Source organism: Prionailurus bengalensis, chromosome B4, assembly GCF_016509475.1.
Source record: "Prionailurus bengalensis isolate Pbe53 chromosome B4, Fcat_Pben_1.1_paternal_pri, whole genome shotgun sequence".
NCBI classification, from domain to species: domain Eukaryota; kingdom Metazoa; phylum Chordata; class Mammalia; order Carnivora; family Felidae; genus Prionailurus; species Prionailurus bengalensis.
This window is the reverse complement of record NC_057358.1, coordinates 114,492,725-114,636,903: the sequence shown is the minus strand read 5'-3', so window position 1 is coordinate 114,636,903 and position 144,179 is coordinate 114,492,725. Positions and strand designations below refer to the sequence as shown.

The 144,179-nt window shown below is 41.3% G+C and overlaps 1 long non-coding RNA gene and 1 other non-coding gene across 2 annotated transcripts; both read left to right on the top strand.

Annotated features, from left to right (window-relative positions):
* Positions 1-38,866: 38,866 nt before the first annotated feature.
* Positions 38,867-130,759, top strand: LOC122472483. The gene is made up of 3 exons (XR_006294452.1): positions 38,867-39,182; positions 39,553-39,610; positions 130,635-130,759. It is a non-coding gene; the product is annotated as an uncharacterized LOC122472483 (long non-coding RNA).
* Positions 130,760-134,777: 4,018 nt separating this feature from the next.
* On the top strand, positions 134,778-134,883 carry LOC122474186. Its single transcript, XR_006294866.1, has one exon. It is a non-coding gene; the product is annotated as a small nucleolar RNA U13 (small nucleolar RNA).
* The last annotated feature ends 9,296 nt before the right edge of the window (positions 134,884-144,179 follow it).

The following is a 144,179-nucleotide window of genomic DNA, read 5'->3' as shown; positions in this document are numbered from 1 at the left end:
TGGGCATGGAACCTGCTTAAGATTCTCTCTCCCTCTGCCCTTCTCTCACTGACACCTACATGCGCACTGTCTCTCTCAAAAAAAAGGAAACCCGGGTGCCTGGCTGGCTCAGTTGGTTAAGTGTCCAACTTCAGCTCATGTCATGATCTCATAGTCCATGAGTTTGAACCCTGTGTTGGGCTCTGTGGTGACAGCTCAGAGGCTGGAGCCTGCTTTGGCTTCTGTGTCTCCCTCTCTGTCTCTGCACCTCTCCCACTCATGCTCTGTTTGTCATTCTCTCTCTCTCTCTCTCTCTCTCTCTCTCTCTCTCTCTCTGTCTCTCAAAAATAAACATTAAAAAAAGGAAACCCTAAAGACTCCACCAAAAAGCTGCTAGAATTGATAAACTAATTCAGCAAAGTCACAGGGTACAAAATCAATATACAGAAATCTGTTGCATTTCTGTACAACAATAATGAAATAGCAGAAAGAGAAATTAAGAAAATAATCCCATTTACAATTGCACCAAAAAGAATATCTAGGAATAAACTTAACTGAGAAAGTAAAAGACTTATACTCTGAAAACTATAAAACACTAATGAAAGAAATTGAACATGATGCAAACAAATGGAAAGATATTCCATGCTCATGGATTGGGAGAACAAATATTGTTAAAATGTCTACACTACCCAAATCAATCTACAGATACATATACCATACACAAAAATTAACTAAAAATGGACTAAATACCTCAATGTGAGATCTGAAACTATAAACATCCTAGAAGAGAGCAGAGGCAGTAATATTTCTGACATTGGCCATAGCAACATTTTTCTAGATATGTTTCCCAAGGCAAGGGAAACAAAAGCAAAAAGAAACTACTGGGACTACATCAAAATAAAAAAGCTTCTTCAGAGCAAAGGAAACCATCAACAAAGCTAAAAGACAACCTACTAAATGGGAGAAGATATTTGTAAATGACATATCTGATAAAGGGTTAGTATCCCAAATATATGAAGAACTTATACAACTCAACACCAAAAAAAAAAAAAAAACCCAAATAATCCAATTAAAAATGGGCAGAAGAGGGGCGCCTGGGTGGCGCAGTCGGTTAAGCGTCTGACTTCAGCCAGGTCACGATCTCGCGGTCTGTGAGTTCGAGCCCCGCGTCGGGCTCTGGGCTGATGGCTCAGAGCCTGGAGCCTGTTTCCGATTCTGTGTCTCCCTCTCTCTCTGCCCCTCCCCCGTTCATGCTCTGTCTCTTTCTGTCCCAAAAATAAAAATAAACGTTGAAAAAAAATTTAAAAGAAAAATGGGCAGAAGATATGAACAGACATTTCTCCAAAGAAGACATACAGATGGCAATAGACACATGAAAAGATGCTCAACATCACTCATCATCAGGGAAATGCAAATCAAAACCACAATGAGGTATCACCTCATACCTGTCAGATGGCTAAAATAAAAAATACAAGAAAGTGTTGTTGAGTATTTGGAGAAACAGGATCTTAATGCACTGTCAGTGGGAATACAAACTTGTGCACCCACTGGGGAAAATAGTATGGAGATTCCTCAAAAAATTTAAAATAGAATTACCATAAGACCTAGTAATTCCATTACCAGGTTTTTACCCAAAGAATACAAAAACACTAATTCAAAGGGATATATGCACCCATATGTTTACTGCAGCATTATTGACAATAGCCAAATTATAGAAGCAACCCAAATATCCATTGATAGATGAATGGATAAAGAGGAAGTGGTGTATATATACTATGGAATATTACTCAGCAATAAAAAGAATGATATCTTGCCATTTGCAACAACATGGATGGATCTAGAGGTTATAATCTGCTAAGTGAAATAAGTCAGTCAGAGAATGACAGATACCATATGATTTTTCACTCATATGTGGAATTCAAGAAGCAAAATAAACAAACAAAGAAAAAAAGAGACAAACCAAAAAACAGACTCTTAACTATAGAGAACAAACTGATGGTTACCAGAGGGGAGGTGGGTGGGGGATGGGTGAAATAGGTGAAGCGGATTAAGAGTACACTTATCATGATGAGCGCTGAGTAACACATAGAATTGTTGAATCATTATATTATATACCTGAAACCAATATAACACTATGTTAACCGTATGGGAATTACAGGTTTTTAAAAAATCCTGGGTCTAGAAAACAAAGTATCTAAGATAGAATAATCCTGTTTAGAGGAAGTGTCTGAAGGCTTTCAGATGGAATGTAGAAGCATCCTGATTTGTCAGAGCTAGAAGGACTACACAATTAACTTATGGTCCAAACTGGGACATTTGTTAGAGTGAAAGGGGTATTTATGAGTACTTATGTTGGGACAGAAGGTGAATACAGGGTTATTGCAGAGCAAATGGAACCTCTGGCTAGCCTTGGCACAGGTTTCTAATGAGTAAAGGAATGGGGAGGGAGGCTTAGACTTCATGGGCAATGGTGGCAGGGAGATGGCCAAAAAGGAAAGACACCCCCAAACCAGAGTCCTCCACTTCCTTAGGCTGGACCTTTGAAGAGGCTCTTCTGCACCTGTAATGGACTTTGGTAATAGGTATTAAAATTCGATGGGCAGGGACAATGAGTGACTAGTGGAAACATGAACCTGCCATAGACCTTTGTTCCCTGAATCTCCTCTAGCATGACTCCTTTTTTTTTTTTTTATGTTTAGTTTTGAGAGAGAGAGCATGAGCACAAGTGTCAGGGGGCCAGAGAATCCAAAGTGGGCTCTACACTGACAGCAGAGAGCCCAATAAGGGGCTCTAACCCACAAACCTTGAGATCATGAGCTGAGCTAAAAATGGACGCTTAAACCAACTGAGCCACCGAGGCACCCCTAGCATGACTCCTTTTTAGGAGACATTTAGCTTGGATAATGCTGTGTTCCTTACTGAGTCATGAACCTGGCCCATTCTAGATGGAGAAGGAAACTGGATTTCCCATATCCTGAAACTCTTCCCAGCATTTAAAAACTGCTTTTCTGATTTGCTCAGTGACCTTAGGCGAGTCACAACCTCTCCCTGTGCTTTGGCTTTTCCTTTAGTGGAAATAAAATGGAAATAATAGTTACACAAGATAAAAAAAATGATTCAAGACCTTCCAACGAAAAATGGCACATGGAACCCAAAGATATTATTTTTATGACAGTTGTTAGTTGAGCTGCTTCTTGTCTCATCCCCTCTCATTAGGCCACAGGGCACATAATAAACACCGGTTTGGCCAGTGACTGGTATTTGATGATGTTGGCACAGAGATGAAGGAAGGAATTTCTCTCTGGCTTGTGTTTCACTATTAACCTCCTCACGTCTGGATCTCAATGTCTACTGGTGTAGAAACTGGAGACTGGCAGGAATCTCAGCTAGTGGCTTCATAGCAGAAGCAGCCTGTTCAGGAAACCTTTAAATAACGATGCTATTAAAATGTTGTCATTTTTCCTTCCTTAATTCCTTTAATCAATAAACGTTGATTGAGTGGCTCTGTTTCCCAATCATATAGCAAGATGCATGGCAAACGTTAAGCTCTCTGATGTTTGATGAATCAAAGAATTTGTCAGATATGTAAGGTTTGGAGAAATTGGTCTCCAACTGCAGTCTTGCATATCTCTTCTCTATCCTGACACTCAAGAAACATTTCTAAACGCAAAATAGCTCTTGTTACCCATTTCTTGAAGATCAAGACCAAACTTCTTGGTATGGCATAGAATAACCTTCAGGGTCTGGTGCCTTCTGTCTCATCTCTCATTGAGCCCCTTTTAGGACTCCTGAGCTCCAGCAGCTGAGACTTCCCTACAAGCCCCTGATATATAGTAAATATTTTAGTTTTTTGGGGTCTTGTGGTCTCTGTTGCAACTAGTTGATGCTGCTGTTGTAATGTGAAAATAGCCATAGACAAAATGTAAATGACTAGGTATGGCTGTGTCCAAATAAAACTTTATTTGCAAAAAACAGGTGATGCCACAGATTTGATCCATGGGCTGTTGTTTGTTGATCTCTGCTTTAAGCCTTTGTTCATGCTATGCTTATTCACTTGCCTGTTTGAAAGACCTCTTCTTCCCCCATTCATTTGGCCATTATCCATTTGATGGTCACCTCAAGCCTGAAGCCTTTCTCTACTACCCTGGCTAGAACTGGTTACTCGCTTCTCTGTATTCTATACATACCATTTGCTTATCTGTTTTTTCTCCCTTAACCTGATTTATTGAAATTTTATTCCTTCATTCATGCATTTATTAGTTCATTCATTCCATAATATTTAATGACTGCTCACTGACTGATAGAGTTGACTTTTGACTCTTTGTACAGCATCTACCAGAAAGCCTGGCACCTAAAGCATGCCTAATCAATGCTTGTTGAGTAAAAGGGGATAGAGCACAAAGGAAGAAGTCCATTGCCAAAGGTATTATTTGTGGTTTTGGTTTAAGTGCCCCAAATAGGGCAATTTTCTTTACTGATTTTGAAACTGCTCCATTGTATCAAGCATTTGGTCAGCTGCTTGCGTTTGGGGCTTTTCCTTCAAGGTTTCTGTAGCTTGGTCTGGAATAGTGTGGTGGCTCCCACTTTTTGTCTGTCCTTATTTCCTTTCCTAAGTCCCCGGGGTCCCACTTTCTGGTGACACCATATGGCAAGACGAAGAGTAGCGGCACCAGATTCCAAACTCCCATGTGGACAGGTGACCAAACTCAGGCGAATCGGAAGTTCTACTACTAAAAGTATCTCTTTTTCTTATTTTTATACAGAAGATCAGTTGTTTTCATTGCTTTCTAAGACAGCAGGTCTATCTGGACTAAGGAGCTTAAACGGCTCATAGCATGAGGATATTAAAATTGCCTCTTGCAATCTAAATGTTCTTTTTATTTTTATTTTTTTTCACCCACAATCTCTGGCTCTTTGAGAGTGATTCTGAGGTATATGTAAAAATGAAGCTACTTGGTTACTCATATTACAGAAATCATTTCATGGATCCACGAAGCCCAGAAATATTTGAAGTAAGGCTTTTAAACCCTTTTTTTTTCTTTCCAAAAATTTACAACCCGTTCTAAATGTAAGCAGAACATTAATTTAATTGCTTGTCACCAATAGAAACAAAATGACTTCATTTGGTTTCAACCTGGTCAGATGCAGATTTTCAGTGGTTACCAGGAAGGTCATGTGTTTGTGGTCAGGGACAGGGAAAAGAAAATGGCAACAGCTTGTTACAAAACAAACACAAAACCTCCACATGGTTTCTCATGTTACAAGAGCAAATAGGAAAGGAGCCCCAACTGGGGATTGTAGCACAGAGTGTAAATTGGGTAAACACTAAAGAAACTGGAGAATGTTCTGGGTCTCTTTACCTTCTTTTAAATATGAGAAGCCAGTGAAGGAAGTGGCAACTGAACAGAATACAGGATTGTTGTTCACCAACTCACCCCGTAGGTAATAGAAAATTAAATAAATCAAAGTTCCATTGTGACAGAGTCCTTTTCGTGGATGCGTCTATAATCTATTTGCCTTACCTGACATTTTAAGACCGATTACCTCTGTGGGGAAACCATGGTGAGAAGAAATGATGTGCCAGTGTTTCAGAGGAGGAAGGAAGGAGTCAAGGTTATAAACTCATCTTTGGTTACAAAAGAAAAATAAGGCATTTAGTGTTGCTAAATGACCAGGACCACAAAGGGTAGTAAACATAGCAAAAGCAAAGTGGAGAATGTGCGGTATTAGTGAACTAACCCCATTGCAACACGCACACTATTTGGTGGTAAAAAACTTCTAGCAAGTTCCTCATTTAGTCAGTTGTTGTCACAGTGTATTTTGAGTAGACTCACAGTAATGTCTTTGCGTGTATGTGCTTAGGTGGGTAAGACATTGATAAATGAGTTTCATAAATAAATGTGCTGCTTGCCTAAGGTACTAAAATTTAAAATAAAATACTGTCTTCACTCTTGTTTCTGGCATGAACAAGTATCTTACTTTTAGCAATTCCCATCCGGAGCTAAGTGTCACTATTTGAGACTATCCAGCAGAATTGAAATTTACATAGGCTTCGTCTCTGCAATTCTACTTTAAGGCATTGATTCATAGTTCTGTTCATATATATGTGCAAAAAGATGTTTGTGGGAGCAAAAAAATGGGAAACCACCTATTTGTCTATCAGTAGGGGGCTGGGTAAATTTTGGGACAGCCATACAATGAAACATAGTCCAGCTGTTCAAATGAAAGTGGTAAATCTAACTATGGATTTACAAGTAACTGCAATATCTTGTTAAGCTTCACTAAAGGAACAGAGAAGGATGTGCAAGAAAAGGAGGTGTGCATATAGACATATAGGCTTGTGCATATATAGACTATTTCTGGAAGGATACCCAGGAAATATAATAGTGGGTGCCTCTGTGGCATAGACTAGGTTGCAGAGGTGGATGAAAATTTACTTTCTGCCTCCAAGCTGTTTTGCACCATGAAATTTTTATTGGCCATGTATACAAATCATTTTTCAAAAAGAATTTGAATGAAAATGTCATTTTTACCAATTAATTAAGGTTTTGCTGCTGGTGGGATCAGTGCCCAATGAAACGGACTAAAATCTATGGTCTGATTTGCAGACGAAAAATGGCTTAAAACTCTACAGAAGAAGGCATCTTTCAGTTATGTGTATATTTTGGAAGAGTATTTCAGTAACTAATGGACAAAAGAACACTGGTTCAGGCTGCGACTTTTATGCTGACAGCTTGGAATCCTAGAAAGAGCTACATAGGAAGTCCGGGGCCTCTTCTCAGGAAGTCATGGCAAAGGCCTCATGTTGCGAGGTCGCCCTGATTTCCAGCCTGTATAATTAAAGCCTCCTAACCCCTCGTACATGCTAATTCCATATCTCTCAAAGAGTCATCATTGCCATTTCTTTGCCTGTGGATGAATGAAGAGTGCTTCGGCAGATAAATACTTCCTGGTTTTTTTTGCATTAAAAAATACCCTGCTGATAAACTCTGTGGCCTTTAGAAACCAGTCACATGACAGCAACCTAGCAACTTCTCTCTTATGTTGGGCTCCTGGGCAGAAAAGTGGGAAGCAGGGAAGACTGGCCAACACACACTTTTCTGTGAGACCTGCTGCTGATTCAACGCTCGCTGCTTGGGGGGCAGGTTTCTGACAGGACGTTCTTATTTGACCTTTACTAGCCTGTGTTTTCTCTTGTAATGTTAGGTTTATTGTCAATTAACACTTTAACTGTCTGTGTCTTCTCTTGTCTCAAACAGATCGTAGGCTCTTTGGGTGTTAGACTGCCGTCTTCAATCATTCATTTGTTCATCGATGGAGCAAATACTTAATATGTAGCTGTCACAAGTGGATGCTGTGCTGAGACCCAGGGGTGCAGGGATGCATGAGACCTCTTCCTTGCCTTCAAGGCACTGACAGCCTGCTCTTCTCTTCACAATCTGATGGTCTCATTCAGATTTGTGTCTCTCAAGATCACTGACACAGAAGGGGCTCAAGAAGGTGCTTAATAAATGCCGGTGGGTTGAGAAACTGCTCCAGCTATGAACCCAGAACTGTGCTGTGACACTGTGGGTGTGCCTTACATTTTTCTGAGGAACTGTCAGTAAATCTTCAGACAGTTTCTTGAGACATCTTCAATAATAGCATTTAGAAATGAAATTTCTTTCTTAGATCAGATGTTCCTAGTCCTGGGAATGGACTCTTTTAGGGATGATGTTGAGGACAGTTTTTCTGGCCCAACAATAGCCACGGTTATAAACCCCTTAGGAAGTGGCCTCACTTTCTACTTTTCACACAGATAACCCTATTCACTAGCAAAGGGCATGGGGAAGAGAGAAGGCAGTTAGGGAAACTAATGTTTCCTGAGGATCCCTCATGGCCTGGAAGTCCACACGCTTTACTTCAGTTAATGAACACCCACCCAAGGAATAATGATACTGATGTGGAGAAAAAGAAATGTGCATTTTTTGGTATCAGCCTGGTGGTTAGTAGAAGACAGATCTGTTTGTATGTATGTATGCATGTATACATATGCATGCATAATTTAAAAGTAAATATTTACCAAGCACTCTTCTAGGTGCTAGGTGCCTCAAGAGGTATAAGCCATAGTCCGTGCCCTCAGGGAGGTAAATGATATAAAGAAACACATCCAAAGTTAATTAACCACCTGAAAATTACATTAAGAGTAACAGGCTTTAGAGCTGGCTGGATCCATAGTGAAAATTTAATCCAGATTTCCCTATAATGGCATGTGTATATCATTGATAGCATGAAAATGGTTTGGATATTATACAAACATTTTAAAATGCCATGAAGTATTTACTTTAACATGCATTAGAAAAATCTATACCTAGCGTATTAAACCCTTGAGTATATGGGTATTACCACTTACTGCACAGTTACATATGATAGTGAGTTGATTTAAAGAGTATCTGAAGGAAAATATCAACTAAGTATGAAGATGTGGTTCAGGCACATGGTAATAATTCCACTGGTGTTATCTGAAAGATCTGAGTTGGGAAAAGGCAGACCAAGTCCAATCTCTGGGATGCAGTGAGGTTACATGAGTTGTCCAAGGTCAGGAAGCCAATGGGGAACACAGACCAGAACCTGGTCACCTGACTGGTCCTCTGTCCCCACATCCTCATTCAATGACTACTTCCTGTTTTGCAGATGAGGAAACTGTAGCCCCAAATAACCAGTCCTCTCTTGAGGGTGCACAGACTCATATGAGAATCTGACTATAAAGTAGAAAGGATAGAATTGGCCTCAAGAGGCAAACCATAAGAAACTTTCAAATACAGAGAACAAACTGAGGGTTGATGGGGGTGGAGGGGTGGGGTGGGGCAGGGAAAATGGATGATGGGCATTGAGGAGGGTACTTGTTGGGATGAGCACTGGGTCTTGTATGTAAGTGATGAATCGTGGGAATCTACCCCCAAAGCCAAGACTACACTGTATATACTATATGTTAGCTAACTTGACAATAAATTATACACACACACACACACACACACACACACATAACACACATATATGTATATACATGAGGCCAATTCTATCCTTTCTACTTTATGTATATACGTGTGTGTGTGTGTGTGTGTGTGTGTGTGTGTGTGTGTGTGTGTGTGGAGAGAGAGAGAGAGAATTGGCCTCAAGAAAAATCAAGTTAATATTTATAGAATGTTTTCTATGCATGCCAGTATTATAAAAATTTCATGCATACTAACTTAGATTAATCCCCAAACCACCCCGTGAGATGTACTTAGCTATTTCTACCATCCCTCTTTTCATGAGGAAATTAAGGAACAAAGATCAAATAACCTTCCTAAGATTTGAACATGCAGAGCTGGGATTTGAACCCAGAAAGTACAACTGCAGAATTTGTTCCCTTGAACACTGCACACATAGCTCACCAGTAATAAGGGAAGGGGTGCAAGAGGCAACCATCTCCTGGTAAAATTGGAAAGAATCTGCTCAGGCAGTAGCTCCCCCCCTGTGCCCTCTAGATTCAAATTCCTCAGCTTGCCTTTTGTTCATTTCATGGAAGGCATCCTTGCTTCAAAGCATCGCTTTTTAATGCAAAAAACCCATGAGAGCAATCAGTGATTACCAAAATTAACACTTTTAAAAAAATATTTATTTATTTTTCAGAGAGAGAGAGACAGAGTGTGAGCAGGGGAGGGGCAGAGAGAGAGGGAGACACAGAATCTGAAGCGGGCTCCAGGCTCTGAGCATCAGCACAGAGCCCAGTGTGGGGCTGGAACCCACGAACCGCGAGGTAATGACCCTAGCCGAAGTCGGACGGTTAACCAACTGAGCCACCCAGGCGCCCCCAAAGGCAACATTTTTATAAGATTAATTTGTTAGATTACCAATGGAACAATTGTAAAGAAATAGTTCTACCCCCAAAAGGAGGAGAGAAGGAGTCACGGGAGGTGAGTGAAGGGAAGGATAGATAATTTGGGGACATGGTGAGACTGGAAGTCACACAGGAGGAGAGGCCCATGTAGGACTAGCCCAGTGTGCCCCAGGGGGCCACCAGGTGTTGTGAAAGCCCTGTCTGGTGTCCAGCGCCTGGCACAGCCCCTGGCACATGGCAGGTGCTCCAAAGCTTTGTCGAGTAATGGAAGCCTGGATGGAAACAGAAGCCAAACAGGGAGGCAGGCACGGGTACAGTGATTGGAGGTGAGAGGGCATCAGACACGCAGCCGACCTACTTTAGAACCACTCCAGGTGAGCGGAGGAGGAGAGCACAGCGCCAGATTTCCAACCAGCAGACAAAGGAGCTGTGAGCAAACCATTAACAGTGCTCCTGATCTAACTAGGACAACCTTGCTTTGGGGAAATCCGTTTCATTTTCGTCACCTACCGGAGCAGCTCCAGTTCAGTCTTCTGGCCTAGACTCCCTAGATGAAAAGCCCTCACTCTCCCTCCCTATAGGGTGCTGTGTGGTAGGCCAAGGCCACCTGGGGACCAGAGCCAGCCTCCTTGGTGCTGGCGCCAGAAGCGGCAGCCTTCTCCACCTCTCTGGCAGGTGAGGCACCGTATGCACCTTTGGGGCAAAGAACTGCCGGAAACCAGGACCACGTTCAGAGCCTGAAAATTCTTCCCGAGGCTACAAGGAGGAGAAACCTGGAGGGCCTCATCCTGCATTACATAAGCCGTGTGTTCGCAGGGCCCCGCTGATGCACGGAGCCCCGTGCCTCTGGGAATTGCGCAACTCTTACGCAGAGGCACACTTGTTAAGTGTTGCAACATGACTCCACATCTTTATCAAAAATGTGAAGCATCCACCCAGCACACACTTAGAAAACACTAAAGCTCTTCTCCACCAGGTGGTTAAGGCTGCTTGATCCGGCTGACAGGAGAGAAGCGGCCCAGGGGGGCATGACTTACTGTAGCTCTTGGCCCACGAAGCTGAACACTCAGTACCTTGTACCCCACTAGCCTTGGGCAGCATAGGCCTCTGATAAAATGTACTTTTTTTTGTTTGTTTTTCCTGGCAGTCTCATTTTGGGTTATAAATGGCTCATTATTTCCATCCCATAGATCCATTCTTGCCACTCTTATGTTCTCTTCCTGCTTTCTGAAATAACTGAAAGATTGGTAAAATCATCACTGACGAACCCTGCTTGTTCTGACCTTGAGCAGAGGCCAAATTTCCACATAACTCATGTTGTCTACACTTGCTCCTGTGGGGGAGAGGTTGGCTGGAAAGGCCCCCCAAAAGCAGGGGGTGTAATTCTATTTACACTAAGGCACTCGGTGCCCTTAAATGCCAGGAAGCAGCCCAGACTTTCGCTTGCTCCAGTCCTGCAACCTTTTCAGAGGGCTATTAGGCAATCATCAGAGGTTATAAAGTTGGAACAGCATTCCCCTCGGATAGGTCGTTTTCCCTGCAGGACAGCTTGGAGGCAAATTTTATTAAGTATCAAGTAGCTGACTGAAAGCAGTATAAATAACGAAGGAGCATATGACAAACCCAGAGTTGAACGTGGCTAAACCCCAGGCTGAATGTGTACGTGGAACGTGTTTACTGTTATCAGCACCCATGGAGATGTTTGCCCAGCAGCCACCCAGGGAAGGCATTGAACCATAGAAATGGTTATTAAGATTCAATCTTAGAAAAATCATTTTATCCTTACTTTTGAGAACTTGCTGACCACACAGTTAACCCTGGAAAGGGATCTGTAGATAGGTTGGATGTGCTTACGTGCCATTTGCCAGTAGAACCGATCTTTATAAAACACCCTAAATTTGTCCAGGTAAGAGCCAGGGAAAAGCTGGGAAGCATGGTTTATAGTGGGGAGGAACTGTAAAGAGTCATCGTCAGGTAAAAGGAACCCCCAAATTAAAGTCTTTCAAGGGAAACATGGAGTGAATTTTATTCAGGTCTGTTTCCTTTCATTGTTCCCTATCTTTGTTTTAGGATGCAACACAATGTAAACCATGTTTTAAAGAGATTGATCAGGGGTGCCTGGGTGGCTCAGTCAGGTAACTTCAGCTCAGGTCATGATCTCACGGTTTGTGAGCCCCACATTGGGCTCTGTGCTGACAGCTCAGAGCCTGGAGCCTGCTTCAGATTCTGTGTCTCCCTCTTTCTCTGCACCTTCCCTGCTTGTGCTCTGTCTCTCCCTCTCTCAAAAATAAATAAACATTAAAAAACAATTTTTTTTAAGAGATTGATCAGGCCACAGATGATTGAGTTAGGAGAGGCCATTGAGCTTTCCAAAGCCAGTTTCCTAAACCAGCTGCTTTGTTACACCTGGTCCCCACTGGCTAGAGCTGTTGACATTCTCTAAGATAATCTTGTGTTCTGGGGGGCGCCCCAGTGGCTCACTCACCAGTGTCCAACTCTTGATTTTGGCTCAGGTCATGGTCTCATGGTTTGTGGGATCAAGCCCTACATCAGGCTCTGTGCTGACAGTGTGGAGCCAGCCTGCTTGAGATTCTCTCTCTCTCTGCCCCTCCCTCATTCACATGCACACGCTTGCTCACTCTCAAAATAAATTAACTTAAAAAATTGATTAGATTTTTAAAAAGATAATCTTGTGTTCTTACGATGGTGGGAGGAAGCTCTGGGAAGGAGTGGTATAAGTTTGATGTAGAATGGAGTTTGTTGAACATTGTTGCTCAAAGACAACAAATTTCAAAGGCATCCATGGTCCTTTCTGCCACTAAAGCTTCCTGTATCCCTTGTAAGGAAAGATTTCTTCTCCATCAGGATCTAAATTGCAAAAGTATTTTGAAGGGTGGCATATTGTTAGCATCTGACCTCTTTGAAGAAGACAACAACTCCCTGACTATATCAATTCTTATATGTTTATTAAAAATCATACTTTGTGGCACACCTGGGTGGCCTTAGTTAAGTGCCTGATTCTTGATCTTGGCTCAGGTTGTGAGCTCACAGTGTGTGGGATCGAGCCCCCGCATCAGACACTGTGCTTACAGCACAGAGCCTGCTTGGGATTCTCTCTCTCCTTCTCTCTCTGCCTCTCCCCCACTCACACTGCCTCTCTCTGAAAATAAATAAAGATTTTTAAAAAATCATACCTTGTGTCCAAAGCCGAGACAAAGGGCCATATGTTTTCAGAGGCCAGAGCGACCACGAGGGACTGATGCAGTCAAGAAATGCTTCTTAGGGGCGCCTGGGTGGCGCAGTCGGTTAAGCGTCCGACTTCAGCCAGGTCACGATCTCGCGGTCCGTGAGTTCGAGCCCCGCATCAGGCTCTGGGCTGATGGCTCAGAGCCTGGAGCCTGTTTCCGATTCTGTGTCTCCCTCTCTCTCTGCCCCTGCCCCGTTCATGCTCTGTCTCTCTCTGTCCCAAAAATAAATAAATGTTGAAAAAAAAATTAAAAAAAAAAAAAAAAAAAGAAATGCTTCTTAGAGGGTGGCGGGCACGGATGAAGCCCTGGCCTTTCCTCAGATTCCCCTTCATTCCTGTAAAGACTGTTAGCTCCCTACCCAGTACTTAATTTTTATTTCTTCCTTAATAAAACAACTCCAATGTGGCAATGTGCCTGGCAAAAAGACTGCATTTCCCAGCTTGTCTTGCAGTAGAGGTGGCCAATGAGATCTAGGGAGATGCCGTTAGTGGGGCAGGGTTGTCAGATAAAACACAGAATGCCCAGGTTAAATTTGAATTCCAGGTAAACAAAGAATAATTCTTCACCTAAGTATGTCCATATAACGTATAACATTTGTATTGGCCAAATCTGGCAACTGTATGGGTGGGGCTTCTGGAAAGCAGAATAGAACACTCCTTTTGTCTTTTGCTTTCCTTTTTCCTCTTTCCTGGGACACAGGTGGGATGGCTGGGATTTCAGCTCCCACGTTGGATCATGAGGTTAAGGATGGCAAAGAGACTCTGAGGACCACATACCTTCAGACTTTCTTCATAAGTGAGAATAAACCACTGATTTTCTTTAGCCACTTCTAGTACCTATCATTTGCATCCAATTGCTATTCCTAACTAATAGAGCCAAAATAAAAAGTGCACTATTGGGGCGCCTGGGTGGCTCAGTTGGTTAAGCGTCCGACTTCAGCTCGGGTCATGATCTTGTGGTTCACGAGTTCAAGCCCTATGTCGACCTCTGTGCTGACAGCCAGGAGCCTGGAGCCTGCTTCAGATTCCGTGTCTCCCTCTCTCTCTGCCCCTCTCCCATTCGTGCTCTCTCTGTCTCTCTCTGTCTCTCTCTCAAAAGTAAATAAAAAAAAACATTAAAAAAAAATTTTGTTTTTAAACCGCACTATTATTTGGGGTATTTAGTTAAGTCTGCTTACCATGTGTCCTCTTTGCCTTTGCCTTTTATGTAACATAAAGTCCTCCACCTTTACTTACTGTATTTTTTAAGGACTCTAAGAAGAACAGATGGTGTTCCCTATACCCTTTGAAATAATAGTTGTTAGTATGAGTTTTTACACTGTGTTATTGCCTGGCTTTTTTCAAATAGCACTTAGGTATTTTGAGTCATTGCCTTAGATAAATAATAATAATAATAGTAATAATAATATTTCTAAAGCATAAGTTTTTTTGAAATTTATTGTCAAATTGGTTTCCATACAACACCCAGTGCTCATCCCAAAAGGTGCCCTCCTCAATACCCATTACCCACCCCCCTCTCCCTCCCACCCCCCATCAGCCCTCAGTTTGTTCTCAGTTTTTAAGAGTCTCTTATAAAGCATAACAGTTCTTATTTGCACAAAGACTGGGCCTTAAAAGTCAAGTCCCATGAAATGATGCTCTAAAACTGCACAGCCATATTCCAAAACAGTAAAAGTCACATTTCAGTTTTCATAGTTCTACGTTGAGAAGGTTTTCTTTTATATTCAGTCTTCATTAGCCCTTTATTGACAGCTTTCCTTATGTGCTATGCAGATTAGCTAGGGATCATCATGTGCACAGGTAAAGATAATTTGTAAATCTCCATCAACAATTCAGGAATGATGTAAAAACTGAACACCTTCAATCTTGTTAGCAATTCACCTGCTTTAAGTGTCCACTGTTAGGCATTTTGGAAAATGGAGGGGGTCACAAAATTGGCCTCTTTGAATGTAAACTTAAGCAAACTGGCTTAGCTCAGGGGATCGCCCAGAGAAAAAGAAGTTCCCTGGGCTGTGAACTGTGTAAATACCTGCTCTCCCTTTTGCAGTGGAATCTTTCGAAGGTTAAGTAATAAATAGTAAATAATCAACTAAGATTTCTCAGATTGGCTGCATTTACCTTTCTCTGAAAAAAAAAAATCCCCATGAAGATGAAGCAACTTTGGAATGAGTACAATATTTCCTTTAAGGCATCCCCGGCTTCAGACATTCAGAGAACAAGATCAGGCCTGGCCTGGCTGGCAGAGACTGCCTGGGGCAGACAGCTAGACTTGTGGTGTGAGAGAGAGGAGGTGAGTTAGAATTTAACAGAAGGGAGCGGATGAAAACTCCCATTTCAGTTTCTCAGTTTCGGCATAGGCTGCTCAGCAACATCTATCAGCAAGAGGCATGAACGCAGTCTTGCCCATCATCTATCACTGGGGGTAAAGAAAGTCTGGGGATCATCCCCGGAGTGTGAATTATGTTACTATGTATATATATGGTTTATACAAAGGAACAAGTGAACAAGTAATACATAAGTGGAGAGAGCTTGACCTGGAAGATCTGGCCTTGGTGTCTGGTGACAGGCCATAATGTCATGATGACCTGACTCAGAAGAAATGACAGAGGAGCCCGCTTGTACCCCTCTACTACAGATGCAAATACAAGTCAGACTTGTGTGAGCCGTGAAAACAGAACATGAATCTCATAGTATTGACTTCAGAATGTTAAAAGAAAAAGAACATTTCTTTTGTCTAGGGCACACTAATTATATTTCTATCGAATCCTTTCAGCAAACATTTATGGAGGACCTACTATGTGCAGGTACTGCGCTAGGTGCTGGGAATGCACCCAACATTACAGCACTGATAGCAGAAAGGTTAATGATGTCTTCGAACTTCACAAATAGTTTAGAATTTTATAAGGTCCCTCTAGTCCCTGCTCACAACAGTAGCACAGCCAGAGTAACCACCGTCCTTGTACTCTCTTAAGGGAAAGACATCTTAAGATGTCTTAAGATAACGACAATTGCTGTTCAGAAGTGCAGATAACACTTTAATGGGCGTATTTGTTATTTTCCCCCTTTTAATAGCCTTATTATAAGCCCCGTGGTAAAAATTAGACTCTTTTCTCTGCTACCAAATAATAACAACTTTGGCCAAGTTCTTTCATTTTTCTGGGGCTAAGTTTAAACGTTTAGAGGGGCGCCTGGGTGGCTCAGTTGGCTAAGCGTCCAACTTCGGCTCAGGTCACGATCTCACAGCCCATGAGTTCGAGCCCCGCGTCAGGCTCTGGGCTGATGGCTCAGAGCCTGGAGCCTGCTTCCGATTCTGTGTCTCCCTCTCTCTCTGCCCTTCCCCTGTTCATGCTCTGTCTTTCTGTGTCTCAAAAATAAATAAACATTAAAAAAAAAAATTTAAACGTTTAGAAAATGAGATGGTAGGAAGCAGGACTAGGTTGATTTAATTACTCCAGGTTTAGGATATGCAGTGAGAGGAGATTAAAAGACACAGACACTTACAAGCCACTTAAATGCTGTATGATCTCATTGTAGTCACTTCAACCTCTTAAAGTCTCCATTTCCCTATCTGAGAAATGGGGATAATATGCTATTTTTGCGAGGATGAAATGGATTAATGGGCACAGCTGGTTCAATGCAGAGCCTGGAAGATCCCCCTGGAAACGTAGCTATTTGTATCCTACTCAAAAACTATTTGAATCTTTCCTATTGTATTATGTATGTATGCCTGTGTCTCATCTCCCATTTACCCTTGCTGTGCCATCGCTGATCTCTTAGTAAGTGGTTATTTGAGGGATCTCAACATATTGGGGCACAAACATGTAACGATTCTCTTTTTTTCCCAGTCAGTACTTTATTTTTTTATTTTTTATTTAAAAAAAATTTTTTTAACATTTATTTATTTTTGAGACAGAGACAGAGAGCATGAACAGGGGAGGGTCAGAGAAAGAGGGAGACACAGAATATGAAACAGGCTCCAGGCTCTGAGCTGTCAGCACAGAGCCTGACGTGGGGCTCGAACCCATGGACCGCGAGATCACGACCTGAGCCGAAGTCGGACGCTTAACTGACTGAGCCACCCAGGCGCCCCTCCCAGTCAGTACCTTAAAAAAATTTTTTTTTAATGTTTATTTCTTTTTTGAGAGAGAGAGAGAGACAGAGTACAAGTGGGGGAGGAGTACAGAGAGAGGAAGACACAGAATCCAAAGCAGGTTCCGGGCTCCAAGCTGTCAGCACAGAGCCCAATGTGGGGCTCGATCCCACAAACCGTGAGATTATGAGCCGGTCAGGTGCTTCACCAACTGAGCCACCCAGGTTCCCCTCTCAATCAATACTTTCAGTGGTACTAAGCCTAATCCCTTTTCCTATCCCTTAAAAACATCTAGGGCAAATTGTAGAAATTTGCAGTTTTAAAAAGCTGGGTCTGGATAAATGACTCTTATTCTCTTCCACAGCTTCTCTTCTCCCTCGAGCCTTTCCTGGGCTCAAGCTTCTCCAATGTGTGGGGCCCAGAGTGAGGAGGGAAGGGCCTGGCACCTCTGAACTGCCCACCCACACCCCACTGTCAGTATGTGTCTCGGGCGAACACTACTGGCATATTGGGGCCCCTGTGTGGTAGGAGCCCAAGGGCTGGTGGCACACTGTGGGATTTTGGAGGCCCTTGGGAGGCTCCTGACTGTGCAGACCAGTGACCTGGCAGACCTAGGCCTGGAGGGACTTCCTCTAGGCCCTCAGCTCCCACTATAGCTGTTACCCTCCCTGCTGTGCCTGTTAGACTATGGCTATTTCTCCAGCATCTAGAGACTTGTCTCTATGCTTGTGAATAATTTCATTGGTATTTGAATTGTGTTCCAAGAAAGCAATTTTCGCCCTTTAGATGCCTAGAGCTCCCTTGGGTGTCTACTCCTGCCTGAGACACTGTATAATTAAATATTGGTATGAGGGGCTACATCGTCTTCTTGATTTAATCCCATGATTTACTTGTCTTTTCACTAGTTCAGATTCAAAGTCCTTTATTAAAAACCAGGTAGGGGCGCCTGGGTGGCTTAGTCCGTTAAGCATCCAACTGCAGCCCAGGTCATGATCTCACAGCTCATGAGTTCGAGCCCCATGTCGTGCTCTGTGCTGACAGCTCGGAGCCTGGAGCCTGCTTTGGATTCTGTGTCTCCCTCTCTCTCTGCCCCTAACCCTCTCGCATTCTGTCTCTGTCTCTCTCAAAAATAAATAAACATTAAAAAAATTTTTTTAAATAATAAATAAAAACCAGGTAGTTGGTATAGTAACTACTTTGTTTATATATATTATTTTCTATATTATTTATTTTTTCTATATTATTTTTCTATATTATTTATTATTTATATAACATATATTATATAGAACACATGTCATTACTTATACTTCCATCAGAGAAGGAATTGTTTAACACTTGTTAAACAAAAATGTTCTTATTGACTACATATTACATATAATATATTTTTATGTTATATTTATATGTAACACATATATATTTAATATAAATATTTATATATTAATAAGGTCATTTTCACTTAAAACTTGGTAAAGGAAAGAGCTCCTGCTGTGAAGGAAGAATCTAGTTGTCCATCTCATTGTGTCTCTGTTTTTTGTTTTTTTGTTTTTTAATTTTTTTTTCAACTTTTTTTTTAATTTATTTTTGGGACAGAGAGAGACAGAGCATGAACGGGGGAGGGGCAGAGAGAGAGGGAGACACAGAATTGGAAACAGGCTCCAGGCTCTGAGCCATCAGCCCAGAGCCTGATGCGGGGCTCGAACTCACGGACCGCGAGATCGTGACCTGGCTGAAGTCGGACGCTTAACCGACTACGCCACCCAGGCGCCCCTGTTTTTTTTTTTTTTTTTTTTTTTAAGAAATAGAAATTCTTTTTTTTTTTAAGTTTATTTATTCAGAAAGAGACAGAGACAGCACAACTGAGGGGGGGCGGAGAGAGAGGGGGAGAGAGAGAGAATCCCAAGCAGGCTCTGTATTGCCAGTGCAGAACCTGATGTGGGGCTTAAACCCACCAAGCTGTGAGATCATGACCTGAGCCGAACCCAAGAGTCAGACGCTTAACCAACGGAGCCACCCAGGTGTCACGTGTCCCTGTTTTAAATGTATGTTCCAGAACAATGATGTATCCCTTCCTTTTAGAGACTATATAATATATCCATAAATTTTCTAGTGCTTAAAATTTCTTTTTTGATTACAATATAACTTACATAAAATACACAAATTTTAAGTGTTCAGCTTAATGGAATTCTACATATGTGTCCATCCATGTACTATTAAGTATATACATTTGAAGTATTTTTTTTTGTTCACACAGCTATCCCTTTCGTATGTCTATTTTATTTTCATTTCTACTCTTCAACTCTCTGATTAAAAAAAAAAAAGCCATGAGGAGCAAAGGATGAGAATAAAGAGAAAAGAATGAATATTGATTGAATGCTGTCTTGTGGCAGGAATCCTTGCTTGGTTCCTCACACAGACTATCCAGTTAAATACTTAGACACATACAATGGGGTCAGTCATGTTATCCTCATTTTAAGGATGAGGAAATTGGGCCTGAGAATGGCTAAGTCATTTGTTATGGTCTTACAGTTAGACAGATTTTGAAACTAGATCTTTGGTACCAAAGGTTTACTCTTTCTTTTAGACAGTTACCAAGAAACCATGATATGCTCTCTTAACTTGAGTTTCCCTAAAAGCTGAACCTGAGATATTTTATTTGAAAAGTGATCCCAGAGAGGAGAAGGTAACAAGGGATGTGAGACAAGGAAAGAGGGAAAATCAATTCAAGGATGAGTTATTGATTTGGCCACTGTTGCAGACAACTGCATTATATATTACTGGAATCTTCTCAGGAGACTTATGAATTGTGTCTCAAAAATGGCTGCCTGGAAGACAAAAGAGGGAAGTATGTATTCATTAGCTTCTGTTATCTATTGGTCAAGGGTGGTCCCATGGCATTAACTCCCGTCTTACTTCTGGGTTGTAATGTGTTAGTACTAAGCAGGTTCCCCTAGGGTGTAATGCACCTTGCACAAGAGAAGACCTGGGAGGGGTTGCAAAAAGCACGTGACGGGGGCCCAGGTAAGACACTATCAGATTATACCCATGGACAAAGACCAACCGTATGGAACTTGGTGCCACAGCAGTGGCTGCAGTGGGAGATGGGGCTGAGAGGTTGTGAAGTGATGTGTGATGGGTATCCAGTACACATACCAAGAATGTTTTGATAATGTAAACTTAGATTGGGAAAGAGTTTTCTAGTAATATGCCTCTTCTTATTGAAGAGAATTCAACCTAAACCCAGGCTTATTCTTCTCTACTGGAGTTCATGTCCAGGCATGTTTGGAAAATTAATGAAGCAGATCTGATTGAGCCTATTTCGATGCATCAATATGCATGAGTTTTTGCTCTTTTCCTGAAGAAAAGGAAGGCATTTTTATGTATAAGACCCTTGAAAGAGATGTGAGAAAGATGGAAGGAACTAGGTGGTAGCTATCCCATGACAGTGTCTGAACTCTGTGGGCAAAAAGGCTCAGTCTAAATGGCAGGGTCTGATTTAGGGGGGATTCGATGCCTTGATACCCAGTATTACAAATTCTTTAAAAGTCCTGGTGACAGAGTGTGATAATGAAGTAGCGGATTTGGGCATTCTTCCCACTTCTGCATGGTTCCTCAGGGAAGATCAAATGTTTATAATGCAATTAACACGATTTGGGTGCTTCCAAGAATGCTGTTCCATGTGGCCTGATTACCCCATAGAGTTAGAGACTGAGGAAGTTTTTTTCAGGGATGTTAGTAGCTTTCAGGGTCTAAACCAGCCTCCAGAGATAGCACAGAGGTGGTCCAACCAGTGGGCAATAGGAAGAAGACTTGACAAGTGAGCAGAGTTCAGTATCCAGCTGCAGACAGCTCTAGTGCAGGTAGCTATTTAATGAAAGAGTGGAGACTAGACATGAGACTTAGTAAGGGGATTATACCAGGAGAGAATAAAGTAATATTCCAGGCCCAGAGGAAATAATATATAGAGTAGGAATCTGAGATGTAGCTCAGGAAGGCATGGAGAGGAGCCAAATAGGATCCCAAATGGATGTAATTATAAGGCAACTGGGGCTGAATTCAGTTACTGAAAATAGCAAGCCTTGAGACTGATTGGCCTAAGGTTCCACTTAGCTCCTCTTCCTGGGATGTGTCTAAAAGCCCAGAGGGAGGCAAAGAGGCTGTTTACTAGCTAAACAGGCAAGTGGGCAGCCAGGGCAGTCAGCCAAGCAGGTCTTCACTGTTGAATTATCAATAGGCTCTGTGTGTCTGAATCGGAACAAGAAAGCAGGGCCCAACTGGTGAAAGCCTATTTCAACAGGCCTTAGAAGACTTCTATTGTTTTTGTCCGTCAGCACCTCTTCTCTTCTGCCAACAGAACTACATTTTAATGGAGAGCTCCCTTCCTCAACTTCTCAGAGAAGTGAGTGTGTTATCTCAGCCCAGTCAATCAGAATGCTCCACTCCCTTGGTTTGGGGATAGGCAGGAAACCTAGAAGGGCCCATCAGATTCTTCCTTGAGATTTGATATTTAGGAGCCTAAGGAGGGAGCAGAGCTCTTTGTCAGTCTTGGGATCACAAGCCGCAGAGATGTTGTAGACTTGAGTTGCTTTCTGCCAACTTCTCCTGATGCATGGGGAAAGTCATCTGCAGTAAGAGAGTAAGTCCAACATTAAAAGAATCGGTAATGAAGAGAGATGGGACATAGTTCCTAAAGACATTACTTGGGCCCTGAATCTAATCATATCTGAAGCAAAAGCCATCTCCGCTCTTTCAGGAGCAAATAAGATCTCTTTTACGTAAGCCAGTTTCAAGCCAATTTCAGTCAGGGTTCTGTCATTTACCATATAAGGAAAGCGGACTAATATGTTTTGTTTATTCATTGCTTCACAGAAGCACATGTCTGTTGCCTCCATCCCTAGTTACCTTGAAATTTAGAGTTTGAACTGAAAACACTTGCTCAAGTCTGGCCTCCTTTCCTCTTCATGAGGACACACTGACTATGAGGCAAACACATAGCCAGCGCTCCCTGTCCTTGGTGATATCAGATCTTTGTCACTGTCCAGCACTGCTCTTGACATTTGCTTGTTCTTTAGAGCTCATTCCTTCCTCTTTCCCCATGGTCTTCTCTGACTGTGGATGGAATCCTCAGCCCTTTCCACTTTGAATCTTCCCTTTTGACAATGAGTTTCAAACCTATAACTCAAATCCTGGCCTTTCTCCTAAAACCAGATACCTGTATTAACTTTCTATTTGTGGGTTCAGTGATCAACTCATACTCAGCAAGTCTGAAACAGAGCTCAGCAGTGTCCTGTTACTACCGATGGCAACACCATGAGCCAGTCATTCTACTAGAGGAACAACCCAAGGCAGAAAGTGCTAAATGTCAAAACAGCAGCAGCAAGAAAGGACTAAAGGAGCCTGGCAGAAGGCATGTCTCCTATTGGGGATCAGAGGAGTCACAGAAGAATTTCTACAATCTATGAAGGGAGAAGGGCTAGGAGAACGATGGACTAAAGTGCTCTCAGAATGGCAAGTTCTGTTCGCTGGCATATGCAAGCGCCAGTGACAGCTCCATTTTGCCTGGTTTTTCCATATTATGGAGTTAGAAAACGGAAATGCCAGGTTCCCCAGCTTTCCTTGCAGTTATGCATTACCAGCCTCTGGAGCAAGAGAGTAAAAGAGTGTAATCTGGTGGAAGTCATGGGACAGCATTTAAAAAGTGGACCAGATGTGCTGGCATGCTCACCTTGGGCCTCCTCACCTTTCTCCGTCATACCTAGGGATACACACAATTAATTGTGGGTACAGCAGCCATACTGGCACCATGAGACCCCTCCCCCAAGAATGAAGATACGTTTGGAGGATGGCAGAGGAGAAAGACAGAAAGACATCGATGACATCATCTGGCTCTTGGGAAGCCCTGGATTGCTTTCCCTCACATGCCTTGTGCATGGGGGAAAAAATCTCTATTTGAGTAAAAAATCACTGTTAGTCAGATTGTCTATTGCCTGCAGCTGAATAAAATGTTAGCATATATAAATCCATATGTTAGAAATACTGAATACCACTCTAGAGAAACTGAAGTTTATTCTGTAAGCAAGGAAGATGCAGACATCTCTTTACATAGAAGTTAGGGGGGTGCCATTTGCTGTCCACAGTCCATGACCTTTAAAGCTCAGTTAGTGTCACCCCCACCATTCATGGAAGCTTATTTCTCTTTTCTTGGCCACCTTTATCCTTGCTCTTGGTTGTCAATCAAATATAGCTTAGTGGCACGTATGGTTATTGATTCTTCATAGATTTATACTGTGGGTGCCCAAAGAACTATAAGGGCTTTGCAGGTACTGACCATGTTCTAAACATTCTCTGTCTCAAAGTTCCCAGACTGGAGAGAATCACACCATGGTTCAGTGTTCAGGCACCACAGTCTTGGGTTTGAATCTTGACTCCATCATGGAATATCTGTAGATGTCAAGCAAAATTTTCAACCCCTCTAGGGCTCAATTTCCTTATCTAGGAAACAAAGATTGATATTGAACTTGCCTCACAGGGTTATTGTGGGACTCAAATGAAATATTTTCATGAATTCCTTAGCAGCATTTTAGTCATTGTTCCATATGTCCCAGAGGAAGGGCATTCGTGACCTCCCTGTATGCATGTGTTTTCCAATGTGACTCCTCCCACAATGGAGTGGACTCCACTTCTCCACCCTTGAATCTGGGCTGCACTTATGACATTCTTTGGCCAACAGAATGTGGCAGAAGATAGTGTGCTAATTCTCAGTCTAGGCATGAAGAAGCCTGGCATATTTTCACTCTCTCTTTTGGGACCCCTGCCTTTGCCATAAAGAACACCCCCAGGAGAGCTGCTGGAGAATGGCAACCTTGTGGAATAGAGAGGAATCTTCCCAGTGGAGGTTCTTCTAGACCAGCCCATTGGCCTGATGGCTACAGATACATGACTGAGTCTAGCCAAGATCAGGAAGCCCATACACTTAAGGCAGTAAATTTTGTGGAAATTTGTTAGGCAGCAATAGCTAACTGCTATACGTTACCTAACACAGAAGGGGAACTTTGCCTGCTTCATTCACTGCTACATCCCCAGTGCCTAGAACAGTGCATCACGTATCACATCCTCAGGTGCTTAATATATGTGTTGAATAAATTCCTGAATGTGATTATAACTGCTATTACCATGTTAAAGGGTGAGAGTGAGTAGTAAATGAGATATTACTGAGAAAGCATTTAGCGCTGTTTCTGGAGCATAGTGACTTCTCAATTAATGTTAGCTATTGTCTAAGCCCAGTGAAGAAGCAATTCTCTTTCAGAAAACCTAACATTAACCACAGTTTTTTAGCCTGTCCTGATAGATAGATAGATAGATAGATAGATAGATAGATAGAAAGAAGATAGATAGACAGGTAGATCATAGATGAACTCCTCCAGGAAACCTGAAGAATAAAATTCCATAAGAACCCTTCTTGGAACCCTGGAGCCTGGAGCTAAGGCATTGTCTCCTACCAACCACTTTTTTTTTGCCCCCTGGCTTCCTCTCCTCTGCTACTTTCCCAGCCAGGCCACTATGTGTTGAGTTTCCAATTCCTCTCAACATGCTGCTTCCTCCCCACTAGATGGTGGGGAACCCTCTCCTCCAAGGCACTGTTGGTGACAGTGGGGCTAAGTGGTATGTCTGGGAGTAGGACATGGGTGTAAAGCCTGGGGTAATTCCTTTCTCACTGCATTATGGGGCTGATTCTGTTCACCTTCTCATCCTCACCAAGCAGAAGGCTCACACTTTGTAATCTCTCAGTGACCTCAATAGTTCCCAAATTACATTTGGCCTCTAGAAAGATGAACACATTGTACCTTCTCTGTGGGACTCATTATTTCCATTCTGGAGACTGTCATTTATGAAATTCTGACTTTCTTTCATTTTTTATTTACACTGAGCAAAGCTAAGAATATTGTAATTGTGATGTTTTGAAAATACTTGTCACAAACCAAAGCCAAATGCTGATTAATGTTAAGTGTTTTGAAGAACCAAGCTTTTGGCTCATTAACTGGACTTGAATGGCATTACCCATCAGCTTCAAGTTCTGATAATTGCTCATCACAGATTGGTGCTAATTTAGTAATAATGGTGCTGACCGATTTGTATGTTTTCCCCACATTGAACATATGCACACAGAAAGCCTAGGGTGAATGCCAGAGCCTGAGTTAGAAGACCTGGTCCCAGATTTGCCACAGTGCCATGTTGGGAAAATCGGCTAACTTTTCTCAGTCTCTATTACCTTAAGTAAAATAAGGAGGTTGATGAGATGATCTTCCATATCCTTCTTCACCAAGATTCTACGGTGTCAGTGTTTTGTAGTTTGGTCTTGAGTTGCAAAATAAACACATATTCATTTCAGGAAAGGCACAAACATTGAGAAAAACTGATACACATGGAATATGAGCAAAGATGTCATTTTACTTCCTTTCTTCTCTGCATCTTTTCTATATTAAGAGGGGAAGAAATGTTCCCTGTTGGGCTTGCAGGATAAGCCCTTAATCAAATGTTACATACCATCTGTTTGAGACAGTATTTGGTAAGTCAAACTTAAGTAGCTATAATCACTGTGGAATCTGAAACTGTTTCCTGTTATCCTGTCTATTTTCTGAAGCAGACAGGAGGTAGTCAGGCTTCTTAAGCTGGCACAAAACAGTAATATTCCAAGGAAGAAAGACACTTATTTTGAGGCCCATACTTTGAAAGTGCTTATTGAATTTTTCTTTCCATCTCTCTCTAGATATTTTCCCATTATTTACATTGCTTCTCCTCCTCCCCCTCTGTATCAATGTTATCTATGCCCTCATTATGGCTTATTGTCTTCCTCTCTATTCTATTTCTTGGCATAAGCCTTGGGGATTTTGACATACATGTTGATAATTCTTACCCTGGCATTAGAAGAGGACCAGGCCCAGAGATATCAATGCTGGCTCAAGGTCATGTTGCTGGTTCACGCCAGAGGATGATAGATGGTCATGAGGATTAATTCAGACAACACATATTAAGTGCCTTATGGAGTATGGGCCCACGAGATGCCCCCCAACAGGTGTTAGAATCAAGGAAGTACAGAGCTTAGTATGGCTGCCTGTTCTGCTGTCTATAACTATTAGCCCTGGTGATTTATTTTTTGAGTTTAAAGACTATGAAAATAATTTCAAAGCTGCCCTAGTTTTCCTTCCAAAACATTTTCTTAAAGGTCCCCTTTCTCTTCTACTGTCTGGGTAACATGTAACACACCACCTTTTTCTATTTGAAAGGCTGGAGTCATTCTCTGGAGCCATCAGCCGATTCCCGCAGGTTGCGGAGGTGGTGACAGCCAAGCAAATGGTGGAGATCATCTTGAGCTCACCACTGGTCCAAGTCCATGGGGTTGGATTACTTGGATATGGGCACCCCCATATACGAAATGCCTTCCTGGATATTAAGTGTCATGTAAACACAGCTCCTTCACTGCTGCCCCGTGAGTGTCTGTTGTCACCTGTCAGAAAGCAATGCCGCTTTTTACTGGATGTGGAGACAAGACACCACATATTCCTGGAGCCTTTGAACTTCTGAAGTTCTGATCCTGGACAGCAGTGGTGCTACAATATCTGTAATTACCAAAGAACACTGATGGGAGAATGGGGGATTGTTGATAAAGGCTTGGGGTCTTTGGAGGTAGAGATTGCCCAAAGGTCTTGCCCAAAGGATAGAGCCTGATGGTCTGGTCTTCTGTACAAGTGCTTCTGTGTGTATGGGGAGAGCTACCCTCTATGCTAGTGCCTGCTCCAAGGCTGTGTCACTTCTACTTAAAAACCAGCTTACAAGGGGGATGCTAGGAAGACATGCTAACCCTCCCTTCAAAGATGAGAATGCTGAAGTCAAGGATCTAGCCCAAGGTCACCCTGCAAAGTCTTACTGGAGGCAGACATGGAATCTGAGCCTCCACTTGGGATCTAGATCTCATTGCTATTGCAGCGTGCTGTGGCCGAAGTTACATGGTGAGGCATTTAAACCTGAGAGCCAAGTTCTGGGTTTAGGTTACGCCTTTCTATTCTTTAACTTGGCCTCCTGCTGCTGGGTCAGAGCAACTCCTTGTTCTAACCTGTTGGTGTTTCCTTAGACTGAAGAGAGTTACCATACTTCCTGGTCCTGACCTCCAATAGGAAAGGGTGGGACCTCATACCAACACGTGGATCATACTCAAATGAAGTGATTGCTCTAAACTGTGAGAGCAGGGAGTTGAAGTCTTTGTCTTTGAATCCTATCAAGCAGAACTGCTCTTTAATGCATGATTTGCAATAATGGAGGTGATTCAGACAACCGTCCCCTCTCATGGGACCCTGCTAGGGAGGCAGCAAGAGGCTAGGACCTAAACTTTGAGGGCAGGGTGTACTGATTCAAGTCCAGACTCTGTTGTTTTCTGGCTGTGTTACCTTGAGCAAGTAGCTTAATCTCTCTGTAGCTCAATTCCCAGGGTCTGTAAAATGGGTAAAAGAATTCCTTAGGATGACATCATCTTTACAAAGTCCCTGTTACATAAAGAATATTCAGGAAATATTGGTTTCTTCACTCCTCCTCAGCCCACACACATGTTGAATCCAGTAGTTATATTTTGAAGATCACATCAAAAGAATAAATATTATGCTTTGTAAGCTAAGTGGCTCAAGAGCTAGCAAAAATTAGGTGTTTGATGTTAGTAGCCATGCGACAAACCAAGTATAGATTTCCTGTTAAATAGGCTTGAAATACATTAATGAGAGAATATTTATGCTCCTTGGATGGAAGGACAGTACAATATTTGTGCCACTGGTGTCTTCATAGGCTGTGTGTTGCGAATGAATGGAACTCTCATTCTTCTTACACTACTAGGGTATTTGATCCCAAAGTGGGAAGCGGGGGACTCTTTATGTGAAAACATATGACTGCGTGTCATACCCTGCAATTTTAGTTACTGATAACTGAAAGTGAAGTACAGCTTTTTACATAGGAGTTTTATGATAAAGGATTAAGAAATAAAAAAAATAATTAACCACAGGACAGATTTTTCCTTTTAAATGTAATCAGTTTGAAATGATGACTGCAATACTTTTTTAAAAAATTGAGATCATTGCATTTGACTACATTTCTCTTTTGTTCCCTCGCCAAATCAAAAAGCAGATCTGTCCTCCCCACTTTGTGGACCACAGTTAAATTTAATTAAAATCCCTCTATTTGTACTACACTAAGATTGGCAGTGGTCAAGAGAGGCAGATACTAAGCTATGTGGCTAGTCTTGCCCTCAAAGAATTTACACTCTGGTCAATCTTCAGATGGGTAATAGCAGCCTCCCCGATCCCCTCCAAAACCCTGCCAGAATAACCAAAGGGAAGTAGGCTATTCTCTCTCTCTGTCTAAATGAGAAGCCAGCTAATGTTCAACCTAAAATAGAATCCTAGATTATTGAAAATAACAAGTTTTGGGGGGCACCTGGGTGGCTCAGTTGGTTGAGAGACCGACTTCGGCTCAGGTCATGATCTCATGGTTTGTAAGTTCGAGCCCTGCATCGGGCTTTGTGCCGACAGCTCAGAGCCTGGAGCCTGCTTCTGATTCTGTGTCTCCCTCTCTCTCTGCCCCTCCCTCACTCATGCTCTGTCTCTCTCTGTCTCAGAAATAAATAAACATTAAAAAAATTAAAACCAAAAAGAAAATAACAAGTTTTTTCTACCAAAAGTCAGAAAAAGAAATAAAGGTGTTAATCATTATTATTTTTAAGGTTGTACATTAAGAAAAAGTAGCTTAAATTCTAAATGATTATATGCATTTCAAGTAGAAAATCTAGTAAATTTTCATTTCTTTATCTCCTGGAAAAGTAGGATGCCTCTTGTAGGCTATGACATTCCAAGTTCTCATTTGTATACTGGTAGGCACAATGCCCTTGTAGTTCTGTATGTGCAAGGTGATAGTGTGCCCATCAGTTGTGTTGATGAGTATATTAAACATCATCTGGGTTTATACAAGTAACAGGCATTCATTCCAGCCATGCTTCCAGCTTATGTTAACAAAGTGTTTCATAAGATAGGAAAAGGATGTTCCTAATGTGCTGTCAACAGGGCATGAACTCCCAAGTTGTATTTTTTTTTTATTTATTTACGTATTCATTCAATTGTTCATTTATTCACTCATTCAACCAAGATGTATGTAATACTATGTTCCAAGTCCTATACTACATGCTGAACTTCAGAGATCATGTGATCCCATAGCCATCTTAGATGAACTAACAGTTTCCTTGACCTGTGGTGCATAGATTTTCAGTGGGTCTGAGGTTAGACTTTAGGGGATCAAGAAATCCCTTGAAATTAAATGCAATCATTAGTCTAAATTTTTGTATGTAAATTTTTCTGAGACAACAACCCAAATCTTCCATCAGATTATCAAAAGAATCAAGATTCCAAAAAGTTAAGGAGCATCTGGCCTGGAAGGGAAGAAAACTCAGCCCTGGCTTCAAAAGACAGCCATTCAGAAGACTGTAAACCTGCCTGGAGCCCAGGTAGCACTTCAAACATGTTCCCCACTCTGGTGCTCCACCATCAATGTGTCTCCAGCTCCGAGTCTCTCTCTTCTTGCTCCTAAGTTACTCTTTCCTTATATCTTCACTTTGAATTTCTGATAAGGGGCATTTGATCAGACCTGTGAATTCCCATTGTTTCTGGTGGGGGCAGAGCCTTCTTGCCAGGACACCTCAAAGCTGTTTGGCTGCCCGTTGACTGCTTTTGGGTCAAGCACCAATCTAGCTCTAATCAGTTATGCCAGATTGAGGGGAAGTGTCACTGGAAACAGATCCTGGCCGCTGCTCTTGTTTACGAATCCTCCTGGGAGAGACTGTAGGTGAGGATGTTTCCTGAGAAGTTACATACAGATGGGACAGTCCCCACTCTCGAGTATGGATGGATGGATTTAGGAAAATAAATTGGACTAAGCTATCCACTAACTTGCCAGATCCCTCTCAGGACAGGTTAGTCAGATAACTGGTCATATGTAGAACTGTTACTTGCCTATTTAGAACCTGAAACTTTGGCCTTATTAGTCTTAGCTCAACTCAACTAACTGGTAATTGTGATTCCGAAAAGCACAGACACTAGCACAAAGTGTCTTTATTTCTGGGCCGACATAAACTCTTACATGTCCCAAGTCAGGTACCAGGAATCTAGAGACAAGTAAGACTTGCAACCTGTGCCTGTGGAGATCACGTAGGAATAGAAGTTATATTGTTTGATATAAATAGCTGAATCGACATGGCAATGGGCTGGGGGCCAGGAGGCCAGAGTTCTGGTGCCCAACTCTGCCACTTACTGGTTGCATAAGCTTGGCTCCATTATTTGAGGGCTCTGAACCATATTTATTTTAAAATGGGGATAGTAAACCTCACTCTGCTTGGCTCTGTGGCTGTCAGAGGGACTAAATAAGATAATACATATGAAAATACTTTATTTTAAATTGCTAAAGCAAAACAAGGCTTTAAAAAATTACTGCTTTAGTTTTGGGTATTATTGGCAGAACCGAACCATTCATTACTGGCGCCATGTTAGTTCCTATCATTAAATACATTCTTTGTCCTCTCAAGGTCTTTGTGAATAAGTTGAAAAGAAATCTGATCACGTTGGAAACATGTGTATTTTGGTGGTATGCATTTGGTTTCAAAGAACATCTGATAAAGGCTTTAAAAGTCTAAAAGTACAAACTGAATATTAAAAGCACCAGTTAAAAGTTAATGAAGCAAGGCCCATCAGGTAAGAGAACCCATTTACTGAGGGTGAGACAGTGCCTCTGTCTTTTGCAAGAATTTTCTCTCAGAACTATGGTAGAAATTTCCAAAGGAATTGATTGGCATAGTGCCTAAAGTCTTATTAAAGCTACACAAGACTTTCAACCATGGGCACCCAACGTTTCAGACTGATTATGATTTTAAGTGATTTATCCATGGTGAGTAAAGTATATGACCAAAAGTTCCTTTTCTGATTTCAGTCTGGTAGGATGAGTCTATGAGTTGCTCACTCACATAGTAAAGTAATAAGGGCTTTCTTCTGAGGTCTTTTGATTCTCTGCATGTCTCTAGTACTGTCTGGGCCATTAAAGGCTTGAATTGTTTATGTTCTTGAGTATTACTGAACTCTCTGTCTCCAGGCTCCCCAGTAGGATTGTAAGATCCTTGGGAACAGGAACTGTGTTATATTCCTAAAAATGCCTATACTAATGTAATGAATATCACATTGAGAAAGCAAAAGCCATATCGAGCAGAACTCTGAAGAGGTGATAGTTATCCAGTTTTTCCCTTTCTGAGTTCCAGAGTCTTATTGATAATAGTCAGGTATGGTTTGCTGGATCAGGTGTCTATATGTGTCTATATGTAGCACTTAAAATGGTTCCTTAGACTTGGCTTTCATGAAACCAACAAAAGGATATGTTAAAAATGACTAAGTCTGCCCATTGAAGTGAAGATCACATATAGTTTACTAATCATATTTAGAAGCAAGGAACTAAAAAATACCTATAGTGGTGTTCACCCCTTAAGTAAGAAACTGGCAGACATGTTCAACCACCATCGTGGTTTAAAAAGTTGGGCTCTAGAGTCAAGAAGGCTTGAGTTTGAATCTTAGGTCCACCACTAATTAGCTGTGACCTTGATCAACTTACTTAATTCTTCTAAGACTGTTTTGCCCTCAGCAAATGGGGATGATAATAATACGTCCTTGATAGGGGCTGTTGGGATGATTAGATGAGGTGATCTATGTTAAAGTACTCCGTGGATGGGGCGCCTGGGTGGCTCGGTCGGTTAAGCATCCGACTTCGGCTCAGGTCATGATCTCACAGTCTGTGAGTTTGAGCCCCGCGTCGGGCTCTGTGCTGACCACTCAGCCTGGAGCCTGTTTCAGATTCTGTGTCTCCCTCTCTCTCTGCCCCTCCCCTGTTCATGCTCTGTCTCTCTCTGTCTCAAAAATAAATAAATGTTAAAAATATACTTTATAAAGTACTCCGTGGAGTGCCTGGCACATAAAGCATGACCAAGGCCTGGTAGCCATCCCCATTAGCCAAAAGCCAGAACTTTTGCGCTGCTCCAGGCTGCAGCCCATTCCGTGTGCCTCTAACTATCCTTATCTCAGGGTCTTCTGCTCTTGCTTCTTGCTTTATGAGTCACCACAAATTGTTCTTCTCTTTGTCTTTGAACCCTGGGAATGGCTGCATGATGAAGGTTCCTGCCTGTATTCTGAGAGTCAGGCCTGTCTCATCTAGTGGCTGTATGCAGGGTTAGTGTGAGTGTGCAAGCCATAGTGATTGGAGGAGGGCTTAAACCCCTGTAGGCCAAAAGGAGTCACTTTTCACTGGGGACGTAAACTGAAAACAGATTTCCCGTCATCTCAGGGCTCATGATGCATAGCACCATTAAATAGCCCAGCAGCAGAGGCGCTGGACATTATAGTTTAATCACTTCATGCCCAAAGCCATATGGCAGAAGGCAACTGGATACTGAAAGTGCTCCATTAAATGACTGCCTTTTAATTTAACAATCATTAGCAGCACATAGATACTGACTTCAAGTATGGGCTTAGGGGTGAAATCTGGAATGCTCTTTGAAGCTCTTTACTTTGGAGGTAGACCTCTGTTTCAATTGACATCTTAGCGTGCTTTTGGCATTAAGGATCATTTACTTCATAAAAACAGTGGTTTCTTATTGGGCTAGTGTGCCAGTGCTGCAGCTGGATGTCAGAATCCCACTGTGGGCTCTGAGGTGAGTGCCAGATCTGGCTAGTTTGGCCAGGGAGGATGTTAAGAGAGGGAATGTGAGTCATCCTAGGTTAGCTTATAATGGAGTAAGACAGCTCTGCTGTGGGAAGAGCCTCGTCCCCAGGAACACGGTATCTTACCTACAGCTGCTGAACTAGAGGAATGTGGAACTCTCTTTTTATGAATTGATGTGTGTTCTTTGCTGAGGTTCCAGACTTCTCCCAGTCTCCCTCAGCTTTCTTTCCAAGCACTGTTGGCACACTGAGGGCTTCTCAATTCAGGTCAAGGAATCACAGTTACATCTTGTCCACTAGGTTAGTGTTACAAATGTGTCAGCTAATCAGAACCCTCAAGCTTGGAGGATTGATGATGGTCTCTGAGAATTTTAACATAGTTTAAAATTTTAATACAGTTTGTAATGTTGCCAGATGGTTCCCAAATGGTCTCAATAAACTGAAAGTCCCTTGAGAGTGGGGACTGCCTGGCGGGTGTGTGTCTGCCCCATCTAGCCAATGTCTGACCCACAATACATGCCTTATGAATGAGGGAATGGACGGATGAAGCATCTGGAATGGGCTAAGGAAGGTACCATAGTTTACATTTGATGGAAGCAGCAGCATGGAAAGGAAGGAGATGGCTTGCTAGAAGGACAATAAATACCAACAAAGCCACATGGAAGGATTAAGGGAAGGTGAGAAGACAGTGAAGCCAACATAAGCATAAGAGTTAGGTAAAACAGAAACTCACAACTCAAGACTGAGAGACAAAGTTCCCTTCTACACAAAAAGTTAAGTCTATTCTTTGTATTAAAGAAATTCTCTAACATCACCGACATTCCTTTTTCCAGTCAAAATGCTTTTGTCTCTGTTTCAAAATAGTCCCATCATTTCTATACTATATTTTAGCACATTTTTATCTTTTTGTGAAGTCAGTGGGCGAGAAAAATGTTCTTTCCAGAGAAAAGTACTCACCTTTCCTCATCAGTTCATTAAAAGCAGGATTTCCAAAGGGTCATATCCAGACCATCCCACAATAGATTGCCCTGGAAGCAGATGAAGGTGTAGGTGAATTCAGGCCCTGAGCCCCACAAGCTGTAAAGTTCCTATAAATATGCCACCACATTCTAATAAAGTCCCTGTGTTTTCCTAGGATTGAGGATAGCATATATTTCCTCTTTGCTTTCAGCAGCTTCTCTAAGAACAGAAGAGGAATTAAGCCTCAATACATTGATGGTGGCTACTGAAGATTTAGTTTCAAGCCATCAGTTACTCCCAGGCCCACCTGACAAGTATTAAGTGAAGCCATCATGCAAAGTTATAATTAGAGATTGAAAATGCTGACCAGGAAGCTCACAGGGCCTTTCAAAATGCTCCCAGAAGCTTGCTCAATTTCAAAATGCTATTGGGAGAACACAATTAAAGTCAACAATTGGAGGCTGGCGGGGGCGGTGACTCTAAGAATTTCAGAGTGGGAGAAGGGAGGTAACCAGAAGTAATTTTTATTAGAAACTTGACTGCTCTCCCCTCCCCCCTGCATTCCCCCAGCTTTCTTGTAAGACCATCAATGGAACCACTACAGCATCAGGGGGAAAGACATCCAGATTGTTTCTCTATCGGACCTTTTAGAATGCAGAGTTAAGAAGCTGAATTCTACCCTGAGAAGGAGCAGAAGACTAGTACCCATATGGGAGCTGTTTCATGGTGTAAAGAATTGAAAAGCAGGCCCTAAGCACATGCCTAAATACATGTAGAAAATTTGCTACAACTTAATGAGGTGGTATGGTTTTCTTTTCTGTCACCCTGAATGAGAGGCCTGTGACTTTCAGCACAGTACGTCTCTAATGTAGCACAAATGCTTATAGAGGACAGACTGTGTGCTAGGAATCATAATGGTGTGGGGACACAAAGACTGGCCTTGCCCTCAAGGAATCACAATCTAATGGGAGGAGAAAGACAAGTAAACAGGAACAAAGACTGAGGTGGATGTAAGGTGATTGGGATCTGAGGAAACGGGCAGGTACAGGGAGGTAAAAAGAGATGATTCTGTTTGTGTAGAAAGTGACTAGCTGTTTGGTGCATCCAAGATGGTGGTGCAGGTTAGGTCAGGAGCTCCTGATCTGGATGGTAAGGTTAAGCAGAGTGTCAGTATATGAAGGTACTGGAAAGAAAACCAGCTTCCCTTTAGTTCAGGGGCGCCCACAAGTGGTAATGACAAAAAGCCAGGAAAGCTTAAATAATTGACTTCTAACATGTACATTTCGCTGACAGAAGTGATGGTGAACAATTTGGTCTGGTTAAGTAAGACATAGGACACCTCCCCCCCCCCCCCCCCCCCCCCCCCGCCCCAGCCACCACCACCACATTGCAATGCTGGAGCAGAGAAAAGCCAAAGCCAACATAAAGCTCTTGACTTTACACTCTGGAGTTTACAGTGAGGATCAGTTGGCAACAAGATTTTCAAAAGGTTAGCTCTATGATAGCAACACCATCGAAAGGAACCTGAAATAATACATGAGTCACGTGTAGCCCTTACCCTCCCTGCAAGAGACCTGTACATGCCTTGTCTCCTAATTCTTCATTCAGAGCACAGAGCCAGGATTAGGAGTGCTTTGTATAGACTGTGTTGGGAAGAATGGTGGCGCTCAATGGAGAAAGAGTGCAGCGATCAACTAATGATGTCTGCCAATGGTGTGAGAAGGAGTGGGAGGCAGCATATGAGCTACGGATTTGCCAGTCCTGGACTAGGGCAGATGCTCAGACAGCTGTCTGTGATATAACTATAGCATATAAAGCTAAAACTCATTCAATTGTAACACTTCTGGCATGAGATAATAGTGGTTTTGGTGACATATGTAGAGAATTTTCAGTCTTTACCAATACTTTTTAACTATGACGGACACACTTTGGTAGATGTTAATAGTCTTGAGCTTAGACAGATATACTCCACTGCAGAACAGAGATGATTTATTTGTATTGTTCATATCCTGGAGTATGCATCTTTCAAGACTTTTATATTTCCTATCTCCTGGTTTGATACTCAACAAATGTCCTCCTTGTTGCTAATCTGATTTTTTGCTTCTGGCAAAGGAAGGATCCTGGTTAATAGAAACCAACATTATTGTTGTGGGAAAGCTATTTCTCCAGTGAGGACAACAATAGTATCTCTTCGATAATAAGTTTGCATTTGAGATTATATGCCAGTTCATTTTAAGTGTAAATGGAAGAGGGAGTGATTGCTCTTGGGAGTTTGGTTAATTAAGTTTGTCAGTTTGGTTACCCCACCAGGGGACTCCCACCCCAAGAATACTTTCTCCCATAGAGCTCTAACTTCAACATTAATAGAGGTTAGCTGGCTTGCTTGTTGGTGATTGAAAGGTGATCAGTGTTCTCAACAGCTTTTGATAACAAAGCTGGTCACCACCACTCTTAATAGTAGATGATCCTATAGCTGGTGTCAAAGATGATTCAGTTACACTGATATTGTATCTTTTTTGATAGCATATTTTTAGTTCATAAAGTTTTTGGGGTTAAAGATGTGATTGCAGGAAGAGTCAGGTTTGGGGCAAAGCCAAAATTTTGTTATTAGTAAATTTTCATAGCCCCTCAGAAGCATGTTTATTTATTTTTAATTTTTAAATGTTCATTTATTTTTGAGAAAGAGAGAGAGCGTGCACACATGTGCTCGCTCTAGTGGGGGAAGGACAGAGAGAGAGAGAAACACAGAATCTGAAGCAGGCTCCAGGCTCCTAGCTGTCAGTACAGAGCCCGACGCGGGGCTCAAACCCACAAACTCTGAGATCATGACATGAGCCAAAGTCAGACGCTTAACCAACTGAACCACCTAGGCTCCCCTCAAAAACATTTTTGATGAGTAAACATTATTATTAATGTTAGAGATTAATTATCTTCTGTGTTTAGCAGCATAGTAAATAAAATGAAGCATAAGACAAATACTTCATATTCCAGAGTATATAATCTAGTTGGGTACAGAAAATATGAAAATAATAGTAATAATACTAGGTAGTATATACTTTTATTACAATATAATTAAATATGTTTGTTGGAGCTTTCAAGAGCCAATTGCTACATTTTCCAAAATTCTGTTCAGCTGGTTACTAAACATAGGCATTATTAAAAATTAACTTATATAAACTTCTAATAAGCTTATAGAAACTTACAGGAACTTTTCTAATAAAAGAAACTATCTTAAAAACAAAGGCAGTTAATAGTAAAACTCCTCACTTCCTAATCATTTTACCACACTTTACTATTTACTCTTGAAGTTATGTCCACTATATCTGTACCACTGTGCACCTATTACAACTGCGTTTAGTGACATCCCGTTGATGGCTCGAAATCAGCCATGGTGGGAGTATTTACTCCACCGAAATGGACAAAACCACACTCCCTCCCTCTACCCCCAGCCAGTTGCGAACATCTTCCTGCCCAGCACTGTATGTAAACATTGAATAGGAAGAGTAATACTATCATTAGTCACTGAAGGGTAACTGAGGTTAGGGAGCCAGGGAGGTAAACATTTTAAGTTGGCTTTGAAGCAAACTTATTTTTAGTGGGCCGGGACCACCCTTGGGGACATTTAGAACGAGGACACATCACAGAATGCCCACATGTCCCTTAACGCTTCCATACAGGTGAAATCAGGTTAACATGAATATTAAAAGCCTCTGTGAAGGTGGAACAAAGTAAATTTAAAAAGTAACAGGAAGCCTAGGGGCATGCGTATGGGTGTGTGAGTGTGAGGTACATAGAACAATCTTGCTCACTGTGGCTGAGAGGTCATAAGACGATTGAGTAACTAGGGTGATGGCCTGTGAGGAGCTAAAGGCCTTTCCGTGCTGAAGGCCCAGGGACAAGGTGTTCCTTTGATCTTGCTGTATAACTGTAAGAGAAAAAAGAAATTGAAATTTTAAAAATGGGAAAGGTAGGTTAATAGAGAGGGTGTATCTAGGCGGTTCCCAGAAGTGGAGGAGGGGCAGTCTTTGAACTAGCACATAGATCATTGAACTTTTCTACCCCCAATCTTTGAAGACCTCTTAAAAGCCTCCTGGGAGAGAACGGGGATGGTTACAGACTTTTAACCAAAGGAATTTTTTTCTTGATGTTAAAAAAGAAAAAAAAAAGCTTAAGAAAAATAAACAGAGAGCAACAATGGCAGAAATAAGGTGACAATGGCAAGCATTAAGGAGTTTGGGAAAGGAAAAAAAAAAAAAAGGAGAAAAGCTTAAACTTTTAATAAGTGGCCAAAGTGCAAAGTGTAGGCCGGTGTGAGGCATAGCCCTGAGAGGACCATCATGGATCATAAGAAGGGGGAGACAGAAGGAGAGGAGGACTCCTAGTACACAGACAAGATCCATTTGTCACTTGGGGCAGGGGCCGATGTCAAGTGAGGAGAGGCTGTCGATTGCACGAGATCCTCATCTGAAGGATACAGATACCATATTTCATCGATGCTGAAGTACCCATTTTCTTACAATTCAACAACTTTGAGATCAGGATGCATCATACAGTCGATGGTATCAAAGTCACTATTGGTCAGCGACAGACATGATGATGGTTGTGGTGGAACATGTGGAAACTTGGCATAGATATTCATATCATGGCCCTGCGTGGCTTAACAAATACATATTTGTATCAAATAAACGTAACATAACAGAAGATGAAGCTCTCTAATAAGTAAACATGGCGTTGAGCTTTGTTGGTGTTTTTTTTTCCCTCCATGACTCATTAAATAATGGTGTGTCTTATGATCAGTGGTACCTTATATTCAGTGAAGGACCGGTTAATTCATCTAAATTCACTGTTTGTAAATTTGGGTTCCATTTACACACAGTTCAGTCTTTTCACTGAGCACTTCTGTTGAACATAAAATGTGTGAGTTAGATTGATCAAAATGATCACCCAGAAGTCACTATTCTGTGTTCTTAATTGGCCAACCATTTACTAAATTCGGTTGTTCATTTACCATGATGCGTGTCCAAACAGGGACTGTTTTGGCTTGGTACTATTGGATCCTGAAGGTTATAATTACATGTAGATAGGTGAGTTTAAGGGCTTTTTTCTTAGCATCAAAGAATGAAGCCACCCTCTCATCTGTCTTCTTCGTGGCAGTGAATTGCTAGTCACTACATCAGACCAGTGGCCTCCTCCAACATAGGCAGCTGAGAGAAATCACCTGCATTTGGTACCCTCTCCGAAATGGCTCATCAAGCACAGCGAATGGTATGCATAAAGGTCATCAGAAAGTGAACACTGCGTTTGGGAGATTTGGGACCATCACTTGGAGTGAATTGGGTTTGTGTGGGAGAAGAGTTACAGTACAGGTAAAGATGGTGGGTTAGACTACAACTGTGTATGGGGACAGATGGGGACAGGTCAAAATCAATGCACACAGGGCACACTGACATTCACATACAAATCAGCACACAGAGCATCTTTTGTTAAGCAGAATAAGCAGGCTAATGAGGGAATAGGAAGCTGCCAATGATGCAAAATTCTTGGCAACCTTTGTCAAAAATGAGGGCTTCTATTCCAGGTACAAAGTTGGAGGGCACAATCCATTTCACAGCTGGTGGCCTGTTTTATTTTTCAGACAAGATTGGAGAGAGGAGGTGGGAAACCTATCCCCGGATGGCACAGCTGAGACAGAGGTAGGAAGAAGGGGATCCGGCTCATTTATTTCCCTTTCATTAGGCCCCTGAAAAAAATAAAGACTGAGGATTTAATTGCACTGTTTGCTTCTATCTCTAGAAAAGCTGAATTAGTAATTGCATTAACTTGTTACTAAGCTTTGCTCTTATGGGGTAATATAATTCTAACTACTGCTTCCTAATTATAGGGTTTTCATTATTCTGCAAATCCCATTCAGCATGTGTTCCATTTTCACTTTTATGAAGTGCTTCGTGGGAAAATGGGGGCTGTGTCTTTGAAGGACCCAAGCTGAGCTGAAGCTGTGTCTTGCCCAAAGCCATTACCTCCTGTGAAAAGCAGGGCGCCACTGTGATTTTTATCCTCCTTTGATAAATAATGCTGTTGGCAAAGACCATATGCTCTGTCACATGCTGAAGTTTGGTGGCACGGCACAACAGAGGGTAATCACATCAAGTCAGTCATGGTTTTATTGGGTGGTGGTAATGGCAGAAGTAATGATAGTCATTAAAATCCTGCTGCAAATGGCCTTGGGCCTTCAGACCACAGTAACTCAGGATATGTCAAGGACAGTTTACTCCCGAAAGCTGTCTGGAAGGGATTGCCCATTATTCCCTATTGTTTCCAAGGAGAGCTTTGCATTTGAGAATTACAGATCCAGCAGAAGGCAGAGGTGGACCTTGGATCTTCACCTTCTCTTGCATCCACACTATGATGTTTTTGATACTTCCAGAAGATCTCCCTTAGGGGGGAATCAACATGGAAACATACAAAATGGAGTTCATTCATGGAAAGGTAGTAGGAAATGTCGAGGTATTCCACTCCAGTTCAACAAATACAAATTTTATTATAGCTGGATGCATAAAGCAGCGCTAAAGCTATGAGGGATTTGGAGAATAGAATGGTTACTTTTTTTTTTTAATGTTTATTCATTTTATGAGAGAGAGAGAGAGAGAGAGAGAGAGAGAGAGAGAGAGAGGAAGAGGCAGAGAGAAAGGGATACACAGAATGTGAAGCAGGCTCCAGGATCTGAGCTGTCAGCACAGAGCCTGACGTGGGAGGAACTGCGAGATCATGACCTGAGTCAAAGCCAACACTTAACTGACTGAGCCACCCTGGCGCCCCCTAGAATGGTTACTGTTCTATGGGAACAACTCTCTGGGGAAGCTGGTCTCTATTCACAAGGAACTCTATAATGCAAGGCAGGCTATGATATTATGTATGTGTTATAATATGTGTTATAAGAGAATTGGACTTGTGAGCAGGATGTAAATTGGTTCAGACTACAATGATTTGAGAAGACCTACCTGGGGTATAGAGGAGAAAGATGTGAGTTAAATTTTTCTGCAAATTCCACAAAGGTGACCTTGAACAAAGAATTTAATCTCTCATCTGTCAGTTTCATCATCTTTAAAAGGGGAGGAGCTATCTGAAAGATTATTGATAGGGTAAAGAACACTCAATACATCTCATTGAAAATCTGAGATTTTAACGAAGCCCTGAATTCTCGGTAGGACTGGACAGGCAGAAAAAAGAGGAAAAGAAATTCTAGGTGGAGGGGACTGCATGAATAAGGGCCTGGTAACAGGAAAATGCTTTTCTGGTTGGAGCATAAAGTTTGTGTTGATGTTTGTGTCTGTGTCTGTGCATGCACGCGTACACGCGCAGGGGCTATATGTAAATGAGGATAACCTCCCGTCATCCTCTTCACTTAAAACAAAAACAGCCCCCTTAAAATATTGAGAAACCCCAATACAGAAGCAAGTTTTTTCTTAGGTTACATCTGCAGAGATATTTGCACCAAGAAGGAGAAATAGAAATTTTTAGATTTCTTGACTCATAGAGTCATGCTTGAATAATGACTCAGGGGCAAATTGAAAATTTATAGCTGCTACCTTAAGTATGGGATGATACCGTTTATAGTAGATAGCCTGAGTGCTGAAAAATACATCTTTCTAGTCTCTGGTTCTAACTGGCAGAATTCTACCTGTAGGAGCACAAACACTTGTAAAAGACCATAGGAAAACAGTAAGATTTAGCATAAAAATTAGACTAAATAGAATTTAATTAATAATATTACCTTACACTTACTTAGTGCTTTATACTTTACATAGTACTTTCTTAACTACCTGATTTTAGGCTCACCACTAACCGGAAGAGGAGCATTTCTGATATTACTCTGTTCATTTTCCAGATGTGGAAACTGTGAGAAGTAAATGAGATGATTCATTTTCAGAAATACCAAATTAAAAGCTGTGCTGTCTAGTATGAACAGCTTTTCGAACCCCGCCCCCCCCCCCCATGGAGTCCCAAACCCTTAGACACTTGACTTCCTGGCTCTTCTCCCTCCTCTCCCCGCTCCATTTCAGGGGCTTATTTTTTTGCGGGCTTTGCAATGAGCATGCGCCAAAGAGCTGAAGTCTGCGTCACAGCGAGGAATATACATTTGCTCCAATCAGACTACTTTTGGCCTTACGTGGGCACAGGCGACTTCCGGGTAAGCTGTAACCTCTGTAGTACTCAGCCAATGAGGAATCAGGGGCGGGACTTCACGCTAGGCGAGAACCTGCGGGTGGTAACTGCTGAGTAGGCCTGTCCAGCAGACACCTGCTCTTGCAAGAACATTGGTTAAAGCCTCACTTTACTGCACTGTGCTCCGAATCTCTGGGTCCCTCCTCTGATTGGGTTGGTGGGCTTATTTCCAACAGAAATCGAGGTTCCAAGAGGTTATGTGACTTGCTGTAGATTTTACACCTGACGGGTACTAGAATTGGAACTTAAAGAGTCCAAAGGCTCTTGCTCCAGAGTTCTTTCTAGCACGTGCATTAAGAGGATACAGTCAGTCCACTCCTCTTATTTGTTTGTTTACTTATTTATTAATTTTGGGGGAAACAGGCCCAAAGAGTTGAAGTGATGCATTTAGGAATCACATGGTTGATGGCCCTGCTGGACCTCAAACTCGAATTTCTTAATTTCTTGCCCAGTTTTCTTTTCATAACGCAATGCCGCTAGGGTCACAGGTGTCTGTGTCTGTGCCTGTGTGTGCACGCACACGCACGTGCAGGGGCTATATGTAAATGAGGATAATCTCCCTTCATCCTCTTCACTTAAAACAAAAAAAGCCCCCTTAAAATATCGAGGAATCCCAAGACAGAGGCAAGTTTTTTCTTAGGTTACATCTGCAGAGATATTTGCACAAAGAAGGAGAAATAGACCTCAAACTCAAATTTCTTGTTACCCAGTTTTCTTTTAATAACACAATGCTGCTAGGGTCACAGGTTCAAACTAAAAGAGTTGCAGATTTTTTTCTCATGGTATTGACCCCATAGGATAATGTTGCTGGAAATGTCACGTGGTAAAATTCCTATAGGTAATTTCAAGGAAAATAAACTAGAACTAAAATGTATGACACACTATGCACTGAACTCTTTAATTACTTGACATGAATCAACTCCTTTAAATTCTCCCAAATACCCTCCGAGGTCACTGTGGTTATTTTCATTTCATCATTGGGAAAACTGAGGTACAGAGGGGTTAAGTAGTGTGGCCAGGGACACACAACTAGAAAATGACAGGCTAGGATGCAGATCCCGGATTCCGGTAAGGCCCTGGAACCTGACCTGTGGGCACTCAGTTATATACCAATATTTGGATTTCAAAACTGAAATGAAGTCACAGCTTAGGAAACCCTTTTAACAAACTGAGTAAATTAATAATGCAAAAGCAGTATAGGGCAAACGTTCAGAACAATTAAGCATACAAAAAATGTTAATTATATATCATTTTATCTAGTCACTTGCTGAGTACATCTACTACTTGGTTCTTAAACTCACAGCAGGTTTGGAAATTATATGCCACTTCATTTCTTTAAATAGTCGATGCATTGCATTTTTGTTCATTCAGATCAGCATTTCTGTTATTAGTCTGAACCTGAGTAGTCCCTCCTATCTTTAGAACACTACTCCAGGGTTCAGTGGAGAGAGCAGAGGGAAGCACTAGTGAGCACTGTCTTTAGAGTCAGACAGGCATCCGGCCATGTTATCTTCTGTTCCTTAGGACGGATCAGATCTCAGCCACTGTCTGTGGATTCTATAGCCAGCACAAACACTCAGGAATTCCTCTGGGCTTTGCATGTTCAGGGGCAGAAGAGGTGTAGCTTCCCCTTGTGAGAAAATTGTACTCATCAGCTGACATTCAGCACAGTGGAGGAACACAGTCCCCTGAGGCTCCTAAGCGCTGCATTTCCACATGAGGCACCACCCAGGACCCCTCTCTGCATGTGCAAGAGTAAGCTCTTGTGGAGAGTTGATATTACTCTAGAATCCTTGGGGGAATGCAGATAGAAAGCCAGCTAGAATTACGAGAAAAGGCACCCTCACTTTTTATTCCTTCTTGTCTCCTTATTTCCATAAATGCAAATTCTGCCAACAACCTCAGTGGTTTAGTGGTGGTTCCTGAATTACAGGAAAACTAAAAGCCATTTGTTTTGCTTCTTACTTATAAGAAGCAGTAAACAATTTGAGGGGTGTCAACATATTCCAGCCACATTTGTCTTCTCCCAAGTAAATAAAAATGGGTAATAATAAGAAGAAGTTATTGCTTATTTAGTCCTTGGGATGTGGCAGGCATTATAGACCCATGATTTCACTTAGTCCTTACCGCAACAGGCATTGGATGTCACTACCTTGTCAAGTACAACCATGGCGATCAACATGACATAGCTATTTGAACTTAAAACTGAGGTCCCCCCTCCCCCGCGCCTGGGCGGCTCAGTCGGTTCAGCATCTGACTTCAGCTCCTGTCATGATCTCAGGGTTCGTGAGTTTGAGCTGCACATCAGGCTCACTGTCAGTGCAGAGCCCACTTTGGATCTTCTGTCCCCCCACCTCTCTCTGCCCCTCCCTGCTCGCACTCTCTCTCTCAAAAATGAATAAACACTAAAAAACAAAAAAACCCTGAGACCCCTCCCCCCCCATGCCAATATGACTTAGTTATTCACTCTGTGAAATATTTGCCAGGGGAAGGTAAGAGTATAAACCAATAAATAACTTCTCTGTTTGCTTTGGGAAATTCCTGCAGATCAACTTATCTGTGATAACAGTCTGCTCACCCTGAGCAAATTTCTTGTTCTCCTTAAAGCACAGTTACCCATCAAGACTTGCGCTTTAAGACCCTCACCTAGCTGTAGTCATGAAGCCTAACCTATAATGTCAGGGTCTTAGCCCAATTGTAGGCAATTCCCTCCTTGAAAGACTCACCTGAAGTCGCTTGAATTCAGACCCCCAAACTCTATAAATATCCTCTCCCAACCTCCCTTTCCTGAGATGCTAAGGCTTTGTCAAGGTGATGTCTCCTGCATTCAATTATCCGATAATATTTTGGGGAGTTCACTGATTCTTATTTTACAAATGAACAGGAGAAGCCTGGAGAATTTCAGTCATCTGTCCTAGTTTATCCATTTAAAGGGTTCCTATCCAAGACTATTTGACCCCGTCCCTTGTTCCTGATTGCTGTTACTCTGCCTTTCAGTTGAAGTAAAAATTCAGTTTTTGTTTTTTTTTTCAGTTTTACTTCTGAACCTATTTTACTTTATAAGATTTAGAAAAATTCAAGCCAGGGCGCCTGGGTGGCTCAGTCGGTGAAGCAAACATCCAACTTCAGCTCAGGTCATAATCTTGCAGTTCTGAGTTTGAGCCCCACGTGAGGTTCTGGGCTGACAGCACAGAGCCTGGAGCCTGTTTCAGATTCTGTGTCCCCCTCCCTCATTGCCCCTCCCCTCCCACACTCTGTGTCTCCGTCTCTCCCCAAAATAAATAAACATTAAAAAAAGAAAAGAAAAATTCAAGCGATGGTCTATAGTCCTGTGAAAGGTAGTTACTGTGTGACCTTATACGTTTAATCAGCCATAGAAATTTAACAATGTATTTCAAAACAAACTGCAGCAAATGTGGCCCACCAAAATCCTCTAAGAGAAGGATGTCACTCAAACAAGAGCCAAGAGAGCCAGATATATAATCGGTGTGACTTATAAACTGTTGGTAAATTATTCAGCTGGTCTATTTGATTCCTAGGGTTCCCATAACAAATCACCACAAAGTTGGTGGCTTAAAGCAATAGAAATGTCTTCTCTCACAGATCTGAAGGCTGCAAGCCCAAAATCAAGGTGTCCGTAGGGCCATGCTCCCCCTGCAGATTCTGAGGGAGAATCTGCTCCATGCCTGTTTTCTAGCTGGTGGTGCCTCCTGGCAACCCTTGGCATTCCTTGTCTGGGGCTTTGTAACCCCAATCTCTGCCCTCTTTTTCACACAACTTTCCCTCTATGTCTGTGTGTCTTCTCCTTTTCTGTCTCTTATAAGGACACTTCTCATTAAATGTAAGTCCCACCCAAATCCAGAATGATCTCATCTAGAGACCCTTAATAATATCTGCCAAGACCCATTTTCCAAATAAGGTCACATTCAGAGGTTCCAAGTGGACATATCTTTCAGGGACCACAATTCAACCCATTATCCCTACAATGCTCATATTCTCTCTCTCTCTCTCTCTCTCTCTCTCTCTCTCTCTCTCTCTCAAAATAAATAAACATTTAAAAAATAATGTAAACAATAATGTAAAAATAGCTCATTTTAAAAAGATGCTGTCTTTTAAAAAATCTACATTAAAGCACTATGGGGGATTGCGGTGATGATATGATGTTTGATGATAGGATGCATATATAGAATTTGTAAAACCTTATTCATAACATTGATTGATGTAGATACAATAGCTTTATGAGCAGATCAGACTTCAGAGATGTATCACATGCTTATTTAGAGCCTTTGATGTTCCAGGCACTGGGGAGGGACCTGAATGATAAAGGTCTGGCTCTTACCTTCTCCAGTCTGAAAAACAGGGAAAGGGAGAAGGAGGATGGTGGGATAGTAACTTGGTGGCCGACCCCACCTTCAAATCATCAATGAAAGGGCATATTAAGGCTCAAAATAGGGGCACCTGGGTGGCTTAGTCGGTTGAGTGTCTGACTTCGACTCAGGTCACGATCCCACGGTCCGTGAGTTCGAGCCCCACGTCGGGCTCTGGGCTGATGGCTCAGAGCCTGGAGCCTGCTTCGGATTCTGTGTCTCCCTCTGTCTCTGCCCCTCCCCCGTTCATGCTCTGTCTCTCTCTGTCTCCCTCTGTGTCTCTCTGTCTCAAAAATAAACGTTAAAAAAAATTATTAAAAAAAAAGCTCAAAATACATGATTCCTATAGATGCTAGCAAAATTATTTGTGAAAGCACTACTGTATTTTCTTCCCTTATTTACCCCCACATTGATACCATACCGGAGTAATTTCTGAACTACAGAGTTTAGTCAACCAGAATTTTTCATACTTTTCGGGCCCTGTGGAAATACATTTTACGTTGTAATCCATTATATGTATCACCGAAATAAGTTTCAGAAAGCAATATTTGCTCCTAGGACCATGAAGCATTCTCATATTTTCTATCCCATTGTATTTCGTTAGTGATCTAAATTCAAATCTCACACACTAATGGATAACCAGTTTCTTGAATAGCATTACTTGCTCCTCGCCACATCCACCCCAGCACATATTAACAAGAGTTCATAACAAGTAGCATTCCTACATTTTGAACAGTAAATATTTAGACACAGTCTCATTCATATGACTTGGGTAGGAACAATACTTCTGGGGACTTTAAAGACACAGCTCAATAGTTGGGAAAACTACATGAGATGATTTTACATTTCTTGTGTATTGTTAAAACATCTTTTGTGTCTGAATATATAAAAGCCTTTAAAACATGAACAAACCGCTACATCTGTTCCTTTTCCTCCTTAGGCCGATTTTTCAACAGCCATGGGGTAGCTTTAGCTTGCTCGTGTCTTTGGGTGGCCACAGCCCTGACTCTTGCTACCTCTAATGATCTTATAATGCTCAAGCTCTCCTCTGGTTTAATCACATGGCTCTATGCCAAATTCTCAGAGGAGAGACTCTGGTTGGTTCAACTTGGGTGGCTGTTCATGTCTTATGTGTCAGCAGGGACCTGATTATGTGGGATCATGTGAAATGCTGGGGGCCCTTCCGTAGGTCTCTAAGAATGTAGATAGTAGTCAGGGTCCCAGCAAAAGTAGATAACACACTGAGACTGGGGAAATTGAAGGTGTTAATAAAAAGGTGATTCATAAAGGTCTAGGCAGGATATAAGAACACCATGAGAAACTACCAGGGTGAGTAGCGCAGTATCCTTGGGTTAGAAATCACGAAGCGCCATTGCCACTCCTAGCCCCAAAGGGCCAGCAGGAGAGAACAATGACCAGAACTTGGGGGAAGAGAGCTGGGTAGAGAGGCCTGCTCCACAGCAGTGTGGCCTTTGGTTGAGGGACACAGCCAGGCCACAGTGACTCCACAGGGAGAACACCAAGGGAACAAAGACATTACTCTCTTTCCTCCAATTTCCTGCTGGTTCTCCCTGCCCCTATAGTGCAACGTGATTGGAAGGAAGCTAGAGGGCAAGGGGGAGCACCTTGCTGTGGGTCAGGATCTAGAAGCAGAGAAAAGGCCAGGTGGGGATCCGGAAGAACAAATGCAAAGTATCTCGAAACCTGGGAAGCGTGGACAAGGAGGGAATGATTGGCATCTCAAATGCAGGGGGACATCCGGAAAGCTTTCTAGTGGTAGGAGTATTTTGGATTGCATATACTGCCACTGAAGATGGAGAGACCCCAACATGGCAGGCACTATTCTAAACACATTGTCTGCTTTCACTTATTGCATACCAAAATAGGCCTCTGAGGTGGATATTATTATCACCCTTATTTTGAGGGGAGTGGGGGTGGAGGTCCTTTTTACTGAAGCCTAACACACACAGAAAAGTGCAGATATAAGGGACAGCTCAATAATTGTCACAAAAGCAACCACTCAGGTCACCAATCCCCACATAAGGAGACAGAACACGACCAGTCCCTCTAGAAGTCCCTTTTCAGTCCCCACCACCCTCGGTGGTGACCACAATCCACTGATGATTTTTGCCTGTTTTTGAATTTTACATATTGACAACATGCCGCACTGATTCTCTTGTATGACTTCTTCGCCCAATGCTATGTGTGCAGCAACAGCGTTCTTTTTTTAAAAAATTTGTGGTAAAATATACATAACAAAAATCATGACTTTAACCATTTTTTAGCTTTATTGAGGTGTACTTGACAAAGGTTGTATATATTTAAGGTTACAACTTGATATTTTGATTACATATACATTGTGAAATAGTTACTACAGTCAAGCTAATTAACATATCCACCGCCTCACGGAGTAGCCATTTTCTTTTTTCATTTGAACTATTTTTAAATGTACAATTCAGCGACATTGAGTACATTCACAATGTTGTGCAACCATCACCGGTAACCATCTCCGTGACTTTTTCATCATCCCCGACAAAAACTCTCTGCACGTTAAACAAAAACTCCCTATTCTCTCCTCCCTCTAGCCCCTGCTAAGCCCCCATCTACTTTCTGTCTCTATGAATTTTCTTATTCTAGTCGCCTCATATAATGGGAATCATATAATATTGGTCCTTTTGCGTCTGGGTTTTTTCACTTAGCGTGATGTTTTCCAGGTTCAAACTTCCATCTTCATTTTATAGGTGAGGAAACTGAGGTACAGAATCATGAAGAAAGCAAGTCATGAGCCCAGGATATGAAGGCAAGCAGTCTGGCTTCAGAGCCTGAGTACTTAAGTGCTTCAGTGGGCTGTTCATCAATGGGTCTTCTAGTTTCAAAGTCAGTGATAAGTATTTAAGTCATGGGACAGTTGGATGTCTCTGATTCTCTGATTCTACCCACGCAGAGGGAAATGACTTGAAATTCACATTCTCTCTCCTGTGTTGCAAAAGTGTGAGCTTCCCTTTATCTTCCGTGTCTCATTAAAAGGGCAGACTTTTCCTCCTGATTGCAGACTTTTACCTGACTGTTTCTAGAGTCCCTACCATTTGTGAATTTCTATGATTTCTCTGCTGCCTTCCCTGAGACTGGTTTCCCACTCCAGAGCCTCCGTGTGGTTGTCTCAGTGTCCTGTTGGGTGGAATTCATCCTCCCACTACTCATGATTCTGTTCAGTTTGCTCAAATTATCAGCTGGGTGGAGAGCCTGCTGTTGACATAGGAACTGGGACAATCCCCTTTGAAGCCAAAGATGCCAGCCTGGCTACTGTTAGGAACAGGGGAGCCTGGTTGGCAGGCACCAATCTGTCTCATCCAAAGTGAATTCAGGGTCCAACAGAGCCTGGGTCCAAGCTCCTCCCTGCCCTCAAGCAGTAAAACCACAGAGAACTCATGCATATTTACAAAAAGACCGCATATGGCCTGTGTTTTCCTGGCCAAACTCCCTGAATTTCCACATCTCAGAATGTTGGGTGCCAAGAAAAGGCAGGTAGCCACAGCTATCTTGGATGGCATGACTCAGCGGCTACAGAGCTCTCCAGCAAAGAGATGCTATCCTTTGAATGCAGGAATGACGCGGCAATACCAAATCATAAGTGAATTTTTTAATTTTTAAGAATTTTTAAACATTTATTTTTGAGAGGCAGAGAGAGAAAGAGCATAAGCAGGGCAAGGGCACAGAGAGAGGGAGATACAGAATCCAAAGCAGGCTGCAGGTCTGAGCTGTCAGCACAGAGCCCGACGCAGGGCTCGACCCCATGAGCCATGACCTGAGCCAAAGTCGGATGCTTAACTGACTGAGCCACCCAGGCGCCACATGAATTTTTTAATTTGGGAATTTTTAACTATAAGGCCCCCTATGTGCCTGTCACCCAGTGGGGGAAAAATCAATTTCTATCAACAGATTTTCTTTGTGCAATATAAAGAATTGTATTACCTTTCTGGTCCCTTTTGTCAACAAGGACAAGAGACAATCTGACCAAAATGCTGGCTCTTCCTTCTTCTGTTTGACAGTTAATATTACAGTGTGTTGAAGGTCAGTCCTTGCTATCTGTGCTCTTTTTCTGTGTAATCTCATCCAGGTAACAGGGCTTTAAGTGCCATTTGTTGTGAGAAATTGCTTGGTTGTGAGTAACAAACTCAACTTAACTATCTGAAGCAAAATGAGAATTTATTAATTCACATTATTGTGAAGTTAGTTTCAGGAATGACAGAGTCAAGGTCTTCAATGCCGCATCAGAGTGTGGCCTCTCTCCCTTGTCACTTGACTCTGTTTTCTGCTGTCATTCAGCTCACTCAGGCTATGGCCCCAAGGTGGTGTAAAAACAAACAAAAGGTTCTGACAGCTCTAAGCTTACATTGCACCAGCTTAGCAATCATGCCAGAAAGAGATCTCTTTGCTCCTGATTGCTCCATCAAAAGTTCTTTAGCTAATTCTTATTGCATTGACCTAATTCCTTTGAGCATCTTAAGAATCACTGTGGCCATATGGATGGCATATGCTGACTGTCCAGGCATGAGATCCCTGCTGGCTACTTGACCAGAAGAGTGTTTGGGATTTTGATTAATAGCCACATCAAGATTACTAGCCAAGAAGGAGAAATATTTCCCCCAAAGAAAATCAAGATGCTTTTATGCTAGAAAGCACCATGCCATCTACATGTTGATAACTCCCAAATTTGTTTCTCCCCATCCCAAACTTCAATCCTAAACTCCAGGTGCATATACCCAATAGCCTCCTTGACACATCTCATCAGCCTCTCAAACTTGACCTATCCATCCAAGTACTAACCAGGCCCGACCCTGCTTAGCTTCTGAGATCAGATGAGATCGGGCGCGTTCAGGATGGTATGGCTGTAGACTCAAACTTTACCTATCCAAAATGTGTCTCTCAGTTCAGAGCACCCTGCCCTCACCCTGTCTCTACCCTGTACTCCTTTTGGTTACAAGCAATAAGAACTGGCACTGGCTAACTTAGGCAGAGAAGGCTTTAGGATCCAATGTATTGATAAGATGCTGGAGTCCTGGGCTTGGGAAGTAGGAAGCCCAACAACTGCCTTCCAGAGGAAAACTTTGTTAGGAGCCGCCTGTGCAGGAACTGAATTGTGTCCTTCTCCTCAAGATTCATATCCTAGAGGTGGAATATCTAATTGGATTACTTCTTGGCTTGACTGTCACCTATATGAAAGAGGTGTTCCCTAACAAGAAATGGGGGTGTAGTTAAGAAAATGAATGCTAGACATTCAAATACCCAACACACATCCTCTCGACACCCTGTTCCTCCCCAACTCAGTAAGCCTGTCTCCATCCAACAAGTTACTCAAGTCAGACACCTGGACGTGAGCCCAAATTTCTCCCCTCCTTTCATCTCAACATCCAAATCATTACCAACTACTACAGCTCTGCTTTGAAAAGTCTCCCAAAGATACCTATTTTTGTCCTTCCTCATCGCTGCCTCTTTCATTCACACCATCATTATCTCTTATCTAGACCCTCATAATGGCCTCCAACTAGTCTCTCTGCCTCTCATTTTGCTCCATGCAGCCACCAGTATGAGCACCTCAAAATATAAAACTGGTCCTGACATCTCTGTGCTTAAAGCCCTTCAGTGATACCTTGGTCTTAGAATACCATCCAAACCACTGATCTCAACATGGCCATATAGCAGAGTGGTTATGACATCACAGACCCTAGAGCTGGGCTGCCTGGATTTAAATCTAAGCTCTACCCCTTACCAGCTGGATCTCCTTGAGAATGTTGCATAACCTCTCTGGGCCAGTTTCCTCATCTGCAAAAGTGAGAATAATAGTATTTAGTTATAGAATTGTCATGATAGTTAAGTGACTAATACACAAAAATAGCTTGAATAGAATCTGAAATCTAGTTAAGTGCTCAATAAACATGAGCTATGATTACTATAAGAGCCATCGGATCTGGTGCTGGTCTCCTGCACCAAGAGACCTGATGTCTGACTATATTCCCGTCTACTCTCCAACCTTCATCGCCATGATCCCATCAGATTAAAATCCTGATTTACTTAGAGCAGCCAATTTTTTTTTTCTACCTCAAGTCCTTTGTGTTTGCTGTTCCGCAGGCCCACATGTTCTTGCACCAGATTTCATGTGGCTGGTACCTTCTCACTTTTAGGTTTCAGCTTATGTGTCATCTTTTCCAGAGAGGCCTCATGCTATCCGAAGTCACCTCCCCTGTCCCCGCCCACCCCACCCCCGGCTTGTTACTCTATCGCGCCCCCCTGTTGATATCCTTTAGTGCACTTACAACACTGAAATGGTCCAGTTTATATATTTTTCTGTATACTGCCTGTCTCCTTCTCTAGAATTTGAGTTCTATGAGAGCAAGAACCAAGGCACAGCTGTTTACAGCCATTAAAAATGCACTTGGCACCGAATTTGGACCTAAGAAAGACTTGAATGAAAGAATGTATAACAGCTGAGTGAAAGAGTGAAAGCTTGCTAATAAGTTAATAGGATTGGGTTTTTTTTTTTTCAATGAAACACACACACATGTTTCTATTCCAAGAAGTCCCAGCTGCGTCCATGGGGCTGTCATTTTATTAAAAGGACAACTGAGTTGGTAACTCCCAGAAACAAATCCTTTCCCAGAGATGGGTCTTCTTGCTTTAAGGTTTCAATTGACTTGTATTTTTGCTGTTTTGCTGTTCTGTGTCTGAGGGCAGCCATGGGGCCGGAGAAGCAGAACAACTTGAAGAATCTCAGCTTCCCATGTACCGATCTACTACTTAGTAGCTGTGTAATTGTGAGGAAGTTACCACTTCTCTGGGCCTCAGTTTCCTTGACTGTAATACGGAGATAAAATACAATACCTTCCGAGGATGTAGAGAAACTAGAACACTTGTACGTTGACGGTGGGAATAGCTGCTGCGGAAGACAGTGGTAATTTTTCAAAAACCTTAAAATAAAATTACCATGTGATCCAGCAATTCCTTTTCTCAGTATATACTGCAAAGAATTGAAAGCCAGGGCTCAAACAGATACTCGCACACCAATATTTGTAGCAGCATCCCTTACAGTAGCCAAAAGGTGGAAGCAACACAAACATTGTGTGATTTCACTCCATGAGGTACCTAGAAGTGGCAAATTCATGGAGACTGAAAGTAGAATGGTGGTTGCCAGCACCTGGGGGGAGATGAAAATGGGCAGTTCTTGTTTAATGGGTACAGAGTTTCAGTTTGGGATGATGGAACACTTCCAGTGATGAATGGTGGTGACAGTCACACAACAAAGTGAAGATACTGATGTCACTGAATCGTGCACTCAAAAAGCGTTAATGTAGGGAATCTTACGTTACATCTATGTTACCACAGTACAGAATAATGACGCCTTCCTCACAGGGAAGTTTGAAACAGTAATTGAGATGGTGTATGTCATCACTTACCAGAGTTGGTATTCAGTCACTCCGGCGTGAAATGAGCAGCAAATACAGAGAATCTCTCAGCCTTGAAATGTTTGTCAGTAGAGACGTGGCAGGCACAGAAGATGTAGTAAAAAGCATCCCAATAAAAAAGTACTAATGTATGGACTGTGCACTCGGTGGTCTTTGCTGACATTCCATTCTATCCTAGCCTGACCCAGGTTGGGTGGAGGGTAGGCTTTCTCCTGAGAGTACAGGGGAGCATTCTCACTGTTTTGCTCTGAAGAGCTAACTCAATTTCGAAGCAGTGACAAACTACTATGGCGTATCCCACACTCAGCCACTGGGTTCTTCCTCATTGTCTCCTATGGTTGGTGGGGGGTGCAGAGTCAGGAGCGGGCTTCTCTTGACCTTTCTCTGTGAATGCAGACATAAAAAGAGAAAGGAAAAGGAAGTTAACTGATTCCTGTAGTTGGGGAAACTTACTAGAGCAGCTCAAAGGAAAGCTTTAGGAATCACTGTTTCAAAACCTGGAGAGAAACTCAAACCAGCTGGAATTTTCTCTCTCCCTTCTGTCTGTCTCTGCTCCTTGTGTGTGGTCTAATTCCCTCCTACTGTAGATGGCAAATGGCTTTCCTACGTAGCAAGGAACATGTCTGCTGGCCATCCTAGCACAGCCATGGGGCAGAAAAATGTTCCACCTCTATGCTGTGCTCGTTAAGGTAGGCCAGAATGATGACAAACATCTATGGCTTCACCAAAACATCATTGCCATCTGTGTCCGGCTGGAAGACAAAAAATCATAGAAGGAAGGACTTTGTAGACCACGTCTGACAGTAGCACATGTCATTTCTGTTCATACTCCGTGGATGTGGCAGTGCCAGGTTGCAAGGAAGACTTTGTGCCAGAAGGAGAGGAAAGGGATTTTGGTGAACGGCTATTGGTCTCCACCATGAATGTTCTTACCCCTCCTTGTCACCCCCCCTGGCTTCTGACACCAGACCTTCTCTTATGTACAGCCTCCTGGAAAGTGGTTGCTTTACCCATAGGTAGTGGCCTCCTCCTCATCACTCACTCTCAAATCCTGATGAATATGATTCTCTCACTACGTATTCATGTCTGATGAATTTCTTGGTTTACTTTGCACACTGAAGACTGAGTCTTTTTCAGAGTAGGTGCAATCCCACGGTCATGCTTCTCCATGGGCCCCGTAAGCCTTCCCAACACCTCTTCTCCCTCCTTCTTTCAGTTGAGACACAGAACTCACACAGACACACACACAACCTCGTCCTCTACTCCTGAAACTTATCGTCCTCTTAACTATGCTTAAGCGTGAAACTGTCATGGGTGTATTCTTATTTTGATTTTTTATTTTTAGTGTGTTCTGTCTAAGCGTATTGTTCGACTGCTTTCTATATCTGGTTTTAAAGGTCCAATTGATAGGAAATTTGAAAAGAATTCTTAACAGGGCTTAAAAGGTAGTGCTTGTGTATTTAGGCATTGAGTAAGTTCTTCCCTCCTTACCTGCCCCTTCACATCTTTCCTTCTCCATGTGGCAGAGACAGACTACCAAAAGGCTGTACTCTCTTCCCATTGTGTGAGTTTTTGCCTGACCACCCCTTCCTTGTGACTAGGTGGTGCCATGTGACTAGCTTTAGCCAATGGAATGGGGAAGGAAGTCATTGGTGTCACTTTGGGCCAACCTAGTATCTACTGTACCTTCCCCATGCCCTGTTTCCTGTTTGCAATGCCCTTAGAGACCACACGTTGGAGATGGCAGTGTCACAGGCTGGAAGAAGGCTGGATCCCTGATTTACCTTCTGGAGGAGAGCTGTGCAGCCAGGCACATATGCTGCAGCCCACATGAGCCTTTGCATAAACTGGGCTTTATTACTGGACTTGCATTTAGCCTACTCTAATACTCTCCCTTTCCTTTGTTAAATGTCTTGGAACCCCTACTATTTGTTGAGTGCAATGCTGGGTATTAGGGATGCAAAGATAAATAAAACACAGTCCCTTCACTCAAAGAGCTCACAGTCTGGCGGGGGGGGGGGGGAATAGATGTATGCCTACACGTTTTTGTAACAACATTATAGGCATGTCCACATAGCTATGGTGAAGCAGTGCAAGACATCTAAGCCAGTCTGCATGGGGAAGGGAGTAAGGGTGGGAAAGATCAGCTAGATGACGTGCATTCCAAGGAGATGGGCATGAACAAAGGTTGAAGCAGAAGAAGCAAGTCATGGGCAGATATGTGTAGTTGCTGAAAAGGGGAAGAGAGGATAACAAACTAGGAAATTTTGATTAGGATGTGCTATTGGTGTGATTCTGCAGGAGAGGTTTACTCCACAGGGACAATTATAACAAAGTCTCAAATGTAATTAACTCTCTACTTAAAATAGTCATCCTGTGGGACCACGATACCTCTGACTCTCCAGGGAAAAATATGACTGGGACTCAGATTTGAAGGTTTACTTTCACATAATTCTTAACTTCTATTGAATGGCTTGATTCCAATGGATCATGACTCTACTCAAGGGGAACCAAACTGCTATTTCAGAGACAGACAGTCACAGATGTTTCTCATTTCCTATGTGCTTAGCAAATCTGCACTTTGTGGGGTATCGCCTGTTTGTGCTGCTTTCCAGGGAGTTCTAGTAGCTAGTTGGACAAAAGCCTTGTGTACATCTTAGTTCTATAGATGGTGTCATATTGAGCCATATGAGATGGTCAGTTTTTGACCATTTTCTGCATAAGAGATGGCAATATTGTAATGTTTTAACTAATATAATCGTGGGTGGCAGATTGAAATCTTGGTCCCAATTCCTCATGCCTTGTGATAACACTATACTTCACACCGTTGTTCTATACCTATCATAGGAGCAATATACTTCCCCATACCTTGGCTCTACTCTACTCTGAGTAGAGTAGGAAGCTGTTCATCGATTTTGGGTGGTGAGGTGACATGATTTGATTCACATGTTTTAAAAAAAAGTCCATCTGCCTTTTATAGTGAAAATAGATTATAAAGGTGCAGGAGTAGAAGCTAGGAGACCATTGCACTAATCTGAGTGAGACATGATGTTGTGACCTGCATCAGGCTGGTGACAGTAGAGGTGGGAAGAGAGAGAGAGATTCTGGGTTACATTTGGAAGGCAGCACCAACAGAATTTCTTGACAGATTGGGAATGGGGTAAGAGGACAATAGAAGAGTCATGCTTGAGTCAAGTGTGACTCCAAAGTTTTGGGCTTGGCCTTTGGAAGAACAGAACTGCCATCAACTGGATTGGGGAAGACTGTGGGTGGAACAGGAGTTTGGGGGAAGATCGGAAACCCAGTTTGGGATGAGTTTGAAATGCTTTTAGCCATTCAAGTGGGGATTTGGGGGAGGTGGCTACGTATAAGGGTCTGGAGTTCAAAGGTCCTGAATATAAAGCCCCCAGCCTGGTACCTAGAGAAGAGCAGATCCTCTGTGAGTGGCAGTTCCCTCCCCACTCCATACCCCTGACTCCCAGATTTGGCCTGTAAATACTGCGTAGAGGAGAAGACTCCCAAGTCAGTACTGATTAAAACACTACACGGGTTCTCCTTACCTTTATAAAGCCTTTATACAGCTTTATAAAAAAGAAATGCCTTGATTCAGTGACCAAGTTTGTTTTTTCAACCTCATCTTTATAAAGATGTTCTTTATAAAGAAGATGAAGTAATTATGGATGCAATTCCTTTTTCCTGCCTTCCAAAGGAGCAGTCAATAAAAAAATTCAACACCCTCACATCAGATCTAGTTGTCCTTTGGGGTCCCCATTTCTACAGTCTTCTTTAGATATTGTATCCTGGTTTCCTTGAACATGGTGATAAGGAATTGTATTTTAAATTCTTCTGGAATTAGCTCCTGAAGACAAAACTGCCGGAGGTGTCTCAGATAGTCTCATGGCCCCTGGACATTTGGGTGATACAGATAGTCATAAGAGACTTGTGTTCCTGTTTCCAGGGGCTGTATGCACACCCACTCTGCAGGTCCTTTTGGTTTGCCAAAGCTAGCCATGAGCTGAGAGGTGGACATCATTCAGCTTAGAGAAAGCATTTTGCCAGCATTCACTGTGGGGAGAAGGTCTTATCAAAAGGCCAGCTCTTCTGGAGTTTCAGGCTGTGAAGATGGTCCTTGGATTTGGGGGAAAATACACATAGTGGAGGAAAGGAAGGTCAGAGGGGGGACGCTTAGACCCAGCAAAACCTCTTACCTCCTGACTTCTGTCTGCAGGAGGGGGAGGTGCTGCAGAGGACCCAGGGCCTTGTGGCTTTTCTCCCTCACTTTCATGCTTAGTGCCATCTCAAGACAGTTCTTGTTTCCCAGGGTCAACTCTAAACAGGAGGCGCATGATGTTTCCTGAATGGCTCATTGGCTTTTACACGACAGGTGAGTTCTTGTGGCAGGAACCACAGCTCAGGTGTGGCCGAGTCTTGTCAACAGTGCTTCTCGGCTCAGTTCTCCCTTCTGTTTCAGCTGATCCTTGGCTCCGTGCTTGTGAGCATCTGGGAAACTGGGCATGGGAGCAATTCCACCCTTTGTTCGATAACTAGCAGACACACAGGCGAGACGAGCCAGGAGCACAGCCAATTGCCTTAAGGAGTATGGGCAGAGACCACAGCAATTCGAGGAGTGGGGGGAATGGGCATTCAGCGCTGCCACCAGAGCACCGAGCCAAGCTGGCAGCCTCCGCATCTGGCTCGGGCTCCAGCTCTCTGACCCCCCTCTTATTCCATCCTTCCTGACGATTCATTAAGAGTGCTTAGAGGAGCACAGAAGACTTTTTATAGGCATCCTGGTTCAGCCTCGGTAGGGTTGCTGAAAACAAAAAAAAAATATTTCTGGAGTGGAAAGATCTTTAGAAATGTCCTTGCCAAAATGTTTTATTTAGTTCTTCATCACTGGGTGTATTAATGCAAGAAGGATTTGCCTAACACCTTCAGAGCTGAGAGGGGTGTTGTATGCATGAGATGTTTGTGTGTCCTGAGGACCAGAGGAGCACAGGGACCAGGACCAGGGAGGTCTTGGGCTTCAGCTCTGAAGCTGCATAAACCTGTGGAGATTTCTGGAATCACCACGCCAGGTGCTATGGGGATTCTCAGCCATACTCGTCATTTCCATGGAAATAAAAGAAATTTCTGATGTTAAATAGAAGGCAACCTATTGACATCACCCTTACCAAAAATGAAGGTCTGGTTTTTATCTCTGCTTCTTGAGCTGGGGCCAGCTTTTCCTGTTGTCTCTTGTGTGGAATTTGGAATAAAGAGCGAAAGGAAATCTCCCTAAATGGGAGAAAGACTTCCTCCTCCCTGAGTCCAGACAGGAGTGAGTGAACCCATTTCAAAGCAGCACGTTTTAACTAGTAGCTTCACTCCATGACGTTGGAGACCCCACACTGAGCTTGTTTTCAAGCGGGCCCCCGAGCTTTTCTTCCTGTTTTCCGGTGTAACTGTCTGGACTTCTAAATTACAGGGGGACAGCCTGGGCACAGAAAAGCTGCTCTCGTCTGCTCTGGGGCCTGCCGCAGACTAGGGAGAGAAGCTGTGAATATCCTAAGATTTCCAGTGTGGCCTCTCAGACCTGCTGGTTTGAATAATCCCGATGGGATCTGGAGAAAAGGCACAGGCACATGAGCCTTTGTAAGCACTGAGTAGAATCTTTATCCTTTTCAGGTTCAGTGGAATGTCACTGTCACCACTAATAAATCAAGTTTGTCATCTTTCCACTACCTCAGCACCTCGTGTCGAGAGCTCAGTGGAACAGCAAGAACCCTGCAGCCGGGATCAGAGTCCTGGGTTCTGGTCCTCACTCTGCCTCTGTGAGCTGTGTGACCTTAGATGAGTCAGTTCTCTTCTCTGGGCTTCATTTTATTCATCAGTAAAGTGGAGCGGGGAGGGGGGAGATACTAGATGGCTCTCTTTTCTTTCCTTTTTATTTACTGTGGCCAAAAAAAACCCCCAAAAAAACACATAAAATTTGCCATCATAACCATTTTTTAGTGTATAATTTAGTGTTAAGTATATTTACATCGTTGTGAAACAGATTTCCAGAACTTTTTCATCTTGTATAACTGAAACCATACCCATTAAACAACTCCCCTTTCCGCCTTCCTCCCAGTCCCTGGTAACCACCTCTCTGTTTTCTGTTTCTATGATTTTGGGTACTGTAGATACATCATATAAGCATTTGTCTTTTTGTGACTGGCTATTTCACTTAACACAGTGCCTTCAACGTTCATTTATGTTGTAGCGTGTCAGAATTCCCTTTATTTTTTTAAGTATTTATTACCAACAACAACCAACGATTATTTATTACCCCAGCACGGGGCTCGAACCCACTAACTGCGAAATCATGACCTGAGCCAAAGTCTGATGCTTAACCGACTGAGCCGCCCAGGCACTCCAAGAATTCCCTTTCTTTTAAAGGCTGAGTGATATGTCTTTGTATGTATATACCATTTTGTTTATTCATATGTCAGCAGATATTTGGGCTGTTTCCACCTCTTGAGTAATGCTACTGTGGACATAGGTGTGCAAGTGTCTGTTTGAGTGCTTTCAATTCCTTTGAATATATACCCAAAAGTAAGATTGCTGGATCATATGGTAATCCTACTCTTAATTTTTTGAGGAACCATCATAGCTTTCCCCATGGCCGCTGTTCCGTTTGACATTCCCACCGGCAGTGGCCAAGAGTTCCAACTTCTCTGTCTTTCACTAACACTTGTTATATTCTGTTTTGTTTTGCTAGTAGCTATCTTGGTGGGTGTGAGGTGGTAACCCATTGTGGTTGTGATTTGCCTTTCTCTGATGATTCGTAATGTGGAGCATCTTTTCATTTGCTTATTGACCATTTGTATATCATCTGTGGAAAAATGTCCAAGTCCTTTGCCCATTTCTTAACGAGGTTCTTATTTTTGTTGCTGAGTTATATACTAGGTGACTACTGACTGTCCATCTTAGACATTTATAACTAGATTCTTAGTGTCCTCAAACAGCTTTTTCATCTTTCCTTCCTTTCAAGAGATGGATAATGGTTAACTGCCACAGGATATGTTTATATGTTTGCAAGAAATTGAATCTTATCAGTGACTCTGACAGATTTTTTTTTTTTTTTGCCTGCTGGTTTTTTGCTTCATGTAAGTGATAGGAAGCAAAGATGTGTTATTGAGGGTTTAATGTAACAGGATGACCATCGCTTGAGGGAAAAGTGTGGAGTAGGAATCTTTTTCCTTTTAAAGTTAGTGCTTCTTTTGTAACTGTATGCTGATCGATTTTCTATGCATTTTACATGTATTAGTATATTTAATTCTCACAGGAACAGCCTTATGAGGTCTACGCTAGCATTTTCCCCATTTACAATGATGCAACTGAGGCATAGAGACAGCAAGTAAGTCACACCTAAGGTCACAAGGCTAGTAAAGTTGAGGACAGAGGTCCTCTGCCTCCTGTTCCTCTCATCCTTAGTTGCTGCCTCAGACACACACCTCCTTAGTCTTTATCCTGTTATTTAGATCATGCCAGAATGCTTTCTTTTTTTTCTCCCCTGCCTCCCTCCCTTCACCTTTCTATTGTGCCATCTGAAACTCCATCCCGTTGTAAACAGAATCCCTACATCCTTAACATTTGTACTAAATGTTTTTCTGGTTTTTTGCCGCCAAATGAGCCTTAGTCTCTTCTGAGCTCCCTGTTTCCCTTTTATCTTGCTGGACGGCACCTGCCCTCTGCTCTGCCCTCAGGCTGGGAGTTGGGAGTCAGTGTCACCCTTGCTCCCCAAAACTGTTGCCTGGCTACCATTCCACACCTCCCATACAAAATTCCCTTTGGCTTTGAGGCTCGTGTCTCATCCCTGTGTCACCTCCATCGTGTCCACCTGCTTACCTGTCTCTGTACTCACAAAAGGTTTTTGGCAACAAACTCATGACCTTTCTCTCCCCCAAATTCTGCCACCTGTCAGCCTTCATCACTCCAGTGTCCAGGAGGATGACCCCTCTGAGCCACGGCTCCTCTGATCTTGGCTTCAAGCCCAGTGTTTTTTACTTGGCATCTACTAGGGCATGGTCTTTCAGGAGTTCTACCGTGCTGTGTCGTCACTCAGGACTACCCCATCCCCAAATCTCAAACTCCATGTCCTTCCAGCGCATTCATGCCCTTACTCCCATTAGTTAGTTCATGGAGATGTCCAGAACTTAGACTCTCCCATGTGCACCCAGTCTGTATCCCCGGCCTGGCTTCTCCTCCATCCCCACTTCCCCCTTACCCTAGGGCCATTATAAGCAGTATTTATGCCCACCCCCCCCCCCTTTCCCCATGCTTTGGAGAATGAAGCATCTCTCCTTCCTTCCAATTTAATAATTCAACCTGCGTCCACATCCCCCTTCTCTGGGCTCCTGCTCTGTTCATCATTTCCCATATGACCTGCATGTGCACCCTCTTCCCATCTCTCTGTGAATATGCTTTGCTGCCTCCAGTCTCCAGTCTTCCCTTGACCCTGCACCCATATTTCAGCTCTGTCTAGTCTTACTTACTCCTTCTGCTTCTCTAAACTTCTGGGAAGACTTTCTGGTTATTCACCTCCTTTTTACCTCTCAGGCCATTAAAATTGGGCTTCTGTTCACAAGGTATTTGGGTACATGTGAGGCTGGGTTTGAAATTTGAAATAGCCAATGGTGGATTGCTTCCACTGACTCCGTGGAAGGGAAGGTCAAGCTGTGTGCTAAGGACACAGGGCCAGAAGATGGGTGAACTTGAGGAGTGTGGTAGCACTGCAGTGTATCTGAGGGGGAAAGCCAGTTGGAAAGGATTATTAAGCACCACTCTATGCATCTTAATTGAAGGTTAACTTGCACGGTGCCTGGAACACAGGAGGCATTCAGTAAAGGCATTTCTCCCTCCTTTGTCCCCTCTCTTTAGAGCTTAGTTTTCTTTTTTGTACAGCATGGCGTTGGACCAAATGACCATCAGACCCCTTCCAGCTCCAACCTTCTTCATACAACAGAATTTCTCCTAGCAATGTCTTGAGTTTGTAACTGCCTTGGAGACGAGCCTTTCAAAAACTGCTTACCAAGCAAGAGGCCTGTGTTCTTTCCACAGGGCATTCAAAACAAATACCACAAAAAATGTTTTTAGGAGACAACTGAAACTCATTGCACAAAAGCCTGTTACCTCATTGTGCCCCTTCTCGAGTAATCTAAACCAACGTGTGTGTGGTGATGGCGGCATTGTAAGGTGAAAACAGTGATGTGATTTCCATCTAAGTGAGTATGTGTGCATTTCAAAGGAATTTTTAGCTTTAGCACATCAACCTTAAGGAGTATTTAGCACATCAACCTTAAGGAGTAATTGATTCTGTCAACTTTTGGACAACATAAAGAAAGGCTGATGGTTTTTAGACAGATGGGGGCTTGTAGGGACAGAGCTGGACAAAAAGAACATGAAAAGAATACAGAGTTCAATCAGGCAGCAAAGAGATTAGTTGAATCCAGCCTAGGCCAGGGGGTTGCTGAATTCCATCTACCCAAATTAAGCTTCTCTAAAAAGGACCAGTATGTTTGCTATTTCAAGAGAATGTAACATATTCTGACCCTAAAGGATTGTCTTTGTGGTTTCAATATAAAATGGGTAACATTCTAATCTTGAGATTTTAAGGTTCTTGAAAGGTTTAAGAGATGGTGATTAAGTTTATAACCAGAACTGGAATGCTTAAGGGAACTCAATTTATGATTTTTTTAAAGTTTATTTGATTATAGTTGCAATAAGAGAGCTTAAATGCTAGGGACTTTTTTTTTTAAGTTTATTTATTGATTTTGAGGGAGAGGGGGAAAAAGAGAGAGAGAGAGAGAGTGCATGTGCTAGAGCAGAGGAGGGGCAGAGAGAGAGGGAGAGAGAGAATCCCAAGCAGGCTCCATGCTACAATGCAGAGCCTGATTTGAGGCTCGATCTCATGAACTATGAGATCATGACCTGAGCCAAAATCAAGAGTTGGACACTTAACCAACTGAGCCACCCAGGAGCCCCTGATTTTAATTTTTTAATTTGAATAGAGTTGACACAACAATGTTACATTAGTTTCAAATGTAAAACATAGTGAATCAACAGCTCTGTTCACCACAGTGTAGCAAGGGAAGTTTTTGCTTGTTATAGCTGTAAATTTGTCCTGTAAGACATTGGAAGCACTTAGAAATAAATTTCAGTGTCTTACTTTTGTTAATGCAGTTTAAAATTAAGACTATTTAATTGATGAAATTTGCAGACGGAACTGATTGTTTGAGCAGGTCAGTCTGTCCGCTGCAATTTCTGGAGAATTAGAAAAAAACTTGAAAATACTTTTCTTCCATTACTAGTCTTATAACCAGCGTTGTCATTCGAACTGAAAGCAGTGCAACCCAGGCTTTTAAATTGGTAACTTTGGTAACTTGAATATTAACTGAGGAGTCCAGTAACTAAAAATCCTTTCTATGGAAAAGGCCCCAGTTAGAAATATGATAAGCCAAGACAGGAAGGATGAAAACACCCGCAGTGTATGGGCCAGGTGAGCTGTGTGGGGCTGGGGAAGGTGGGCAGTGCAGGGACATGATGGCAGATATAAGGGGGAATATGGAGGGCACTGAGTATACTCAGTGCACCAGGGGACCTAAAATATTTTCTCCTACATTTTTATAACATGAATACTTTTAGGAACACTCGGGTTTTTATGTTTATCTTTGCCTATCCTTATTTTACAAGCAGCAGATCAAGATTAAACCAGAACAAGGTAACAACACTCAAAATTGGATGACACATTAACACGACGAGGAGTGTTGATTGGTTTTTCAGCAGTCGAAATACAATATGACATCACTGTCCACCGATTTGGTTAATTTTGACTTTTCTAGAAACTGGGGACCAAAAATAGGTAAAGAAGAAATGAGCAAAGGCTCTTAAATAACCAGCAGATAAAGTCAAATCCATATTTATTTCTGACCTTCTTGATTGACTTGGACCAAATGGTGAAGTAGCAGAAGCAACTGTTTCTTGAGGTGCTCAGGAGTCCCGTTCTCCTTCCCCGCTAAAATGTATGTTTTTGTCTTCTCCACTCATCAGTTTCCACTCTCAGGTAGAATATGGTTATTGGTTGACATTTTAATGTGAATTTAAGTTCAAGGGGTGATTTTTCTCTACGTCTTGTCTTCCATCATGGAGTGGAAATAATGGTTCAAGGCCGTCCCTATAGAGGTGAGGCCGCCTTCACAAAAGTGCCTTTGGGAGGCTGAGGTCCAGGTAGGAGAGCACGTAATGTGTATGTCTTGAGAGAAAGACCAGGAGTACCAGGAGGGGCTCTTGTAATATTTATTCTGGGACTGTCCTGCTGGATGGGATGGATGGTGGGCACATGTATATATAGGCCAGTGACTCCCAAACCTAGTTAGTCATCATAATCCCTTGGAAGAGGTGTTCAGAAAAAACTTTTAGGCCTGGCATTTCACATTCAGATTCTGATTCAGTCGCTCTGGGGTGCTGTCTGTTCTTGGTCAGATCCACTGGGGGAAGCCGATGGAAGAGCTGTGATGAGTTTACTATCCTGTGATCATTACTTAGCAAAGCACGTGGATATTCCACTTGCTTATTTTTATTATAACAATAAAGTTATGATTTAGGGACACAGGTTTCCTCCACTCTTACTTATAAGCCCACAAGCCACTCCTACTTAGAAGGCCTAACTACTGTAATTTCTAATGATCTCTAAAGTTTCTGTCTTGCTTTTTTGCTCTCTGTGTGCTCTCTGAGCTGTCTCTTCCTCTCTGTTTCTCTAGAACACTCTCGTAGGCTGCCTCAGGCTTTTTTTTTTTTTTTTAACTGGCTATCTGTCCATTTTGTTTTTACATCCTTCAGAATAAGTAAATGCGAATACATCCCCATTAGTTATTGAGAAAAAGAGGGTAACAATATATATTTCCCTCCTAGATGAAATGAGAACTATGTTCAGACACAACACTAACAGTTTTACTTACACACTACTTGATTCTGTCCTCACCACAGTCCTGGGAGGGCAGACGCTTGACTCAGAAACACTAACACTACTGCCTAAAATGACTCTGCTCAGAGCTGACTAATTGTAGTTTTCTTAATCACCAGCCAACACTGATCGAGTACCTAGGACAGGCAGAGCACCGAGACCAGCCTAGACTGTCCTGAGCTTCCTAATTAGATCATGCTGCTCTTTCTTTGGTACACTGTGTCTTGTGGGATTGATGAAAACCAACACATTAAAAATAAGCCTTGAAAACTTTAGATCTTTGTCTTGCTTTAAAAAAAAAATACCACGTTCTCTCCCATCCCACAAGTTGAACAATTTGAAAAACTGGGGGGAGAAAAGCACGAAGGAGAATCTAAGAATCACCAATAATTCTATTAATCAAAGAAAATAACTGCTAATTTTTTAAGGTACCTCTGACCTGCTTTTTGCTACACACCCATACACATACTTATAGCATCCTTATACTTTAAAAACACAAATTTGGCCATTCCACGTTTATATATCATTTCCTGTTTTTCTACAGCAGTTGTAGCATGTGTGATAGATGTGTGGACCAGGGTTCATTATTTAACTAAACATCTTTGATTGTTGATTACTTGAATTGTTTCCATTCCCACTTTTAAAACAAGGTTGTGTTATCTATCTAGCCCAGCTGTCCTTTAAATATGACTATAGGCAACTAGTTTTAAACATGCAAGAAATCAGAGTATATGTAATCATAATCTCATCCTGAGAAATCTGCTAGATGATGAACTGTATCCCACTAGAAGATGACTGAGGAAAAAGCAGCAAAAATGCTGCCGATGAGCACCAACTGTATTTAACTTGAGATCTAAGACTGTGAACAAAGTTGGAAGAATAGCCTGTAAATACTGCACATTCTTCTACATTAGAAATAGCACAGCTGACAATATTGGAGAAGAGAAAGGGAAGAGGAGGGAGGCCTAGGTGGTTCAGGGGTTGAGCATCCGACTTCAGCTCAGGTCATGATCTCATGGTTTGTGGGTTCGAGCCCCGTGTTGGGCTGTGTGCTGAACTCTTTCTCAGAGCCTGGAGTCTGCTTCAGATTCTGTGTCTCTCCTTCTCTCTCTCTCTGCCCCTCCCCAGCTCGCACTCTGTCTCACTCTGTCTCTCAAAAATAAATGTAAAAAAAAAAAAAGAAAGAAAGAAAAGAAAAAGAAAGGGAAGAGGAGAAGTAAAATAAAACCACTGACTGGCATTTAGGTCATAAGTGGGAGTCAAAAGATACTACTTAAAGATCTAAACCAATTTTAGGGGCGCCTGGGTGGCGCAGTCGGTTAAGCGTCCGACTTCAGCCAGGTCACGATCTCGCGGTCCGTGAGTTCGAGCCCCGCGTCAGGCTCTGGGCTGATGGCTCAGAGCCTGGAGCCTGTTTCCGATTCTGTGTCTCCCTCTCTCTCTGCCCCTCCCCCGTTCATGCTCTGTCTCTCTCTGTCCCCCCAAAAATAAATAAACGTTGAAAAAAAAAATTAAAAAAAAAAAATAAATAAAAAAAATAAAAAGATCTAAACCAATTTTAGAAGTCCATGTAAGGAAAAGGGGGATCATGGCCATTAAAAATTACAAAGTATTAGTTAGTATAAAGGTAACCACTATAGTAAAAATAGAAAACTTTTTAAATATCAAAATAAAAAAATAATAAAAAGATTTGCAAAAATAAAAATATTAAGACTCTATAAACTCATAAAAATAGCTACCTAAGAGGGTTGGAAGCAATTAGGGTGGAAAGGATAGCAATGGGACTAAGATTTCTCTGAGTTTATGTTTTTATACAGTTTTGATTTTTGAACCGTGTAAAAATTATACATATTTTAAAAATAAAATTAAAATAAATAAAAAACAAAATTAAATACAAAGAATAAAAAGGGCAAACATTAAAACTGAATATAAACAGGGGCACCCTGGTGGCTCAGTTGGTTAAGCGTCTGACTTCAGCTCAGGTCCTGATCTCCTGGTTCACGAGTTTGAGCCCTGAGTCAGGCTCTGAGTTGATAGCACAGAGCCTGGAGCCTGCTTCGGATTCTGTGTCTCCCTCTCTCTCTGCCCCTTCCCTGCTCATAATCTCTCTCTCTCTAAAAGAAATAAAAACATTTAAAAATTAAAAAAAAGAATATAAACAGAAAAAATGATCTTAACTGCATATCAAATTGTACATCAAGTATATAGAAAAAAACGGAATTCAAAAAATGTTTACTTATCTATTTGGAGACAGAGAGAGAGAGTGGGGAAGGGGCAGATAGAGAGAAAAGAGAGAGAATCCCACGCAGGCTCTGCCCTGTCAGTGCAGAGCCCAACACTGGGCTCAATCCCATGAACTGTGAGGTCACACCTGAGCTGAAATCAAGAATTGGGCGCTCAACCGACTAAGCCATCCAGGCAGACCTAGAAAAAAATGGAATTGATTCAGGCCCAGTGTTAATACACTTTTCTATGATGTATTCTTTGAACAGAAAGAACTTTAAACAATATTTCCTTTAACTTGGATTTATTTGTGGTGGTATTGGTAAGCAATACTGAGATTATTTTGAATGGATTGAAGCATACAGCAAATGAGAAAATATCTTTAAATTTTTTGAAATAAGGTTCTCAATGTGAGGGAAGATAAAAATATAAACTAGGAGAAAGAGAGGAAGATTTCTATGATATTGGATGAGAATTGGAGATATCAGTAAGAACCCATGATTTCTTGAAAAAATACATTCCTTAGTTCTGCATACTGAAAGAATCTGTATACAGTTACATCCCATTAGCAATGAGCACACATAGAAGCTAGATCTTGGTTTCTAAATATCATTATTTATTGAAAAGAACAAGACTCCTTGGAAAAATAACTGATTCTAGGTCTGAGACAGAAAAAGTACAAAGTGAGCCTAGACTCACTTTTGCTAGAAAGTAAGTGCTCGAGAATCGAAGAGCCAATGTCAAAATGATACAGAAACCAGATTATATTGGCTTCCTTTGGACAAATGTGGTTCAATTGGAGCATCTAAAAGAATAATGATGGTAGTGGGGGAAAAGAATACAAATGAATGCCAACTGGTAAGTGTGGAAAGAAGAGTGGAAACAGAACATTTTCAAACATGATGCCACTGTAGGGCATTTACCTTGACAGGATTCTGGATTTTATTTTATTTTTATGTTTTTAAAAAGATTTTTTAAAAGTAATCTGTATACCCAACATAGGGCTCAGACGCACAACCCCGAGATCAAGAGTTGCACGTTCTACTGACTGAGCCTGCCAGGTGCCCCAGGATTCTGGATTAAAAAAAAATATATTTTATAAATATCATTTCAGGAATAAAACCTGAATTCTATTAACTAAAAAAATAGATCAAAGGGGGAGAAAGTAGATCAAGGGAAACCAACTCAACTTCTTAGGCTAAATTTGAACAGAAGTGTTGCGTGGTTAAAGCATATTCTCAGACCTGCAACCAGTTCAGCATCCACAAGACAGTAAGAGGAATAATTTTACAGAAATAGGGGCAGTCATTTCAAGACACACTGCAAATTTTGTTCCTTAAACCAGTCTTCAATGTGAAAATCATCGTGCTTTGATTCCTTTCCTACCCCTGGGAACAAACAAAAGAATCAAAAAGCAGTAAGGAGGATGAAAAGGACCCAAGGAAGAGGGTCTACAAATGCCTTGGACTTTAAGTAAGACTAAGGAATAGGGAAGCCAGAGGCACCTGGGTGGCTCAGTTGGTTAAGCATCCAATCTTGATTTCAGCTCAGGTCATAGTCTCGTGGGTTGTGAGATCGAACCCTGCGTGGGGCTCTGCTCTGACAGCGTGGAGCCTACTTGGGATTCTCTTCCTCCCTGTCTCTCTGCCCCTTCCCTGCTCTCTCTCTCTTTCTCAAAAATAAAGAAATATGGAAAAAAAATTAAGGAATAGGAAAGCCAAGAAGCAGCATTTCTTCCTCAGCACTCCTGTGTTAATGATTTGCCCACTTTGACCAACACAAGAGAGATCTTCATCGCAGGAGAGAAAAAATTCTCAACAATGTCCCTGCCTACTCTGCTACCGCACATCTCCCGCTGCCCCTCATTTACAGCCAGTGCTGCTTTGCCATTTACACTGAAACTGGGGGTTTTGGAAGAGTGTCACCTGGATTTGTTCAGGCACTGTTTTTCAGTGAGTATATCAATGTGACATCAACATGTTCTGCCTGATAGCCATGGGGTACAAAATGAGGAAAACATGTGCATATTGTGAAACGATTTTGCCACAAAACTGAAATACAAAGTTCGTGTGACTACTCACTGATAAATGTGATTGTGAAAGGCTACTTGTACCTTACAGATGGATTGCCTTATGCAGACCCAAAATGTTGCATGGAGAAGCTCTTTGTGGCACAAGGGGGCTGTAGATACCCCCGGATATTCCCATCTCTCATTTGAGCTGGTCTGGCCTCATTGTCCTAGAGGTTGTTTCCTTTCTCATCATTCCTGTGGGGGGAATTTTTGTTAAAAGGATATTTGTGGTCTGCAGTGGAGTCTTCATAGGGGCTTTGATGTCCCTGCAGATTCAAGGCTGGAGTGGTAAAGAAATCAGCCTGAAGTAGTTCTGATCTCAAACTCTCCAAAATATTTGGCATCATACAGGTGCTTTCTCATCATCTGAGCTCTTTAAATTCTCAGCTTTCCTGGAGCTGTCAGGACATGGGATATTGTCATCAGTCACCTCAATAGCAAGCCTAGAGACAAATTCATTTGGATTCAAGATTCTGGCTGAAATGAACTAAAACCGTTTAAACTTCCATAAAGTTTAAAAGAATAAAGGAAGGAAGAGAGAGAAGGAAGGAAGAAAGGAAGGAAGGAATTTTATAAAGACACAGAGGTTTCTCACAGAGACCAAGGGCACATTTACACTTGGCCCTCAGGAAGACCTTGGGATCCAGGGGTGGAGAAGCCAGAGAACTCACTCTTTGTCTTTCATTGACTTCATTCTTTTTCAGTAGACCGTGCTCTGAGTCTGCATATAAGTATAGCCACCTTTTAAGAAATTATCAGCATGTGTTAACTTCTGGCCCAATCAATGATGGTTAGAGAGGAAGGTACATATTGCAAATATAACCACAATGCTCAGTGCCCAAAGGGGGAAGAATGGTAGTAAGAAGGGCAGAAATATTAAAAGTTACTCACTACTCATGTTGTGCAGTGTTATAATCTGGATGTGCTTACCCACCATTCTAGGCCATCCTTTTTCATTTGCCAACTATGTATTAGGTATCTATAAGTTCGATGCCACAAGGACACAAAGAAAAGTCAGACATGTCCTATCAACTAGGGCAAACAGGATATTTATAAATTAATTTTTTTTCATTTTAAATAATAATTTCATTTTTTAAATGAATTACACATATAGACATTAAAATAGAAATGTAACCTGGAATAGAAGTTATATTAATATATTTATGAATTAACATTACTATTAATATGTTGTATTAAAATAATTTTATATTAATTATGCTAATAAAACTAATATTAACAAAATTAAAATAGAAGCTAACTTGCACTCCAAGGTGTTCAGCAGAAATGACCATAGTGGCTCAGTTGGTTGAGTGTCTGACTCTTGATTTCAGCTCAGGTCATGATCCAGGGTTGTGGGATCAAGCCCCACATTGAGCTCTGCACTGAGCTTGGAGCCTGCTTGGGATTCTCTCTCTCTCCCTCTGCCCCTCTCCTCTGCACTCTAACATAAGTCAGTTTGCAGAGAAGGAGATTGGAAGACCACAGTCTATCTTAGGAGCCATCTGCTTTGCCTTCCTTTCAACTGAGGAATCCCTTCTACCGTGTCTGTAGCTCTGGTCATGGGTCAGCCAGCCTCTGCTTGAATGAGGCAGACTCCTTTGCATTATTGCACAATGTTAATTGTTAGGCTATTCTTTCTTATAATAAAACAAAATGAGCCTCTTCCTGATTTCTGATCATTGATTCTACCTCTGAACATCCTTTACATGTGACAACCTAGCTGATATTTGAAGGTTTATGATGGCTTCCTCTCTCCCCTAAGCCAAAAAGTTGACTATCCTCCACTCTAAACTTTCCCAAATTCTTCAATGATTACTTAGAAGACCCAACTTTTAGAGGTCCCTCTTGAACCTTGTTCCCCTCACATTTTATCTACATCCTTCTTAAATTAGTGAGCCAGACATGGACACCATATAGGGCCTGACCTGTGCAAACAATAGCTTTTGCTCGATGGTGGGTCTGAAGCTTCCAGAAGATTGGGGCTTTTTAAAAAAAAACTCGGATTTCTGCCCAAGTGATAGCTAATCCCATTCTCTCTCTCTCCCTCTCTCTCTCTCTCTCTCTCTCTCTCTCTCTCTCTCTCTCAGAATGTGGTTCGTAGATACCCTGCATCCAAATTAACTGAAATTGTTAAAAATGAAAAATGAGGGCTTCTACCCTCAGAATCTCTGAGTGTGGAGTCCAGAAATCCTCATTTTTCACTAACTCTTTTTTTTAATCTTTTAAATTTTTTTTTAAAGTTTATTTATTTTGAGAGAGAAGCAGAGAGAGAGAGAAAGTGGAGGAGGGGCAGAGAGAGGGAGAGAGAGAATCCCAAGCAGATTCTGCACTGTCAGTGCAGAGCCCGACATGGGCTCGAACTCATGAACTGTGAGATCATGATCTGAGCCCAGACCAAGAGTCTGACGCTTAACCGACTGAGCCATCCAGGCATCCCACATTTTCACTAACTCTTGATGTTTCCTACATACATTGACATTTCAGAACCATCAGTATGATGATTAAGAATGTAGGATTTCCCACTTCTATCTGTGTGACTATGGGCAAGTTACTTGACTTCTCTGAGCCTCAGTGTTTTAAATCTATAAAATGAACATAACTCATTTGAAGATGATTTATTAAAATGATAATGTATGTGTAGTAAATACTGTTGACTGTCTACCCATTTGCTACTTCCCAGCCCAATCCTTCTCTTCTTTGCCTGTGGAGAGGTTTGTTTGGGAAGGTGGACACCATCCCATGTGTTCAAGGAAGGTGAGTGAGGGGTGAATCATGACAGGTCTAAGATGGTATTGGCAGTCCATTTCCCTTGGCATTGACAGATTTAGGTGTGGTAAGTGATTTGATTCCAGACAATAAGATGTGAGGGAAATTGTAGGGACGCTGTGTGCAGGGTTTTCCTAAATAGTAAAAAGAGACATGTCAGAGGTGTACTTTTCTATATGTTGAGATATGGCCCCTGGAATCATTTCAGCCATTGTGCAACCACAAGGAGAGATGTTGCTGACTCTGCAAGAATGGCAGAGTTGGAGGATGAGTTTCCATGGTGTTGTTATGCTGCATAAGCAACTAACCCTGGAACCAGCCCCTTCACTACCTATGGCTGTAAGATAGAAAATCCTTACTACTCTGCCAATTTTTGTTGGGTACTCCAAATTGCAGCTGAAAGCATTCTAATGGACGTGGTATGAGATGCCTTTGGCATAATGCCTAAAACATAAAATTTGCACAATAAATGGCTATCATTATTTTATTATTGTTATAGAAATATTGAACTTCCTATCCACTAAATTTTGGGAGGGGATTATGCACCAATTCCATTATAAGACACATCTGCTCAAAAATATTTGCTGAAAGTTGGCATTAATTCTCCTTGGTTTCCACTCTCTATTTCAGCCTATTGAAATACTGGTGGTTCTATTGTACAGTGTATATCAGCCCTCCTCCCTAGCCTTGAGTTTGCCACAAATTTGACCAGTTTTTCAGCCTTTTAAATTTTCATTTAAATTTAGCCTCCCTTGAAAGATGGTTATGGTTTGAATAGGGAGAAACAGGTTTCTATGTTGGAGGTGGAGACACACCATGATTGAAAATTATTCAGGGAGGGGTCCCTGGGGTAGCTCAGTCGGTTAAGCATCTGACTCTTTATGTCACCTCAGGTCTTGATCTCAGGATTGGGAGCTCGAGTCCCATGTTGGGCCCTGCACTGGGTGTGAAGCCTACTGAAAGGAAGAAAGGAAGAAAGGAAGAAAGAAAGAAAAGAAAGAAAGAAAGAAAGAAAGGAGGGAGGGAGAGAGGGAGGAAAGAAAGAAAGAAAGAAAGAAAGAAAGAAAGAAAGAAAGAAAGAAAGAGGGAGGGAGGGAGGAAGGAAGGAAGGAAGGAAGGAAGGAAGGAAAGAAAGAAAGAAAGAAAGAGAAAGAAAGGAGGGAGGGAGAGAGGGAGGGAGGAAGGAAGGAAAGAAAGAAAGAAAGAAAGAAAGAAAGAAAGAAAGAAAGAAAGAAAGAAAGAAAAAGAAAGAAAAAAGAAAATTATTCAGGAAACCAGCCTAATTTCATGATTTGTCATGAGTGGTCCCAGGGTAAACATTGTAAAGGCATTTGGAGGGCAGCTTGTAGAGTGCAATGAGTTGGAAATTTATCCTGTAAATCCCTGGAGGTTTTTGTCTGGTGAGGCATCTGAGGCAGTTAGCTGGAGTTACGTGCCCCACGCAAGGTCATTCAATGACGGTGTGACCAAAGAGGGATTAGGATTCACGGTCACAGTGCCTAGAATTCCTGTGCGTGACTAGACTTTGCTACGTGATGTTACTTGGGAGGCAACAGTAACTATTGTGGTAACAATATCTCCAGAGAACAAGGGGAGAGGACAATGGTAGAGTCGGACTCATCACCTCGTAGAATGGTACAACTGAAAGTAATCTCCAGGACTGTCTGGCCCAACACTGTCATTGTACAGAGAAGGAAATTGACATCCGTAGAGATATAGCCAAGGTCACATGGCCAACGAGTGGCAGAACAGAGATGAAGACTTCTGACTTATGATGTTTGCCTTCCTGCTTTTTCCTTTTATTAGTTCTGCTGAATGTATTACATTCTTCCTAGAATTTTATGACATAAGAACTGCAGACATTTGGCAACGTTGTAAAGTAGACTGCATTCTCTTCTTAGACCCATGGCTTAAATTTCATTTATTCTACTGTCTATATTTATCAGAACTTCCTGTATTTCTTTCAAATTCCTATCAGATATGCTAGGTCAGTGCTTAATTTCATGGCTGGCTTATTAAGCCATCTTTGTGAAGTATGTCTATACTGTAAAGAGACTGATGCTTTTGTGGCTCTTAGAAACCAATGTTATTACTTTATATTGAAATAGTACATATGAAAATTGGGGAACTATTCCTCATGACTGAACTATCACTATAGAATATCAATTACATGATAAGAATTGATCTTGGCACAGCACACGTGATGTATCATTTTTATCTTTATAAAAAAAACTGAGGAAGTCCATGCTACAATGGCAGTTTTATAGATGACAGTGGAGATCAAGGTCACACAGCTAAAAGTTGTATAGAATTAGAGGTCGCTAGAATTAGAAGCCAGGTCCATTTGAATCTAGAACCCTTAATGGATTCTAGAGAATTCAAGAGAGAATGAGAATTCGGACAGGTTTAGAGATCCACAGAAATACTTTGGAGCCTAAGGCACAGATCACAGAGGACAATGTGGGGAGTGGAGTCATTTGGTTCACCTGCAAAAGTAGTGAGATCCCTGAATTCTAGGAAAAGCAATCACCAGAAATCAGGAGGTTGCCTATTTCACAATGTTGCCTGGCCCTGCCCCTGCTTGTGAATATCTATCAAAAGTATGTTTGGTTTGGAAGGCAATATGGCATCATCTACCAGTCAGTTAGAGATGCCAACTAGGGGTTGAGGTTTTCAGACTATCGATGTTTCATTCACGAAAGGAATTATGTTCTTAAATTCTGTGTCATGAGGGAAATGGAGCCTTGTTCAGCTTTGGCAGATGTAGTATAGGGTAAGGGCTTAGAGCCTGGGCTGTGGTTTAGACTTGGTTTGTCTTGTCCCAGGTCACCAGTCACTAGATACATGACCTTGGACTAATGACCTTCATGCCTAAATTCTCATCTCCAGAATGGGATAATGATAGCACTTACCTCATAGCCTCATTGTAAGGGTTCAATGAGATGATGCGTGTAAAACATTGGGCACAGAGCCACTCAGTAAACGAATGTTCACAGCTGTCATCATAATCAGTGGTGTTATTCCAGTGGCTCGACATTGAGGAATCAGGAGTGCGGGGCTCTACTTTTTCACTTCCTGTACAGATCTACATTCCTACTTTTTTCGGTAGGTCACACAAGTTTTCTGGACTTTGGTGCCATGACAGAAAGTCAGTAAGAGAGTGTGCTTCCCCATACATCACTGTGCCACACTGGAAATAGGCAGAGATGAGGAAAGGGCCTGGCTCCCATCCTGGGATGGGGGTTATAGTACTTTGTGTTATCTTTTTGAAATTAGGTCATCTCTGAGCCAGATTTGAGGCCAAGAAAGCATGTTCCGAAAAATGACCACAAAAGCCCGTGGCCTTGTTTGTACCCATGGGACTCTGATTATGGATGACTGAGTGACAACATGGAAAAGCCAATACCATTGAAAGAAGAATTTATCACTTATGTATCCTAAGAGGGGGCATGCCATGTCATGCAGGGCCACAAGAGGTCCCCCAGTTCCAGTCAGGAGGCAGAAAGGAGGGAGAGGAAAGCATAGGCCAAAGCCTTTATTGGGGTTTCTGCAGAAAAGGCAAGGTAAAGTAGAGTCAACAGCTAAGATTGGCTAGTTGGAATAATTCTCGTGGCCTTTGGATTGTAAAAGAGGTAGTTGCCTGGTACCTGACCATGAGATGCATTAGGGAAGACAAATTATTGGCTTGGTGTACGAGGGTTAGATAAAGGAGATGCTTAAGGGATATGGATTCAGGATGGACTGGTTTGCACATGAAAGTCGTGATCAATGGTCCGATGTCATCTTTAGGAATTAGCTAGCCCTGGGAGGGGCCCTCTCTCCTGGGTCTGTAATGTTCTCCAAATGTCAAAACATCATAAGATACAGAAAATTTTAAAAATACGATTAATACATTTATTGGGATCCTACTCTCATTCCCTGGTCCTCTGACCTTCAAGCTTCTCTGAAAAAAAAAAAATAGATGAAGTCACAGGCATCAAGGTCAAGTACACTGGTTAGGTAGTTTTTGGTACAAAAGCAAAATTTTTATGCTCTGGTAGATTATGCTAAAAGTAGCCTTGCATTATTTTTCAGGTTCAACAGTATCACACAATTTACAATCTATTTACAGCCTGCACAGAGAGAAGAAAAAGAAAGGCAATGACCAAGAAAAGAATTTCTGCAGCCCACTGTACCTTTTGATAGTACTACAGGCAACCAGCAAATTCATATCAGCTCTGCAGTTGCCTATTGTTAGCTTAGAATCTTTAGTTTGCCATTTTAGAAAGCAGTCTACGTTGTAGCTGTGGATTTTCTGACACAAATGATATAAAATGAGACAAAGGCAAACACACTCACTTCCCACCCACACGAGAGAATTTGTGTTGTGAATTATTTACTGTATCTGATTTTCTTTCACTGCAGATATTTTCATAGCAGGTGTACGAGATTTCAAAGGCTGAATCAAATCTCACCGTGTTTCACAGCTACTTCTACTTATTAACTCATACATGTATTCCTAAGCCTCGAGCATATTATAGAATTATGGTTCACGCTTATCCACACTTGTTGCCAAATTAACTGGAAACCCAGACTTTGGGCCTGTTTTATTACCCCAGACTCCTAGCTGGTCTCCGAGATGGTATTCCCTTTGCAATTTATCTTGCACGTATTATGGATGACTTGCTGATGCAGGTCAATGGGTTTTAGATACAGTATAACAAATCTTGAGACCAGAGTGTTGAAAGGATTGCATTTACTCTCAATTACTGCACATGAAATACTGTACATAATGAAAACGTTTTCATTCTTTCCAGCAATACTAGTCATATGTGTTCCTTTGCTCTCTAATACATGATTTTTGTAAGTATTTATTGAGTACCTACAAGCTCCTCAGACCTGTTCATATTTTTTATCCTCGTCACAAGCAGTAAGCTGTATTAGGCACATATTGGAAGCTAAACTTAATAGTTGATTGTGTAATTGTCTCACTGAAATGTTTCTCAAGGTATACTCCATGGTCCATGTAAGGCCTGAAAAGATCCATTTGATGGGCATTGAATGAACTAATCAGACAATGCGGGAGTTCCTGGATGTTGATTATGATATACTACAGCCTACGTACTAGTAAATAAGTGAGTTTATAGGTATTCCTATTTTTGTTGAGTTTGTTGACTATTCCACTGAGATAGCTTTGCTCACAGGTAATACTTGCCAGTGTTGCAAAACTCCCAATGCATGTGCACATATGCAGAGAGAGAGCTGGACTTCCCACTGCGTTTATGAAGGGTCTTTGTTATCAGTGAACAACAGATTCTGCCTTGAGTCAATCATGCTTTTCAATTGCTACTGTCCTTGATTTAACTAGTTTTTTTGAATTTTTGCATTTGTAGTCTTTGTCATTACTGAGTTTTGTTTTGTTTTATTTTTTTCCTGATTGGAAAGTAGAAAGGAGTGGAATACATGGACCACAGAAACTTTTGTCCTGCCTAAGCTGTCCCCAGTCAAGATACTGGGAGAGCTACAGCTCTAGACCCGAGTTTCTCATGCCATGATTGCCATGATAAGCTGTGAGGTACCGAGTGCGAAATGATTTATATTTCTGGAGAAGTGGCCAAGGACTCAGGGTTACTCCTGCAATAATGCTGTTCTTGCTTACTGCCTTTGATACGGTCTCTTGAGTGGGAGAGAGTTATACAGCTGGAAATTGTAGCCAACCTGAAGCGTCCTTGTCAAAGTCACACCCTTCAGCAAGTGACTTGCTAATGCTCACAGGAGTGGCAATAACCAATTATTGCAGTGCTTATAAGCTGTGACCTCATGATTTTTTTCAGTTTTGTAAAAAAAATTCTTTCTCCCTGAGTATGAGATGACTTATTGGGCTTCCAGAATGTTCCCCTCTCCCTTACCTACATTGTAAATTTTGTTTTGGCGTGTGTGCTTGCTGATATAGCACTCCATTTTCTTTTCAGTTTTATCTGTGGGCAAATTTGTAATGCAGAGGAAGGAAAAGAAAACTAGGATGGTATTCTAGAATTGAATACTCATGATTCCAAACTACAGGCACCCAGAATAAAGTTGTGCCTGAAAAGTCACACCACCAGTTTTTACTATTTATCAAAATCTGTACATTATAAATCTTTTTTTAGGATTTTTTAAGTTTATTTATTTATTTTGAGAGAGAGTGTGTGAGCAGGGGAGGGGCAGAGAGAGAGGGAGAGAGGGAATCCCAAGCCCCAATGCAGGGCTCGAACTCATGAACTGTGAGACCATGACCTGAGCCAAAAATCGAGAGTCTGATGCTCAACTGACTGAGCCACCCATGTGCCCCATACATGATAGATTTTCTATTTTAAACAATGATTTGTGTGTGCCTAGTCTTAAAAAGAACTTACATTATTAGTTGATTTAACAAATTTTATTCACACAGTATGTGCTGTGTGTAAAATGCTCAGTGAGGTAACTTGGGCTTGTCTGTCCTAAAGCTTGTGACCTGCAGGTTGGAGGTGAGGAGGCAATAGTGTTGGGTGGGGGTGAGTAAATGACATAAATAAGTAAGCAGGCAATATTTACATGTATTATAATACATGGTGTTAAGAGCCTCAGTAGGGTAAGCTTGGGGTTCCATGGGGACATATGGGGGGAGCACATAATGCTCAATGGAGGGAGTCATGGAGAAGTTTTTAAGAAGGAAGTTTTATCTAAGTCAAGATGTAAAGAAGGAAAAGCATATTGACTTATGATATTACCTATAGAGTAGAAGTCTAGAAAAAAAATCAAGGTTCTTTTTACAAAATAACATTTAAAAATTTTAAATTTGGGGGTGCCCAGGTGGCTCAGTCGGTTAAGTATACAACTTTGGCTCAGGTCACAATCTCAAAGTTCATGAGTTCAAGCCCTGCCTCGGGCTCTGGGCTGACAACTTGAAGCTTGGAGCCTGTTTCAGATTCTGTGTCTCCCTGTCTCTCTGCCCCTCCCCTGCTCATGCTCTGTCTCCCTCTTTCTTTCAAAAATGAATAAACATTAAAAAATTTTTTTAATTTTATATTTTATTTGCTCTGTGTTCTGGTAAGATGCAGATATACTGTCCCTTATAAAAGCTTAGGGATCTTTAAGCGTGTGATTTCATCACTCATACATCCGTCAAATGCTTCTGAATTCCATGCCCCCTTCCTATCTAAAGCAAAATGGCGCCAACTTATTTTACCTGACAAAAAATTAATTTTAAGATTTTCCATGATCTGCATACCCAGCATGGGAATGTGTCCTGCATGAGAACAACATTGTCAAGTGTCTCACAATGAGAAAAGAAGACTGAGATTTGTTTATTCTATACTGACTATTCACTGAGGACTTACTATATACCAGAGTGTTCTACAGGCTGGAGATATGGCAGTGACCACAGCAGCAACACCACCCTCAGAGTGCTTACATTCTAGTGGGGGGAATAGGTAAAAATGAGTTAATGTACAGATGACAGGTAGGGATGCGTATCATTAAAAAAAGGCAGTGATGAGATGGGAAGGGGCTATTTTAGCTAAGGTAATTGGAGAAGGTCCTATAGGGAGGTGATAAGTTAGCATAAGCCTTGAGGAGGTGGAGGAGTGAGCCATACAGCTCCCTGGGAAAAGAGTGTTCTAGGTGGAGGGAACAGCAAGTGGAAAGGCCCTGAGGTACGAGTGTGCTACAGTTAAAGCTGACTACCTGGAGGACAGGTGGAAAGTGATGTGGTGGTAGGAAAAATAACATTTGAACCTGGCTATTTCTTGGGAGGAGAGAGAAAGAAAGATTTGAGTAGTCTCTCAACTTTCCAATCTCTCTTAAGGAGCTTCAAAATTATGTTCTAAAGAAAGTAATAGTTCTGTCTAGAATCTAGGTCATTGGTTCATATGCCTTAGAATATTTTTATTTCTATTTCTGATATCTTATAGACCTAAAGTAGTCATCTTCTGCCCAAAGTCACACACAGAGTGAGTGACAGAGCAAAGGTTTGAACACAGGCTGCTGGCTCTGACTCCTGTGTTCTTACCAGGATGTTCACAGACCCTATGATAAGATAAATGTGATCCCTCGCTTCTTGGAACTGGAGGAGGAAACAGGCATTAAACAAGTAATCGCAAACATGATGCATCTTGCCAGCAAGACCTAATCTCATCTGGAGAAAGTGACATTTAGGCTGAGGACTGAGGGAATGATCTAGATGCAAGAGATGTCGGTCAGGTCTCTCCCCTGCAGCTGTGGGAGCAGGTCAAGGCAGGGCGTCTGTGTCTTAGCTTGGATTCCCCCGGCAGTACCTAGCCTCTTGCTCCAAACAAAGTCTAGACAGAAGGTGGTTTTTGTTTTGTTTTGTTTTTTAACTCCATCGAAATAAAGATATTTAATTCCTTCCTTATTGCTGACTGCTTCTGGTAGAAATCTCCCTTAGTCATCGTTTGTAAATCCCAGTCTTCACAGTGCCTTGTAAGGTCACAGAACCAAATTCTCCTTTCAGTTACCTGTAAGTGACGCCCACTAATTTCAGTGGAAGCTACATGTATTTACTTGAGGAGAGAGTTTGGTCAACGGGATATTGCAGAGTAATTAATGACAGTTCCAGTCGCCGCAAATGCACATTTAGTATCTGTAATCATTGTTTAAGAAGATTACATGCCACGTGAATTAGAGGCTGTAGAGCTGGAGCCACCTCCATGTTCCGATATCTGTCCCGTCCTCATCCTGTTCTCCAGGTACTTTACTTCTCAGATTAACACCATGTTGTTACTTTTTTTGTTACACCTGGTTTTCCAAGATTAAAAACAAAAACTACAGTTTAAAGCCTTTTTGAAAAGTATATGGAAGTCCGTTCTGAATTAAATTTGGGTGGAGGGAGGGGACCCTGCCAAATATTGCTCCCTGAGGATCTTTCCAAATTAGGACTGTCAGTCCAGGATGGTCTAGCTGGGGTCTGTCTGCTGCTGACTCCAGGGATCCATTCTGGCTTTGTTGGTCTGTTCTCTGTTTTCTTAGCACCATGCTCAGGAAGGAAATGTTGTTGTTGTGTCCTGCTTAGGCTGTGGTTTTGGATCTATGAATCATCTGGGTACTTCTCTGCATGTTAAAAAGTGTCTCAAAGAAAGAATAAATTTGTATATGTTTAGTGGCTGGAAGCTGCAGGTTATAGGCTCAACTGTATAAAAAAAAAATTCTTTTAAAAAAATCTTTCCAGGAGCTCCTGGACGGCTCAGTTGGTTAAGTGTCCAACTCTTGATTTCAGCTCAGGTCACGATCTCACAGTTGTGAGATCAAGCCCTGCCTCAGGCTTAGCGCCAGGCATGGAGCCTGCTTAAGATTCTCTCTCTCTCTCTCTCTCTCTCTCTCTCTCTCTCTCTCTCGCTCTCTCTCCCTTTCTCTCTCTCTCTCTGTCTCTCTACCATTTGTGCTCTCTCTCTCTCTCTAAAACAAATAAATAAACAAACAAACAAAAACCAGATCATAGACCTAAATCTAAGAGCTAACACCATATACTTTCTAGAAGAAAATGTAGGAGAAAATCTCTGTGACCTTGGATTAGGTACAGTTTCTTATGTAGACTGCAAAGAGCTTGAACCATAAAGAAAAATTAGTAAATTGGACTTCAAAAAGACTAAAAACATTATCTTGTCAAAACATATAAGGAAATGACAAGGAAAGGCATTAATTAAAAGAAAATACCTGTAAGGTGTATATTTGAAAAAGAACTTGTATCTGGATAACATAAAGTTCTCTTACAACTCAATAATAACAAAACAATCCAATAGTAAAATGGGGAAAATATTTGAACATTTGAGTAAATATATGGGTGGTCAAAAAGCACACAAAAAGGCTCTCAACATCATTGGTAATTAGAGCACTGCAACTTAAAACCACAGTGAGATACCACTACACCCCTACTAGAATAGCAAAGGTTCAAAAGACTGACAATAACAAGTGCTGGTGAGGATATGGAGCAACTGGAAATCTTATACACAGCTGATGGGAATGCACAATGATAGAGCCATTTTGAAAAATGAAGTTTCTTAAAATGTTAAAATACACTTACCATATGACCCAGTAATTCCACTCTAGATATTTACCTCAGAAAAATAAAAACATAGATCCATGGAAAGACTTACACAGGAATGTTCATAGGATTATTATTTCATAATAGTCCCAAGCTGGAAACAATCCAAATACCCATTTAAAAAGAAAAACAGGGGCACCTGGGTGGCTCATTCAGTTAAGCATCTGACTTGGGCTCATGTCATAATCTGGTGGTTCGAGAGTTCAAGCCCTGCATCAGGCTCTGTGCTGATGGCTCAGAGCCTGGAGCCTGCTTCAGATTCTATGTCTCCCTCTCTCTCTGCCCCTCCCCTCCTCTCTCTCTCTCTCTCTCTCTCTCTCTCCCTCAAGGATAAATATTAAAGAAAGAAAGAAAGAAAGAAAGAAAGAAAGAAAGAAAGAAAGAAAGAAAGAAAGAAAGAAAAGAAGAAAGAAAGAAAGAAAGAAAGAAAAAGAAAAACAAAGAAAAAAGAAAATGGTCATATACAATGGAATATTGACAACTGTAAGGAACCAAGTACTGATACAATAACATGGATGAATCTCAAAAGCATCATTCTAAATGAAAGAAGCCAAAAACAAAATATCACATGTACTGTGCTATATGATTCTATTTACATGCAATTCTAGAAAAAGCAAAACTATAGTAACAACAAGCACACCAGTGGTTTCTTGGGGCCAGGGGTAGAGAGGGGAATTGAGTGCAGAGGGGCACAAAGAAAATTTGGGGGTCATGGAAGTATTCTAAAACGTAATTGTGGTGGTTGCATGGCTATACATTTACTAAAATTCATTTACAGTTAAAATTGGTGAAATTTAGTATACATAAATTATATCTAAAGCTGTAAAAACAGTTAATTCAGAATAAATGCTCAGAGCTTATAAAAAGCAGCACATTTTATAAGGCAATATTTTGGCAGTTACAGAGGACAAGGGAGAAGCTGGTAAGCAAAAGGAGAATTTTTGAGGTTCACCCAGGAAAAACTTGTATTTGTAATGGAACCCCAGCAATCCTAGGCAATATAGCGCACAACTTGGGACACTGTCTGGAAGCACAGGCAGAAATGTCAGGCACCAGAAATAGGTTTCTTATCACCCTCCCAGCAATCTCTGTCAGAGTCTACAGGCTGTGGCTTCTCTGCTTTATCTAGCTAGATAGGCCCTTAAGGGTTTCTCCTCAGCCACTCCCCGGAGGCCTGCAGGGGAGAGGTTGGCAAGTGTGGGGCAGCCCAGCCTTCCTGATCTGGGTTTGACTCACTGACACAAAACGTGTCCTCTCAACCGTGGAACTTCTGTAGCTCTCCTGCCACTCTTAGTGTTTCTGTGTATACTGCTTTAGTTTTTACATTAAAAAAATGTTTAATGTTTATTTTTGAGAGAGAGAGACAGAGTGCAAGTTGGGGAGGGGCAGAGAGAGAGGGAGACACAGAATCTGAAGCTGATAGCTCAGAGCCTGACGCGGGGCTCGAACTCACGAACTGTGAGATCATGACCTGAGCCAAAGTCGGACACTTAACCGACTGAGCCACCCAGGCGCCCCAGTTTTCACATTTTAAAATGTGGCTCTGGCTACACTTCAAGTCCTCAACAGTCACATGAGGCTAGTGGCTGCCATATCAGCACAGAAGAGGGTCAAATGTTCTGAGGAACAGTTTAGGAAATGCTGATGTAGCTACACTCCCTCAGCACAGATAAAACTGTAAAGGCCTGAGGGTCTGAGGCGACTTTCTCGAGTTACAGACCCTATTAGTGTCAAAGGTGAGACCAGCACACAGGTTTCCTGACCCTCATGGGATAGTTCTTTTACTACACCGTGACTCAACAACAAATCTTTTCCTTTGTAAAAGGGAGAAATCCAAGTTCCTTGCTTTGCCTGTCAGGAGAACTCTCTTGTCTTCCCTCCAAATTGAACTAGAATGTATCTTTGTCTAGGGACAGAGAAGGCCTGCATTTACAGTGACTATCCATAACCTTTCCTTCTACTGTGTGCTTCTTGGGATCTCTGCACTGTCCTTTCTTCCTAGGATTTGCACAGTATCCCTTCTTATTCACATCAGGGGCTCTTTCAGGCCATTGTGTACTAGGCTCCCTTATTGTGGGATCATTGTGATGGCCCCTGGCCACTGGGGCCCTGGATTGATGAGGATGAGAGGAATCTTCCATTCATCATCCAGTTAACAAATAGTTACTGAACACCTACTATGTGCCAATAGTGCCTGCTGTGTGCTGGGGGTACACCAAGGAACAAACCAAGTCGTTGGCCACTGGAGTTTAGATTCTAGTGGCAGGAGATGGACAAAACACAGAGATGTAAATATATAGCACGTCAAATGGGAATAAGTATTACTGAGAGAAGATAAAATGAAATAAGGGGGAAGGGTTGCAAGCAATGCAGGTAGGTTGGGGAGTGAAGGATTCTTTTATTCTCTAAGTGTGCTACTTATTGATGGAAAGGGGGAATTGAGTTAAGGGAGATAACCTTCTTAGCCTATAGTATTAACATGGTTTAAATGCCTTTAACACCTTTGTGAACATGGAGATCCTCTTAAGCACATGCTGTTCACCAGGGACTATGCTGAGCGCATGGTGTGAGTGTAGCAATTTAATGAGAAACCTGGGGTCTTTCCTACCTTAGTATTCATTTTCCAAATCTCTGTAGTTAAAAGATGTCAGGCGGGCAAAAATTGTTGTAATGAGCTGCCATTTATTAAAATCAGTCTCCATTCAACTATCCCTTCCTGTTTTACTCTGCGATACATCTGGCCATGGGTCAGTCCCCTTTGTCGCTCATAACTGCATTGATAGTTAGAGATTTACAATGAAACCGTACAATTAAACTATAAAGCAGATGAATCACAAAAGGAAAAAACACAATTTGCTAAATATTTAGACTTTTGTGGAGTTGAGGAAAGTGATACAGGAGATACTAGAATTACTTGCAAAGCCATTGGCAAATGTAGATTTGGCATAATGTAACCTGCTGATGGTTGAAGAAAACAATGACTGGAAAACAACAAGTACTTCCGAAGGAATCATTCCACATCAAGGGAGCAGGAGAGGCCATTGCAAACCGATTACACCCAGAATATTTTTACAAAGTGTATATCCTGATAATGTTCCTTTGAGGTCAAATATGAAATGAACAATATCGTGTGGTGCCTTCATACAGTTTTGTTTGAAAACATTTAACAAAAACCTCCTAAGTAACTTATTTGCAAGGTTTTTGTTTTTCCTGAAACTAACTATACAGTTAAAACCTTGGAGTCCATTAAATGTAAGACAGTTTTATAATTTATGTAGTTTTTAGTTCATTTTCCAAGAAAATGCTCCAAAACACCTATTTTTTCCATGACATTTTGGTGTATTCATTTTAAGTGACCTTTTCTAGATGTCAGTTACACTTGAATGACAATACCCTGTAGATGCTATTAGTATCTATACCTTTCAGGTGGAGAAACTGAGATATGAAGAATTTAAGTAATTTGCTCAAGGTCACGTAGCTAGTAAAAGAGGCTACAAGAAACCTAACCAAACTGAATCCAGACCACCTCTCCACTACCCAATACTGCCTCCTAGAGGGGTCACATTGGTTTAGCTTAGTCTTGACAAAAAACAAAACAAAAGAAACTAAAAGCCTTGCATAAAAAGATGTTTAGTACCCATTTCTTGTGGACCTCACAGGTAGGAATGATTCTACATGAAATATTTTGGCTCAAGGTGGTTTTGAGCTCAATGAGCACATTGTTTATTGTCTCGCCATTATAGTTTATACAGTCTAAAATGTTTGAAGTCTGAACCACCTAACTGCCAGTTAAAGCTTATTATCTTTGTGTTCGCTTAACCTCTGCAGGACATATCAAGGAAGTTAAACATATCTGTTATAAGTGTTGGGTATCTAATTGCCTTACCTTATAGCTCAGCCAAAAGGCAGACCTAAATAAAGAAAACCTCCCACCTCACAATAACATACTGTCTTCGTACATCTCTCAAGCAGAGGAAAGATAATGGCCATGTATGATTTTAGTCAAGACTGCTGATTTGCAGTCTCTTCAGGAAATTGTAGTGTTTCCCAGGACAATATTCCTAGTCAAAATAAATTAAACCTGAAGCCAAAGTGATGACCACAGTCAAAGTTAATGACACTGTGTGCTTGGCTGGAAACAACCGGAGGAAGACTAAGTTATCATTGGAGACAGTCCACCCTGTAATCCCTCTTTATTCTCTGATCCTTGTTACCAGTGGGGTTCGAAGAAAATAAAGTTTTCTCTTTAGGTACTTTGTAGGTAGGGTGGAAAACCCTTCGCTATGATGAAATGGAGTCTAGGATAGAAGGAGACATGTTTTAGAGAAGGACCCAGTGGTTTATTCACTAGTTTCCACTTTTGAAAGACTATAAGGCAATCCTATAACATCTTTCTGGATACAGAAGGTGGATAGTGTGCTGCTGTCTGGTAACCATGGCCACACCAGCTTGACAGACGAAACAGAGAGAAAGTAAGGCTCATCTTTATTAGATGGGAAACTGCCAACATTAGTAGATCACTAGCAATCCCACTCCTGGGTTTACACCACAAGAATTCTAAGCAGAAACTTGAGGAAATATTTGTACACCCAAGTTTACAGCAGCACTGTCTGCAATGCTGAAACATGGGGACAGTGGAAGTGTATGCTGACAGATGAGTGGATAAGTAAAATATGGCATATACATAGACTAGAGTATTATTCAGTCTTAAAAAGGAAGGAAATTCCGACTCATGCAACAACATGGATGAAACCTGAGGGCACTGTGCTAAGGAAACGGCCAGTCACAAAAGGACACATTGTGCATGGTTCCACTCATGTGACGTAGTTAGAGTAGTCGAATTCATAGAGACAGAAAGTAGCGCTGGGGTTGCCCGGAGCTGGCGGGGAGAGGGAGTGGGCAGTTAGTGTTTGATTGGCTTGGGGTTTCAGTTCCGGAGGATGAAGAAAGGTTCTGGAATTGGAGGATGTGGTGATAGCAGAAAAATGTAAATTGCACTTAAAAATGTAAGTGTACTGAATGCCACTGAATTATATGCTTAAAATTGTTAAAATGGTAAGTTTTATGCTATTAAAATGTATATATACATAGAGAGAGAGAATGGTGAGGGCGGTGAAGGGGATGAGGAGTGAAGAAACACAGCTCTAAGATTTTCCATATTGTGGTACGAATATTATTTAAAAGTAAATTGTCACTGGGGTGCCTGGGTGGCTCAGTCGATTAAGTGACTGATTCTTGATTTCTGCTCAGGGCATGATCCCAGAGCCATGGGATCAAGCTCTGTGTCAGGCTCTGCCCTGAACATGGCACCTGCTTAAGCGTCTCTCTCTCTCTCTCTCACTCTCTCTCTCTCTCTCTGCCCCTCTCCCCTCTTGAGCCCTCTCTCTCTCTAAAAAAATTTTTAATTAAAAAAAAGAAAGAAAGAAAAAGTAAACTATCACTTAAAAGTAAAGAGAAGATCTGCCAGGTGATAATGTACTATGTTACTGAGTGCTTCCTAATTGCCAAGGATTACATTAAGGGCTTTATGCACAATAACTCATTTATTCTTTACAATGACCCCAAGGGGGTGGGTAATGCTATTTTACCCTTGTCTAATTTAGCAAAATGAACCATCTACCTAAGCTGTGGAGCTGGCAAGTACCAACAGTACTAGAGTTTGAAACCAGGATGCCTGACGAGCACAGTGTTCCTCAAACATCAGTGTGCATCTGAATTACCTGGGGAGCTTTCTGAACCCCGGATTGCAGGGCTCTGTCAGAGTTTCTGATTCATTAGGTCTGGGGTAGGGCCCAGGGATTTGTGTTTCTAACAAGTTCCCAGATGATGCTCATGTGGCCGTTGGGCACCACACTTTGAGTAGCCTGTGACTTGCTCTGTCCAAGAGGAGCCTGGGGGAATGGCACAAGGTAAACAGATGCACTGAAAGGAGCTACAGCAGGTGTGTGAGGGTGGGGGGTGGGAGATGAGCAGAGTTCACTAACTTTCTCAGCTGTGCTGCCCTCTTTGCTATAACACAGGGGCAGCTTCCAATCTGTACAGCAAGGAATGAGTTTGGAGTAGAATGGACAAAGACTGATAGAATTATACACTCTCATCAGTCTTTTTTTCTAGTCTTTTTTTCCTAGTCTATCCAAATATTCAACCTCCTTCCAGCTCCAGGTGAAATCCCATCCAAGGCTGATCTCTTGGTTCTCACACCTGAGATTGTTTTTAGACTCCATGTTACACAGATTAGAAATTATTAACCTCTAATTGATTTATGTGCTTTTGTCCTTCTTCAGTTAGTTTAAAAGATTTCTGAGGTCAAGGATAGTGGCTTGTATTCATCTGGGACTCCCAATGTGGCTAGAAGAGTCTTAGTCAGTCTAGCTGTATAATCGATGATTATTCAGGAAAAAAATAGTCAATGAGTTAAGGATTACCATTACATCAATATTAGTAAAAATAAGAGTAAACATAAAATGAAAATACTGCAGAGTACTTAATGTTGGTTAGATGCTGGCAGTTCTGTGGCTAGTTCAAACGATGACCTTGGAGGGAAACAGAGGAGCCTCTGGCTCGAGACACCACACCGACATCCATACAAATCTAAGAAGCCTGCAAAAAATGCAGCCTGGAGTTTTGCAACAAACATCTTACACAACTCGTAAGAGGTGGCCCTGTGTTTTGGATGGCTCACACAGGCTCACTGTCCCCTTCCAAGGCAGGTGATGGTCACCATAAATATCAATACTAACAGCTCTCCCACTGTATCTGGTGCATAGTTCTATAACCATACTTACACAATATCCTATAATTTTCTAATCCCTGCTCTTTCTCCCACATTAGATTTTTTAGTGAGTGCCCTGAAGGTAAGCAGTATGTTTTATCTTTGCATCCCTAGGGTCTAGGGAAGTATACTGCCTGTAGTAGGCCCTCAAAACAAATGTTTGTTGAATGAAGTAATAAGTCTTCATTATGAGACAAAATCGTCGGTATCACGTTGTTTGAAGCTCCAGATATGATGGTATACAATAAAATTCTTTGAAGTTTACTTTGAAATGCCTTGGAGAAATAGCAAGACAATAAGCATGTTCAAGGGAGAGAAGGTTAATGGTGCCATCCAAATTTTGGTAGTTCACCTTTGCAGAGTCCTACAATGATATTTCTTAGCAGTCCCACCAGTGATCGAGGATGGCAGATGGATAGTTTCATCCTCCTCTTACACGTGAGAAAATTGCTCTTGTCCCAGTTATATAAATTTCACATTTTGGGGGGTATTATTTTTCCTTGGTGATTTTGTCAGATCAGGACACCTTGTTTCCACAAACAATTGTGGAGTTCATGCTGAAGGCTGTTATGGGGATATTCTATCTGAGAAATTATTACGGAAATGTAACAAGACTCATAAGTGCCTTATTCTCTTGAACATACTTCTTCATTTGACCTCCTAAAAATACCTACTTATCACTTGGCCTTTGTGTTAGTCATCAGCACTGTTCACCAGATATTGTCGGTGTCCCGCCCTCCCTTACCGACATAGGCAAGGTTGTATTTCCTTGTCCCCCCTGAAGTTAAGTGGGCTGTGTGACTTGCTCTGGCCAGTGAAGTATGAGTAGGGGGATATGTGTCACTTCCCGCAGAAGATTTATAGCCCGCGTGCCATTTTCTACTTTATCCTCCCCCATGCACCGGTGGTGGGTCAAACCAAAGCCTCCATTAGCCCAAGGTCCCTGAGTAATTTCTATGAGTCATATATTCACATTCATTATTAATGAGAAGTCAAAATGATCAAAGGAAATGTTTCTTTGAAGTGCCTTAGTGAAATAACTGGCTAGACATGTGTATTTCAATTTCCCCCCTTTTCTTTGAAGACGTTTCTTCACAGTGCGTTATGATCTGCGTGAGCAAGGGTGGCTTCAAAGGCCTATTCCAGGTCTGCCGTCCTTCTCAGTGTAAACACAAGTCTACTATGCCTTTGATTAGTGCCCTTCACACCCATCCGTCCCTGTCATTGTTGGGGACCCTAGACACACAGAATTATAAGCTTTGCTCAGAGAAAGGCATTTATTCCTCAATCCAAAGAGTTATCTGAAAGTTGTGTCTGCTTCCTAGTCCTTCCTAGCTAAGTCACCCTACATCTTTTGCCTCTCTTCTGTTCTTTTTTGTTTGTGTGTGTGTTTTGTTTTTAGTTTATTTATTTATTTTGAGAGAGAAAGAGAGGGAGAGAGAGAGTGAGCGAGGGAGGGGCAGAGAGAGAGAGGGTGAGAGAGAATCCCAAGCAGGGAAACCAAGAGTCGGATGCTTAACCTACTGAGCCACCCAGACACCCCTCTTCTGTTCTTGATTATTCCACATTGGCTCCCATTAGCACAGACATCCATTGCTGTCCTTTCTTTGCTCATATCCAGAGCTGGGCTGCGACAGATACCCTAAAGTACAGGTGACTGGCTAACCATTGGTCTTTGTGACTACTGATCATGCTTCCTCTCCTTGGGCTTGAAGCCAGGGATGACCTTGGACAAAGTTACTAAGTAAGTTAACTTTGTTCTCAGGCCCACACATCTCTCTTCACTCTTGGGTGACAGCACTGCATTAGACTTCTAGGGATTTAATCTCACACTACACTAACTAGCTGTGTGACCTTGAGCAGATGGCCTAAAAACTCTAAACATCAGTGTCCTGATGACATAAGTGCTGGTACCAGTCTCTTTCTCAAGAGGTGATTGTAAGGTTAAGTAGCATAACACATACCTGGCACATGGTAATCTCTTGATAGATTTTAACTTTATTAGTATTAGTATTGGTGTTGGTATTTGTGAGTATTAGTATGAGTATGAGCATGGGTAAGGTGTAAATGACTGACAAGGCTTGACTGCGCACCTGTTGGGCTGTTGGCTGCACACCTGTTGGGCTGTGAGAAACCTGGTGTGTAGGAGGCTGGTGCGTACCTCAACATGCTCTGTTTTCTCTATTCACTGATGTATGCAGTGCAACTCTTGTGAAATAGTAAATAGTTCATTTCTTTGTGAAAACAAAGTTTTAAAAAGGATATCAGCAGGTGCCCGTGATGCAGATAAAAGTAATGAGCTCTGAGAAAGTGATGGTTCTTAGCTGGAAAATGATCAGTCAAGTGGGATAAATGAAAAGCGGAACTTTAAGCTGGGCGGTGCCCAAGACTGGTGAAGTGAGTGAGTCCCCCATTCATGTTCCATGGAAAACATGGTTTGTGAAACTGTTTGAGAAAGTACTCCAGCTAGCATGAAAATTGCTGATCAGATGAAACATGAAATTGCAGCGGAACTTGGAAACACAAAAGGGGTGTGAGACCATATTCCAGAAGTGCAAGTCTGGGTGAATCTGCAATGTAGAGGAAGTGAGGGGCCAGTTTGAACATCCTATATTTGTAGACCGAGGGACTGATGTAAGGCATCAGGTATATTCCTGTCCAAAGTCAAGAGTCAGCTTTAGTTTGTTGGCTTGCCTCTGCATTGGCTGATGGGCCAAGGGTTTGGTACTCACTGCTACCCCTCCCCCAAACTAGCCCCGTGCCTGGCATGTGGTAGGTATTGAGTAAGTGCTCAATGAGTGAGTAATTAAGTAAACCCATCTTGGGAGCCAGGTTGCGAGGACTAAGTGGGACTAGCACTGGGAAGCTTGTGATAGCAGCTGGGAAGCTTGTGATAGAACGGTAGACTATGACCAGAGTTTCTGCCCAGGGACAGTGTGGATGGAGGCATCTGGAGTGAGGCCGGCCCCTACTGAGGCATTTCAGTTGTGAAGTCTGGAGGTCTGCAGGGACCTCGTGTCCAGCTCTGCAAAACTTTACTCGTTCCACTGATGAAGATGCAGGAGAAGGGGTAAGGACAGCAGGCACAGCTGTGGGACACCCACAGCTTTGTGGGAAGCCTGAAAGCCAGCTGGTGCCAAATCCTTTCAAGCCTCAGAAGGACGCCCCCACTTGGAGGATTAAGTTCTCCATGTTTAGAGCATGTTGTGAAAACTCTACCTTGTTTAAGGTACCCAAGGCTCTTACCTGGATACGGTAGTGAGCATTTTCTGAGCCCTTCTCTTGTGCTAAGTGTTTTATCTACTTTGTCTAACTTAATTCTCAGAATAACCCAAAGGCAAGTACCACTATTCCCATTTTTAAAGATGGGAACTGAGGCTTACGAGGGTTTGCCAACTACTAAGCCATAGATCAGGGGTTCGAATCCATGGCTGTATGGTGGCAAAGTCTCACGCCATCAACCACCAAGAAAATTTCCTAAGTTCATTTTGTTTTTAGGTGAGGATGCGTGAGTATATGTGTGTAAGTATAAAATATCTTTCCTCATTCCTTGGTTCCCCTACACATGTTGCTTCCATTACTCCCTAGCCACACCCTTACATTTCTGAGGCTGGGGGACACAGACTGAGACAGACAAGCTTTAAGGTGGCCCCCATGAACTCTGCCTCGTGGGGTTCACACCCTCGTATAATCCCTTCCCCTTGAGTGTAGGCAGGACCTGTGACGTGCAGCTAACCGATGGAATGTGGCAAAGGCCACAGAGTGTCACTCCGTGATTATGTTAGGTTATGTAAGATACCATCTTGCCAGTAGACTCACACTAGAGTCTCTATATTCGTTGCTAACTTTGAAGAAGCAATTTACCACAGTTCCTACAGTGGCAAGGGAGTAAACTCAACAGCTTGAGGGAGTTTGGAGACAGATCTTTCTCCATTCAAGCCTCTAATGAGACCCCAGCTCTGGCCAACACCTTGACAGCAACTTTGTGAGACCCTAACCCATAGGAACTATGAGATAATATGTGTTGTTTTAAGTCACAAAGCTTGTGGTCATTTGATACACATCATAGAAAACTAATACAGAAATCATTGCTTGGAGAAAACAAAACCAAACCCTACTATTGGATGATTAGGCAGACATGTACATAGGGTCCAGAGGATGTGCAAAGCCATTTTCAGGCTTTTTCCATTGGTGGAAATTAGTTCATAAGAACCTCCTCCTCAGTGAGTAATGGGGCAGCAGGGGTAGGAATGGGGTACAACTTTCTGTTCTGCCTCCCCCTATTCTCCAGTTGGCCCTCTGCCTCTCAGTGGTCTCTGGAGTCCTAGCTCCCAAGCCCTCAGTGAAGATGGGCTGTGGAGGGAGGGCTCCTCTTGAGCCTCTCTGCCCTCTGGAGGGCCGAAAAGGAAAATGGCGCACCTGGTATGGTCTCAGGGTAAAGCATCTACAAGATAAACATCTTCCTTTTACAGATATTCGTCACTTGTATTGTGTATTTCTCTGCATTGCTCTGCCAGAAGATTCTCTTTCTTCCCTCCATGTTACCAAAGACCCTTTTCTATTATGTTCATTGATATAAAACAGTTGTTAATTCCCTCACCCCCAGGAAGAGGGGAAAGAAGAAAATTATTCCAGACCTCAGCTGTTGTCAGAAAAGAAGGCTTTCTATTACTAAGTGTAGGGAAACTACAGGTTAAAGGCTAAATTCCTTTGGCTATAATATGATAATAAAGCTTTTTTTATATAGAGAAGGATCAAAGAAAGCCTGTGCTTAAACCAACTGCATGTGCAAATACAATCCCTGTTCCTCTTGCTGTGACATGTTTGTGCTGGCTGAAGCCTGAAGCATTCTAAGACTGAAGGGCACAGGGGTTTGGGCGGAGAGCTGATCCTGAGCAGAGAGGGTGGGTGACCTATTGACTGCAAACAAATCCCCTCCCCGCAAGCAAAACAATTGTGCCACCGTCTTTCGTCATCGCGCTTAGTTGAGGGGTGCTGACAGAGTGTGTGTTTAGCCTGCTTTGTTGCAAGGAGGAAAGGGAGGGTTGCTCCATCCTGGATAAGGAGGCCAAGGTGGCATTCCTGTATTTTTGTTGGATCCCTTTGCACGAACAACCTCACCTGTCAAAACATGATGGAAAATGGAAACGGAACAAAGGAGGAAGAGGCAGGAACCAGTGAGAAGATGGGCTGATCCAACCAGGGCCTTAAAACACAATCTGTGAAATATCTGATTGTTCATTTTATAGCTGTGGAACTTACTGTTTTTGGCTAAATTGTGTTTGTGTCTGTGTATGTGTTCATATATTTATCTTCTATGACTAACTGTAGGATCATCATGTCTAGGCCAATGAATATTCTAAAATACTGTCGTGCATGTAAATGTAATCATAAGTAATTTCTAGACAACGAGAATCAAACATATTAACTTGCTTTGTACAGCGTCTTTCACCACCTAACTATGGCTGGTAATTTCCAGCTTCATAAGATATAATTTTACAAAGTGCTTTCACAGAGTTGACTCACTGAGTGGCCTGAACACTTGCTCACCCTCTTCTCTCAGGACCACCCCCCACCCCCACCAAACTGCCTCCCTTGACTTCCAGAACTTGTTCAACAACTGTGTCCCCCCACATTTTATGACACTCAAGTCACTGCAATCGGACACAAAGCCTGCTCCCCGCTGCCAGCACCTCTGGGACTCTGAAGCTGCCCCCTGCCCCTCACTTGGTGATCAGCTAATGCAATATTTTCTGTAACCTTAACAGAAACCCAGAGATCTCCAGAGGATGTTTCTTTCCCCACAGCTTCTTGAAGGGTAGGATGTTTTTTTGTTTTGCTTTTTCTTTTTTAATGTTTATTTATTTACTTTGAGGGAGGGAAAGAGAGCATACATGAGCAGAGCAGGGACAGAGAAAAAGGGAGAGAGAGAATCCCAAGCAGGCTCAGTACTGTCAGCACAGAGCCCAATGCAGGACTTGATCCCACAAACTGTGAGATCATGACCTGAGCCGAAATTAAGAGTCAGATGTTCAACTGACTGAGCCACCTGGGCACCCCTAAATTCTGCCTTTTAAAAAGAATGATCTACAAACCTCCTCTCATCTTAATTTTCTTCCTTGTCTAGCTTAGAGTCCATATCCATTGATATCACTTCCTTAAAAACATTCTTGGCTCCATGGATATTGATAGTAAAAAATAAATGTTCACCTAAATCTCACATCTTATAAAAAAATTAATTCAAAATGGCTTATAGATTTAAATGTAAAACTATAAAACTTTCAAAAGATGACATAGGAGAAAGTCTTCAGGACATAGGTCTTGGTGATGTGTTTTTAGATATGACACCAAAAGTGAGATCCACAAAAGAAAAAAACCTGAAAAGTGGGACTTCCTCACACTTTAAAAGTTTTGCTCTGCAAAAGACACTGTTATGAAAAGACAAGCAAAATACTGGAGAAATATTTGCAAATCACATATCCGACAAAGGACTAGTATCTACAATATATAAAGAAATCTCTAATCTCAAAAAAGAAAGTTATAACTGGAAAACTGCCAAAAAACATGCAGAGACTTCACCAGAGAGAATTTGTGGATGGCTAATAAGCACTTGAAAACATGATCAGTATCATTAGTCATTAAGGGAAATGCAACTTAAGACTATCACTGTATACGTATTAGAACAGTTAGAACAGTTAAAATTAAAAGAGTGACAACATACTGACATAAATAAATGGATGAATCAGTTAATAAATGGAGGGGAATAGGCAAATCTTTCACACAGAATTCCAAATAATTTATATTTGGTACTCCACCCTCTGGGTGCATATGTCTTCACGTAAGTGTGGGCTACACAGGGTGACTTCTTCCAGAGAGCACAATATGGAAAAGGAGGAAAAAGAATAACTTTACAAAGGAGAAATCTAACAAACACAACTTCAGCCAGGTGATCAAGGTCAATATCAACAGTGATAAAGTTGTGTTGATAGTATGTATCCTTGATAGGATGTGATGAAAATAGCCCTATGCTGCTGTGCTCTTCCTACCAAAACTCCACACCCCCAGGCTCAGGCATGAGAAAAACATCAAAAAACATCAAGAAATCAAGTAAATGTTGAATAGAGACTGGAAGGCAACATTTCTGTCCCTAAAGCCAGCACTTTTCCCACTGTGCTTAAAAATTTTTTGTAATTTAATTTTTTTCTACCCGATATTTATTTATTTTTTACATTAAATATAATTTATTGTCAGGTTGGTTTCCATACAACACCCAGTGCTCATCCCAGCAGGTGCCCTCCTCAATGCCCATCACCCACTTTCCCCTCTCCCCCCCCCCCCCCCCCCGCCCCCATCAACCCTCAGTTGCTTCTCAGCATTCAAGAGTCTCTTATGGTTTGCCTCCCTCCCTCTCTGTAACTTTTTTTTTCTTCTTCCCCTCCCCCATGGTCTTCTGTTAAGTTTCTCAGGATCCACATATCAGTAAAAACATATGGTATTGGTCTTTCTCTGCCTGGCTTATTTCACTTAGCATAATACCCTCCAGTTCCATCCACGTTGCTGCAAATGGCCAGATTTCATTCTTTCTCATTGCCAACTAGTATTCCATTGTATATATAAACCACATCTTTATCCATTCATCAGTTGATGGACTTTTAGGCTCTTTCCATAGTTTGGCTATTGTTGAAAGTGCTGCTATAAACACTGGGGTACAAGGGCCCCTACGCATCAGCACTCCTGTATCCCTTGGGTAAATTCCTAGTGGTGCTATTGCTGGGTCATGGGGTAGATCTATTTTTAATTTTTTGAGGAACCTCCACACTGTTTTCCAGAGTGGGTAGTCTCTGAATCTGTCAATGTCACATGGTCTGAAACAGCCCAAGGGTCAGTGTGGTTGTAGATTGAGTTCACATCCCTCAGAAAGCACCTTTGCATTTGCAAATTAAGCACATTGGCATTCCCACCACCAGTTTCCATTGTGCTTAATTTGCAAATGCAAAGATGCTTTCTGATGGATGTGAACTCAACCTACAACCACACTGACCCTTGGGGTGTTTCAGACCATGTGACACTGACAGATTCCAAGACTACCCACCCACAGCAGGGGTTCCCAACACCTGGCAGGGACAAAGTTTATACTTTGTTTATACTCCTTAGAACCCAGTTTATACTCCTTAGAACCCAGATTGAAGAAATGTCCATCTTCCCTCCATAATGGCAGGGAGGGCCAAAATGGTTCTATCCTAAAATGAGGAGCAGTGAGTGGAGAGCACCCTCAGCTTGCTTCCTTTGGGCCCCAGCCACTCAGCAGCTTTCCTACCTGTCTACAGTGGGCAAAGTGGAAGAAAAAAGGGCTTGGGAACATGGGGGCTCTTGTTCCTTAGCATCAGGGTTTGCCTAGACTATTTCAAATTAATCACAACAGTATTCAGACTGATATTTTCACTAGTGCTCAATATAGAAGGGAATTTTTTGACAGTGACTGGTATAAAAATGAAACACCAAAACAAGCTGCATGATATAGCCCGTCCTCATAATACAATCGCACACAAATGTATCAAATACATACAGACAGTGCTACCTGATTAAAGGAAAACTTGCACCAGGGAAACACAACATACATGGTATTATAAAATAAAATTTAATGTTGTAAATATTTCTGTATTTACAGAAAATCATAAATGTATCCTTTAAAATTATCTCTGGTTAACAAATAGTGTTTCTTGGGAAGAGCTCTCTTTTGTTCTGAAATTATGAACTTCCTACACTTTCGGTGTTGAAATATCCTTTCCTTTCTGAAATGTTGGAAATGGTAGCTTTTTGTTATTGTTGATGTTGGCAAAATGAACAATTTGGCAAGTCAACTGTTCGTTAGCTCTCTCCATTGCTTTGGGAGTTTTACTGTCCTAAAAAAACTTAAGTCTATGAACCACTAACCTAAGAATGCTATCATTCTGAAATTTAAGATGATGAAATAGACAAAATTAAGAGGAATTCTACGTAAATTAAGGACTCAGGGGCCTCTGGGTGGCTCAGTCCCTTAAGCATCTGACTTCAGCTCAGGTCATGATCTGATAGTTCGTGAGTCCCACATTGGCCTCTCCCTCTCTCCCTCTCTCTCTCTCTCTGTCTCTCTCTGGCCTTCACTCACCTGCACCCTCTCCATCTCTCTCTCTCTCTCTCTCTCTCAAAAAAAAAAAAAAGACTCAACATTTGGCTGGTTTCATTAGTTTGTGTTTCACATAATCCATTGTGTAAAATTTCACTTCCTTCTACTGCAATAGTAGGTTAATTTATAAACACCAATGGTAGAAATGGGAATATAGTCTAGCTGCATAGTATCAAATATCACAATTCTTTAGAATACATATTTTTCATTGATTATTATAAAGGTTTTGTTGTTGTAGTTGTTTTCATTTGGTGTGTGTGTGTGTGTTTGCTCTGATATTTTTGCTTCTGTCAGATAAATCTTATGGATAGTAGAGATTGCAAATGGACTCTAGGATGATTGGAGTGATTTCTTACGTTTGTATCAAAGAAACTAAGTTGATGAAAAATATGAAAATGTGCCTCTGAGGTTAGACGTTTTTCTCCTTTACACTGATAATATATGCAATAGAGCCATTGCGTGAAAGTTGAAAATAATTTCCTCATGAATTTTGTATCCTACTTGGGACATTTTGAGCATGGGTGTCTTTTTGCTCTGCCCAGCTGCTCAAAGCCTTTCGAAGGATATAAAAATGAGGCACTGATTGAATTTTCCCTTCATTTCAGTCCATGCCCCAATTCAGATGCATCTCATTTTGCCTCATTAGAAAGCAGATCCCTGCGCTCCATTCCATCCCATCTCCATTTCAATGAGCTGTAGAAGGAAAGCACAATTTCCATGACACCTATAGTTTCAAAATGAGACCATTTGCTGAGGCTGAGTGTTTCACCCACAGCAGGTAGTTTTATATCAATCTGTGTTAATAGCGAAATTGGAAGGGGTAATTTGTGAATGTTTCCCTGCCCAGACTGAAGACTGAAATGTGCGGTGTTGCGCCCTATATTTTTTGAGAAGTCATTCCTCTTTGGATTACTTGGGTATTTCAAAAGTTACTTGTACTATAGTTTTTCCTGTTAATGTTTAGAAACAATTTGATTACGGCAACATATGAGATACAATATGCTACAGTTATCACAACTTAATTACAATTCGATTCCCCCCTCCCCCCTCCCCCCCCCCCCCCCCCCCCCCCCCCCCCCCCCCCCCCCCCCGCAAGTAAGGAGATAAAAATATGTCAGGTCTTACTTTGGGGTAGATCCTTTTATCAAGTAAACAGAAAGCAAATTCTCTATTGGTGTCAGCTACTTTCAAATACTGACGTATCTGGTGGAGATTTCTCTGTAGAAAATAATGACTTAGGAAATACAGAAATACTGGTGAGGTCAGAGAAGAGCAGAAAGGAAGCTGAGATCTCCATGATGATGAATACATGCAAATATTGCCTTAAGAACATTTGGAGAAGGAATATTGAGTTTGGAGATGGGAAATGCGCTTGTAGAAAATCACTGTAAGACACCAACATTCCCAGACATTTTTTTTTAATGTTTATTTATTTTTGAGAGAGAGGGACAGAGCGCCAGCAGGAGAGGGGCAGAGAGAGAAGGAGACACAGAATTTGAAGCAGGCTCCAGGGCCTGAACTGTCAGCACAGAGCCCGACATGGGGCTCAAAACCACGGGCCATGAAATCATGACTAGAGCTGAAGTCGGACACTTAACTGACTGAGCCACCCAGGCACCCCCCAAACATGTTGATCTTAAACTATGTATATGAATCAAGTTCTTGCTAAAGAAGAGAAAAGGTTAATATTTTCTAGCAGGAAGGAACCTTTAGCAGATTCATAAATTATAGTTTTATTTGTTCTTCCACTTGAAGGATACACATTTGTTAACTTAAGTAAGATGTCCTGCCTTACCCAGTTTCAGTGTGGAAAAAATAATATTGACCAAGCCTCTGATCCTGCCTGACATGAAACTGATACACAGTGGAATCATGGAATTTTTCAGCTGGAAAGTACCTTTGGATGAGATCTAAAGGCACCAAATAACTTGTGACCTTCACATCAGTCATCATTTACAAGAAGTAATGATAAACGTCATAGAGAGAGAAAGTTTAAGAAATTATACTGGGCAATAGCACAAGTAGGGTCCTAGTTAATGCACTTGAGAATTCTCTTTTCTACTATTTGCATGAAAGTCGAAGCTTTTCAAGTGGGCAACACTTTGAAAGTGACAGTCTGATTGCGGTGTTGGGCACACATGAGGAAGCGGAGGCTAAGAACACTAGACCATGTGAAGAGCTCAGAGCCACTTAATGCTAAAGTGAAATTCAGCAGAGAGAAAGACCATAAGCTTTCTGCAAATGGGAAGTTAGAGCCCCCATTTGGGGAGGCAGCTTTCTGCCATAGACCAGGATAGCCTCAGAGGAGGGAGAGACACAATGAAGAACTCCAATACACCTGGGTGGGGAACCCAGATCAGACTGAATCATTCTTTGAAAGGCTCTTTTCTGTTTGTTGAACATCTCCTTGGTAAGAAAGAACTTAAATCAGAAGCTCCCAGAGTATGATTTGTAACTTGTAGTATATAAAGGAACTTAAATGGACTGCTTCGGCACCCAGAGATAGGTACCTGAGTGGTCAGGACCTCAGATCCTGGCTGCCAGCTGCCAGACTTTGGTTGTAAGACGAGAGAGGAATCACCATGCAAATCTTTGGAAATTATGTCAAAGACTTTGTGTTGAATCCTAACAGCATTGGGAAATCATTTCAAACCCAGTATTTGAAACAGAAGGGTGTGTTCAAATTCATACATGAATTTGACTCCTACCTCTGTCCATTACTACTTGTGTGAATTTGGACAAATTATTTATCCTATCTGTGCCCTTTGTTCTTCATCTCTACAATGGCCCTCACCTTTTACGGCTGTTATGAGGATTAAATGAGATAATACTTTAAAGTGCCCCGAACAATGCGTGGGACACAGCAGGCACACAATGGGTAGTAATGGATTTCAACTCTGCATTCTCCATATTATGACCCAATAGTCATGATACATCAGGAGGGACCAAGGACAAAGACCCAAGGGGAGCTAAAAGGTTGATGATAGAGAAGAAAAAGTGGGAGAAGAGGAGGAACTGAAGAATTCTCTAGACCTATTCACAATTAGTGGTAAGTGGGAGATACAGATGGAGAGACAGTCTAGGCTTTGAAATTGGACTTCAGAGCCATATTATCTTTTTAACAGCTCTTTAAAATACTGAGTCATCCATGGGTTGCCCGGGTGGCCCAGTCGGTTGGGCGTCCGACTTCGGCTTAGGTCATGATCTCACTGTCTGTGGGTTTGAGCCCCGTATCGGGCTCTGTGCTGACAGCTCAGAGCCTGGATCCTGCTTCAGATTCTGTGTCTCCCTCTCTCTCTGCCCTTCCCCCATGCGAGCGCTGTCTCTGTCTCTCTCAAAAATAAATAAACATTAAAAAAAATTTTTTTTTAAATACTGAGTCATCCATTAACAGCATCCTTTGCTCTTCAGTGCTGATAATTCTGCAGCTCTGCTTCAAATTGGGCTCTCTTCTTGGAATATCCAATGCCCCGTTATTTTCTAACCTGCAGGAAGAGTGATCATAACAAACTCACCACCAGGCCCTTCCAATCCAGCCTCTGCCCGTGGCTCCCATGTCATCTCACCCCTCCTGGCCTTGTACTCCATGCTCTCACTTGTACTTCAGCACCACTGAATGACCTGTAGCTTCTGTTTTTTATTTCTACACACTGAGTACATCTTCTAACCTGAACTTTTGCTCCTAAGTGTCATCTTCCCACCCAGCTTGCCCATTCTGGCCCCACTGACCCCCACTGCCACTTCTGTCCACCAAGAAGCCTTCTCTGATGCCTCCTCTCCCCTCATAGCATGCCCTCATGTGTCACATTAGAGTTCCCGGTTCCTCCTTTTGGCTCTGAGCTCTTAGCATCCATTGTGTTCAGTGCCTGGCTTAGAGAAGGCTCTCATAATGAGTGAACCCTTTGCTCCACGCAAACCAGTTTACCCTCAGTCCTGGACTTATCATTTTCATGGATGTAAGTTTCCCTTCATTTTCAGAATTGTTTCAGCTCTTGTTCCGTGTATTATGTGCCTCTTGGTTGTCTGTTTATTTCACTATCTGTTAGGCCTTCTTCAAAAACCAAATATTTGGGAGACTTATAAGTCTCTTTATCCTGATAATTTTAATGTTCAATCCATGGAGGTGCTTGATAAATAGTTATCAGTGGTGAAGATGCCAATTTCTGTCTTCATTCTGGTTCCTGCCCTCCAAACACAAAATCCCACTCATCTTTAAGGTCTTCTTCCATGGATTCCTGCAGTGTTTACTGCTTTTATTTCTCACTGGAACACTTAATCATTCACTTTTATTTACTTTTATTTAATTGTTCTATGTGTGTACATCTTCTATCTCATACAAATTGTTGTTGTTTGTTTTGTTTTGTTTTGCTTTGTTTTGGTAACAAAATTGGATCTCATCTGTTGTAACACTTCCCTCCCCTACTAGGTAAAATCTTCTTGTTAACCTCATCAGAATGAGGTAAGCAGGAAAAGAAATTTCATAAAAGCATGTGAATGCCTCATGTGTACATGTTTCTGAGAATATGATGTGTAGGTTTGGTTGGTTTGGGAACAGTAAACCGTAAACGATTTTTACAGAACCACATTTAAGGAGTAGTTGCTTAAATAATTTTTGTATTAATTACCTTAATGGAAATACTAAAAACACTTAAGAAAAGTGGAATGAAAAAGTAAGAAAGAAAAAAACATGAGCTTGGCTGGAGAAGGGTGGGACACATGGTGGTCACCGCTGGGCTTTGGCATTAAGCCATCTGGGTCCATTCTTGCTCCCCCATTCATGTGGGTCTTCGGCAAGTAATGTGAAAGGAAACTCAGTTCCTTTTCTTGTACAACAGGATGGAGTACCTACCACATAGAATTATTATAACAATTAAATGAGCTAAGGCATGCAGAACACGAATTCAAGGCCTGGGACATATTAGCTACTAAAGATGATGATAAGGATGCAAGCTAAGGATGAGGATGTGAGAGGCTGAAGGGTAATATAACTTTGGTTGGTAATTAAGGAGGCAGGAGGCTTTTCCTGGGGCTTGAGAAAGGGCATGAATGAAACTGGAGGCAACGGAGAAAAAAGATGCACAAAAAAGTGAAGAGCTACCCATGAAAGAAGCAAGCACCTGAGGTGGGGGGAGGGGAAGTGAAAAATTAAGGGAAGGCAGATAATGATTAGAAAAGTTAAAGGCAAGGCTTATTAGAAAGGGGTATAAAGACAATAGGAAGATGTAATAAACTAGGGTACGGGAAAATTGCCACTCGTTCATAAATATTGAAGGTGCTTTGTCCTTTGTCAAACAACACAGAAACCAGCTGATCCACGGTGAGGTAATCCAGCATGGGCAGCGAGTCACGTTGCTATGGAGACTATGGTTGGAGAGGCAGAGAGATGGAAGAGATCTGAAAGCTTATTTAATAAGTCGCCTGACTCCATCCTCTTACTCCAAATCTGTGTTCAGTGTATATATAATAAATATTTCTAGCCCAGCAGTTCTCTTATGAACACCCAAAGAAATGCCATGTGGACAACCCCTCAAATTTTTCATATCCCAAACAAAGGGTATTATCATCTCTCCAAAAATCTGTCTCCCTTCCTGCCTTGGTTAATGGTGCTAATTGTCCTAAACTCTAGACTATCTCTCCTTTGCTCTCACATTTTGGCATCCAATTAATTGTCTTTATCGTAACATATATTCATCTTTTTCTCTCACACATTTGTCCTGGAAGAGACCTCATTTTACAGAGGCTCAGAATGGTCAAGCAACTTAACCAAAGTCACACAGACAGTCAGTGGGCCAGTCATAGCAATAAGTGAAGCTTATGGGTCAATCAGTTGTTTTTTTTTAATGCCTGATGTTTGATGTGCATAAAGATACCCGCACAACAAAACTGAGTTAGTAAGCCTCAGGGTCTCCAAGGGCAAGCTCATGCCTGTAGTTTGTACCTCTCAGCAAATGGCTGGCAGATGTAGCATCCATCCTAAACCCTTTTCTAAACTTAGTTTCACATGTCCTGCTGGACATCTTCAACTGAATGTGCCAATGCTTAAAACTCAGTATGCCTGTATGGAAATTTTTCATTTTCCTCCTCCTCACTCAGAAAGGCAGAGGGTAGTGATGAATTAGGATCTTGACTTTAATCTCACCTCTGCCGTTTATGAAGTTAACCCCCTGAAGCCTCAGTCTCCTTAGTTGTAAAATGGGAATGACAATAGTACTAATTTAATGGAACTATTGGGAGAAGAGACGTAATAATCATATTTGACACTTAGCATAGTACCCCTCATGCAGCAATCAGTCAACGATATTGCTAAAATCTCCCAATGAGAGAGCTCGACATTATCTTCAACTCTTCTTTCTTGTTCCCCAAATCCAGGCAGTTGTAGAGTTCTGATCACTCCCCCCATACGGTATCACTTGCATTCAGCTACTCCTCTTAATTCGTATTGCCAGAGAAGAGAGAACCTTGGCTGATAATTTATGGATCTACAAGTAATCATACCTTGACTGCCACAGAAATAACTTTCTTCCCCATCTATTTTTCCCCTCCCTTCCTCTAATTAGAGCTCAGATTGCCCCAGTGGAAGTCATACAGATTGCGTTTCACATGAATAGCTCACCATGTAGCACAGTAATGACTCTGCACATGAGTGAATGAGTCAGGTGAACTTTTCTGCAAGTTTTCTTCCATCTCAGCACTGACATCCACATTTAATTTGTTGCCTTATATAACACAATCTGCTTTCAGCTCCAAATAAATGAAAAGGCACATTGCCAGTAAAAACCAGTCAGTGGAACCTGCTTTGCCCAACTCCTCATTGCAAGTCAATTGTTTCCTTATAGTTTATGTACATAGAGGGAAGCTGCTGGTATCTAAGATGTAAGGCATTCAGAAAATTGTTCAGGCAATGGATTCACAGTGTCTAGAATCTCCATGATTCAGTTTTCCACAAATGTTCTGTTAGGGGAAATGCTCACAGATCAGCAACTGTGTACTTTTGTTGGCAGCACAAACATTGCTGATGTGCACAATTCCAAATTGCAAGCAGTTTCCCAGTGGAAACAATGAAAACAGAATCACAGCACTAAACTGTTGGCAGGAAATTTTAGAGATAACTTAATCTCCCCCTTTGTTTTGGACACGATCCTGTTTTCAACTCTTTTGAATAGATAAAAGTCCACTCTATTTTAATAGGTCTTCATCACTAAATGCCTTCAAATATCCCTGTCCTTCAAAGTAGGGAGTAATTCCTTCTGTCTGGAGAAGACAGTATGGTTGCCTCACCAAGAGCCTTTGCCTGATCTCTCCTGTCTTGTTAAGAACCAGTTTGAGGGGCTTGTCTCTATCTCTTCCCTACTTGTCAGGATTAAATTCTGGTCAGTCTGAGCTTGCCAGTGATTGGTTTGTAAAGGGCCAGTGACCCAGTTCTATGCAATAAAATGCAATGAGATGTCAGTTAGAGGGAGTTTCTGGGTAAGGTTTCCTTGCTCCTGGAAGGAAACTTATAGGAAAAGTAGTCCTTATTTCTGGCTGGGCATGATACTTGAGCTGCAGAAGCTCCCTTGCATCCATGAGGGGACCCAGCCAAAGACAAATCCATACAGTGATGATGGGAGAAGAGAGATCTGGGAAGAATCTGTATCTTTGATAATATTACTGAGCCACTGAATCACTCAGCTTGCAGCTAAACTACCCAGATTTCTTGGTATATGAGATAGTATATTTTCCTATTGTTTACATTGATGACTATAAATTGGTGTTTTTGGTGTCCAGAATTTTGTTGAAGTCTGACATTCAAATCTCCATGTTCATATAAAATCGTTCCAGAGTATGGAACAACATTTATATGAAACATTCAGAAAAAGGAATGGTGAACAGTAGGACCTACTTTGGACTTCCCAAGACTGAGTGTGCCAAACTAAAGTCTTTTTTTTTTTTTTTTTTTGGATAGAATTAGTAGATTACATATCAGAGAAAGTCATGGACATCAAATACTTGATATCAGCAAACAGTAGATAAAATTGCTTATAATATTTTGATCAACAAGTTGGGAAAATATTGGGGGAAGACACAGATGTTGAAGAAAGACAAGATGCTGAAGGAAGACAAGACTGGTCAGCAGGTCATGGCATTTTAAGGGTATGGTGAGAGGGCACCTGGCTGGCTCAGTAGGAAGAACATGTGACTCTAGATCTCAGGGTCATGAGTTTGAGGCCCACGTTGGGTGTAGAGATTCCTTAAAAAAATAATAAACTTAAAAAAAGTAAAGGTACTGTGATAGATAACAAATAGGTGATGATACAGGCAATCAGCATGGAGGAGATTGACAAGTGTCAAGTGTCTAATACAAATGGCAGGGCATACTAAAAGATGGGCAGTGTGTGGGAATCAGGTACAAGTGACAATTGGAAACCTAAGTAGGCAAGAGCCGGCACCACTGAAAAATTGACAGGTTACAGGGTTCCCATTTTTGTGTTGGAGCTTGAGACAGGGTGGAGGGGTATATCTTTGTATGGGGATTTAGGGGCAAGTAGATGAAAAGATCGCAAGTTTAACTTTTTTTTTTTTTTAAACAGGTCTCCACTCATAGGATAATAGGAATTAAAAAGCAGCTTAGCAAGGCAGTACTTTAAGAATAGGCCACATGGCAGAAGCCTACTTGTTACACCTTGGGTGAGGGCTAGTACTAGGAGAAAACATGACCCATGCTGAGTTCCAGAGTTTTGGTCTGGAGACCTTCCTAGGATTGTTCCTACACATATGGGGAGGCCAAGCCCACATATAGAAGTGAAATAAGTCGATAAGCCTCAGCTATAGAGAGAGTAAAGATACAAGGGGAAGGAAACAGGAAGTTGCTTTCCCCAAACATTGTTGGTTAATCAATGGATTCATATTGGCTTTGTGTGAAATCTCGTAACTATTTGTCTGAGAACTTTCGCCATGACCCTGATCTATTCAAATGTTTTTATCATGAACTTGAATGAAAACAAAGAAGATATGAAAATCAAATTTGTGGACAATACAAAGTTGAGGAAAAGTACTAATATATTGGACTCAATAATCAAAAAGTTGAGTGTAGTAGTTAAACCTGCATCTGGTTTAGTAGCTCCTAATGTGGCTTTTTTCAACTTCATAATAAAATACTTATGAAGACAAAAGAAAATTTGAAAAGTCACAATATAGTGTAGTGGGACCATATATACAAGGACGGACTCAATGTGAGTACCCAGAGGAATTTCCGTGAGTTGTGAGGCCAAAACAAAGTAAATGAAGGAGGGAGGTGTAAATATCATGTGCTCGTGTGGGGACCCAAGTTGCCTGAAAGGGGTTGTCTTGCTTCTGCTTCTGGCTCTGGATCAGAAGCCCCAGATCAATTCCAACCAGAAACATAGACCATTGCAGGGTTTTGCTCTGTGTGTGTGTGTGTGTGTGTGTGTGTGTGTGTGTGGCAGAGTTTAAATTTTTATCCTCTCCATATGGTGAGCCAGTTTTCTCCACATCATTTACCAACCAATTTATCTTCTCCCTATTAAGTGTTGATACCTCCTCTTTCATAGATCAAGATCCTGGGATCTGTTTCTGGACTCTATTCTGTCCCATTGTTTTATTATCTGTTCCTGTGCCATTACTAAATTGCATGTTAATTACCTTGGTTTTATAATATATTTTAATATATGGTAGGGGAATTTCCCTTCCCCCCCACTCTGCTCTTTTTTTCTGGGAAAAAAAAATCTTGATTTTTTTCTCATGTAAATTGAGCAAATACCCTCTAACCCCAAATTTTATTGGGATTTTTGGTGGGAATGATATTAAAATCATAGACTGGTTTGGAGAGAATTAGAATCTTTGTAATGGTTAGGTTTCCCCACATGAGCATACCTTCTATTTCCCTTTATCCTTTAACTGTTACAGTACTGTGCTACTCAGTGTGTGGTCCATGGCCCAGCTGCTTGAGCCTCTCACCTGTGAGGTTCTGAAATGTCAGCTCTTAGGCCCTGCCCCCAAACTAGAGAATCAGGATCTGCTTTTTAAACAAGATCCCCAGGTGATTTGCATGTACATTAAAGTGTTAAAAATAATACTTTCAGGAACGCCTGGGTGGCTCAGTCAGTTAAGTGACTGATTCTTGGTTTCAGCTCCGGTCATGATCCCACGGTTAGTGAGTTGAAGCCCCACCTTGTGCTCTGTGCTGACAGCATGGAGCCTGCTTGGGATTCTCTGTCCCTATCTCTCTGCCCCTTCCCTGCTCATGCTCTCTCTCTCTCTCTCTCTCTCTCAAAATAAACTTCTTAAAAAATGTTTTTAAAATAGTACTTTTGTAGAAAGTACTTTTTAAAGATTTCTCCAAAATTTTGTGCATATTTGTTGGGTTAGTTCCTAGGTTAATACCATCAGAAAGATAGCAAGACCTTTTGCTGAGTTCTATTAACGATTTTCAGTAGTTTTTCTATCTAATCTCTTTTTGGTTTTCTGTGAATATTTATATCATCTGTAAATAAGGACAACTAAATCTCTTGACTGTCTGACCTTTATATCTTTATTCCTTTTCCTTTCTCTTGATTTATTTTATTGGCCAAGACTTGTAATATCACATGTAAAGTAAGGGTGAGAAAAGGCACCCTAGTTTTATTCTCAACCCTAAAGGAAATGCTTCTAATATTTCTTCAATAAATATTAAAATCATTGCTGAGTTTTACTGGATAGACTTATCAGGTGATGGAACTTTTCTCTATTCCTAGTTTTCTGGACAACCTTTTTCAAAATTTCACAATTGATTTAAATATTGTTTTCTGCATGTATAAGAGAAAAGCATGTGATTTTTGTCCTTTGGTCCATTAACATGAGTCACATTGCTATTTCTGTCTTAGAACCATCCTTACATTCCTGGAATAAATCATACACAGTTATAATTCACCCTTCAACACTCTCTCTTTTATTAGGTCATGTAGAATAAAGCATGTAGCTTTTCATATTAATTAAATTATAGGAGTAAAAGTGCAACGGAACTGAATTTTGCTGAAAAAGTATGTTCTCATTCTCTGCCTCTTTAATCAAAAGAACATGGGCCAAGACAGACACATAAAACTTCTCATGGAGATAAATTGCTCTTGTTTGTGAAGTCAGTAAACATTTGGAATAAAAGAATGAATACAATTGTTGCTTTTTTTTTCCTCCATGGTTTGCTTTCATAACCTGGATAAACTTTGCATTTAATCTATGGTTGAATGTCCTCACCCATCCCTCGCATGCAGCTAATTCCACCATGTGACAGAGTGGTTACCTTGTGGTCAAGTTCCTCCTTCACTCTTTGTATCAAAAGATGATGCCCATAACTTCAATGACCAACACTGTGTAGGTGCACAAAAGTCCCAGGCACAGCCATTTTATATATTGCTCCCGCAAGATCTTTGTAGCTAAAATTTCTGATTAATAAAGCCCAGTGTGCTTTATAGTTACATATGGAGTGGACTGAGGTCCCCTGATGTGTAACACACCAGGCCAGGATTGTCTGTGTTCTTGGCGCAAAGCATCTGAGCAAGGTGCTTGCAAGTCAGGCATCCATGGGTTCTTCTCTGTTGATTGATTGTGACAGTGCTTCTCCTCTATCCCCAGTTTATGAGTATCTGCTTGGGGCAGGGATTCTTTCAAGAATCCACTAGAAACTCTTTCCAGAAAAAAATGAAAAAAAGAAAAGAGGCACATTACTTCCAGAAGTTCACAGCCATGATTTCAAAGCCATGGTTTGAGTAGGAGTCTGTGGTCTATAGGTGAAAACTCTTGAGATAGAGCCAGAATAGGGGAGGAAAAAAAAAAAAAAGGCCGGAAACATCACAGTGTGGTTGACTTGACTTTCAAAAGAGTCACTCAAGGGAAATGCTCATTTTCTTGACAGTTCCAGTTTTGTAGGCAAGCAGTTCAGGTGACAGCTAAACTGAGTAGCAGCTTGCCAGGGATTTTGTGTTTGTGGTGTGGTGGAGTCTAAGGAGTGCAGAGGTGTGCAAGATCTTATCAGGCCTTTAGGCCCTTTGAGAAATTGTGCTAACAGCCAAAACCACGCATAACCTTTTGCAGATTTACTTTTGTACGAAGCTTCTAGAGTATAGTCATCACGAAGTATTCCTGAAAGGCTCGGCAAGGGCAGTGGATGACACTCAGAGCCTTCCCAGAACTGGGTATTGATTCTGACACCAGTTTCCTGGCCATTTGTTACATCCTGGGTTATGGACACATTCATGCATCTGCTCACTCATGTGGTCATTCATTTACAAATATTCAATTGATACCACCATAAACCCAACCAGGCCCATTCCTGGTGAATTTTCATCTTCTCCTTTGCCAGGAAATGTACAATGAAAAAAGATATCCTTTGGGGTGAAGATTAGTTAAAGAAAAAGGAGTATTATTTTCATTTCACTGCCACAGCGTGAGTCTTCATGCAGAGGAGGAAACATGTTCTGGAGCAGAGCAGAGCAAGGGAGAAAAGTAAGATGAAAGGTCTGGCAATTAATTTTTATGTCTGACGTGCGTTGTGGTGGGAAGAATAAAATGACAAGGACATAGTGATTTTATACCTGATCCTAAGCTTAGATTTTAGATATTGAAGGCTTGTATACATTTTAAAATGAAACCAAAAAATATACAAGCAGAAAAGGGCACATCTTTCATTTGGGGAAACATAATAGAAGTGCCAAGACATATGCCCTCAATTCAATTTTAATAAAGCAAATTATACTTGAATCAAATCCATTTGTTGCTTCAAAGACCTGAAATAATTAAAGCCATTGAATGGGATATCCTACTATTTATAACGTAATGATTTATACTTTAAATTAACTTTAGAACATGTGCTTATTTTATTTGGGCTCTGAAGAGTTTGCCTACCTTGGATGCAGAACAAAGCACTGCTAGAAACCACAGTTGCTTGACATATGATTACATAATAGAAAATCCCAGCAAGGTACGAATCTGATCCTGACTTTGATTTAGTCTTGTTTTGTTTGTCTTTAAATTAAAACCACATATAATTCTTAAATTAAGACTAACTTTTTTTTTTTCCATTTTGGAAAGCTATTAGGAACAGCTTTTTCAGAACCAAAATATGAAGGAATCTAAGAAAGGACTGACCTTTTTCTCCTTCTCTAGAACCTTTAAAAATGTAAAAGTGAGATGTTATAGTCTCAATTAAGCTAATTGTTAACAGTTGCTAAACTGTAATACTGTTTATGTTGAATTTCTGCAAACATGGGAAGTCCTGACAAGAATAGGTTTTACATAAGAAAAAAAAAGTATATATTGGAAATGGGGTATAGATTAGAACAATGCTATATATCATTCTCCTTGACCTGCTCTGTCTGAAACTGTAGGCACCAGCTATATGTGGCTATTGAGTGCTTGAAATGTAGTGTTGAGAAGGAAAAATCTTCTCCACCCCCTTAGGTTCAGTGACTGGGGACCTGCAGAATAAATTAACTAAAGACAAGTTAGGATAAAAAGCAACAGAATTTGTATTATGGTTTATGTGCACAAGAGTTCCCATAAAGGAAGTGAAATTCAAAGAAGGGGTTAGACTTGGGAGCTCATATACCATTTTAACAAAGGAAAGGGAGTTTGGACTTGAGGGACCATAAGTCACGGAGAAACGGCTAGGAAATATATGGGGGAACTAATGGAAGATAAGGGTTATCTTTGTAAGGCCTGTTGTTGTGAATTCATCTCTGTATCTCCAGTGATAACAGTGGCTCTTCCCTTCCTGGCACAGGGAGGTGCCCATCTTTACAAAAGGAAATGTATACCCTTGCTTTTAGGCAGATAAAGGAGAACAGAGAACTCTTCCTGCATCTGTTGATTCCCAAGAGCCTTTAGTTCAAATAATCGTTATACCAAAGTGGCATATTTGGGGATAGCATATCCTGATTCCCTTCAGTAGCAAATCTGAATCCAGATGTACCATAAATGTAAAATACTACCAGAGACTTAGCCTGAAGAAAAAGAGAATGTAAGATATCTCACTAATAATTTTTATATCAATGACCTGCTGAAATGATAGTATTTTTTATACACTTGGCTAAATGAAATGTATCATTAAATTAATAATTTAATTTCATCTGTTTCTATTTTTTTTTGTAATGTGGTTACTACTACAACATTTTAAATGACATGGGTTTTGCATCATGTTACTATGAGACAGTGCTGTCCTGGACGTCAAGTTTAGGGTGTACTTGGATTTTAAGAGAGTGGCCTTTATTGCCAGACAGACAGCAGATGTTAACTTATTTACTAGAATGACAACAATTTATACTCACTTAAACAATGGGAAGACCTCCTAGGATGTTTAGAACAGCGGAGAGCATTTTTGTTGTGTTTGTTGTTTTAAACTTTCAATGATATATAGGTAGTCTATTTGGGGTGACACTTCCCATGTCCACTTCAAAGACAGCCGTCCATTCTTTAGAACATCAGACAAGGACAGTAAATCCTGAGTTGAATGGTAGGGATGAAATTAAGTTAAACAGGAGGAGAATCTGATGAAATAAAAGTTGATTTAAGGGCTATTCCTGAGTGGCCAACTTTCATACAAGGAATGTGACCATTTATACAAACATAACACAGCAAACATAATGTCCCAGATCACATCAACCTGAGACACAGTGAGGGCATAAGATAACGGTAATGAAAAGAAAACTATTATTTTGCACAGGCCCCCATTGTCACCAATTCCTGGAATTTGGGGGAGTCTTTCTCGATGGCTCAAGATGGCCATGGAGATGGCTGTGAATGAAACCCAAGGAGTCTTTTTGTCCCACATTTTCTCTTGGCTCCTTGATTCTGAAATGGCTCCCAATCATTTCTAGGGATTTTGGGGACCAGAGACCAATGACCTGTGACCTCCAGTTCTGCACCTGCTCATAGGACATTGGTGGAGCTGATGTCACCTGCCATAGCTCTGCCCTCAGCAAACCTTAACAGCTTCTGTGTTCCCCGGGGTCCGCAGTCTTGAGCCTACCACAGCTCACCCCTCTGCACAAGAAACTAAAACCTTCCTGGTTTCTTTCCTTCCCTCTTTCCTGCGGGGAACACTGACCTTGGACTTAACTAGCTTGAGCCTGGGCAACAGACCTGATCCTACCATGAGTCTTTGTCCATCTTATGCTTATGTTTTGACAATGTTGAGTTTTACCTGGAGGTTAAGAAAGACCCTCACCCTTTTGTGTCAGGAAATGGTTTTCGCAAGAAACACCCCTCCCCATGTGACTTGCATGAGACTTCTGAAGCTCCCCCTTGCTTCCCTATCACAAGGCCAGACATAGAGCCCCCAAATTCTGACTCTTTGCCTCAGAAATGATTAGTTGAGCTTATTCCCACTGATCAATCAGGACAAAGTGTTTGTCAACCAAACTTTGGTTAAGCTTCCCTCCCAGTCTCAGGTCCCTGAATCGTGGCCCATCCTGCAGCCCTTCCTTGAGGGCCCCTCCTTAAACTAGGCTGGCCTCAGGGTGGGACATTCTCTGACCCGCTATCCTTCCCTTACCCTTCACTTCCCCACACCCAGCTATTGTTTACCCTTCTCCCAGTAAGAGAGAAACACTTTTGGACTCTTTTTTTTTTTTTTTAATTTTTTTTTTCAACGTTTATTTATTTTTGGGACAGAGAGAGACAGAGCATGAACGGGGAGGGGCAGAGAGAGAGGGAGACACAGAATCGGAAACAGGCTCCAGGCTCTGAGCCATCAGCCCAGAGCCTGACGCGGGGCTCGAACTCCCGGACCGCGAGATCGTGACCTGGCTGAAGTCGGACGCTTAACCGACTGCGCCACCCAGGCGCCCCTGGACTAACTCTTGAGACACTTGCAGATCTTATGGTCAGAGCTTTCTCCCTGTTGCAATAGTCCCTGCATGCTCCTTTGCAACAATCCTTTTGAATGAAGCCTCTCCTTCCCAAACCCGAATTTGTTTTTTGTTTGCCAGTTTTTACAGGTGGAGGAAGAATATACCACAGAGGAGGCCCAGCCCTGACGCTGACTCCCTTCAGAAACCAGTGGTTACTTGCCTTTGTTTACCTCCTATTAAGTTGGATCAATGTATTGTGACTAAAAAACAAGGATTTTGCTACATTTGCATACATTAAAAGGACTTCATAGATGTAACTCATCAGCAGCATGTGTCTGTAGCTAAGAATGGTGCAGTCAGGAAATCCTGGGCTCTGGGAAACTTGCCTGTCACCTGCCACAGCTGTGCAGCATGGCGACATCACCTTCCCAAGCCTTATTTTCACCCCAATACCAGACATAACCAAATGGTAGTCCCTGGGCGAGATTTAGCCTCAGATTTCCTTTATGTGCTCCATGTAGCATTGGAAATATCTCTTTTAATTAGTTACCACCATTTTTTGAAAATCAGGAGACTCATATAAATCTTCTAGCTTCTCTTGAAAAATAGGAGCTGGAAACGTTTGCATCTGTCCAAAGGGCAACAAGTCTTCTTAACCCACCTGCTTCTTCACTCATTTACATTGCCAGCCTGGTCTGTGGCCTTGAATTGTTAACCCTCGTCATGGCATGGAGCAAACGGTACTACTCTCATTTAGTTGTTTGGAGGTCAAAATAAGATAGAACATAACGTGTCTCCCAGTAAGGCCTCGGTAACTGGTGCCTCTCCATCTTTACTTGCTGGTATTTAGGCTTGTGGGCTTACATTGACTTTTCAGCATTTAAACAGATTTTCTACTTTGAATACATGGCTAATGGTTACAGATAACCACAAAAGAGGTTAGAAGCGCATCTGAGAGGAAGCAAATCCTTAGGAGAAAAGAAGCTAACTTCAGAATCTTGAAAATTTGTTTGAAACTTTTTTTTTTAAGATTTAAATCTTGGACTGTAGTTATATCTTCCAAATGAATCATTGAATCCATGAGATTGTTCATTGGTAGAATAGATGTTTTCCCTACACTGTGCCAAATATCTGATTTGATTGATTTTACAATTAAATTGAGGGAGGTGGCTGATTATTTTTGCAAACTCATTCCTTGTCCTTTATTGATTTGGCTTAAATTTTAGCCATCGAACATTACAGTAAAGCGACTAATCCACCTTGAACTGACAAAAGCAAAGACAGTCACCAGTTGAAAGGACCATGCATAATAAGACGCGTCACAGCTCTCACTCTCACGGAGTTTTGAGTCCAACTTTTCCTTGAAAATTTGCATCTGTTCACTGGAATATGAAGGCTAACATCCCTATCTTGACTTTAGCTCTGGGCCATCAAAGCTGCCTCAATTGATGCTGTTCATCTAGAGGGCTGACAAGTTTTTACAAGAACTCACTTGCAGGTTCCATTTCCTTCCCTGGAGATTTCTTTGCAGATCCAAACCTTGAAGAGACTTCTCTCCCCTACCGGGCTCGCTTGTGCTTCCTACTAAGCCTACTGTGACCAACTGCGTATTTCAAAATTCTCAAGTGGTTCTTCCTCCCCCTAATGCTTGCGGAGCACTGACACCAGCGTCAGTTTCAAGAATGATGCACTTAGTTAAACAGCCGTCAGAAGAACACCCCCCTGCCCACCATTCAGAGTCTACAGACACCTCACACCAGGCCTTCAAGGCCCCATTTCTTGGCCCGAAGTGCAGGGTGGGATTTGGCAGAGGCCTGCCCACCTGGCCTCCCGGACTTGCAGCTTCTTCCAGCCTTGGGTTTCTCTTTCACAATACATATGAGATTCTCTTCTAGATGCTTCTCCTGGCCTGGCTTCTCTTCTTTGCTTTTGGAAAATGATGCCACTTCTTTTTCCCAGGGGAGGTTTTTGAATGCGTCCGGCATTTTCACAGATTTGCTTTCCTTCTTTTCTTAAACTTTGGTTATGGAGCAAAATGTTGCAAATTTAGGTGTTTCATTAGCTCTGGCTGAGCTGCCTCTCTGCTTGCTTTGTAAACTCTTTCTAGGACCCAATGAAAGTTTAGGCACTAACTTTGGTTTTTTGAAGTGAACTGGCACCCTCTATAGGCCAGTCTTTTCATAAGCATGAGAAACCACATCTGACAATGGAGTGTTCTGTTTCTACTGCCGGTGCCTAAAGCAAAAAAAAAAAAATGCCTTTGTCAAAATTATCCGTGAAAATCCCTGAAATTATCAGCCGGTATAAAGGCCAAAAAAAACCTGGTTATTTTGCCTCTCTTTCAGTCTGGTGGCTGCTGCCCTTTACCTGAAGCAGCGACACTTCAATCGGGGAAGAAAGATGAGGTTAAATAAAGAGATAGTCTCTTTCTCCACCCCTCTTTTTGTCTGTCCTGCCCCCAATTTATTTTGAGAAGCTCATGGTCTCCAAGTCCCATTACAGTATATTCACTCGGCAATATTTTTACTGTCTACTGGGTGCTCACCACCCTTAAAGGCTCTAGCACAGAAAGATCCCTGCTTTCATGAAGCTTACATTCCAATAATGAGATGAGTAAGATTGACTTTGAAAAGAGATGCTTCTTTCAGAGAGCGATGAGGACTCTGACCTTGCTGTTTGCTTGCCTTGGCTGCGTTTCACTCCTGTGGTGGCTCTCGTCACCCTTTTCTCTTTTGCTAACACCGATGGCCACATCAAGCCTTTTCTCTGCTGCCTCCCTAGCTGTGGGAGCATCTTTCACACCCAGGTTTGAGATGGGCAAGGCTTCCTCAGTGGCTGCCTGAAAGGGCAGTAATAACCACTGGGAAATATGGGGAAGTATTAATAGCCCACTGGAAGATTTTGACCACCAGTGAGAGGCAAAAAATCAGAAATCGCTGCTGCGTAAATTCCTCTCCTCTCTTACCCTGCTCGCCTTCTAATGCCTTGCCTACATTGCCTTCACCTGGTAGCTTGTTAGAAATGCAGCAGACCTATGGAATCGAGTCTGTATTTTAACAAGATCCCTGGGAGATTCATATGCACACCAACATTTGAAAAGTGTTGCCGGAAGACATAGCTGTCCCATAAACAAAACAATACCAGCATCTAGACACATTCTCCCAAACGACCGAAAACCAAGGATAAAGCGAAATCTCCAAGGCAGCCAGAGAAAGGAGACATTTTACAGGGGATCAAAGATAAGAATTACAACGGTCTTCTTGTCAGAAGCTATACAAGCCAGAACACGGCCCAGCGACATCTTTAATGTGCCGAGAGAACGAAACTGTCAAAAATATCTTTCAAAAATGAAAGATGAAGGCTTTTTTCCGACAAACAAAAAACCAAGAGAATGAGTTATAAGCAGTCCTATGCTCCTAAGAAATCTTAAAGGAAGTTCTTCGGATAGAAGTGATATTATATCAGCCAGGAACTTGGATCTGCACAGAGAAATAGTGCTAGAAATGAAGTGAATATGAAAATTTAAGTTCTATTTTCTCAAAAATTGTAGCGGTTTACCGAAGAAAAATTAGTATCACCATACAATTGTATACAGCACATGTAAAGTAATATGAAGCACGATCGTAGCACAGAAGGTGGGAGGCGTGAATCGAGAGTGCATTGTTATAGGACATAATGTTATTTGAAGTTAGAGTGCAGTTAATTAAAGATCAACCAAATTGACCTAAATGACTTTGTAAAACACTTTCAAAAGAGAATACCTTTCGGGGCGCCTGGGTGGCGCAGTCGGTTAAGCGTCCGACTTCAGCCAGGTCACGATCTCGCGGTCCGCGAGTTCGAGCCCCGCGTCAGGCTCTGGGCTGATGGCTCAGAGCCTGGAGCCTGTTTCCGATTCTGTGTCTGCCTCTCTCTCTGCCCCTCCCCCGTTCATGCTCTGTCTCTCTCTGTCCCCAAAATAAATAAACGTTGAAAAAAAAAAAAATTTTAAAAGAGAATACCTTTCAGCCATAACAGAAATAAACCAGACATTAATAACAGAAAGATCCTTTACAAATATTTGGAAATTAAACAACACGCTGCTTTAAAAAAAAAAAAAGCTTTTTAAATTAAAAAAAATCGCGTGTTTCTCTATTTTTTGGATTTTAATTTCAGTATAATTAACATAGTGTTATATTAGTGCCAGGTTAAACAACACACTTCTAAATAACTGCAATAATAAGCCTGAAAAAGGAAGTGATAAGGGAAATTACAAAATATTTTGAGTTAAATGAAAATGAAAAATGTTAGTGACATACAGTTAGTGGTATAGGGGAATGATTAAATTATACATCCCACCCATTTTCTGGCCACACGCGCACACACATACACACACACACACACACACACCACCACCACCACCACCCCACCTCTCTGTTGGTTTCTAGGTCACTGCCTAGGTGCTTCTTTGTGGTAGAGAATCTAAGAAATAGGGTAAAGTAAAAAAAAAAAAACCAAAAAACAAGCAACAACAACAAAACCCTAAAAAAAAATTCCAAAAACGCTTGGTTGATAGCCACGATAGTAAACTGAGGCACAAACGAAGGAAAGTGTCAAGTAGAGTTCTGGTTTTTTTTAATTTATCTTATTTATTTCATTTTATTTTTTTATCAAGCGGAATTTTCTGAAATAGAGACAATGGAGAACATGAATCTGGGGGAAGCCTCTGTAGAGCACATAAGAGAATTTGGTGATTAAAAAGGTCTCTGAAGTGTATTTCAAAGAGTTTTGATGTATGTTAAAAGTATACCCTAACTTCAATACTTTATCAAAAGACTAAGCAAAGATTTAAATTTCGTTTGACTTTATTTTTCTGAAACCGGCTGTTTCACTGAATGTGACTCTGAGACAGGACCTCACGAGGCCCAGTACGGCCAGAAATAGGCCACCCTCCTCTCCTTCATCCATTTTACCAACCAGCACTTTTCCTTCTTTTCCATTCTCCTCAGGTCTACAGATCGTTCTTTTGTCCTTTGTAATTTATGTTCTTCCTGAATGCCTCTCTGGATATTCATTTGTTTCCTTTCCTTTACAAGGAAAAGCCTTTATAAGGAAGAGGCCTCATGTCCTCCCCTGCCCAGGGAGGATTAAATCCCTCAAGCCCTCTAGGAAGGGCCCTTGACATCTCACATTTAGTTTGAGAGTATACAACCTTTCATTTTCATCAGGCACCCGAGTCCCATACGACTTCCCTTCCCTGACCCCAGAAAATGATGAGCATGTGACCCAAATGAACCCGGGGAATTTGAATCCAGGACACAAAGACACACAGTTGGAAGGTGCCCGGGGCTGAGTCATTTTGCTGGCAGCCTCCACAATGTCCCTATTCCAGGAATTCCTGGTACTGCGATCCTTGGGGCTGTCCCGGTTTGTTTCTTTCTGAGACTGGTTTTCTTTTTCAAGTCTGCATTTTCCTGTATTACTCCAATCAGTTCTTTATTGCTCGAGTTAGCCAGCATCTGTTTCTGCTGTTTGCAAGCAAAGGATCATAATGTTATGTTGTCAAATGACAACATAAAAATGGTACTGGGTGCTGTGCCAGATTCTCTTGAAGTGATCCTGCTTGTGTTGATGCAGGCTGTGTAATGAATGACTCAGTGCGTCCACATATTCTGTTTTCTCCACGTATTCTGCTATGACACCTCTGCTCTTAAGTGGACAATGTATTGGGACATCACTTATTCCTCACTTGGCGCAAACACATCATTTATGTTTTGAGTGCACATTTGTTCTTCATTGATTAGTCTATTGACACCATACGAAACCATTTGGATCATCAAAGTAAATGGCATCCCTCAGTTATAAAGCGGCCATTCAAATGATCCAGAGTATGTTTGTATTAATTTTTTGACATTATCATTGAAAGGAAAGCACATCACTGAAAACACTTTAAAAAGGCTGTTGTGGTAGACCTGTACTTTATGTTGTATTTCAGACTTCATTTTTCTCCCTTCATTCTCAGTGGGGATCATGTTCACCCTTGACAGATGTCTGGTTGAGTTTCCTAAGCTTAAAAAGTTAACACGCTGAGACACGAACAGAGAATTCACAAAAAAGGAAGCACAGTGGTCAAGAAGCCTAGGAAAATGTGTTTCATTTCAGTAAGATAAAGATGTTTAACGCATCAGTCATGATGGCCTAGGTAATGCTTGTCAACCCCAAATCACAGTGGCTTAAAACAACAGAGGTTTATTTTTTGCTCATATTTTTCATGGTTTAGCTGGAGCCTTTGTTCCATGCAATTGATTACATTGGCCTGTCCATATTAATCAGTTATTCGAAGGAGGCCAGTTTCTGGGATGTTACTGCTGGTAACCAATAGCCCAATCGAAAGAGGGCTCTGTAGGGTCTTGCGCTGGCAATGAAATACTCGGTCCAGAATGATATATATCATGTCTAGTCACAGCTCAGTGACCAGAACAGGTCACCTAACCTCAAAGGCCATGCAATTCAATCCTACTATGTGATCAGGGGGTGGGAAGTCAGAAGTATTTGGTGTGCAGCATTAACAACTACAACAGGTAGCCAAAACAGTAATGAACCATTATTTGTCGGCTGTCAGATTGGTAACTTTATAAAAATAAATAAAACCTGGTCTCAGCAAGCATGTGGTAGCCGGTGCTCTCATACATCATGAATGAAAGTTTGTGTACCATTTCTGAGGGAAATTTGACGGTACACACACACACACACACACACACACAGAGTGTACATATACGTTACCTACAATTCCCACTAGGAATTTGACCTAGAGATAGTCACAATTGTGGAAAAGACAGATTTACAAAAACCTTCATTACAGCTTTGTGTGTAACAGTGGACAAATGGGAACAACCCATAAATGCAACAACCCATAAATGCCACTGTCATGGCTGAAGAGCTTAGTTACAGCTGTACCGTACGTTACGCTTACCAAGCATCTGTAACTAAGCAGTATCTCTATTTTCTAAGGTGAAATGACTGAGCAGCCTATATACATTCAGTGTAACTTCTCACTGCTCTCTGCAAGTGGGAAAAAGTACCTCAGAGTTCTTCCTGTCTACCCTCCAGTGATCACAGCCCCTTCAGCAGAGCCTGTATGTGTGCTATTAGGACTCCAATTAGGGCTGGCCTTCCACGGGGAACTCAGTCTATTTTATAGCTTAGCTGTTCCCCATCCACAGAAGCTATGCTCCATTTCCCTTGAGGCTTATTTCTGCTCAGGACCAGGGAAGAGGTGGAAGTACAGACTCCATTCCCAGAGTCCCTTTAGTTGAGTTTTCCTTCCCTCCTGCTCTCTAGGGATTAGCAGAACACTCTGATCCTCTCACTTTGGTTCTCCCTCCCTCTCTTCTTCCTTTCTTCCTTCTTTCCTCTCCCTTCCTTCCCTATTTCCTTAAGAGAAACACTGAATGTTTTCAAGTTTCAGGCACCGTACCCTGTGCTAGGAATACCACAATAAATAAGATACTCTCTCTGCCCCCATGGAGCATTTCATCCATTAGGGAAAAGAAGAAAAAGAGGCAACTGCAATATGTCCCTGTGCTAGGCACCTGTGAGATCGCCCAGATAATCCCTGCCTCCTGCTAAATGCCCTTGTATAATCCCCTCTCCTGAGTGTTGCCTGGATTCAGTGATTTGCTTCTAACAAACAGAAAATATGGCAGAGATTAGGTGATAAACAGACTGGCTTCTGTCTCCCTCCATCCTCTCTCCCTCTCCCCCTGCTTTAGGGGAAGCCGATGCACCTGCTTCAGCACCGTGCGACACAGCCAGTGCCATTTGTCAGAAATAGAAGGCAATCGTAAAAACAATCACAAGGAAAACAGAACAATTATGTTCATCCTAACAAGACTGGAGAGATTGCCCACCCAAAGCTCTGAGGCTAAGACTCCCTGCTCCTCTCTGCGGCACTCCTGAGAGGTGGTGAAACTTTACTGGTACCAAACTGGAATTTTCTCTTTGATGTCATCAGGATTAAAGAGAACTGAAAAAGGAATCACGTGATTCCATTTTAGTTACTGCTGCATCCATACACTACTAACATTCACCTCTTGCTTGTGACACCCTGCGTGAGTCAGCTAAGACCCTCACCCACAAATACAGCTCAGTGCTCCTCAGCCAAGGAAAGCTGTGCACTTTTTTGTTTCGGTTTTTGATGTTTATTTATTTTGAGAAAGAGAGAGAGAGCAGGAAAGGGGCAGAGAGAGAGGGAGACACAGAATCTGAAGCGGGCTCCAGGCTCTGAGCTATTAGCACAGAGCCCCAATCAGGCTCGGACTCACAAACACCGAGATCATGACCTGAGCTGAAGTCCCACACTTAACTGACTGAACCACCCAGGCGCCCTGGAAAGCTGTGTTTTTAAGCCAGACCCAAGGCAGTTATTCTGTACCTGGGTGCATGGAGCAGTGGTGTCCCATGAGTTTTTATGGGGTGTTACCAGATTTTGATCAATACATAAAATAGATTTCCCCCCTCCAACTAAGGATATGTATTTTTATGTATGTATGAAGGCTCAGCAAAGTGAGTTGCTCTCCCTACTTAAAAAAAAAATCAGCTTTAAAACAGAAAACGAAAGAATCCTCACCTTTCTGTGGGAACTGTGAATTGGAACACTAGTCAGTACTATAACCCCCCAAAGGCTACATAGCAATAAAGGGTGACCCAGCAAATTGTAAAATAACTCAAGTCTTTTCAGTTTTCCAAAGCTTGCTTTAAAAGAACAAAAACAAAAACAGAAACATTCACCTCTTAATGCCTTTGAGCACACTGTCCAAACTTCTAGAATTCAAAGATATACCTAATCCTTCTACTTTAGGGCTGAGACCCTCCGCTAAGAATCAAGTCAAATTTCAACATTCTTGCAATAGGGGTTGTGTGCTTGTGGGAATGAATCCTTCTTATTCATTTGTTCTGTCACAGCAATAAAACATGACTAGTGATTTGTGGGGATAAAATTCTCTCTGAAATGCTTCCTAACAAGCAACTGCATTTTTTCTCTCTCTCTAAGATCTATGACAAAAAACACTTTGAACCTGTAAATGATTCGTTCCAAGTGACAACAGAAAATAACGTGTCCTAACGGAATAGTGTTTTTCCCTTCTCAGAATTTTGGAATATGCCTGATGTATTTTTAGACAAGGGAGATCAAACAGCATGGTCGTGCCCTGGAAATGCAGGGGTGGGGGAAGAGGAGGTGCAGGGCAACAGTTGGGGGTGCAGTTTCGTGCATAATAACAAAAGAAGGAGGCACAGGGTTAGAGAATTGTGATTTCTCCTCCAGTGCAGAACTGGGCCACGCTTGGGTGCCTGCAGTGAGCTTGGCAGAAAGTCACTTGCTTCCTCGAGCTGTTGTCGCACAGGACTTTCTGTCTACATTACTGTCTTAGTGAATGGCCTATTTTGTACACTAAATGCCACAGTAGTTCCACACATCCAAATGAGAGGAAATATGCTGACCTAAAATATGAAAATCTATTGAGATAGCACACTTGATTATTTTCTTGCTGAGGTTCTGATAGCGACACTTGCCTAGCAATCCCGAAATGATTTTAAATGAGTATCTAGCTTGGATTGAAATGTTTGAGTTCCAGACAGGAAAAAAATAAGTCATGAGAAGAGGCTGGAGAGGAGGGATTAGGGTAACGCTTTCTCTCTTAAGAAAGATTTGTGACTCCCTCATCCCTATCTTCTGCCCTCTAAGAAGGAACTTTACAGAAGCAAAAGGAGTCCTATTTGCTGGAAAGTACAAATCAATAACAATTACATTTAATTGGGACATTAATAACTAAGGAAAAAAGACAGCTTGCCACACTCTAGCCGGTCAGCCTCAGGGCATGCAGGACCTCAGTGTCTGGCTGGTGGGGAGCAAGTGAAGGCTCAACCAGGCTCAGGAACACCATTTGGCTGTGGCTCTGACCCCCACAGATGCTGGCTGGTGGTCCAAGTTAATGTTCAAAGGGGAGGAATAAAAAAATGTAATTGCATCCAATGCTGGTACCCAAGGGGGTCTAGTTGACAGGTGGAGCATTTCAGCAAAGGGCTCCACACACAGGGGATGCTTCAAGTTAGCAGGGAATTAATATCATACTTGCAGATGCTTTTAGAGTAAAACACCCACTTGCACCTTGGGAATCAGTGGAGAGTCTCCAGACCCTCAGGAAGAGGAACAGCGAGGCTTGGCAGTGCTCTAGCAGAGTAGAGCTGGGGTTGAAATCAAGGCAAATTCAACTCCCACAGTGAGATTTAGGGAAATGTTATAACTCCGTGGGTGGACCCATCAAATGCATCACAGACGTTGGGTCTACAGAAAAACAACGATTTCCAGAACCCATCCACCTGCAAAAATGAGTCTGAGTTAGAATGTAGGAACTGATGTTAGTGTGACATAACAAAGGTACTTTGCCATCGCAAGTACTCATTGAAAGTGTGCTGAGGGGATAGCCCTGTACTGTATTTTATGGAAAGAAAGTATAAAAGAATTTCTAGAATCCCAAAAGGCCAATAAGCAAATGAAAGATGCTCAACCTTATTGGCAATCAGGGAAATGAGTTAAAACCACTATTAGGAGCATTTCAAACCCATCAGGTACATGAGAGCATCACTGCGGCGTCGCAAAAAAAATGAGAATTACCTAAACATTCATCAGTAGGTTGGGTATTTGACTCAGCAATAAATATTTATGGTAACTGAAACTTTGTATTCTAGTTTGCAATACAATGCTATAAAAATGCTATAAAGCGGTGAACATGAATGAACATGAACTACTGGAGAAAATTGAAAGCACACTTGTGAAACAAGTCATATATTTCTAGAGCAACACAAGCTTAAGTTATAGAGTGTATCTAAATACTCAAGTTAATTCCGAAAAGCACTGTATTCTTACTTCTAACGTAACACTTGCCAGATTCTATTGCACACTTTCATTTAGGCACCCAGTCACCCAATATGACAGCAAGGATTTTATTAAAGTATAATTGACAAAAAGCATTATATTCGTTTCAGGTGTACAGCATAATGACTTGATATTTGTATACATTGTGAAATGATCACAGCACTAAGTCTATTATTTACCATCCATCACCATGGGGAGTTACATAAAAATATTTGTCTTCTGATGAGAACTTTCAATATCTACTTTCTTAGCAACTTTCTTTTGTTTTATGTCAAGTTTTCATTTCAATTCTAGTTAGTTAACATATAGTGAAATATTGGTTTCAGGAGTGTGAATTTAGTGATTCATCACTTGCATATAACACCCAGTGGTCCTCATGGCAAGTGCCCTCCTTAATGCCTATTACTCTCTTAGCAACTTTCCAATATGCAGTCCAATATTATTGACTATAGTCACCATGCAGTACATAACATCCCCATGACTTATTTATTTTATAATAGTATATTTGTACCTCTTGATCCCTTTCACCTATTTAGTCATCCCCCTCCCCTGTAGCAGCCACCAATCTGTTCTCTGTATCTGTGAACAGCCACCAATCTGTTCTGTATTTTGTTGTTTTGTTTCTTTGTTTTGTTTTTCAGATTCCCCATATAATTGAAGTCATATGGTATTTGCCTTTCTCTGACTTAGTTCACTTAGCACACCATGCTGTTGCAAGGTCCATCCATCTATGGTGTTGCAAATGGCAAGATATTTGCAAGCGACATATCCAATAAGGGGTTAATATCCAAAATACATAAAGAACTGAAACAACTCAATAACAAAACAAAAAAAACCCCAATCTGTTTAAAAAATGGGCAGAGGCTCTGAGTAGACATTTTTTCAAAGAAGACATCCAGATGGCTAACGGGCACATGAAAAGATGCTCAACATCACTCATCATCAGGGAAATGCAAATTAAAACCCCCGTGAGATATCACCTCACACCTGTCAGAATGGCTACTATCAAAAGCACAAGAAGTAACGAGTGTTAGCAAGGATGTAGAGAAATGCAGTGTTTGGTGGGAATGTAAATTGGTGCAGCCACTATGGAAAATAGAGTGGAGGTTCCTCAAAAAGTTAAAAATAGGGGCACCTGGGTGGCCCAGTCAGTTGGTTTCAGCTCGGGTCATTATCCCAGGGTCATAGAGCCTGCTTACGATTTTCTCTCTCTCCCTCTGCCCCTCCCCTGCTCGTGTGCGTGTGTGTGCACGCGCCAAGTGCACGCTCTCTGTCTCTCAGAAAAAGTGGTTTTTAATTTAAAAATTAAAAATAGAACTACCATATGATCCACCAATTTCACTTCTAGGTATTTATCTGAAGAAAATGAAAATACTAATTCAAAATGATACCTGTGCTGTTATGTCCATTGCAGCATTATTTACAATAGCAACATATGGAAACAACCTAACTGTCCATTAATGGATGAATGGATAGAGAAATTGTGAGACACACACACACACACACACACACACACAATAGAATACCACTCAGCCATAAAGAAATAAAATCTTGCCATTTGCAACAGTAAGTTTTTTGAAGACAGGAACCAAGCAGAATGCCTTTACAGAATGGATACTGAATAATGTTAGTGGGGAATGAATTAGTAAATGAATGAAGAGTTAAAGACACAAGTTGCAGGGCACCTGGGTGGCTCAGTAGGTTAAGCATCCGACTTAGGCTCAGGTCATGATCTCAGGGTTCTTGAGTTCCAGCCGGGTCTGGCTCTGTGCTGACAGCTCAGAGCCTGGAGCCTGCTTTGGATTCTCTCTCTCTCTCTCTCTCTCTCGCTCTGCCCCTCCCCTGCTCGGACTGTCTCTTTCTCTGTCTCTGAAAAAGAAATACACATTACAAAAAAAAAAAAAAAAAAAAGACACAAGTTGCTCAGCTGTCATCTCTTGGACCAAGGTCAAAACCATCATTGCTAATCTTTGGTTCCTGCTCCTCGTCCTGTCCAACCTGGCCTTTTCCTGGAGCCCCTGACTTTCCCTTCCCATGCTCTTACTGGACCAGTTAGGACAAGTTGGGAGAGCAATGATCTGTCCCCATTGCTCACTCTTCATCCACATTTTTCATCTCAGCTTGGATAGTCTGGATACCTTTAAGAGAACCTTGCAAATAGACTGTGCTGTTTCTATGATACGTATTTGTGTTTGTTTATGGGTTCTCATGTGCATGTGCATAAAATACAGGCCAAATGCATGGGCTGGATGTTGAATTTTCCCTCTACTGTATCACTTCTAATTTTAGGTACACTCAGAAAAGTCACACACAGAAAAATAAATGAAACATAAACACTGTGGCTACCCTCAGAGCACTTTGGTGGGCCTTCACTTTAAGAGGCATTTCAGGGACGTCTCTAGAATAAATCCAAAGTATAGCGTGTGCTAGGAGGGATGGAGGCCTTTAAAAATTCTAAAAAGGACAATAACAAAAAGAATGTTCAACGAGTATTTAAAGCAGGAAAAACAAGAAAAGGAATAAACCTACTGCCAAGGGAACATGAACAGATGGTACCAGAGAAAATGGAAAAAACCCACTTTTCCTTTGATTTTCCAAAGCAGCACTTCTCAAAGTGGGTTCCACAAGATGCTAGCTCTTTGATTTTGCAGGAAGAAGAGTTGCATGAGCAGATACATTTGGGAAACATTGGGAAAATACTCAGATTTCTTTACTGCAGGATTTTTTGAGTGCCTTAAGGTGCTACAACATTCTTTGAAGCCCTAAGGGAGGGATAGAGTCTTCACCGCCATTCAGATTTATGTAATAATGGACACTAGTGTTTTGTGGAACATACTTTGGAAAACAGTCTTTAAGGCAAAGAGAATGGTTTCTAACCAAAACTTGTAGAATAAACACTGCAAAGACAAAACTACATTAGGAAACTACTTTTGTCTTTGAGGAAACTTTGAGAGACAGAAAAAGAGAACTTGACTGTTTTCAAAGATTTCAAATCTTTCAGTCCCCACAGATACATTCCAACTGCTAAAATCAGTTGTGAGGAGTAAAAGAAAAGGTTAAAGTTTCTATTAGGTTGGAAATAACCAAGTCACATATCCAAAGAAAAGTTTTAAAAACTTGAGGCCAAAATACCATCTCCACTTAAGACTAAAATAGATTTTTATCCCATTGTGATTTTTCTATTTCAAGCAACAGAAACCAACAGTGACCATTTTAAGAAAAAAAAAAAAGTGGATGAACTAGTGGGACTTTTACTGGGAAGAAAAATGAGAAACTAGAGACTCAGGCTTGAAATCAGGACAGGAATTAGGGATGCCGAGGGCACCAGAGCCTGAAGTACATGCTATCTTTTAAACTTGGCCATGGCTGAAATGAATTTCTTCAAATATTTCTTCCCATCAGTTACTCTGCTAAACATGCTAAAGTCCCAGGAGAGGGAGTCCGGTTGGAATCTGCCTCTTGGCCATGGGAGAGCTGGCCACCAAGGATACACAAGTGGGAAGATGCATTACCTAACATAAAATGAACTGTTGGTAGAAAGAGAAAAATGAATAGTGAGTGGCTGAAAAGCAACAAATTCCTGCTTCATGTTTCCTAAGAACAAGCTATATTGAATTAACCTAATTGCCTGGGGTTGGTAAAACTCTGAAATGGCATAGAACTGTATCATTGATTCATTGTGTATGTTTAATTTATTCATTTACTTGTAAATATTCAATACTAACTAGGAAACACAAGGCACTTAAGCACACAAATCACATTAATCTCCTGCTTAAAACCTTCAATGGTTTACACTTAGGATAAAATACAAAATCCCTAATGTGGCCTCAAAGGCTCCAGAACATCTAGATCCCCGACTGTCTTCATCCCTGTCTGCTTGGCCCGGCCATTCCAACCTGTGCCCCCACCACCCGTGGGCCGCGCGTCCCACACACTGTTGTGTCTGGCGGGCACTCTTTTCACTCAGGCCTGAATAACCTGAGTAACTCCTGAGTAACTTGGGCCTCAAGTTAAACACTGGTTCCTCAGAGAAGCTTTGCTAAACCCTCAGTCTGATTCTGTCTCTCCTGTTGTTCTGGCCCCTTGGAGCCCTGGATTCTTTGCTCATAACACAAATTGCATTCTCCTGTTTTTCCATGTAAGACTCTCTTCCTCAGAAGATGGCATATCTCCAAAATCCAAAGACCATCACCTAGTCTGTTCGGCTCTAAATATAATATCGATCACAGACCAGCGTCAAAGCAGTGTTGGCACACAGCAAATACTGTTCAATGAGGGTTCAGAAGTGGGTACGGACTCTATTTACATGGAGTCTGTGTTCTAGGGATGAACATTATGATGTCCACTAGAGGGTTGTAGAAAAAGTACCAAAGGAGCACCCTGAGAGAGGGTTACTTTGGCCATGAGGCAATTCCACGAGGTCTCTCTTCTGGTCCTTGAAGAGTTCTCCGAGAGGGTGAAGTGGGAGATAGAGAACACCGGGTGGCAGAGGCACAGAGGCGGGGAGGAAGGAGAAGGAAGTCTGACAGGTGTGGCCTTCAGCAGGGAGCCACGGGATTGTGGCTGTTGCCCACTCTGCAGTCGGTATCCAAGACTTGGATGAAAACAGAAAGGATGAAAACAGTCGGTTAAATGTCTGAGTCTTAATTTCAACTCAGCTCATGATCTCGCTGTTGTGAGATTGAGCCCTACGCAGAACCCTGTCAGCGCCGAGCCTACTTGGGAATTTCTCTCTTCTTATCTCTGCTCCTCCCTGCTCACATGCATGTGGGTACTCTCTCTCAAAATAAATAAACCTAAAAAAAAAAAAAAGAATAATTATGAACTCTGCACATGACACAGAATTGGAAAGAATTATTAATATGCTATCTTGTCCCAAAATTGTTTTATCAGGTTTGCCTTAAAAATGCAGTCTACAAATAATCAGCAAAACTAAAAAGCAACCGACAGAACAAGAGAAGATATTTGCAAATGACTTATCAGATAAAGGGTTAGTATCCAAAATCTATAAGGAACTTACCAAACTCAACACCCCAAAAACAAATAATCCACTGAAGAAATGGGCAAAAGACATGAATAGACACTTCTCCAAAGAAGACATCCAGATGGCCAACCGACACATGAAAAAATGCTCAACATCACTCATCATCAGGGAACTACAAATCAAAACCACAAGGAGATACCACCTTACACCTGTCAGAATGGCTAACATTAACAACTTGGGCAACAACAGATGTTGGCAAGGATGTGGAGAAAGAGGATCTCTTTTGCATTGTTGGTGGCAATGCAAGCTGGTGCAGCCACTCTGGAAAACAGTATGGAGGTTCCTCAAAAAACTAAAAATAGAACTACCCTACAACTTAGCAATTGCACTACTAGGCATTTATCCATGGGACACAGGTGTGCTGTTTCGAAGGGACACATGCACCCCCATGTTTATAGCAGCACTATCCACAATAGCCAAAGTATGGAAATAGCCTAAATGTTCATCGATGGATGAATGGATAAAGAAAATGTGGTATATATACAATGGAGTGTTACTCAGCAATCAAAAAGAATGAAATCTTGCCATTTGCAACTATGTGGATGGAACTGGAGGGTATTATGCTAAGTGAAATTAATCAGTCAGAGAAAGACAAAAATCCTATGACTTCACTCATATGAGGACTTTAAGGGACAAAACAGATGAACATAAGGGAAGGGAAACAAAAATAATATAAAAACAAGGAGGGGGACAAAACAGAAGAAACTCTGTGGAGTTGTATGGAGAACAAACTGAGGGTTACTGGAGGGGTTGTGGGAGGGGGGAATGGGCTAAATGGGTAAGGGGCACTAAGGAATCCACTCCTGAAATCATTGTTGCACTATATGCTAACTAATTTGGATGTAAATTTAAAAAAATAAAAAATAAAACAAGTTAAAAAAAATGACAGGCAGTTATAACAAATAGCTTTATGCGACATCATGTTCTCAACAAAAAAAGTCCTTACAATGAAAGCAATTTTTAGTCTTTACCATAATCCACTAGCCTAAGACCCCATATTTGCCCATAGCCGTAATTCCCAGTAAGGGACTCTTGCTTCTAAATTTATGAACCAAATAAAATCATTTTAAATCAATCTCCCCAATTCCCTATTCCTAACAATATCTGTATTTTAAAATGTGGGCCATTACACTGATCTATGGTTTAATGTTTTGTCAGACAGGAAAGTAGAGGGATAAGAGAACAGAGAAACTGAGGGTATCAGAAAGAAAGTGAATAAAATGGAGATCTTACATTCCTTAATGGAACATTTGCTTTCTATTAATGAGTAGTGTCTTTGTGTTTAAATATATCTGTAACTTACTTCAAATGACTTGGAAAATGATGTTTCTAACAGAACAGATCAATGGCTTGATATTCTGGACTGTTGAATACGTTACAAAGCTAATTTGTGATGCCAGTGTTAAAAACAAAAACATAAAACCCAAATGCTTAAGATTTCTTTTTCCAACTCATATGCTGTCAGCCTTTCCGTTGTTACCATAACATGATTTTTATTAACTTCTTAATTTTCTTTCACTTGTACAATCAGTTCTAAATACCACGTTAAACACACTATCGAAAGACCATTAACCAATTGATGCTTACTCAGTTGTTAAAATGAATAAAAACCATTTTCCCTCTCCTCCCTCCATCTTTCCCTCACTTCCTCCTTTCCTCTCTTCTTCCACAAACATTTATTAAATTCTAATATGAGGCTGGAGCTCTACTAAGTGCACACATTTTGAATATCTAATACTTGGATTCAGGCATATTTAACAGTTTTGTCCATGATGAACATGATTTAACATGATTCAATTGATCCATTACAGTACCCCTCCAGAAACCTCTCCTTCATGTTTAAACTTCTTATTGGAGTCTAGTCTGATGTAACAGAGTTGCCCCTACACACACACACACGCACACACACACACACACACACACACACACACTCATCCGTGGATAATGACTCATCACCATGCAGTTCTTGGTTAGTTTATTGTTCACTCCTCACTCCTCCTTTGGCTGAGAGCTGAATAAAAATGTACTCAGCTGACTCTTGAGTGAGTCAGTAAGCCTCCTTTTCATTTCCTAGTTAAGGCTGGAATAAGCAGTTCTCCACCCAGCAATTCTAATTAAACCCACTAATTTAAAGAAAATACATGTAAACCTTAACATGTTAATTAGAATGGTTATAGGTTGTATCTAATAAAAAATGGGAATCTAACAAGTACAAAGTTCTGTGTATGACATATTAAACAAGACTGGGTGTATTTAATTCAACTGAATCACTGGAGACCTGCTTCCTTGTCCTCTGCTGTTTTTAGAAATGTTTTCCTTTCCTTGCTTAATTGTTTTTGATATTTATTTAGTAGACCACCGGGATCTTCTTGAGTAAGGACCAAAGACAAACATTTGTTAGCACTGTGCTTAATGTTCACCAACATCCCACTGACACATGCAAAAGTATCCTGGAGAGGATTATTTAAGTTTGAGTTTATCTCAATCATTTATTTTAAAATAAAGTAGGAAATTCTGTAGGTTTAGCAGAATTACTTTATAAAGCCAAGTTGAGGGTAAATGTTAATAGATTGGATGTAGATGGAAATTTTTCTGTTGATAGTAATTTAAAATACAGCCTCAGAGGTGTAGGAGATGAGTGAGAAGCAGCCCCATATTTTAATTTTTAAAAATTTTGTTTATTAGAGAGAGAGAGAGCATGGAAGTGGAGGAGAAAGGCATGGGGGGCGGGGGGAAGAGAGAGAGATCTTAGGCAAGGCTCCACACTCAGCACAGAGCCTGACTTGGAGCTCGTTCCCACAATGCTGGAATCATGACCTGAGCCGAAATCAAGGGTTGGATGCTCAACTGACTGAGCCACCCAGGTACCCCACCTCCCATATTTTAAAGAAGGGTTCTCTATACATATACACAGGCCTTATTATGAGTCTAGCAACCATCCCTCCACAGCCATTAGCAGAGAAAGCGAAAGATTCAGTTGGGAAGATGCATCTTTAGAGAAACTTCCCAACAAGAGAGAGCACAATAGCATTTCTTCCCTACATGCATGGGACATTGCTCTTCCAACCAGAGCCAAGAGACGGAGGCAGTGAGGGAGCCATGTAGCGAATTGTGAGTGCTAGCCAGACAAAAATGCTGGATTCTCACTCCTTGGCCAGATGCTTGCCAGGCTTAAGGAATGTGTACACCTGCCCTGTGCTGTTACAGGAGTGGAAGACAAGTGAGTTTTGGGGGAAGGTACTGAGGCTCCCCTGGAGTTTGAGGAGAATAGAGAGACAGTAGACTGGAGGCTGGCTGGAACTGCCCCTAGTGGCTGGATGAGGACATTCAGCTGGATAAAAATATGCAATGTTTCTCATGGACCTAGGAGACAAGGTGGAGACTGTCTACCAAATAAGATAAAAGGGCAGGGAGAGAAATGGGGAGATTTGAATTAGATAAAAAATTAAAGTTAATTTAGGCCAGACTGGAATTTTCTACAGCTGAAAATGAGACTCTTTTCACATCTGAAAGTGACCCCAAAGGTAAGGGATCTGCCTGAAATGTCATTGGGGGCAGAGAAGGGAGATCTTATTTAAAGATAGCGGTGGGTGGGGGCACTGGGCTGGCTCAGACAGTAGAGCGTGCGACCCTTGATCTTGGGGTTGTAAGTTCGAGCCTCACATTAGGTGTAGAGATTACTTAAAAAAATTTTCTTTAACTAAAAAAAATAAAATTAAGGCAGAGGGGGGAGTAGAAAAGCTGTTTACTGATTATAATCACTGACTCAGCACATTTAATGGAGCAGTACACAATTTATTTTAAAAGGAGACTGTTAACACCACCTATGGAGTAATCTTGCCAAAACAAACAAACAAAAATTTTGAACCTGAGTTTAATCAAACGTCTTGAACCAACCACCAGATTATGGTAAAGATGGGAGATGGAAGAATGGGCTAATGACACCGGGAGGATGCCATCAGCCAACTGCAATTAGAAATACCACAAGACAGAACCTTTTGTATTTCACAAGTGTGATGATTGGGTGTTCAGCCACTGTGTGGGATGTGCTTCCTTCAAACTTTGTCATAACATAGTTGGTACCTTACCCATCGGGGGCACCTGGGTGGCCCAGTCGGTTGAGCATTGGAGTTTGGCTCAGGTCATGATCTCAGGTTCGTGAGTTAGAGCCCACATCGGACTTGCTCATCAGCACAGAGCCCACTTTGGACCCTCAATCTCCCTCTATCTCAGCCCCTCCCCTGCTTGTGCTCTCTCAAAAATAAATAAAACATTAAAAAAATTTTTTTTAATTGGCACCTTATCCATCTGATGTGAAAAGAAAAAAAAAATCCCCTTCTTCAACAAACACACAGTGTAAAAGAAAAAAAGAGAAGGGGGATTGTCATAAGGTAAAAGAGACCTAAGAGAATGTCTAAATATGTAGTGTACACACTGTGTTTGAATTTTTATTTGACAACCGTAAAAAGATATTTGTGAGACAAACAGGGAAAGTTGAACTTGGATCGGAAATTAAATATATGAAGGAATTTTTGTGAATTTGAGAAGGCATGATAAGGCTATTATGTTTTTTTTTCTTTGAAGTTCTCATGTACTAGAGAAACATTCTAAGGTATTTATAGGAGATGAGATATGATGTCTGAGATTCAGTTTTAAATACTCTAGGATAGGGGTACCAGGGTGGCTCAGTCAGTCAAGCGTTGACTCTTGGTTTTGGCTCGGGTCATGATCTCATGGTTCATGGGATTGAGCCTTATACTGACAGCACAGAGCCCCTCTGCTGCCAGCGTGGAACCTGCTTAGGATTCTCTCTCTCCCTCTCTCTCTCTGTCCCTCCCCTCCTTGTGCATGCTCTCTCACTCTTTCAAAATAACTAAACAAACTTAAAAAATTTTTTTAAATAAAGAAAATACCAGAATAAGAGAAAATAAAGTGAATTTGAGGAGAGGATTGATGAAAAAATAATGGTAGAATGGGAATAGTTATTGAAGCTAAGTGATGGGTACACGAATGCTTCATTATACCATTCTATTTTAGTACATGGAAAATTCTCCATGATGAAAAGATAAAAATTAAATTAAAAATCTGTTTAGATATCAATTTTTTTAAAGGTCTGTGGTGTAGTAGAATGTAAAAAGTTTAAATGCAGAAGTTCAACTTGGTTTTGAATGCTAGCTACAGCTGTTATGTGACCTTAGGCAAGCCACTTAACTTTCTAAGCCCCATTTTCCCCATCTGGAAAATGAGGAGAATAATAATGCCTATTATTATTGCTGCAAGGGTTTAATGAGATAATACACATAAAACTTAACAAAGTACAGGGTTTCTGCAAGTATTAGAGAAATTAGTAATCTCTGCAAGGAGGCACAGAGTAAGTGCAAATATTAGCTTAATAAGATTTAATTTTCACTTCTCTCTCTGTTTCCCTTTTAAGCTGCTATCTCTGGACCTATAGTCATCCTGTTACTTTTAAGTCTTAAAACTGCAGTGCTGAAGTGAAAATGTGCTTAGGAAGAAATCCTCAGAGGTAGAGAACTGGTTTTCTATCTCTTCACCTTGGAATACATCCAGACTTGACCTTTGATCATTTGGAGTTCTATTGATTGCAAACCAATTCTGAAGACTTCAGGGGGAACAAAAGATACAGGATCCAAGGACAATCTGGATGTGGGAGGGCAGACTGGGGGGAAGCTCAGGACCAGAAACTCTAGAGATCGGAGTAACATAAAGCCATAATGTCTAAATTTCTCAGGTCACTACAACTGGGATGAATGAACTTGAGTTATTTGAAGTCTCTGTATCACTTTGCTCAAGATTTTGGTTCAGAGACAGAGGGGCTGAGTGGAATGGTTTGGGTCACATACCCACCCATTGGTTGGAATGGGGAAGTGGACTGGCTACCACTAGCAACTGCATTTGGTGATGGAAGGATTGTTATCTGTGTCAGACTACTAGCTGTTTTGTAATAACCATTCTTCTGAAATAGGGCTTCTCTGGCTTTAGCTGGCTGGCTACCTGCTCAACACTTCACTTCCTAGCCGACCCCAAAAGCTCCAGGAGGCCACGTGACTAAGTTCTGGCCTATGGGATGAAAGTGAAAGTATGTGGTATGTCCACGTTCTGCCCTTTACAGAATTGGACATGTGCTCCTCCTTCCCGTGTGGCTGAAAGAAAGCGAGAACTGGAACAGCCACTGTGGGCCAAAGACAGGAGGAGGGCTGTGAGATGTATTAAATAGAAATACCGGAGGCCCCATTAAATTTGAATTTCAGATAAACAAGGAATCCTTTTTTAAAAACCTAAGTATGTCCCATCCAACACTTGAAGACAGAGAAGCTCAATATAAATTGTTAAGTGAGAATAGAGCAGGGAGCTGAATAGTATGTATCCACCGGTTAATGACCTGTATGCTAGTGTATGTTTACAAAAGAGTCATTTATGTTTAAATATGACCATTCGGATGGTGATATGAACAATGACTTAGAGAGGAAGGAGATGAAGAGAGGCAAGAGATAATGGTGGCCTAGACCAGTTGGCCACATTAAGAATGGAAGAGTAGACAGTTGGTGATACGTGGCGAATATACATACATGTGTTTTGAGAATATGCCATGGTATTACCAGTGGTTTTCACAGGGTAGGCAGAGTATAAAAATATGTGGGAATTTCACATTCTAAATCCTATACTCTTAATAGGAAAGATTAATATTTTTTGACTTCCTAGAAATAAGAAAAATTCTGTGCCATGAAAAGCTAGAAGAGGAATGCAAACTTGAGAAAATCAGTTGTAAAATATATTCTGGACAAAGGATTAATATTCCTAATATATAAAGTGCTCCTACAAATCCAAAGGACAGAGATTAACATACTAGTAGAAAATGAGCAAAAAACATGAAAAGTCACAAAAGAGGGGTGCCTGGGTGGCTCAGTCAGTTAAGCGTCTGACTATTGATTTCCGCTCAGGTCATGATCTCATGGTTAATGAGTTGGAGCTCCACGTTGGGCTCTCTGCTGACAGGTGGACCTGCTTGGGATTCATTCTCTCTCTCTCTCTCCCTCTCTCTCTGCCCTCCCCAACTCTCTCTCTCTCAAAATAAATAAATAAGCTTAAAAAACACATACAGAAAAGTCAAAAGAAATACACATTTCCAATAAACTGAGAACATTCTACCTTGTTAATCAGAACAGAAATTCATATGACAACTAGATAGTATTTTCCTCCTAAATTGGCTTTTTTTTTTTTTTAAGGAACAATATCAATGTTGGTTATGCAATTTGCTTGAGTAAGATTATCAGAAAGTGGGATTTGGGAGTTTGGTTTGTCTACAGTGAAGTAACTTCCCGTGAGAAGTCCAAGGTTGTCCCCGCAGTAGGTCACACTTTGTGAATGGGATGACAGAGGCTGAGGAATCAGGAGATCACGATATCAGGTGGATTATCAATGTCTAATACAAGTAACAGCAACCATGTGTTATGGAGTATTGAAGATGTGCCATTCAAATGCTAAATGCTCACAAAATTCTATTAAAGGAGGTGCTAATGTCCTTCACATCTTACCAGGAAAAAAACCGTCTTAGAAAAATTAAGTAACCTGCTAGCTTTTCCACATTTACATAGGTAGCATATCTGAGATTTAAAGTACTTAACAACTCTTCACTCTTAACTACCACGCTGTACTTCATTCATGCATACAATATTAATTAAACATCAAGTATTAGACGCTCCATTAGGAAATGTAAATACAGTGGTGAACAAAATCCTTCTCTTTGTGTAGCTGATCAGCTAGAGGGAACTAGAGAGAGTTAAGTAGGCAATTATAATATAGGGCCATATGCCTCGTACTGGCTCCTACCACCTCACAAGAGCGGATTGTTACAGCAGCATTATTCATAATCTCCCCAAAGTGGAAACAATCAATGTTCATCAACTGATAAATGGATGAATAAATGTTATCTATCCAAACAAAGAAATATTATTCAGTAATGAAGAGAAATGAAGTATTGATTTATGCTACAACATATAGGACATGTGCTAAGTAAAAGAAGACAGTCTCACACACACACACACACACACACACACACACACACCATATTGTATGATTCCATTTATATGACATGTTCAGGAGAGGCAAATTTATAAAGACAGAAAATAAATTAGTAGTTATTTAGGACTGGGACCGGAGGATGCTTGGAGGTTAGTGAGTGTTAGTAAGTACAAGGTTTAGTTTTGGGGAGATGAAAATGTTTTAAAATTATGGTGGTGGCAGTTGCACAAGTCTGAATATATTAAAACTGACGAATTGTCCATGTAAATGGGTGAATTGTATAATGTGCGAATTACATCTTAATAAGAGTTATTTTAGAACAAGCTGATTGTGAACATTTCTTCCCAACTTTTCATTCAATGACATGTTGGTGGGAGTAAGGTTGCCAGATTTAGGGAGTAAAAATACAGGACAACCAGTTAAATTTGAATTTTGGATAAATAGCAAATACTTTTTAAATATAAGCATGTTCCATGCAATATTTGGGACATATTTATATCAAAAATTATTCCTTGTTTATCTGAAGTTCAGATTTAACTGGGTGTTCTGTGTTTTACCTTGTAACCCAGGTAGGAACACTGACACAACAGAAGCAAACTCTACAAATCAGACCCCACTCCCCCTCCCCAGAGAGCTAATTGTTAAGTATCTGCCAGCACACCACTGCCTAAACCATTAAAAAAAAAGAAAGACTAAAAGTCAAAAGATGTAAAAAAAATATATACTAAGTAAATACTAACCAATACAAAGATAGTATGACTATATTCATATCAGACAAAATAGATTTTAAAGCAAAAAGCACTACAGTGATAAGGATAAACATATTGATGGAAGATTAACTTCATTGATATTAATAATTCAATAGCTATGGGCTTCATAGCATAGCTTTATTTTTTTAATTAAAAAAAATTTTTAATGTTTATTTATTTTTGGGAAAGAGAGAAAGAGCATGTACAGGGCAGGGGCAGAGAGAGAGGGAGACACAGAATCCAAAGCAGTCTCCAGGGTCTGAGCTGTCAGCAGAGAGGCCAACATGGGGTTTGAACTAATGAACTGTGAGACCATGACCCGAGCTGAAGTCAAACACTTAACCGACGGAGCCACCCAGGTGCCCAGACATAGCACAGCTTTAACATACATAAAGTGAAAGTTGCCAGGACTGCAAAGAAATTCAACAAATCCACAACCATAATGGGAGACTTTGATATATCTATATCAATAGTTATAAAAATAAACTTTAAAACAAAGGGGGACACCTGGGTGGCTCAGTTGGTTAAGTGTCTGACTCTTGATTTTGGCTCAGGTCATGATCTCATAGTTGTTGAGTTTGAGCCCCACGTCAGGCTCTGTGCTGACAGTGCAGAGCATGCTTGGGATTCTCTTTCCCTCTTTCTCTGCCCCTGCCCTGCTTGCTCTCTATCTCTCTCTCAAAATAAATAAAAATAAACTTAAAAAATAGTTAATAGGTCAGTCACAAAAGATATCAATAGAAATATAGAAGATTTGAAAAATATAACTAATAAGCTTGATCTAATAAACATATATAGACCCCATACCCAACAACTGAATTCCATAAATTCCTGCCAGGTACCCATACAACATTTATGTGAAAACTTACCAAGCCAAAAAACAAGTTTGAATAACATTTTTAAGAACTGGCATATGCAGACTCTATTCTCTAAATACAATGTGATTGAGTTAGGAATGCATGTGAAGAGATTTTTAAAAATCTTACATGTTTAGAAATGTTATAAACATAATTATTAAAGAAACACATGTTTCAGAGAAGAAATTGTAGTGGCAATTTAAAAATACTTAAACTTGGATGGTAATAAAAATATATATCGAACATGCTGGAAAGGAATTCTTAGAGGAAAATGCATAATGCTCCATGCTTACATTAGAAAGAAAAATGTACCAAAAGGTTAATGAGCTGCAGTAATCTCAAATCTATGAGACTGGAAGAGAAATCAAAAGAATAAAACCAAAGATAATGGGGAAAATGGAAATAAAAATGATAAATTAAAAGGAAAGAATGCACAAATGAACAAATTTAGGAAAAATGATTAAAATAATAAAAATTTGAATCGGCATTTTAAAATCTTCCCACGCATGAAAGGAAACCCACCAAGCCCAGACAATTTTATCCATGAGTTCTAACACACTTTCAAGGGATAGAAAATGAGGAGAAACAGTCCCTGACTCATTTTCTATAGGTAAGTATAATAGTGGTATCAAAAATAGACAAGTTCAGGGGCGCCTGGGTGGCTCAGTCAGTTGAATGTCAGACTTTGGCTCAGGTCTTGATTTCAGGGTTAGTGAGTTTGAACCCCAGGTCGGGCTTGTTGCTGTCACGGCAGAGCCTTCTTTGTTCAGATCCTCTGTCCCCCTTTTTCTCTGTCCCTCCCTCGCTTATGCTCCCTTTCTCAAAAATAAACATTCAAAAATATAGACAAGTTCAGTGTAAGAAATGCAATTTATAAGCCCTTGCACTTATGTACAGTGATGCCAGAATCCTACAAGAAAATATTAGCAAACTGAATACCATAGACATAGATAATCAAACCATATGACTTTGCTAAGTTAATTATAAGAATGTTGGTTGGTTCAACATTAGACAATCAACTCGTGTGATTTGCCACATCAAGAGATTAAAGGAAATATGATTATTTCAATAGATAAAGAAAAAACATTCAATAAAGTTCAGTAACAATTCATGGTTTAAAAAGCGATCTTAACCTGATAATAAGTACCTTAAATAAAAAAGGCATAGAGCAAACAACATATTTTAATAGTAAAATCTTAAAGTCATACTTTTAAAATCAAGAATAAGACCAGGATGCTTGTCATTGATGCTTCTATGTAACATTACAGTGGAGGTCAAAGCAATCCACAAGATGAAGAAATAATGACTGGAATTCATTTTTAAAAACTGTCATTATTCACAAAGGAAAGGACACCCTATAAAGAAAACACAAACGTGGGGCGCCTGGATGGCGCAGTCGGTTAAGCGTCTGACTTCAGCCAGGTCACGATCTCGCGGTCCGTGAGTTCGAGCCCCGCGTCAGGCTCTGGGCTGATGGCTCAGAGCCTGGAGCCTGTTTCCGATTCTGTGTCTCCCTCTCTCTCTGCCCCTCCCCCGTTCATGCTCTGTCTCTCTCTGTCCCAAAAATAAATAAATGTTGAAAAAAAAAATTAAAAAAAAAAAAAAAAGAAAACACAAACGTATGTGTTGATTTATTATTGGATATAATATGGGGGTCTTTAGATTTAAGTTCAAAACACAAAAGGATAGTTACATTTTGATACAGCAACTAGAATCAGAAAACGCAACAAAAATATATTTAAGAATAATTTTAACCAAAGATATAGAAGACCCTTTTGTAGGAAAGTGTTGATTTTACTGAATGGTATTAAAGTAGATCCAAATAAATGGAGAGATAAAACATGTTTATGGATTGAGGATCCATAATAATAATTTTGATATTTAGTTCTCCCAGAATTGATTAAGTTGATTGAAATCAATTTCGATTAAAATCTCAACAGAATTTTTTTGGTAGAATTTGTCGAAATGATTCTAAAATTTATATGAAGAGCAAAAGGCCAATACTAGCAAAGTGAGACTAAAACAAGATCAAGCTGATATCAAGACTTATTACAAAGTTGTAGTAATCATAATAATGTGAAACTGGCAAGAGACAGTAAATAGATCAATATAACAATATAGAAAACCACCTTCCCAAATTACATAGATGTTTACGTAAAAACCTGATGTCTGACAGTGCTGAAAATGTGCAGCAATGGGAGAAAGCAGAAACTATTCAATGAATGGTACAGGCACAACTGGTTATCCACATGGAAAAAAATTTTGAAAATTGGTTTTCTAGTTTAGGTCATAAAATCAGTTTCAGACTGACAAAGGAGTTCAATGTGAAAAACAAAGCTCTACAAACTAAGAAGGTAGTCTAATATCTTTATGACATCACCATAGAAAAGGATTTCTCAAACACATAAGGAGAAATATTAATAAATTTAAATTTATTAAAATTAAGATGTTTATTTGTTTAAAAATAAACTAGAGAGGGGCGCCTGGGTGGCTCGGTCAGTTGAGCGACCGACTTCGGCTCAGGTCATGATCTCGCGGTCCGTGAGTTTGAGCCCTGCGTTGGGTTCTGTGCTGACAGCTCAGAGCCTGGAGCCTGTTTCGGATTCTGTGTCTCCTTCTCTCTCTGTTCCTCCCCTGTTCATGCTCTGTCTCTCTCTGTCTCAAAAATAAATAAACGTTAAAAAAATAAATAAATAAAAATAAAAATAAACTAGAGAGTGAAGAGACAAGCCACAATCTAAGAGAAGAAGATATTTATAACACGCATGACCAACAAAAATACTAACATTCAGAATATGGAAAAGAACAAGAGACATCAATAGGAATTTCACAGAAGACACTCAAATGTCAAAAAAAGGAAAGAAAAGAAAAAAAAAAGAAAAAGTGCTCAATCTCCCTAAAAAAATGCATACTAGAGGCACGTGGGTGGCTCAGTTGGTTAAGCATCCAACTTCAGCTCAAGTCATGATCTCACAGTTCCTGAGTTCAAGCCCCACGTGGGGCTTTGTGCTGACAGCTCCAGAGTCTGGAGCCCTGCTTCAGATTCTATGTGTCCCCCTCTTTCTGTGCCCCTCCGTGCTCTCTCTATCTCTCAAATCAATCAATCAATCACTCAATCAACTAACTTATCTCTCTCTCAAATAAATAAACTTTAAGATGTAAACAAAATGCAGACTAACACCATACTGATTCTCCTTTGGCCTGGCTCTAGATATACTACCTAGATTAGGAAGATTCCAACCCTTGGGGTCCTGTGAGCCATCATCACATCGCAAGCACTGGAATCACTGGGAGGCCATGGTCATGCGGGTGTCACGGCTTACCACAGGGTCAGTTATGACGAAAATTGCCAGGTTACTTTGGGAAAAGTGGTATGAGGCATCACCACCCCTGTGCCCGACTGTCGACTTCTGTGAGCCTTTACTTTGTCTTATATACTATTATGTTGGCAAACTATAGCCCATGGGTTAAATCTTGCCTGCTCCCTGTTTTTATACAGCTACAAACTAAGAATTGTTTTTACATTCTTAACTAGTTGAAAAAAAAAATGTATCGCACATGAAAACTCTATGAAATCTAAGTGTAGTGTCCACGAATGAAGTTTTTTAGAACACAGGCATGCCTGTTTCTATAGGTATTTTCTATGGCTGTTTCACATTGCAACAGCAGAGTTGCGTAGTTGACCCAGAGATGATATGACCTGCAAGGCCTAAAATATTTACTCTCCGGCTCTTGACAAAGAAAT